This window comes from Ictalurus punctatus, chromosome 3 (assembly GCF_001660625.3).
Source record: "Ictalurus punctatus breed USDA103 chromosome 3, Coco_2.0, whole genome shotgun sequence".
Classification (NCBI taxonomy): domain Eukaryota; kingdom Metazoa; phylum Chordata; class Actinopteri; order Siluriformes; family Ictaluridae; genus Ictalurus; species Ictalurus punctatus.
Genome location: NC_030418.2, coordinates 6,614,710 through 6,750,280, shown reverse-complemented (window position 1 = coordinate 6,750,280; position 135,571 = coordinate 6,614,710). Strand labels below are relative to the sequence as shown.

General features: G+C 37.7%; 3 protein-coding genes across 8 annotated transcripts; all 3 read right to left on the bottom strand.

Moving 5' to 3' along the window:
* Nucleotides 1–20,195: 20,195 nt before the first annotated feature.
* bmp5 (bone morphogenetic protein 5) lies at nt 20,196–32,058 on the bottom strand. Of its 4 annotated transcripts, none has more exons than XM_017464760.3 (8): nt 31,687–32,058; nt 31,040–31,608; nt 27,136–27,328; nt 24,549–24,697; nt 21,585–21,782; nt 21,242–21,318; nt 20,989–21,099; nt 20,196–20,872 (listed from the first exon to the last, which is right to left on the bottom strand). In XM_017464760.3, exons 2-8 carry the CDS (start codon nt 31,518–31,520, stop codon nt 20,723–20,725), a joined length of 1,359 nt encoding a protein of 452 aa, XP_017320249.1. In that variant the 5' UTR covers nt 31,521–31,608; nt 31,687–32,058; the 3' UTR covers nt 20,196–20,722. The 4 variants fall into 4 exon arrangements, with proteins under 4 accessions (XP_017320249.1, XP_053535462.1, XP_017320250.1 ...); XM_053679487.1 differs by having other exon boundaries at nt 31,898–32,056; XM_017464761.3 differs by having other exon boundaries at nt 31,040–31,831; nt 31,907–32,056.
* Nucleotides 32,059–40,906: 8,848 nt separating this feature from the next.
* On the bottom strand, nt 40,907–98,318 carry col21a1 (collagen, type XXI, alpha 1). Of its 3 annotated transcripts, XM_053679484.1 has the most exons (30): nt 97,942–98,306; nt 96,374–96,498; nt 95,747–95,874; nt 94,969–95,529; nt 90,598–90,763; nt 90,278–90,506; nt 87,792–87,965; nt 87,551–87,628; nt 86,576–86,659; nt 86,035–86,097; nt 82,957–83,010; nt 82,817–82,870; nt 79,173–79,226; nt 75,998–76,051; nt 75,597–75,650; nt 75,469–75,522; nt 72,614–72,667; nt 68,618–68,662; nt 64,256–64,309; nt 64,063–64,116; nt 63,642–63,695; nt 63,479–63,550; nt 53,843–53,878; nt 49,522–49,566; nt 48,841–48,873; nt 47,951–48,097; nt 44,386–44,440; nt 43,339–43,539; nt 42,307–42,384; nt 40,907–42,052 (listed from the first exon to the last, which is right to left on the bottom strand). In XM_053679484.1, the coding sequence occupies exons 2-30, from the start codon at nt 96,397–96,399 to the stop codon at nt 41,865–41,867; spliced, it is 2,949 nt and encodes a 982-aa protein (XP_053535459.1). In that variant the 5' UTR covers nt 96,400–96,498; nt 97,942–98,306; the 3' UTR covers nt 40,907–41,864. The 3 variants fall into 3 exon arrangements, with proteins under 3 accessions (XP_053535459.1, XP_017320075.1, XP_053535460.1); XM_017464586.3 differs by lacking the exon at nt 96,374–96,498 and having other exon boundaries at nt 97,942–98,307; XM_053679485.1 differs by lacking the exons at nt 40,907–42,052; nt 42,307–42,384; nt 96,374–96,498 and having other exon boundaries at nt 43,395–43,536; nt 97,942–98,318.
* Nucleotides 98,319–108,516: 10,198 nt separating this feature from the next.
* Nucleotides 108,517–135,331, bottom strand: zmp:0000000760 (collagen alpha-1(XXII) chain). The gene is made up of 28 exons (XM_017463057.3): nt 134,458–135,331; nt 133,923–134,140; nt 132,933–133,045; nt 131,901–132,024; nt 130,209–130,602; nt 128,790–128,867; nt 128,574–128,675; nt 126,887–126,940; nt 124,295–124,348; nt 124,090–124,143; nt 123,960–124,013; nt 123,710–123,763; nt 123,557–123,610; nt 123,407–123,460; nt 122,336–122,389; nt 122,199–122,243; nt 122,063–122,116; nt 121,918–121,971; nt 121,777–121,830; nt 121,593–121,664; nt 121,460–121,495; nt 117,566–117,610; nt 117,442–117,474; nt 116,660–116,806; nt 114,464–114,640; nt 113,625–113,715; nt 111,426–111,503; nt 108,517–110,459 (listed from the first exon to the last, which is right to left on the bottom strand). Exons 3-28 carry the CDS (start codon nt 133,009–133,011, stop codon nt 110,230–110,232), a joined length of 2,325 nt encoding a protein of 774 aa, XP_017318546.1. The 5' UTR covers nt 133,012–133,045; nt 133,923–134,140; nt 134,458–135,331; the 3' UTR covers nt 108,517–110,229.
* Nucleotides 135,332–135,571: the final 240 nt, after the last annotated feature.

The window sequence follows — 135,571 nt, the reverse complement described above, 5'->3', positions numbered from 1 at the left end:
TGGGCACTTTGGACATGCCTATTGGATCAGCATACCATGCATGTCTTTGGCCTTAAGTCAAGTATTTTTAAGACTTTAAAGCATCTGTATGAACTATGTAAGTTGTTTCCTACAAAAAAATATATGATGAATAAAAATTCTTAATTTAACACTAAGCTGTTTGTTTCCCAGACTGTCCATAATCCTGGCCCCAGGATTAGTTGGGAAGATTGTGAATGCCATCACCATATCAGCATGAAAAATGAACCAAAGAATGCTGTTGAAGTGGTAGCCTCTCTGGCAGAGGGTTTTTCATAATAATCTTATGTGGTACTGAGTGCTCATTGTGCTAAATTAAGGTTAATGTTCACATGTTATGGGATATTCTCTAAAACATTAATGAGGTGAAAAAAGGTGTGGCTCCAATTCACCAGCTCATAAGACACCCCTGTGACTGGCTTTTTCCTAAGAAAACTACCCAGGATCCCTTGCAAAGAATTTTGCAAGGAGTCAGTTGCTCTGTTTTCATTAGGAGAGAAACAAGAACTGAGCAATGAAACAAGACCTGAGCAATCTACTTCCCAGCTGCAACTGTAGGACCCTTGAGACAGCCATGGCCCTGGTACTTTGACCCTCCAGACTGACAACATGGGCTGCATAAACGTAGGTCATGGTCTCAGGTCAAACTTCCTGTCCAGTCAGGCACCCTACCTTCTTTAGATATATGCTTTGCTTCCCACAGAAACCAAGCAGCAGAGTTTTTCATATAATAATTTACTTTTTCCAAGTCTGTTTGGTCAGAAATAGAAAATGTGCTGAGCCACTAGCAAACATGGATATTTAAGGAATATTAGGTAGTTAAAATAAAAACGGTTTCTGAACATTTTGCATGTATTTATATTGGCTCAAATTTACCCATGAAGTCAATGAAGTATTTAGGTGAAAGGCAGTCAGAAAATATGTGTATTCACACACTAATCTTTGATGTTACATAAAAAACAAACCCTGGAAAGCAGTAAAACTGTAAAATAATATTTACTGTGATATATTTTGCAACTACTATTATTATTATTATTATTATCATTATTATTATTATTATTATAAATAGCCATTAAATAGTCATCAATAATAAACAGTCATATTACTCATCAGAATTAGGGTAGGACATATCTACTTCTCTCACATTTTCAGGTTATACAATCACTTATAATCTCAACACATTATTGTAGTATTTAACAATATAAACTCTGTCAGAAATAAGCTTAAACAGAGGAATTTCACTCAGCTAGAACTGCCCACTTCATATTAAGATTTTTCTCAAATTTTAATATATACCGTGGCCAAGTTGCTTTTAGTTGCCTTGCCAGAGATAGATTACTTTTTTCATCCAGGCGTAGAAGTCGTGCCAAGAAGGGTACAAAGAGCATGCCGTGACTTTACAATGAACAAAAGCACAAGTGACTCCGAGTTGACAGGGTTACCAAAATTCATTTCTAACTCAGCTGGTGGTAGGGAACTACTGAAACTTCGTAATGAAATGCTGTGATAAAAATCTTTACTTTCCCCTACCTTTTTGAGAGGGGGTGGGGAAGAGGACAAATGGCAGGCAAGTTATTTTCCACACTCATGGGGTGTGCGTGATAAATCAACTCAATTGCTGATTCACTCCCAGGAATTCCTGTCTCCTTCTGCTGCCTCTGTGTTGTCAAGGATGCTAAACATCTTGGCATGACGCTCTAACCTACTACATGTGCTAGTATTTTGATATGTTTAGAAACTTAAAAATTGTTCAAGTGCTATACAGTTTTAACAGAATGTGGGAGGAGAATTTAGTCTATATATATATATATATATATATATATATATATATATATATATATATATATATATATATATATATATATATATATATATATAGATAGATAGATAGATAGATAGATAGATAGATAGATAGATATAGGCATCTAAGTCTTCCTCTGGTTTCACATAGTTAGTACTTCTATGTGTTGAGTTGATTTTATTATCTCCCAGAGCTAGAAAATAGCTATAAAGTATACAGACCAGCTTCCAGTTTGCATAAATAAATTTGATACCATCATAAAAGTATAGACTGTCAGCTGAAACTGGGAAATGGGAATTACTTTACAGTTTTCAGATTACAGACCATTTCAGTTTGAGTCGTTTCAAACACTTCATGAGTTAACCAATTCTCAACGTAAATTGTCTGGGGATATTCAAGGCCACTTTAGTTGTGCTGTCGCTGGAGTTAGGGTTACAAAGTTCAGGTGGGGAAAGATTGATAAACAGACAGAGGGTGGGGGAAAAAAGGAGGAGTGGGAGCAGAGGAAGGAATACTAGAGCCTATAGAGTTTTTCTTTCTCCCCCATTCTCCATGCAGTTAATAGCGGGCGATGAAAAGATAATTTCTCTCATGCTTTTTAAGCAAAGCATTGCCATGGGGGTTCGATTCCACTCCAAAACGCTTCTGCACTCCCCTCCAGCTCTCAGTCTTTTCAAGATCAGGCCACTGTCACATGAAATAGACACCTAATAGGTGAGCTTTTGTGTTGACCCCTTCACATCTGCCAACCGTCCCAACCCCCAAGGACCACTGCAGCATAGTGAGCAAAGACAAACTGAAAAAAAGAGTACAAAAGGGGCTGTGGAGGAGTTGATAAAGCTGTGCCGGTTCTGTTTCTGCTGTACAACCAGAACTTCCCTGGTTTTCCATTTACAAAAGGCGACGACCACAGGAAGGTATCATTTTGAAAAATATATGAGGAAGCATATATTATCAACCACATAGCAGGGGTGCTATGTTATCATGCGGTGGGTTTTTGTTTAATCATGTGGCTTATTAGTATTCTGGGGATTTTTAAAAATGTTTGTACTGTATTTTTTTTTTTTTTTACCTCAACAGGGGATTTTTGGGATTTGTATAGCATTCTGTTTTTACCAAATTAACGAACACCCACAAATGTATCCCAGGACATGTTCAGATAGTGTATCTTTGATAACATTTGGGTGTCAGTGAAAGAAGGGAAACACAAATGTCTGTTTGTCTTGGGTAAATGTCTCTACTACAAGACAAAAAGGCTTCTTTGCTCAAAATGCTTCATAGCCTTGCCACAAAATATTACCCAAGCTACCTTACCTCAGAGGCCACAACCTCTCGTCTCGAGCATAAAGAGAGTATTGAGAGTCCTCACCTGAAGTGCGGTTAGGATGTTGGCCAATGCCTGGCCGTAAGTGTCACGGCAGTGCACTGCCGGAACGTGGACAGGCACCTGTGTCGTCACTTTGCGCAGCATCATGCCCAGGTCTGTGCCAGTTGTATGCCCCTGGGACTCTTCATAGCAGTCAAGCTCATGCAGCTGCTGTGCCACCTGGGCCAGAATGAAGGAAAGACAAGCTTATAAAAACATAACCCCCACCCCAGGAAAGATAAACAAACAGTAGGGGAGTGTACACAGAGAGCCCAGTCTGAGGGCCAGAGAGCCCTGTGGCTTTTACAGCAAACAACGTAATAAGGGCCTCCAGGGACTGTGAACCTGATGAGAGAGGTACGTACAGTTCTTGGATGATCCACTAGTTTGGACAACCTGCTTTGGTTTAGCGCAAGTTTCTGAAAGTGCATGGATTCAGTATGAGAAATATCATGGGCATAAACATTTGATTTGAGCTTGTTCATGTTCTTGCTTTACCTGCTACTGGGTCTGGCTGTACTTGTCTTTCATACGGACAGCAAAGGGCACAGGAAATGTAACTGTATACCACGCAAGGTGCTAACTTGCCATCGGGAGCAACATCAGACATGCATTTAGACACAAATGTGAACTGGACCATTTTGTATGTTCATAAACATACTGCTTAGTAATTAACCGATTAGTAATTAACAACAGTTTACATTCATGTCCGAATCTCAGAATCAGACTATATGTGCTAGAGCAGTATGAAACATATGGCTGGAGTCAAACACTGAATAAAATAGTGCCAGTAGTGTCAAGAGTGGCATATGAGAAATAATGCAGTGGAGCAAAAAGTTAAAAGGCATATGTGCTTTCCATATGTGGAAGAAAAAAAATGTATTGCTTGAAACAGCAGACAAACAACAGAAAAGTTGTGAATGTTTCTCTTGGGCATTTGGATGATTCCTAAGTTTTGCTACTGGAATTTCCATCTCTCACCCGGCCTCAGAAAGAGCAGAGCATTTCAGTTGTCTCAAACAGCAGGAATTAAGTCACTTTTGCCAGAATGACAGCATCATACAAGTCGAGTTAATGCTCTCAGTGCGCAGTTTGTTTTTTCCCCCCATGTTTTTTTTTTTTTCATAAGTAAAATACTCTGACACATGTAGACTTGTGTGTGTGCTTGTGACTGATAAAAAAAAAAAAAAGTAAAAAAATGTGCGCACATCTGGAACTTCACTTATTTACTCATTAACTTAGGGATCCGCTCCTGCAGGTCCCTGTTTCAAAATCTTAAACATAAACAATGGGAAAATAATGCAAGGTCTGTGTTATAAACAAAGGCGTTTAGAGCACGTCATAATCACCCTCACACTGGTGATGAGCTGCTCAAATCTCTGCATGCTTTCTACTATGGATCACTTGATGTTCCTTCTACTAAAGGTCTCAGAAGCAGAACCAAACAGCCACTTTGCTAGCACTTGTCTCAAGCTTTAAGAAGCAATACGTAATTAGGCCTGCCTGAATATATACATGCAGGTCAGCAAAAACACACACACACACACACACACACACACACACACACACACACACACACACATAAACATTTATAAATAATGTGAAAACCAACACAGTGTTTTCCAGTGCTGTTATGCAAGACCTTGTGTAAAGCTAGAAGCATCGGCAAAATATGTGCAACCTAAAGTCATTTATTAAAAGAGTTGACTTTTAAGGCATGCGCAACAATTTGCAAATAAATGTAAATGTTATAAATATTTGGAAACCCTGTATGTTGGGAGGCAGCAAAGTATACCTGACATCTGGCAATTTGTTAATCCCTGTAATCACACTTTAAGAGTGTACTTACACTTAAAAGGGGTGGTGGTGGTGGGAAGGGGGGTGGGGTTAATTTGAGGACTTGGGGTGGGATTAATCGAAATTACAGAGTAATTTCTACTGAAATTAACTCAGGTCTGTGCTTTCTACTATGTGGATGCTCTGTATTTAACAGCAGTGTTATAAATGAAGTTGCTACTGTCTATTTCATGGCTAAGGGTATGGATGAAACTGCTCATTCATGCAATTATCTAATCAACTAATTATGTGGCAGCAGCGCCATGCATAAAATCATTACATTACATTACATTTATTCATTTAGCAGACGCTTTTATCCAAAGCGACTTACAAAAGAGAAATCATGCAGATAAAGGTCAAGAGCTTGAATTAATGTTTACTTCAAACATCAGATGGGGGAAATGTGAGTTCAGAGACCATTGTTGGTGTCAGATGGGCTGATTTGAATATTTCAGAAGCTGCTGAAATATCCTGCGATTTTTAATACATAACAGTCTCTAGAGTTTACACAGAATGGTGTGATAAACAAAAAACATCCAGTTAGTGGCAGTTCTGCTGGTTGATATGAGACGTCAGAGAAAGAGAGGAGCTGGTTTGAAGGCTCTGGTAACTCAAATAAGGACTCTTTACAGCCATGGTGAGCAGAAACGCATCTCAGAAGGCACAACACATTGAACCTTGAGGTGGATGAGTTACAACAGCAGAAGACCACATTGGGTTCCACTCCTGTCAGCCAAGAACAGGAAGCTGAGGCTACAGTGGGCACAGGCTCACCCAAACTTGGCAGTTGGAAAAGCTGCAAAAACATTGCCTGGACTTTTTCCAAACTTTAACCTTTTTTTTTTTTTTCCTGCTGTGAGCTTATTTCTGTGGTGTGTGTTATGTGTGCTATGCATGCATTAGATTACTTATATGTATGAATTAAAGTATATTGCCATTCAAAGAAAATAAGTCATCTAGACTCAAATCCTATAATCCAAATCTAATCCTATTTATGGAAACTTGGTTTTAACTGCTTTGGTAAATGTATAATATTACTTTAAATACTAATTTTAGCTACTTAAAAGCAGTGTATATGATATTTTGAGTTTTGGTTTTGGGCTGGTTTTGGAAATAATTTTATAGACCATTGGTCTGCTTTTGTCACACAGACCTGCTAACCCAGGACACCAAAGCAGCCAACTTCATTTATAAATGCAAGCCTAATTACTACTAAGCCCATCGCGTGGTTGTTGATACAGATAATCACCTTTAAAACTCACACATTTTCATGATTTAAGGTTGCATATTATTTAATGACATCAGATTATGTTGATGTGTTGACCTCACTGAGTGGTCTGTGTAGTCAATAATGACATACAGACAATAATGACAGACAGTGTATGTCATATTCATCATTTTATTTTTATTTTTAAAAAAAAAAAAGCTAATGGAATGTTGTTGTTTTTTCTTTTTTGCATTTCTGGCCTAACTGTGATCTATGGACTTGGACCAGCTAAATGTGAATTAGGTGAATTACAAACATGATGCAAACAGATGAAGATTAAGTACATCCTCTTTAGCAAAATGCTATGATGGAAACCAAACTCCAACTGAATATCTGTAGGTCTACAGGCATAGCTGGAATAACTGAGAGCACAGGTTGTTCTCAGTCCTTTTTGTGGAGGACAATGAGTCCTTAGTAAATCACTCAGCACACTAAATGCACACCCTCTCAATACTGGGTTATTACCTGCACAACCAACTTTGAGGACAATCTAAGCTCGTCTGGGAGAGCATATCTATCAGCTGTCTGTTTATTGTTTTTTTTCCGTCTGCATTGTTTACTGGGAAATAAACAAAGATACAAAATGTTATATTTGCTTCGTATGTTTATATTAACGCTAGGCTTGAGATGCCCTGTGGCCACACATTTTACTACACACCTTCTGCATTTACATCCTGAAGATTCCCACCAAAATTATGCTTTTAGTCCTTGGAAGAATCCCTGATGCCGACTTAAAGGCCATTGTTCACTTATTAGCTCTTGTTAAGAGTTTGTGGGGGGGGGGGGGGGGGGGGTGCTTAGTCAATATAACTGTACACATTCAGTAGTAAAAATATACCTAGAAGGCATTGTGGTGTGATGTTTCCTTTATAAAAAAAAATGCAATAAAGCTGTGGATAAAATATAAGTGTAGGCTTATGGGTTTTCATACCTTTGTAAATTCTTGTAATTCTACTGTAAATTACTGTAAATCAGCAAGCTATCTATTAGCAGGCCAACATGACTCAATAATTCAAAGTGGCAAAGCTCGACAAATGAATGAAACAGAGCCAGTGCGATTCTGCATGGCAAGTCATGGAACACTCATCTTATCACACTCACCTTTTCCTCCTCAGTCATGGGAATGATAAAGAATTGCCTGATTTATACGATAATAAACGAATGACGGATGAGCAATACGGTTGTACCTCTTTATGTATCACTAGATATTTCAGGGTTGGTTTGTGGTCAAAAGAGCACAAAGTACAAAAAATCTGTACTGTTAATAATAATAATAATAATAATAATAATAATAATAATAATAATAATAATAATAATAATAGTAAGTAGAAGAAGAATTGGCTAACAACAAATGGGGAAGTTAAAAGGTGTCTTGTAAAGGAACATTTAAGGATTCTTTTAAATTGATATCTTTTCACATGGTAACACTGTAAGATTGCTCAATTTTTTCCAGGATATATTGAGGAAAAACTCTCTTGGTCCTTTAGAGCAAGTCTGCAAATATGGGAGCTTCAGGTGACTATAAATTGAATAACACTGAGCATGTACTGCACATCAATCCCAGAATCACTAGGGGGTAAATCTTCAGGAATCTTCTGTGCCATGTTCCCTTTAAATAATACATAGAACTTTATGCTTTGATTCAAGAGATCCAAGAGTTCAGGTGTTTCCTGCTAAAAGTAAAGTCCAGGTTGAATTTCACATGTCTTCGGCTGGGATTAAGAAAAACAAGAAGGCAGTGCACAGGAATATTTAAGTCACAATGAAAATCTGTTTCACTGTTGCAAGTTGTACTGTCAGTAGCTTAGGCACTTAACCCCAAGTTGCTCCAGGGATTTTGCAACTGAAAACTTTGTTCTTATGTCCCATCTCTCTTCACCACTGGTTAGATTGTTAGTAAAAAGAGAAATGTTCTCAAAAAAAGAAAGAAGAAGGAGTACTTTATCCATCTATCCATCCATCCATCTTCTACCACTTACTCCTTCTTCAGGGTCACGGGGGAACCTGGAGCCTATCCTAGGGAGCATCGGGCACAAGGCGGGGTATACCCTGGACAGGGTGCCAGTCCATCGCAGGGCACAATCACATACAAACACTCACACACCCATTCATACACTACAGACACTTTAGACACACCAATCAGCCTACCATGCATGTCTTTAGACTGTGGGAGGAAACCAGAGTACCCGGAGAAAACCCCCAGACCACAGGGAGAACATGCAAACTCCGCACACACATGGCCCCGGCAGGCATCAAACCCCAGACCCTGGAGGTGTGAGGCGAACATGCTAACCTCTAAGCCACCGTGTGCCCCGGAGTACTTTAAGAATGAAAAAAATTCCAAATTTCAACTGTATTTTTATTTAGTAACCTTTACTATTCAGACTGGCCTTTTAATCTCTACACTAACATCTTACAGAGATTACCAAACCAAAGATTCATGATCCTGATGTTAATAATGCATTTACGCGAATATTTCATATATTACATACTATTTTGCACATTTTAGATACAGTTCATGTTAAAGAGATGGCAGCATGTTGCTAACAGTAGGTCTTTGTGCGCTGCTGTTTGTCTTTGAATCGTGTATAAATCATGCAGTGGAAACACACACAGAAATTAAAACCCTGCCTTCTCCTGCAGGAGTCATGGTATCCAGGGAGACTTACTAGTGAGAATACCACAGTTTATGCAGTGCTTCAGTGTAGCGGGGATGTTACCTATTCCAGCTATCATGTTGACTATGTACAGTTGCACAACTCGCTCCAGATTCATTGAACACCTGTTGCAAAATCATGCAGTACCTCCCACAGCTTAAATAGCCAAGTCATACAATAATATCTCAGAGCCCCATTGTGTGAGTGTATTAAATCCATGTTTCATGAAGATGAGGCATGGCATGATTGCTAAAGGAGATGCATCTGGGTAGCGAGAGGATGTGGGGTAAGGGGGAGGGGTGAGGTATGAAGCTGTTCACAGGCCTTAGGCTTAGCACTTTTGTCACTAGGAGTCTGACAGTGTTACAAGAAGCTCTGTGTGCATTCAAAGGGAGGCATGGGACTTTCTGAGGATCCTCTGGTCTCGTATAAGCTGAAACCACAAGCAGCTTATTTTGCAGCCCCCTCCCCCCCCACCTTCAGTGGAAATCTGCAGCTTCAGGGAAACACGCCTCCTTGATTGATCTCCTGCGAATAGAGTGGGCTACAGGGTTTTCATAGTCAGCCATGCCACTCCTGCCAATGTCAACTGTGCTCTGTTATAAAATCTCTCTTTAAAGCAAGGCCACAATTTACTTGTGAATGGGCCTTTCTTCTGAGCCCAGGTGTTAACAATAGAGGGTGTTTAAGGAAGCACTTGTGCTGAGATTCTGCTCAATAAGATGCCAGTATTTACTGTGAGAACCAAACTCTAGTTCAGCATTGAAGGACTGTTCTGTAAGGCTTTTGAATATGTCTTTCATTATACAACAAAAATCATTATCTTTGATGTTTATTTTATGTCTTCTGCACTAGAATCAACGTAGAAGAGATCAAATTTTACATTCCCAAACAATTATATATATATATATATATATAAAAATTTAAACTAGTAGAGATATTTTTATGCCATTAAATTAAATATCTTGTACTATATATTTAGCAATAGTCTACTTTTTAGATAAAAACACCATTAAGGCTGTCTGGAACCTGCAAAAACAAGTGAGACAAGCAAACTCTAAGAACTGTGGAAGGTTCTCCAAGACTTTTGGAACATTTTACTCTTTACTGCGCATTATAGTAATTGTATTTATATCAAGTATATTTTGCTTCACAGAATGTCTTCAGATGTGCCTTAAATTAAGAGTTGCTTAATTTAATTTTCTTCCTGCTCAGATCTTAATGATATATTTGAAAGTGTAGTTTCAACTCAGTGATCAACTGCAATGCTATGCAGAAGTAATTTGCGGTAGGGAATATGATTCAAAATTGCCCCCAGCTGGAGCAGACGCATCAGATTTAGGTCCCTACCCAACCATTTAGAGTTCCCTTTTCTCGGCAGCTTAAAGGACAAAACATGGACATTTGTCTTGACAAACACCAGCTGTTGAGGTTTACTTCAAAGAGGTGAGCCATCGCCTCCAGGCCAACCTGGGTAATGTTACACAACACAGTGCAGGTGAGTGGGGGTCTGAGGGCTTTGTCTAGGTTTTGAAGTTCTTTTTGCATCCTAGACATGGTTGCAGACATTTCACTGAAATCAGTGGAACTTTATGTTTAAATTGTAATTTTAAATAGACAGACTGTGCTCTGACAGACTTTTTAATTAACTTTAATTAGTGGAGAACTAATAATGTTAGCTCGGCCATCAGAAGTTATCTAATTGAACAAGGCCGATGTAGGCTGTACAGCACGTAACCAATCAGTTGTGATATGCAACCTGTTATTTTCATCAGAGAAATTCATTTGTAATATATATGTATGCAGTATTCATCAGTCTTATAATAGATGTTTCATTTTCTGTGCACAAGAGAGTCAGTAAACAAGTATGATGCTCCCATTTTCCATCTTTAGGATGGAACAAATGTGGAAATAAATCCTCTTTATACAGAACAGGTTTTAGATGGGCAATATCATCAGATAAATCCTGAAAATATATAAATGACATAAAATGAATAGCATGAGTTTATTCTCCTTAAATGTGAAGTCTTTTGTGCTTTGCAGGTGTAGCAGGTGGGGATGTGGTTTAGTGTATGCCTTCACTACAGGGCAGGTGGTTAGGGGCTAGCTCGAGGGCTAATGGCACACCTGAGAGCTGTTGTCCAATGTATGTTTATTTGATCTGTTAAGATCTTTCTTGCCCTAAGCAGTTAGCTGAGCGTTTGTGTATATGGCCGTGAGCAAAACAAAGCCAAAGCTGTGCAGAAGGTGGTGAGTGAGTTGGAATGCTGTAAAGTTATTTGATTTGCAAAACGTTTTTGTTACTGTCTGACCAGAGTTTCAAGGGCACAAGCACAAATAAAAAAAGATCACATGTGCTCTTACCCTGGGTTCTCTAAGCAGTGTACTGTTGAGATTGTTAGAGCAGACCTCAGAAGTTGCTATCTTTTGAGGACCAAATCATTTAATGTATTCAAATAATTAAATGGAAAATTGAACTTTTAAATACAATTCAAAAATATATATCAGTGGAAAATACCTGAAAAGCATATTTTGTGGCAGGGGTTGTTGATAAACAAAAACATGATTTGTTTAATTGACCAGAAAATATCTTTCATTAAATCATAACATCAAATACATATAAATTGCCCAACATCCTATAAGTTCTAGGATGAATTTTGGGTAACGAGTGCTACTTACTCGTTTTTTTAAGTGATCCCCTGCAAACTGCCTGTGAATGAGTGTGTAATTTTAATTTTCTATGGAGAAAGGGAATATTGAGAGATAGGAGCCATTTACTGAGTTGTAGGAATGATTTAAAGGTTAACTTTAGATCTAAACAGGTCTTTATTTGAAGGGAGATCTGAGAAGATGCTAACCCTCACACCCCAGTTAAAAATGACCAAAATGTAAAACAGACCACCAAGGCAGTTTTTTTTTTTTTTGAACTAGTGGAGTATTCCCATGTGTACCAATAACAAAGTGACCAATTCGATGTAGATAATTACATTTTATTTGGATAGTGCTTTTAACAGTGAACATTGTCACAAAGCAGCTTTACACATGTCTGGAAATAGATTTATCCCAAATGAACAAGTCAGAGGTGACTGTAGCAAGGAAAAACTCCCTGAGGCGACATGAGGAAGAAACCTTAAGAGGAACCAGACTCAAAAAGGAAACCATCCTTTTCTAGTTACTGTAGTGTTCAAGTGTGTTGGAAAGATCTTCAGTATAAGCATCAGGGTCTTTTTTGATTTCAGTAAAGTTTTAAAGTCTATAATATCCAGGTTAAAGTATCCTATGTACAATCTTCTGAATAAGACTAGAGCATAGTTTTTAGCAAGTGCAATCATTAGGCTGCCAAAGTGAAAACATTCACAATGATCTTTAGGGTATATGCGTGGTATCAACCACAGCAATCTCATGGCAAACTTTAGCCTATCCATCCAGGGCTAGAGAGAACACAGAGTATTAGGTATGCTCTTATACTGTAGTGCTGTAAGAGGATGTGCATTGTCCACAGACTACAAGAGTACAAGAGGACTCTGGCAATGCTAGATATGACAACATAACTAAAAGGGAGAGCCAGAGGTAACACAGATATGAGGGCACCCGGGGACATAAAGCAGCCAGACATAAAGCAGCCAGCCCCTCCACCATCAACATACCTGAGTGAGTGCGTGAGAGCAGGGGATGACAGCAGCCAAACATCCCACAATCCAAACAAAACACTCTGTGCCCATGAACCTAGCAGATCTGTGCCTTTACCTAAAAGAAAAACTATTAACAAAAAACTTGACTAAACATGCCGAGGTTTTCAGCCTAGACTTAAAGTCTGAGTACCAAACACTACAGTAATGCAAGGCTGTTCTATAACTGTGAGGCTTTATAACTGTTATAGAAAATGCTCTGGCCTCTGCTGTAGTTGTCATTACTCTAGGTACCAACAAAAAGCCTGTACCTTTTGATCAACCAGGAGTGAAGTAACTTCACTCAGTTTCTGTGGTGCAAAACCATTTAGTGTATGGTAGTTCATTAGAAGTATTTTATATTAGTGTAAAACTTTACTGGGAGCCAATGCAGTGCAGATAAGATAGAGGTGATGTGGTCAAAACTTCTGGTTCTAGTAAGGACTCTAACTGCTGCGTTCTGGACTAACTGAAACTTGTTTAAGCAACTACTGACAGCAGGGCATGTCAAAAGTCCAACACAGAAGTGAGAAAAACAGTAACTAGTTTTTCTGAATCTTGTAGTGACATTATATTTCTTAACTTTCTTATCTATTCTAATAATATAACTACATAAATTTTAACTGAGAGACTGGTGTCAAAAATTACACCAAGGACTCTTACTGCTGGCCATCCAGATTTACTACGTAATCACAAATCATGACTATTTTGTAAACACAAAAAGTGCTGATTCTATACTTCTATATTTCTACTGGGGATGAGAATCACTCAAAATGTAGAAGTTGCTCTCTATTGAGGAGGAGAATCATTCAAGTGGTGATACTTCTTCTAGTGAGAATACCCAGAAGGTAGCCATAGTGTGCACTGAATGCCTTTTAATGGGAGAAGACAATGATTGCTTTTTTGGAGTGTACCAAATTAGCTGTATTGCATCCTTGTAAATTTGCCATTTCCCAGACACAGGACTACTGCGAGACAACACAGCTGCTATTCAGTTGCACCAGTCTGGTGGCTAGGTAGCTCTTAAGAAAAAAGGTATGATTCTGCCCTCTTCCACTGCTTGCTTGATCACCTCAACATACAGCAGCCTGTTGTTTTGTTGGATGAAATAAAATAAAAATAAAAAACCACCATCGTGTTGGTCCACTCTTTCACCTTTCTTTAATTCTCAAGTTATTCTACAGTACTGCCCCTATCCCAGTTTTGTTGGGAGGCTGTTGTCATTACAATTTCCATCTTTGCATCAAAAAAAACCTGCAGTGGATCAATGCCTCAAAGTATGTAAACATGTCCTTGTCACTACTACCAACACATGCCTTGTGATATGGCTGACAGGTCCTGAATAGGATGTGGTGCAACATTTTCAGTTTTCATTATTGGAGTTGCAAATACCAGCATCCCAGCCAAGCAGAGAAAGGAGTGTGTGGCCACTCAAAATTTCATGGCTGAATCCTTGATTGAAATGGCTGTGTTCCATCAAGAAGGTATGCAGTACATGAGAGTTGTGCCTCAAGCCACTGGCCAGTCTGCTAAGGAGTCAAGTGATTCTTTTTGTGATTGAATTTTAGTCCTAGTACTTCCACATGTTGGCAAATTGTGCAACTGAACAAATCCTTAAACTGACTGAAATCAATGGAGCCACTGAAAAACTAAGACATTTCAACTTTACTGATGGCATATAAGGGTGCTTATATGCCATCAGTAAAGTTGAAATGTCTTAGTAGGTTGCTCCTTCCAAATGTCCAGTTTGTGTTTCAGGCAAAATGATGTAACAGTCTAGTGCCACTCAGGTCAGTTCTGTGCAACCTGTCCTGGTACTTGGTGAAGCAGTGTTTTTACCAGACACCAGCAATGGTTTTTGAGCCAGTCAACTTTCCCTCTCATCTTCTTTAACAATCCCTTTGATTTACAACACTCCACTGCCATGTTTTCCAGTAGCATTTCTATAGCCACTGAGTCTAAAATTTATCTCATTAAGGGCCAAGAGCAACTATGTCCCAGTGTTAATGACACAACCACTATAGCGATACACGCTTTCCGAACCAGTGTGTTAGCTCTTTTAAATTCATCTGCATGCCGCATGGATTTACACGCAGCAATTCGTCTGCCTATACCACTAATTAGTACTTCTGCATCTGCCAGTGTAACTAGTATGAGTGTTCTTTTAGTTTTGATGTGCTCTTGAAAGCACATAAGAGCTCTTTAATGAAAGTCATACTGTAATTGTTTGGGTGACTATGCCATGATATGGTTTAAGCATTCACTGCTGCTGAGCATTGCTTTTAACAGCTCTTCAATTTGCCTTAAGCCTAAACTAACTCCTCTTTGTTTCAATTTTGTAAAGGTGCTCCCATTTCAAGGGACTGAGCCATCAAATATGCGTTGTTAGAGGAAGGATAAAGAAAGTCAGCCATATTCACAGAGCCTGCGAGTGTCAGAGGACCAGTATTACATACTGGGAACATTGTATAGGCTATACCACGTGAGATCACATTCACCAGGTTATGACTTTGTTAATGAAACTCAGCAAGGAAACAAGCACATGAAAATTCTCCACTAGTTCAGAAGGAGACTAGTTTTAATAGAAAGAAACTACACTGTAAAACATGATAGCCCCATTAAGTTAGGTTAATTTATTTTTTTATCTTTAACCCCAATTGTCATGATAAGTTTTGGATACTGAACTCAAGTTTATACGGCTTCAAAAATTAAACTTAAAGTAATTCAATGTCTTGACTAAAAAAAACATATGTTTTTGAGTTGAAACAGCATATGTGCAAACACTGTACAGACTTTTTTTTTTCTACACAAATGCAAGTTATACAGTCATGACATTTTTACAGGATTTATTCATGGTTTTAAATAATGTTCAGAGTGTATAGAAAGTGCTATTTCAGTCGATTCCTATGAAGGTTATGTTTCACTTACAGGAAAATAAAGCAGAGACAACACATAAAACAAGTGCAGCACAATGCATCTCTGACACTGCAGAGTGGGATCATTAAATCATTACAGTACACAATGGAGTATACAGTGGAGAGTAAAGGCAAAGAGTACTGAGTGTGTTGAAAGGATGTTCAGTAGTTTTTATGTTTCATTGGATAAGCACAAAATAGTTTTTATGATCACAGCAGCAGTTCTTACTGAGAAAAATAAAATAACTTGATAGTCTATATAATGTGTATAGAATATCTACTAACCATCTTAAACTGTTGATATATTGTTTAAAATTACTAATTACTTGACAGCCATTAGTTTGACCTGACAAGTTGCTGATTGTCTACAGAAAGTTTTTTTTTTTACTGTTCCATCTAGCATCTAGATGGACTCTCCCAATAAACTGTTACCAGGTGTCAAAAAAGTCATTATTTAAAGACCATTTTTAAATGTTTAAAGGAGCTCTAAAATCCAGCATGAGCGTTTAGAAACGAGCTAAATCAGTTATGTTGTCAGATCAAAAACATGACAATATATTTTGTGGAACCAACCAACAGCTCAACATTATACTGTATGTATTTTAAGGTGTCTTCATAAGTAGTAAAAGATCCCAGTTTGTATAAGTCTTCAGTCAATGTTGGGCATGGAAACTGAATGGAAAGTCCCTTCTAAGTCCAAGTATGTAAGAAACATGTGAGTATGGCACGAAAAGTAAACAATGCTGAAAACCTCTTTCAAATGGGATGTGAGGTATTTTTGTCTACTTGAAAAGATCCTTATTTTTTGCATTCAGTGCATTGCAAATAAGACATTGGGCTGTTTTATTTAAAGAAGGAACAAAAGATTAAGCTGTAATGGAATACGGTCTTTACTCTCGGATAAAAGCGTGACAGCTCGATGCTATGTAAATATACGTATAAAGTGCCTCTATAATGCAGTTTGAACAAGGTTGAGGATATGGGGTCTTCCATATTTACTATCCCCATTTCCATAGAAATGTGTGCTCTCAGTGAAGGCTACACACACAGACACACACACACACACACACACAGAGCGTCAATGACTGTGTTTTTGTTTGGTGTTCTGTGAATCATCTTGTGCCATTTAGCATATAATATGTGACCCAGATGCTTGGATCCATTCACAGGATTCTGATTGAACATAATGAAAGGCTATACAGCCCACCCTCAGCACACAAATAGGAATAACCATATGTGGAATGATAAATAAAGCAAACTGCAAAACATTTTGATTAGATAAAGTTTCAACAGCCTTGTGGACTGAATGTAAGCTAACACTAGAAAACTATCAAGCCAAGTAAAAAAAAAAAGCGGGGGGGGGGGGGCAAATAAAATAGATGCAGTTTAACATGTGGTGACAGGAGTGGAATGTCAAAAATGGAAATTGCAATAGTCAAGTCAAGTCAGGTGAGTTTTTAGCAGAGAAAATTTAGCAGATGAAGAAACCAAAATTATTCCATAGTTTCAGATCTTGATGACTTCTTTTCTATCTGCATTATACACAAAGACTAATATCTGTTCCTTTCATTGTGTGAATTGATTAAGTACATTTTTATGCCTGTATTAAGAATGAAAGGATGTCAGCTGTAAGTGTTTTGTAGAAGTTCATTTCTTCATTGTGAGCCTGTTAGTTATTACAGTCACTATGTGGTAACAAGGAAAAAAGAAACGTTTTGACAACTGACACAGTATAATATACATATGAACTTGAAGGACGTCAAGTTCATAAAGCACAAAGAGCAGAAACAGTGCCTCAATTCAAGGTAAAACCATGATTTACAGGAGCCCGTGGCTGACATTTGTAATCTAGCGGGCAATGTCCCTTGGTGTTATGGCTTAGGAAACCTCAAATCAAAATACTACTTCACATTTATGTTCCTGGGAAGTTTAACAGCTGTTTAGAGAAGATGCCATTTGAGCCTGAGTGTGACGGAAAGAAGATGAAACCAGCGTCAGACCATCTCTGACTCACTCTAGAGTTTCCATAGTTGGATGTGTGCATGTGTTATATAGCATATCCCATGGTACATTAATTCATGTTCGGAATGGTAACGGATCCCGCATACGCATTCTAGCAGCCACACAGCTTAGTGCTCTGGCAGAAAATCCCATAAAATAGGAGTCCATTCATCTGGGCAGAAAGGAAGACATTTACCAGAACTGGAAAGAATCCCACAATATTAAACAGTAGATGGAATTGTGAAGTGGCAGCAGTAATCATGCAGGGCAGTGGGCCACAGGAATGCAAATCATCTGCACAGCCATAAGTTAAGTTAGCAGGTGGCCTCCTCTAGTCATCTTATGTCAACACTTGTTTTTATACAGCCTACATAACATCTGGTTGGCTGCACAGCTGCTTTTAATTAAGTGTAATCCAGTCATTCAATTTTGACAATGTGAAGTAGAAACACACATCAATGGCAAATATATCTCAGTAGATATTCCTGTATTTTGAGTGGATCAACATACTGATAGTGTAGATATATATTAAAATCTAATCTAATCTATTTGGTTTGAAGCAAAGCCAAGGCTTTAAAAAAATTTGGACACATGCTCACTAGATATAAAGATAATAGGTGTGATGAGGGACTAATGCTGCATTCAACTGAAGTAGGAATAAAGTAATTTTTTGAGCTTTGTGTGTTCAAGCTAAAAAAGCTTGGCAAAAACATGGGCACCAACAAGCTAGCCAGCTAATATTAGTGACCATGAGTTAATGATGCATTTATTTTTACTCTTATTAACTCTGTGGCCAGTGTTGAAGATTTAACCAACTAATGTGTTTGTGTTGATTGCTATCAAGTGCTGTAAACTCATTTAAAGTAGCGAAGTGATATTTTATTTACTGTTGATAGTCTGAGCGGCCATGTTCAAGACATCATCAAGTAATCGATTCATCGAGTTTTCATAGGGGTTTCATTTCAGAGGTCACAAATGTGCATGCTTTTTTTCAAAGCAAAATAATTAAATTGACTATATAATTGTTCATTCCTTAATGATTGTAAAAAATTTCAAAGGCTTGGAATTATACACTTCTATCTGACGTTCTGAGACCAAAATTGAATTTTACTTGTGTTGCTTGTATTATAAAGCAGTACAGAAAAATTTAAATGTTATTTTAATTCCATTGATTAAATCTAAGCTGTTTTAGATTGAAATATTGTTTAATTATTGGCTCATTATCTTAAAATCCCAAAATTGTCAGACAGAATGTCACGATCTCGCCTGCAGATGGCATTGTGGCGGCGACGTGCACGGAGAGCCGGAGGGCACGCACGTGCACGAACCAGAGCGAGCACACACTCGTGGATTGCGTATGAACTATGGAGACTTTGTTTACAATGGGCACATGCGTTTGTTTCTGTTCTGTCTCCTCCTTGTTTAGTCATTGGTTGTTTTTCGAGGGCGCAGTATTAAATGCATTAATGAGTAAAGCTGGAACAGAGTGTATAGATGTCGATACGGTAAAGGTTCCATGTCCTGTTCTCGTTTCATGCCACGATTCCAGCTTAATGTTTAGACCTCGTTTTATGCTTGACCTTGGTTCGAGAATTAAATGTATACACGCCAAGGATATGTGAGCTATCTTGATACTAAGCGGTCGTGTTTTCGTGCCATGTGTTTGTTCCATGCTTTGAATCTAGTCTCATGTTTAATACCTCGATTATAGCTTTTCCAGTTTAGACCGCGATCCCTGTTTGTTAAGTTCTGGTTATAAATAAAGACATTCACCTGCAACTGCTTCCACATAGAGTCTATTACGTAACACAGAACATGATACTTTTAAGTATAATTTACTGTTATATAATTAGGTATTATTTATTAGAGATTGGAATATGCCTATAAAAAGGTTTCATTTAAATGGTTTCAAAATGGTTGGTAAAGTCAAAACAGTTAATTGTGCAGGTGACAAGAATTCCCTACAAATTTCGACTGGCTAGTGACACCAAAACTGGATAGATGATGAAATTCAGTTGAACTTGTATGTATAGCAATATACATTACCACAAAGCAGCTGTACAGAAATCGAGGTCTAAACCCTTGATAAGTGAGCTCAAGCAAGGAAAAAGTCCCTGGGATGGCAAATTGTAAAAAAAAAGAAAAGTTGACTTAACTTAAAAATTCAAGGCAACTTGCTGCATGACTTTTTTGAGTTTACTCAAGGTTAAAAATTGAGTTAAGTGAAGTTCAGTAAACTCAGAAAAGCTGTGCAGCAAGTTGCCTTGAAATTTTAAGTTTTAACTTTTCTTTTCTTTTATACAGTGCATAAGAATAAACCTTGAAAGGAAGTAGAGTTAAAAGGAAAACCATCCTCCTCTGGGTGACGACGGATAGTTGGATTTGGATAATTATAGTTTAACAGACATACAGATACAGACAGACAGTAATGAATATAAGTTTTGAAGTAAGCATAACATAAGACAACAGCTTGAACTCTGTGGTAGTGCAGTTTTTGGGAAGTGTAAGTCATCTAAGTGAAATTATTTATTCACGGTAGCACAAATGTCATTTGTAAGTACATAGGACTTTGTTTTGTTTTGCTACCTGCTGTAAAACTGATCATGCAGAATTAAGACAAAGGAAGACTGAAGAGATCATGTAGAATAAAGAAAAAAAAGGTCAATAGCATTTTTTGAAAACATATTTAATAACACATTAACATTGTCCTAATACAATAAATGTTTTGCAAAAAATATATATATTATTCAAATTACTAACGTAAATGCATGTAAAGTCTGAAGGAAATCAAAACATCGGCTTTTAAAATCACCAGAAATATTGTTCATGATCAAAGGGGCAATTAATAGCTGCTGCTTACTTGACTGGTCTCAAATAGATACTCAGGAAAGAGCATGTATTATCTGCAAGTGGTAAATATTCAATATGTCTACTATTATTTCAGAGTAAAGCCAAATAAATAAGCACATTCATGAGCTAATATATACATAACACTGTACATCAATGTAAATCTCAAAACTATCTATCTGATATATGTTTTATTCCAGCATTATTACTATAGAGTCTCCAATTAAACTTAATGAATTGAACTTAATGTATAAATCCCACTGACACTGTGATGTATCACAAAACAAGGGCTGATGTGTGTTCACAAAAAAAAAAAAAAAAAAAAGCTCCCAAACATATTGCAACTTCAGTGGCACCCACAAGACCTGACTACCATATTGCGGTATTTTTTCAGAATTACATTTGAGCTGTCATCAAAGTATAGCACAGATATTGCGTTCAGCTTGGTTGGTGCACAGCAAGGCTTTGGCACATTATCCGGAAACATGAGATGGACCTGAATGGAAGACCAACAAAATGAAATCAGTTTTTGTTGAAATATTACTAAATACACACAACATGTCACTGATATCAGGGTTCATTGTAGGTTTATATTTTTAAGTTTACATTTACCAGAGTTTGCACAATTGCATGATTTGTTGCATTCATATGTGCATTGAGTGGGAATGAGCATTCTCCATCACAGTAAAATGCTGCATAGCCCTCAGGTGCAATTATCCAGTCCTTGAAAAAGCAAAGGGGGAGAAACAGAAAGGTAGAGAGGGAAGACAACATGTTACCTTAAGAGAGAAAAGCATAATTAACAATCTTAGAATATTTCACATTTGTGTTCATCTTGGTTTCTGTGTTCATGCATGTTCTGTACCTGCCATCCTAATTCGCGGAAGCTGACATAAAGCTCATGCTTCTTGCAGGCCTGCTTCTGTTCGCTGATGTTTTGATCTAGATAAAGGCAACCAAAACCCACCATCAGTGTTCAAACGCTAGTATGGTAATTTACTGTTGTTTAGTCTACTCCTGCATGGGTGGGCTCAGTGTCCAACCCTCATGAGCACTTCTTCTCTATATCTAGCTGCTAGAAGGTATTCTCCCAAATAATGATATTAAGCAAGACTTGTCTTAGTTACCTAAGGATTTACAAAAGGGTGTGATGTTTAATCCATATTCAAAGTAGAATGCATTGCCTATATGCAGGTTTCATATTATACCTCCAATCCTGGAAGCCTGTGAGGTTTTTGGTGGACTTCTGCCTTTGTTTCTGCTAGGATTCTTCCTCTTTCCCCCTGTGGCCCTTACAGAGCGCAGCAACACTTCGCTGGCTTTGAAAAATGCCACAAGAAAAGGCTGCTTGGATTGTGGCCCGCTCCTGCCAATGATCCCGGCGGATTTCATGTTGATGCTTCGACCTATAAATTTAAAAGGTGAACACGTTTAAAAATGTCAAAGGGGGTTTGTTTTTTTCAGCAGCATAGACATGGTGAACATGTTGTCCAACAACAAGCATATCTTCATCGATACTTAAATAACCAGCAACCCCCGAAAATTTGCAATGTGTAAATGTATCTATTTATGCAACTTAATTTGGCTACAAACATAAATAAGCTGTGTTAGATGCCTGGTAAACTATTGCTTGGTGCCACGTCCCATTAAGCCAGGAGCAACAGACAACCACTCAACAGGAAACAAACATGGTTTGGTGAAATATTATTAATGACAAGAAATTACTTTTTTTTATCTATATGTATAGTAGCACTAATGTAACTCACACAAATTCTTGTTTGAAAAAAAATATTCTAACATGCAGTTAACATTAACTAATTACTGAATAATCCAATTTAATGCATATTTTCACATCAGACATCATTACATGACATACACTAAACCTGTGTAATCTCAAATCCCTCCACTGTAAAGAAAAAAAACCCCTCAAACTTTTAACTCTTAACCTAAACTTATTCTGGGGTAAATGAATCAAATTGAGCTATCCTACACAACAAGTTAACACTTTAATATGCTTGATAAGTCCCCTGTTTGTGTTGCTTGGAAACCGACTGGGTTTATTTAATGTAATAACTTGTGACAAGCAAGATAGCTAGTTAAGTGAATTAACACAGATTAGGTTAAACAAATATAATCATATGAGTATTATCTTCTTCCAACAATGCTTCCTATGTAGCACACTGTTTGCGCCCTCAAAAAAAAAAGTCAGTAAGTCTTTGGCCAACATTTCAGCTAGGAAATTTAGTTCTTTATACACACATAAAAAAATATTATTTGGCCCTGGCTAGTGTCTCTTGACATGTTTAACCACGAACTGGCTGCTTGTAATAAGCAGCAATGTTGTATTACGGCTTTGCGCCAAACTTTATTTTCATCTTCGTGAAAATCGTCATCTGGGTACACTCGTTAATCTGCCCCATAAAAACAGTTCTAGCATCAGCCAGGTTGTGCCTTGGCTGTGTAATGTGTGTAGTGCAGCAGGCAGTGCAAATCTGAACTGTATAGTTGTTGGCTTTTTTGACATATTTGGACAAGCAAACTTTTGATCCTCTTTGAAATAGTGCCTATTAATATTAAATGACACATAAAATTGACATTTTCTAGTAATCTAACAATTTAAATGAACAAAAAAAAGATCACTTACAAAAAAAAAGAAAAAGTAAGTACACCCGTACATTTACCACACCTTCAAAGCCATACAATTAGAATCAGGTGTTCAAGATTGGGTGCCAGTGATTAGAAGCTGCTTAGGGCGTGCAGGTGGAACCTGTCTTATTTATACCCCCTCTCACATCATGTCTGGTGTTCCCCTTGTTATTGAGTTGTGTGGTGTCATCATGCCAAGATCTAAAGAGTTCTGTAAGGCCTTCAGAAAAAGACTGTGGATGCCTATGAGTCAAGCAAGGGATTTAAAAAGATTTATTATTTGAAATACATCATTCCACTGTAAGGAAAATCATCTACAAGTGGCACAGATTTCAAACGACTGCCAGTTTGTCCTGGACTGGCCGTCACAGCAAGTTCAGCCCAAGAGCTTTCCGTCTGATGCAAAAAGAAGTCTCCAAGAACAAAAAAATTTAATCATAAGATCTGCTAGTAAGTCTTGCAATTGTTGCTGTCATAGTGCATGCTTCCACAATCAGAAAGAGATTGCACAAATCTGACCTGCATGGGAGGCGTGCCAGGAAAAAGCCTTTGCAAGACTACAGTTTGCCAATGAGCACATAGGCAAAGACCAGGTCTTTTGGAATAATGTGCTCTGGACAGACAATTCAAAGATAGACTTGTTTGGCCACAGTAACAGCAGACATGTTTGGCATAGACCAAAGACAGCTTTTCAGGAGAAGCACATCATACCAACTGTGAAGCACGTTGATGGAAATGTCATGATTTGGGGTTGGTTCACTGTCTCAGGGACTACGAAGCTTGAATTCATTGATTCAACCATGAATTCTGCATCACATCAAAGAGTGCTTGAAGATGTGAGGCCATCTGTCCAAAAGTTGAAGTTGAATTGAATGTGGACCTTTCAACAGGATAATGATCCTAAGCACACTTGCAAATCCACCAAGGAATGGCTCAATGGTGGATTACGGAATGGCCTAGTCAAAGCCCAGATTTGAATCCCATTGAAATGTTGTGGGGGGATTTGAAATGAGCAGTGCATGCCAGAAAACCCTCAAACATCTTGCAACTGAAAGAATATTGCATGGAAGAGTGGTCAAAAATTCCAGCAAGTCTGGTGGACAATTATGCATAACGCCTACAAGAAGTTATTTCTGCTAAAGGGGGCAATACTAGCTTCTGAGGCCAAGGGTGTACTTACTTTTTTCCACAGAAGAATATCACATCTATTGATAATTTCTGTTGAACACATGATTGAAAAAGCTGATTTTCCTTGTGGATTTGTTCAAGTATATTAACTTCATTAATAGCCATTTTTTCACACATGATCAGATGTTTGCTTATCCAAGTATGTAAAAAAAAAAAAAAAAGCCAACAATTTTCATGGAGTGTACTTATTTTTTCACATGACTATACTGTATGTGCATGAGTACAAGAGTACTGAATTTCATAGTGCCACTAGGCATTGGCAATGGAATTTGATAACTTTACAATTCATCCATTATTTCTTAGATCAGCTACAAATAACATCTGTGTCATTTCCTTACCGTCCATGGTCTCTACACAGAGCTGAAGGCCCATGTTCTGCTGTGGGTTAAGCACCCAATGGTTACTGGTGGCTGTGATGTCAAACACCAGCCATCCTCCATCTGAGGCACAGATTTTCTTTGAATCGAGCAAAAATGTCTCTGCATCCCTAAATAACAAATTCAGAGTACAGCTGTGAGAGTAGGTCTTATAAATTGTGGTCATAAATTGTGGCCTGAATTATCCAATAACCACTTCCAAATGTAAGCTTTAATATGAATCTGCTCCAGGCATTCCTTTGTCATCTTGGCATCAATATCATGGACCGGCAATTTCAGTTAATCTAATTGTATGATGTTCCAAAACAGTCTGTGGGCCACACACCGTGAGAACAGACACACACACAAAAAAGCTGATCAGAGACAGTAACAAGCCCAGACATGCTCCACACACTCTTCGTTTCTAATCATACCACAAACAGCTCTACTTTGACTATACTCTTCTTTGACTCTACTTTTTTCTATTTTTTACTTTTAATATAAACATTTTAATCCAAGAGGTTTAGTTATACTAAAAAGTGCTTTCCCACATAGTCCCTTTATCTTAATCGAATTTTATGTCTTTTTTTCTTCTTTTTTACACATTTTTAAGAAGCAATCACAGAGCACTCTTATTTTTTGGCATTACTTCAGTTCAGTTGTTAAGAACTGGGTGCTGACTTGTGAAACTCCATTTATCAAAAGAAACATCACAGCAAAGACTGAGGCAACGAGCTGATTGCTTATAAAGGCAGAACAGATTAGTGGTAGGCCTTCGATGGTCGCAATTGCTTTAAACCACCTTCTCGGCATCCCAGGAGTTACATATCTCTCCATTGCATTCACACTGGGTATGTATAATCCATGCCTACGGTCTGGCCATATATGAGTAAAGATAAGTAGCAGGTTTCTTTTCCAGAGCATTGTGACTGTAAAAGGGACAGGTGGGTTAGTTGGCACTCTGTATGGATGTGGCTCTTCTCTCTTGGAGGTCTTTATTAGAAGCAGATGGCCCTGTTTAGGAAACGAGTAGTCTGACAAAGTGGTAGGGATATATCAAAAGCGATAACCAAATGGGCTTCCGAGACTTCATAAGTAGGGGAAACTTGCAAATGGCCTGTTAATGGAAACCTTTGATCTCTAGGTTTTATCAGAGAACATGGTGAGAGTGAGGCAGTGCAGGGTCCGAATGGAAGGCGAACTAATAACACAGTCTCACAACATGCGCACGGTCTCTCCTTTGCCTAAAACAAAGAAACATAAAAGTATGCAGCCAAAGAGTTTGGCGCAGGCCTTGAATGACTATGAGCTGATAGATTAGATAAAGTACATAAGCACAGCTGCTTCTAACCCACTTTTGAGTAGTGTTTCAGAATGGAACTGTTCTCTACACACTCATTAATTTTGACTGTGTGTTTTTCACTATCATGCCATGCTTCAGCGTTTATATGAATGTCCAAAATCAGACTCTTTTTTTAAAACTATTATTAAAATGCCTGTATAGCAAATGCTAACCTTTTATGTGTTCCTATTACATATAACATTTCTTACAAAAAAATATTATTCGCATTGTATTCAACATTTGTGGCAGTGTATTAGCTGTTTACAAGTTTTTGCTTTGAAACCTGTCACTCATTTAGAGATTTTCAGCATTTAAAACAGAACTGAGTAAATCTTCTTAAAACAAAAAAAAAGGGCAAAAGGAAAATTCTCTATTGGTGCTGATAATGAGAGTAATAGTAGCAAGGTAAACAGACTGCAAGAAATTATTCTAGTTGTAAAATAAAATTAAAACAGAATCTATACATTGGGTAAATTTTAGACATAGTCTGCTTTCAGTTTTTGCTAAATGTATGAATTACATGCATTTGTTTACCTCTTTTTCTATGAATTTGCAGAGAAACAGTATATTAACTGACACGTGTGGGCAAAGACAGGTCAGTATTTCAATGGTGACAAATTACGCTCTTAAAACTTCCTGAAACATGCTATTTAATCACCACTAGAGAAGACTCCAGACAGACTCCAGACACACACTAGTGTAAACAGGATGTCCTTTTATTTTCTGCCTGATTGCCTACACAAAGTGTTTTACAGAGCAGCCATGGTCTTAAAAGACTAATGGAAAAAATGTAATCCCAAATGGTTAGAAAATTTACTCCAGGCAGTGTTGTCGGATGATTTTGACGACAAGGGCTGGGAATATGAATGTATTTTTTCATCCTGTTTCTTTCCCAAGAAAGAAATAAAATGTTTTATGTCTGAAATCTAGTTGCAAGTTCCATAGCAATATCATCTGTGCCCCAGTAAGACAGACAGCTTGACCCAGTAAAATTCATTAATATTATTAAATGCACTCTCTTGAGTAGTAATACTTTTAACTCCATAACTGAGTATTTGTTTATATATATATATATATATATGTGTATATATATATATATATGTGTGTGTATATATATATATATATATATATATATATATATATATATATATATATATATATATATATATATATATATATATATATATATATATATATATGCGTGTATGTACTGTATATTGTACTCACCTGTTTTGATATTCCTTGATCACCTGGTATATGGAGACCTTTAGTGTGATGTTTTCATATCTCCCAAGACTGTGATCTTTATAGATGCGAAACTCTGCTGCTGTTACAGCTTCCCCATCCGGAATTTGAGTTAGGTCAAAACGGAACTCTTTATAATGTCTCCTCTGGTGGGAAAAATCCCTGTCTCTCTCCACTGCAAAAGAGAGTTGTGGAAAAGAGTTGGAAAAATGATACACCACTCTGAAGATCAAGAAGTCTCGGCTGGAGGGGCATGATATTGTCTCACACATGATGTGTTAACAGTTGCTTTCTTTAAGTGGCCAGCGTTCAAATTTCACAATCTAAACATTTAGATGAAGAGGGGGGGGATTCTAGTCCATTAAAATAGTCAAATGAGCAAGAGGTAACGTTTTTAGTACTCGGCCTCTCGTGTGAGCTTTCAGTATCCTCTCAGTATGATGAATGATCTGGCCGTTAAGCAAAACAGGCCTTCGCTAATGACACTCTGCCCTTCAGCATAGACAAGTCCACGAGATAAAGTGTTTGTTCTCTTAGACAGGCTGGCAATATTAACATAGTTCACATATTTTACCTCACAGACGTTTCGTTTTAACAGTCATGTTTAAAATACACACACATTCCAATGATGTCCCGATGCTAAAAAGATATTTTAAAAAATGCCTCTATTAAAGATTTAATGTTTTCCTAAACAGTATAAATCTACAGCCAGAGCTTTAGACACAACATCCCTGATTTATAGACTTTATGAACTTGGGACATTCCAAATATCTAGAATCTAAACAACCAGATGTTTATATGTCTTAGTACACTACAGTCATGGCTGCTATCACACACACAAAAGCAGTGAAATCATCCATACAGCTATATACAAGGCCTAAAATAAGAGTGCAAAGTGATAACTAAGGAGACAGCATTGTAGCTCCATCGTGTCAGTGATATAGTGCAGTACTGTTTCTCTGATAATTTATCTATAGTGAAAGTCTATGGCTACTTAACAGGAAGAGGTCAGAGGTCAGGCCCGAGTCATACCAGCTGCTCAGGCTCAACTTCAAGCCTGGCCTGCTAATTAAGAACAGAGGTCGGGGCCTGTCAGGACACAGACAGCACTAGTTTCATTCACACGATTAATTTAAAGCATAACTTTTTGGAACAGGGTCTGCACTCTGAGCAGTGAACCTGTAAACTATTTACTTTGACATGATTGGAGACCATATGTATGAGTTTTGTACATTCATTTTGTGCATCTAAAATTTAGATTATATATGTAGTGTTATTGATTTATGAAGAACGATGAAGTCGAGATTCAATTTTACATTACTGTACACGGGGGGTGGGGGGGGACGTAAGGAGGTTTACGAGATTTAATCAAAATCGTGAAAAATGTAGTGATATCATGTCACAAAGTTTTCATAGTATATTTTATTATGGAAGGGTCAGCTGCCAGAACTGCTCTGAAATTCCATATTTCAGTCTACCTCCAAATAGATTAAAAATTTCTAATCAATCCTTTTAAGAGTGTATATCAAAAAATATCAATACATACCAAACACACTGTTGGTAACGCTTCAGTATTGTGTATCAAGATGTTAAGAAATAGAGCAGCTTTTAACTGCATCCACTAATTGTTGCACGCTGCTTCTGTCTTACTCGAAATTAGAAGACCTTTTCTTTCAAAGTGAACTGTGTACATGCCCTTGATTCTAAGTGAAAACATATGTAGTATAGTCAATTAGATGGCTTTCCCTGTGGGCTGCCTAAACTGACACGTTTCAAAAGGTCAGCCAGAAATTTTATCTGCTTTTTTCGCTCTCACGTCGAAAATATTACGTCTGACATTATTTTTGACAATTTAACAACTTTTAAGTACAGTAAATGAAAAAGAAAAACACAACACATGCTCAGAAAACTCAATTTTAGTGATTCAAGCACTCGTGAAACGCGATGCAATACAACCATGAACCATATTCATAAATTCTGACGCGGGAAACGGCAACACTTTTTATGACTAAAACCAGTCTACCCTGTCCCCTGTCCTCCCTTTAACAACAGGAAATAATTAAGGCAAATTATCTGCAGGTCAAACATTCATTTGATAAGTTTGCATGAGCTTCTGGGTTCAAGGGGTCATAGCTACTGAAGCATTACAGTCTTAATCATGCGTATCGCTGTGACTCTTTCAAAACACGCAACATTCCAGAAACCAGGGCCTTAATAGCATGCATTCAACACAACACTTGAGCATGTCCTAGAGAATTTATTTAATGTTTCCTGCTTTCCCTGCATACCATACCAAGTGTACGTATCCTATGTCTAACTGAATTTGCACAGACACTACAGAGGCTTTAGTAATTATCTGATATAATAACACTCTTTAGAGGCCAGTGTCTTTTCCTTCTCTAACCTGTAATTGTCTCCGTATTTCCAGAGACTTTGCTGTTCTATTTTATCTGGTTTATGGAGATTTAAATGACATGCTGCATATAGTTTAGCCTATATGTTGTAAATGAAAGGGTGTCATAGATTGTCACTTTTAGAGTAGGAACTATAAATGTACTTATACATTTAGCACATGTAATAAAGACGATTATAAAAGACGTTAAGAAATTTTAATTACTCATTACAGATTCATGTTTTTTTAGTGTAATTTAAACCATAATTATGATTCATAATGACTGTATTTAGTAGGTTTCATAGATTTAATCATGTGTCAACACTGCTGCTTGCTGCATATAATGATCTAGTGTGTGATTTATATTTATCTTAATACAATGGTAGGCGCAAAACACTCCTACAGATCACCTATAGTCTTTGTCTAGAGTTTTTAATTAATTATATGTAGGAAATTTCACAAATGGAGAATAAGGGAATTAACATATTAACGGTTACATATTGCATAAGCTAGTGATTCTCAAAGTGAGGTCTGGGAAACATAGACAGGCGATGTGTAATTTATTTATTTTTGTTTTAGTTTTGTTTTTTGTTTGATTATTAGTTTTTTTTAGTCACAGCGATGGGAATCACAACCCACCATTATCAAAAGTATCATATTGATCATCGAGTTTGTATAGTTATTAACATGTTTAACTAGTGACTTGAATGCGAATTTCAATAACACAAAAACAAATAAGCCTACAAATAATGTTAACTTGGACCTAATGTGTGTGTGTGGGGTGGGGTGGGGATAAACAGCCAAAATAGTATTGTATATTTGAACAGATGGGCGTTATTTTAAAATTAAATCTGTGCCCGTGGGTTCAGTGGAATGTATTACAGTTGAAAAGGGTCTCTAGGTGGAAACTTTTGAGAACCCTGGGAAACTATTGAAAGTTTCTGAAAGTGCTCCACAGCTTCACCACACCTAATATAGCCAAATTAAATCATACGTTAAAATAGTACTACCAATAGTAAAGTATTGTGTGGCTTGAATCCCTCCCCTCTTTCCCCACCACCACCAAGGAAAATGTTACTAAGCCCGAGACAGACTGTGAACAAAGTTCTATTTGTGAAGATAGGAGCTTTCTCGACATCTAGACATGTAGACTATTGTTTTCTACAAGGGGTTGTTGTAACATTTTGACATGATACAGCACGGCCTTTCGTAAAGCGTTTGCAGTTGTACTTGTGCGTGGTATAAACACTACCTGCGTGTATAAAACCGTAGCTTTAAATGGCTAGCTTGTTATTTTGGTACGGGTGCACTGACGACAGTGGACAAACAGACTATGTTTAGGAGGCATATAACAGACTATAACAGTCTGATGTGCGATTATTTAGTGGTTGGTAGACTCTCGAAAAGTTGTGCGCTACCCAAACCCAGTGATCCGCAAATAGAAACGGTTTTAAAGGCACCAACATCCTCAGGGAATGTAGGCTATATACCTACCCAGATTCACAAAGCTCATAACCATGTCGGCATCGTTCAGAAAGTTTGCGTCGTGTGAAGTAGCCAGAGGTGGACTCTGACTTGTCCAGGCCACGGGCGCGCGAGAATATCCATATGGAGCGCTGTGCTGGCTTTTGCGCGAATTCCCCACTGAGTTGATACTGATCGCTTTGCCTGCGTCCCCGAGCAGCGCGTCCTCCTCCGCTTCCTCGGTCGCCATGGCGTTGTACAGATCGAGCATGAAGAGAGGTGCCGAGGATGCCTGCTTTGAAGGAGAGAAGGGTTTCGGGCGATGGGGCAAACCCAGGATGGAGAGGATCTCCCGTTGGATCTCTCTGCGCTCGTGGTTTCTCAAGCGTCTGTAAACGAAGCTCGAGTGGACATGGTTGTCTCCTAATGCGCACTGGACGCTGTGAAAGAAGCCGAGGCAGCTCCACAGGAGTGCGAAGGCCGCTCCGTCGCAAAGCGTTAAGACCTTCATACTGTAGATCTAGATGATGCTGTTTGTTCACCACAAAGGTCTCGGACTGTTGATGAGCTCCATGACAGTGCGTGTACCATTCATAATCCTAATAATAAGAATGATAATAATAATAATACTGCGTAAGGCGTTACTACTACTACTAATAGCCTAGTGAAAACTGCACCTTGTGTCCCATTGATTGTCCAAAAAGTCCAAAAGGTCGCAGTCCTTTGTAGTCTGATGGTTCACATCACGCTTGTTGCTTCTTCTTTACTTACTTCTAAGCCTTTTAGTCAACTCTTTCGATATACCTTTTACCCACAGTGGTTCTAAAAAAAAAAAAAAATACAAAAAATAAATACAAAAAAAAAAGGAAAAGGAAATCCCAAACTTACAGAATGCACCTTCAGGTTTGTGTAGTAAGTGCTCAGGGACAAGCGCGAGGCGGCCACGACGGAGAGATCCGAGTCGCGTGAGTGAGGAGTCGGTGTTCGCTGTTTAAACCCGCTGGAGCTCGTGCGCTAGAAGAGTAGACATCTGTGTGTGGGGGGTGGGGGGGTTGGGGGGGGATATATATATATAAAAAAAAAAAGAGTTCAGACCGAGTAGTCCGTCCCACACACAGGATTCGTGTCCACCTCTAGCGGTCGCATGAAGTCTCGTTGACCACGCTTCAGAGTGAAATTAGAGCCACTTGATATATGACACCCGTAGTAATCATGCAGAGGAGAAAAACGTCCACGGATGGGGTTCAGTTCATGCACCTTCTTGTGTATGTGATTTTATCATACTCGCTTGCTTCACTTTTGCAGGCAAAAGAAGGACACAGAAAAATGTAAGCTATAAATGTATAAATATGGAACTTGGGCATAACACCTGCTGCTGAAAGAAAAAAATTATGTTTCCTCAACATAAAAAAATATGGCTCCAAACTGTCGGCTATCGCTGAGGTGGTACCTTCAAGGATACACCTTTATGTACCTTTAGTGTGTGTGAATTCAGGTACACTATATGGCCGAACGTTTGTAGACACCTTAGTATTCCACCCATTTGTTGTTACAAAGCTTGTGGAAGCATACAGTTGTATAGCATATCTTTGTATGCTGTAGCGTTATGATATCCCGTCACTGGAATTAAGGGGCTGAGCCCAAGCATGTTCCAGCATGACCTATGCATACGGTTGGTGTGGAAGAACTCGATTGGCTTGCACAGAGGCCTGACCTCATCTCCACTGAACACCTCTAGACTGACTACTGTACATACTAGACTTTCTCGTCTGACATCAGTGCCCGGCCTCACTAATGCTCTTGTGGTTGAATGGGCAAATCTAGTGAAAAGTCTTCCCAGAAAAGTGGAGGTTATTATAAGAGCAAAGAGGGGACTAAATCTGGAATGGTATGTTCTGTAAGCACATCATGGTAAGGACATCAGGTAAACTAGGACAGTTTAACTTGGCAGCATTTCTTTTTTGGCCTGAGAAGTGAAAGTCAAAGCTTGGGTTACTAGGTCCTTGCTTATGTTACTGGACCTGCTTGATAGAAATAACATCACTTACTTCATGTGATATCATAAGGGGGTGTGATAAGCATTAAACAGGAAGTTGACCCCAAAAATCTCGGAGTTGAATAAAATTGCGTGTGCTTTGGAAATTTTTTTATACGTTTTTAAAATCGTCATAACTAAGTTTTTTACCACCGCAGTGGTTAATGACCAAATCACTGCGGTGAGCGGTGGTGGTGGCGGTGAGAATATCACTATATCATATAATGTAATATTATATAATAATAATAATAATAATAATAATAATAATAATAATAATAATAATGATAATAATAATAATGATAATAATAATAATAATAATATAATTTTATAGGCTTAAATAAAAACCTAAATCTAAAAAAAATCTGAGTTTTTTTTTAGCACTTCCGTCAGTGAAACAGCCTTGTTGTGTCAAGTTGTTGCAATGAGAAACAGCCTAAGGGCACTGTGGGATACGGTATTGTGACTGGCCCGCGGAGGAGAGGAGAAGATGTGAAACACGTACGTTTCTCTGACGAATACTTTATTTCTTTTACAAGTGTAGTATACCACAAGCCTATAAAACTTTGAAACAAATACCAGTAGGATGGTAAGCTAAATAATATGTTAAAAATCTAAATATTAAATAAATTAAAAAACACGCGGCTTAGTGACATGCCTGGAGATGGATCATGAGATTTGTAGGCTAGTGTTTGCACATTTAACACTTATTTTTTTCACCACAAAGCCAAGATATGGTTTATGTAATTAAGATTACGTAAATTTTGTATTAAATAAAATCTTGTTATTATTTATTATTATTATTATTATTATTATTATTATTATTATTATTATTATTATTATTATTATAGCCTACTTGTATACAAAACATTGTACTTTGTACTTGTCATAGTGTCCACTCAAGCAGAAACATTAACGCATGTGATGTGACACCACCATGGTGGTGCGGTTGTCATGGCCACCATCACAGCCCTAATTTCCACATGTTTATGATGCATCTATAAATAAGATGTACTTCTGTGACAAAATAATCATGAAGTTAATTCAAATAATGTACATATGAGTGTAAAGAATTTTCATGATGGTTTGGTCATTTGGGACAGCATGGTTCAGGCTAAGGGGAAGAGTCTTAAAATACAATAGGTAGAGAGAGGAAAATTGAAAGGATATAATAGATGTGTGAAACACAGCTACAACTATAGTTAAATGATGCATTGGTGTATTTTATGAGCATTAAATGGTGTTTTATTATACTGGGAAATATATAACATTATTTAGGCCTACTAATGAGTATGCAGATTTTACTTGGCATACTGTGTTCATATATTTTTTGTTGTTGTTGTATTTTACGTTTTTATTTAGTGTACTGTGTTCATATAATTATAAAGCTTTTATATTGTTATATTGCTACTGCAAGTCATAAATTATCAACTATTACCTTTTAGTTGGGGGGTTTTACTGTAAACCTTTTCTTAATCTGTCCATACTGAATTTTAGAAAAGTATGGTTGTGAATTTGGAAAATATTGAGGATTTTCTAAACCCTGTGATGTGTTATTGCTGTAAAAATAAATTAATCAATAAATAAATAAATGACAGCACATTACTTAGGCCACAATCATAGCATTTCTACTTAGTATACTGTTTTCATACAATATAAGAATACAGTGATGATGAATTTGGAGAAGTACTGTTATGGAAATTTGATTTATTGAAGCCATGAATAAGTATGCTACAAATAAATGTTTTAAACATGTGATTGAGGATGGAAGTATTATCCTACACCAATGAAAATATATGTCCAAAATTTCAAAATATGTCATTAAAAATGTATTTCAGTCAGTTTAACAAAAGTGTAATGCTTCTTTAGAAAATGACAAACATTTTTCTTTCACGTCTAAATAGACAACACCTTGAAGGTTTCAGAAATGTATCGTGTTAGGGAATGTTTTATTAGTGGCACGAAAGCGTAGAAAGTTTAAATGTATGTAAATGTGCTAGGAACTCAGTAACTTACCTAAAACCCCTAAAGGCATTGCTTCTCTGACAAGTCCTATTAAATATTTTCCATATGTTATTGTTCTGTGTTTTTACATTCGGCTAATTCAGCAAATCCAATGTTTTGGTTCGGTTTCTGTGGGAGACAACACCTGTTGCTGAAATAACTTTTGGAATTTCTCTTTTTTTTTCTTTTTCTACAGTATTACAACCAGATGACTTTATGAACCCCTGATTAGAGCAGAAAAGCTACATAAATGTTATATAAATTTTTACCTACAAGATAAAAAAAATGAAAAAAGATTAATAATGACTGATTTTCAAGTAGGCTAGTAGCCTAAAAACTCATGACTCCAGACATTTTTAAGTGGGGTAGCCAGACAGGTCCAGGGGAAATCTTGGGGTCACAAGATCTTGAGGTGGCTTCCTGTAATATCTATATACTGAAGAAAAACCTCTTTTCCACCATTTCCTAAAGAATAATCAAATGGGATATAATTTACTAGGAGTCAAATTTTCAGGTAATTTTTGTAGTAGTAAAAGATGACACAAAATGGGCAATCTGTAAAAATTACTAGCATTTATGATTCAGACAAGATTAAAATCCCACTGATACATTGGTAATAATTGCATTCCGCCACATTCCTAGGTACTCATGATATTGCACAGAGAACAAAGGATGAGGTTTCCCTTTCGTTTGGTCAAGATCGAAGTTAAGGAGACACAGGTTGTATTTGTATTTATTTGTTTAATTGGCATGGAGATAATTAATATAAAATCTAATGATAAAATGAACTGTGTGGAACACTGATACAACTGTGTGAAATCTTAGGTTAGCTGTTATCTAGTTTGAATTTTGCAATATCAGACCTAGTAGTGTTGAATTTAAAACAATAAAAAATTGTATCTATTGTCTATAAGTTCAGGAAGCAAGTTAGCTAGCTGGCTTCTAGTTGCAGTGAACTACCACTGAAATCTGCTGTACTTATCAGTAGCTGTAATTACAATCACACTGACGTGAAGTACAGCTGTGGTGACTGGCAGGGCGCCCAGCCATGTGCAAGTAAGGACAGAGACAGTCCTGGTAATGGTCTATCCCTCAGCAAGTCTCTCCCAGCACACAACACACCACATCAGTGATAAGCCAAATAACTGTAAAGGTTCCTTCCTAGTTTATTGCCAGCTTGGATGAGCAAACTTGTCCACAGTCCACAGTCATTCTTTAACATTGAACACACATTATTTTGTCCAAAGGTAACATTTTCTCTTTTGCTCTACCATAGCTGCTGTAAGGTGTTCTCTGACCAACTGGTGCCCTAGCTCAGTGTGATGGTTTATGTAATACGAACACAATGTTCTCTACTGTGAATTAAGTGGAGTGGTCCTATCAGATTGTGTCACATTAGAGCAGTATTTCCAGCCTTTTCCTGCCCCAGTCCCAACTTTTTTGAGACGTGTTGTGGCCATCAAATTCAAAATCACCTTATTGTTTTACTTAAAATGGGACCTCTGTTTCCTCAGTTTAAACATTTGATATGTTTTCTATGTTCTATTGTGAATAACATATATGGGTTTATGAGATTTGCAAATCATTGCATTCTTTTTTTATTTACATTTTACATAGCATCCCAACTTTTTTGGAATTGGAGTTGTATTTGGGTTGGTCCCATAGGCCAGAACTGGCCCAGTGTCTAGATGCACATCAAGACAAAAACCAGCATGGATCTGTATTCTGGTTTGTAATGGCCCAGTTCCATTTTTTTTCCAGTACTTCTTTGGTCCAAATGTGGGTCAGATCTGTTTTACGTCATCCTCTGGATCACTTCTGCCCCAGTATCAACTGTTAGGCTGTGTCCAAAGTTGAGCCTTTCATATTCCAGGGGACCATCATCACCAACACACTGAAGTGGGTCAACAACATAACCACCACACTCAAAAAAGCACAGCAAAGATAGTTCTTCCTATGCCACCTCAATAGTGTGCTCACCACCTCCAAGACAGTCTGGTTCCCTTCTGCTTCTTTCATCTGCAAGACCAGACTGCAGAGTGTGGCCCCTGCAGCTGAGAGGATCATCAGCTGTGAACTCACCAATATCAAGGACCTGTTTACCATCAGGGCAAAGAAAAGAGCTGGGACACGTGCTGCTGACCCAAAACATCAGAGAAACCACCTCTTTGTCAAACTGCCATCACAGATTTACTACAGGTCCATCACTTCTCAAACCACATGCCACCAACATGTTTTTTCCAGAAGCCATCAAGATACTTAATTGCTCCAGCCCAGAGCAACTCCTATCCAACTACCTCAACTTTTTGCACGTTGTAAATACTTTATCACATTGCCTATTATCTGATGTCCTGTCTACTGATTAATTGTAGTATTATTGCACTGTCTATTGTCTGATATCCTGCCCACTGTCAAGGTATTATTGCACTGTTGCTGTTGCACTGTGTTTCTTGCACTGTCCTGTCATTATTAGTTGCACTGTGTTTCTTGTGTACTGTTTAATGTTACACACTAGCACCAAACCAAAGCCAATTCATGTGAGTACAATTCACAGTGGTTCTGATTTTTGCCTTTGCCGTTCTCAAGCATTCAGCTTGTTTATTCACTATATTGCCAAGTGTATGTGGACACCTGACCACTCCGTATGTGGGCCTTCTCCAAACTGGTGCCACAAAGTTGGAAGCACACAATTGTTTGGAATGTCTTTGTATGCTGTAGCTTTTTGCCAAACTCCAATGGAATTTTATATGGCTTACTACTCTTCCATAAAATGCAGCTTTGTGGAGTGTCAGGGTTATGGATGTTCAGTGAACAGCATCACCCATCTGAGCTGTGGATCACTCCGGCTCCTTCAGAGTTACCCTTGACCTCTTGGTTGCTTCTCTGAATAATACTCTCATTACCTAGTCAGTGTCTTCTTGTCACAATTGTGCCATATTCTTTCCATTTTTCCCATAATAATGGATTGAATGGTGCGATGCATTAATGTTTAAAGTTTGGGATTTTTCTGGGATAACTAAATTTGGATGATACATTTCCAAAATTGTGTCCCCTCTCTTCAATATTATGGTCTATTTTGTGTAGTTTCATGACACTGAGTCTCACTCAAGTTACAGTTTATAACAGGTTCCAGGTTATAACACTACAAAATGTGAAAAGGATCAAAGGGGGTGAATACTTATACAAGCCACTGTACTTGCATCTGTTATCTGATGCACTCCTACCTGAAGTCAGACCAAACATGTGAACTGACTGACTGTTATGCAGATAGGTAAAATGGATCTGGAGTCATCTGTTATCTGGAAAGAAACCCCTTGAACCTCCCCGGTTATCTCAATGAGCCATAACATCAACACATTAAATTGGTCCCAGCAAATCCTCTTCAGGTCTTTCTGATAATGAGATGCCACACCTGTTCCACTGTAAGAACAGAGCTCAGCGCTCGTCTTCCAAGTTAATTGTTGCCTCAGAAGTTGCTGCCTTTTGAATTCAAGCCTTTGACAAAGACATAGTCCTGTAAATTGTCCAGCACAAAGAGGTATTTCAAACAGATACATGCAAGGGAAAACAGCGAAACCGTTCAGGTGGTTAAAGAGCAATGATTAAACAAAAATACAAAATATTAAGGCTCATGCATACATGCTCATGCTCCAAGCATTTAAATAGTGTTTACTGTAAATAGGCAGAGAGGAAATGAGCAACCGGTGCTTGTGATGAGTAAAAAGACTAACTAAAGCTTGGGAGATTGAGACCTCTGGTGGACAGGGGAGTACTGTTGTGAACTGGTTTGACTAGCTCTCTTTGGTTTAAAATCCTATTTCTGATTGGTCGTGTTTCTTTGGCAGTTTAACTCAGTCATCCATGTACAAAACTGAAATGGGTTAAGGTATTTTATTTTGTATCGGAACTTAGTGAGAGGATATGCACATGATAATGTCCATAAACACTGGTGTATTTTCTTAACATAGATTTTCAACATTGGTCTGCCATATAGCAAAACTTTTAAATGATATTTTTACTATTTAACCATTGACGTTGTGTTGTAGGCCTTTTTAAAGTGGAAGGGCAATGACAGAACAGTCTATTTTTCTTTGCTTATAAGACATTGATGCTTCTTCTCAGTCATAATAATATATGTAATACTACTACTACTACTACTACTAATAATAATAATAATAATAATAATAATAATATAATAATTACAATAGTCTTTATGTATATAGCACTTTTCATCTTGAAATTGAAATCTCAAAAATGGTTAATATTTAAATTATAGGGCACAATGTACAAATGTACAAAATCGAATGATTTAACAATATATCTTTGGGAATTATTAACAAATCAAAGTAAGAAAGACCCAAGAAAGAACCAAAAACTAAGGACAAGTTAAAATTCACAGCACAGACGTTGCTAGGCAGCCAGTGTAGTTTGAAAAAGACTTGGTAATATCTTCTTCCTTTTTTTTTCTAACAGAGAGCACAATCGAATTCGGGTATGGACCAAAATAACCAGTTCGAGACAGTCTGAACTAGGTCGTCTCGGTCTGGTTCCAACTCTAGCATGGTTCCATGGCAATGAGAAAGTGATTTGACCCTGAATTGACCCAGCCGCAGAAACTATGAACCAAACATGCCCTGTATTATGGTTTGTAGACAGTATTTTTTATTTCTGGTAGATTTAACCTGCTAAACTGTCCCATGAGGCTAAGGACAGAGCTATAACACTGCAGAAATGTGATCTGTTCTGGATTTTTGAATTGGTGCACATAAATGTTTTTAACTACTTATTTATATAATTATCAAATTTTGTTCATGTATTTAAGTGCAGTGTGAAACTGATTAACAAACCAAAAGTATCAATATCACTCTGATTCAAACTCAAAGTCTAAAAGTACCAAGACAAACATATCCACAATCTAATGGCCGCAGTAGGTCATTGCCCATTGGAGTCAGACCATTGTAATTATGAAAAACATAATACTCATTGTTCTCTTATTTTTTTTCTAACCAAGTATAGAGCAATATCAGATCAAAATGCTCCTTGTGAGGATTTGTTCTACATGGTTTTCTGTACACTGGGTTCTGGAGGTCAGGCTCATTTATTTGAGTCTCCTTAGGGAATGAAGGCAGTGCTGCAGCTTGAAGTATCTTCAAGCATTTTTTTCAGTAATTACTATGAAATGTTTAGAAAAATTAAGAAAAGTATAAATGAATTAGGAATGCATGTCTGGACCCACTGATTGGTCCTAGGAGTAAAGTATTCATGTGATTCAGCTGAAGGCCTCCAATATAAGTCCCAGCAACGTGAGGTTGATAACCCCAACATAAGACCTGGAGTTAAGTAAGTTTTTTTTTTTGTTTGTTTGTTTTTTTTTCTAAGGATAAGATTTTCTCCTATACACCAAGGGACAAGGAGGTTGATTTATCAGTCATAGCTGAACTGGGAAGTGGACTTCCTGTGTCTGATAATGTGATGTTTATTACTAATTATATATATTATCAAATTATAGTGTTTAAGTCACTGGAATTCCAAGTGTTTGGTGTCGAGTGTATGTGATGTGGTGTTCTTCTTCACCATCAGATAGGTCAAGCATGTAGAATTTCTGAGACTGCTAATGTTTTCATCATTCATATACACCTCAATACATAGGAGCCCTGTTTTCTGTGAGCTGCCGTGTAAATCTCATTGACTTTTACTTCAAGATTGCTCACATCATTCTAATTCAATTCTACTAATCACAAATCTAAAATTAAAGGGTGAATAGTGAATTTTATGTGGTCTTATATAATATACTATTATATGATTATAACATGTATATTTATGATTAGCTAAAGCAGTTACCAAATAAATGACAGACAATGTAATAAAAAGGGGTTTTAATTAATATTATCATCAGTGAATTAGAAGTCACAAAAACACATAAAACACAAGAACATTGTAACATTTCAAAAATTCTTTCAAATGTGGAATTAATATCCTTTTAAACGAACAATGAAGACAGTCATTTAAAAACTGTCTTGGCTGTAAAAAAGGCATTTAGAAAACAAACAAAAAAATTAAAGTTCATGGTGCCTAACAGCAAAACAGCTGCTTTATACAAAGCTCACATTTGTAATCCACAATAATAATAATAATAATAATAATAATAATAATAATAATAATAATAATAATAATAAGCTCTTGGGTTATAATTTATCTCCCATGACAAAATGTGAAATGAGGCAAGAAAAAAAATGAAGCATCATTTAACAGATTAGCAGAAAGTCAATTTTCAGCATGCAGGCTTATGGTTTATATTTAAGCTATGGATGAAGAAAATAAACTGTGACAGCAAAAGGCTGAAAATGTTCTGAATGCTGGCTAACTATCATGAACGTGTTAAATAAGGAAAATAAATCCTATGGGATGGTTGAAAAGCTACAGACATACACTGGAGGGTGCTAGAGAGTCATGAAATTAGTAGTGCTATGTGTTCACTTGAAGGTCTGTAAGCTTTTAAGTGCTGCAGACACTTGATGCTACCGTTTGTCTGGTGTATTTCACCCTACATAAACGTAACTTAGTTGCAACTCTGATGGCATTCTTTAGGTTTATGAGAGAAAGGTAATGGGGACAGTTTGCGATGTTGAGAAATCATGCCATGATCCATACACACAGGGATGCATTTCATTATTTACACTATTAGAGGTACTTAATGTCTCCATGCTTAGAGACACCCTTCAAAATATGATCGTCCTGAGTTCGTAAAGGTTGTCTGTTATCTTTTCTCTCATTCTCTGAGCACCAAATCCAGACTGGCCTGTTTCATCCAGCGCTATTTTAATAGTTTGGCCCTTTAACAAAAGGGTCCCTTCTTAAAACTGCACCATAACACATAGATGGATGACACACACCTGGTGGCCCAGGTTCTCCTGAATATCCTCTCTTCCCCTCTTCCCCATCACGCCCAGGCAAGCCGGGTGTGCCTGGATGACCAGGTTTACTGACGCCTGGGGGACCCATTGGACCTAGAAAGAGAAAAATAGTTAATGTAGCACATGAAACATCAAACAGTAAAAGCATTAGTGGGTTAAATTGAATTTTGAGGTCTGTTTTTTTTTTTTTTTGCTCCCTGTATTGTTTCCACAATATCTAATGTCATAAATTTTTTACATTAATTTTATTCATGCTTTAAGCAATATTCATACACTAAACAAATAAACATATTATTTTAAACTATTATTTCATTTTATATTATTTTAGCAAAATTTTCTATCCTTGCCTGGAAGTCCTGGTTGACCTGGGTCTCCAATTCCTGACCGTCCTTGATTTCCTTTTTCACCTTTTTCTCCTGGATCACCTGAAAAATTCCCACAAAAACAATTAGTACACAAGACTGGGATGGAAATTTTGTCTTTTTTTCCCCTGACATTTTTTTTTTTTTTTTTTGCATGTAATGTAAAATGACTTTAACCCAGAATATATACACAATTATTTTGGGGTAAACTGAAATTATTAGAGTAATTTGAGTATTGACACTCCTAATCGAAAATGGTAGGGGCATTGCCTATAAATAAAAATGTTAACCCTATTCTTAAAAGGCAAGAGTATTCTTAATAGTTAAGCTTGTGCACTAGTGGCTAGAAGTTTGGGTGTTTTCCCAGAACCACCAGAGAGCTACTGTTAGGCTCTTGACCAAGATCTATAACCTTCAAATGTTCCAAGGTCATTGTACAATGTCTAAACTTACAATGTGACCCCAGCTTCCTTTCTAGCTGTAATATCAGTGTTGGCCTGGGAAAACCCTTTACATGGACATTTTCGACTATAAATAGTTCTGAAAACTTTCCTGAACTGAAACTCGTCTCATGTCTTGCACATATCTCAACTCCACTGAAAGACGCCTGGTCTACCTCTACATTTGGAACCTAGTCTACTGATGGAAAAACAACATTGATGCCAAAAATGAAGAATTCAAAGTTCATTTTGATTACCAGCCTCATCAAAATCAGTCTGTTTCATCACTTAAGGTGAAAGTCATTTGTGGCATTTAAACAAGAGTCTCATCAATGATTCACATAATTGATCTCTGTTCACTCTAACATTGTTGGAAATAACCCACTAATTATTTTTGTGAGTTCTGTTCTATTGGCTATCTATATTTATGAATGTTTTTAAAAGGCTATATAAGCATGGCATCTGTACAGACTATGTAAGCTAGTGTGTGATATGTGAGCTTAACGGTGACAGTGACTTAAATTAACAAAAATTGGATAAAACATGGCACTCTTGGTCTTTGTTCATGCCTTGTTACCTTTCATGCCAGGAATACCAGGCCGTCCAGGTAAACCTCGGTGTCCCTGCAATCCATGTGAACCTGGTGCTCCGGGAAAACCTCGGGAACCCTGGGGACCTATTGGCCCTGCTGGCCCAGGAGGTCCCAGCCTTGTGTGACAGTGTTCGCAGCTTCTCTGTTGACTGTGTTGGGTACTAAGAAGAAGTGAGGGAATCTCTGCTGCAAATCAAAGAATAATGTCTGCAATCAGGCAAGGCAAATGAAACCAGAATGGCAGTTACATGAGACCTTTTCTTGATGTTCATACTGTACTAGCTGGTGACAACTAGCTCATGACAGTTGTGGGAGAATAGCTACCACTACTATTGTTGCTTGTGGGCATGCGTTGTCTGGCTTTTTTTGTCTGTTTGTTTATTTCAATTTGAGCATCAAGCCATTAATAGGAACTAATTGCAGGTAGGAATTAAAATTGTGAGTGGGGACCTGAAGAAACACTAGTCCATGTACGCCATACCTTTGTATATTCAAGCCAATGGTGTGTTTTTGTCACTTCACTGTTATACATAATTTGCATAAAATTGAGAAAATCTCATTCAAATGTCATTTTGTCATACTGTTGCTTGTTGTATTTGTTGCTGTAAATGTGTCAGGCATGTACATAGAAAAAGAGTGGTCTCCTATTGCTTTGTCACTCACTAGTGTGAATGTAGTGTTGGAATAGAGGTGCCCAGAAACTTTTGCACCACTAAGTGAAAAAGAAGCAATATATTTAGTTAGATGTTTACAATTCTATGACAGAATGGAAAGCATTTGCCATACATACATATCTGTATTACTACAAACAAGGTTTTGTCCTTAGTAGCTTACATCTGAAGCCACACCGAGGCATAGTTGCCCATTTTCACAAAGTGTTTGATGTTCACTATAAAAGGTCCAGGTTACATTGTAACATTACTAAAAAAACAATAGATGCTTCACACTGTTTACATATTCTGATTCTACTGAATTGTGTATAAGAAACTAGTTTGGTGTGCTATTGTTTTTTGTGTTATCATGAATACTCACATCGAAGGACCTCTCTGCATATCTGCTGAATGTGTTGCTCAGACAACTCTCTCCCCTGCAAGAACAAAGTTTATGACGAAACTTAACAAAAAAGTATCGAGAATAATTTCCCGGTATATCAGTATCATTCTAATGTTCTTTTTACACAAATATTATGATTTGTACATGTAATAATATTAGCCTCGTTTTCATGATCATGGCACACAAGCACACACATTTTGAAACAATAAATTTGATGGTGCTGATGTTGATTTTATTAAAGGGACAGGACTTGTTTGAATAATAAAAAAAAAAGATCTTTTTGGTATTGAGTTTGAACTTAGTGGAGGCCTTGGCATATGGTAATGCTCAATCTTTGGAAACTTACCCTCCATTGTTGTGCTGATTCACCCACATCAGTGCAACTGCTTTCATTGCTAATTATAAAAATAGCAACTAAGCACAACTGATCTACACCAAGCAAATTCAGTCATCAATACAGCACAACTTCTATCATTCTGTGCACCTTTGATTATACTGATAATAGATAACCATGCTCTATTTAGTTCCAGTACTAGTCTAGTCATTTCAAGGCTAAGGCTCACAAGTTACTACCTAAGGGTAGTCAAATATTCATCCAAATAAATTCTGGGACCTTGCTTCTGATTGGCTAATAGTGTGACTTTCATTATTCCCATTATATTATTCCCATTACTTCCCCCTTCCCATAGCAGTGCTGAGCCCCTTCAGTATCCATATTTATATAAAAGGTGTGAACAAAAGCCTTGTGCACCAGGTGAATTGATGTCTAATGGGTATTTCTCTTGAAGCTAACATATCCATTAATGAATGAAACAATATATATATGCTTACTGTCCAGGATGAAAGGTCACCCATGTAGAAAAAGAGTCTCTGTGAGTGGCTTGAACAAGGGTGGAGCCTTCTTTTTTGGGCCCAGATGTAGTGATGGCCAGAGGCTGTCAATGCCCTTTGATGGATTTTGTTTACATATCTTTGTAGACTGGATCCCTTGTTCATTATAACTAGACTTTCTGCAAGTGTGAATCACTGTATGATGACTATTTCCTCCAGCAACAGATGTGTGAGTCATTGCTGGCACTGTTAGATGTGGAGGGTAGCAGATGAAGAGGATTTCAGTGCCTTTCTGAACTGTGACCTGATAGAGCTCAAGTGTTTTGTTAAGTTCCCTCCCATGCATCATCTAATTAAACCCTGTGCAGGAGTTTGATGAACTTCTGTATGCTGTTGTAAAGAGTGGCAAGAAAAGAGTGGCATTTTTGATCTGTGGATCATGAACTATCTGGAAAACCTGTAATGGTCTGTTCAAAGCTGAAAGCAACAGTCATGTACATTATTCCTGTGTTACCTTTTAAATGTAATTATTGCATGCAATTTTCATCTTGTTATATAGTAGCATTAACTATTAGCGTTAACATATTAACTATCCTAGAGATATGACAGCACAGCACAAATAAGCTGCAGGCACATGTGTCAAGAGTAAATGTTACTTTGGAAGTCGGTTAGGACAGGGTTGTTGTCATGTGAGTGTTCAGCTTCTCTAAAGCCATCTCTTGGGTTTCAACTCAGTGGAACTCTTTCATATTTTCCTCGAAATTAATTTAATGTGCTGCAAATTTCAAAAAAAGTCTTCGCAAAGCACTAATAATAGCTACAAAGTCTCAGGAAGCCTTGAATTTCCAAGAGACTTTTGGACAGCTTCAGTCTCAGATGTCATGGACAAGATTTGGCTTTGGCTTGACGCTTTTACCACAATGGGGTGTCCCAAAAATAGAGCCTCATCCTTCAGGATGCTTGGATGGCTTAAGCTTCAGTCCATATGAATTCATGTGTTCTCAGACCACCTCAAGATTTGACGTTACCTGTCATGAACATCATCAACATTACTTAATTTTAGTAGTATTTCTATTGAGAAATAGTGCAGAATCTTTAATATTGAATATTTAAGATATTTTCTTTCTGTTTATGTTAAAAACTATTTTAAAAAAAAGTTTTAATTGTTTATTTCCCATTTTAATTGAAAAAAGCTCAGATTTTGTATATGGTCTCAAGCTTTTTTGACTCCACTGTATATTCAATGAGTAACATGAATCTGCCTAAGGCTGGTGCCAGAAATTCATGAATAATTCAGATGAAAAAGTGGGATCATCTCCTCTTCTTACTCAGACTATCAAAAGCAGATGTGAATAACTCTTGATGTCTATAGGCTTCAGGCATAATGATGGTGATGGGAGATCTGTAGGTTTGCAGTTGGTGGCTATGGTCCGAACTCATGTCATCAAAATGTTTGCAGTTATAGAAAATTTTATGGGTGTTCCAACTCTGTTGTGGTTCAGTCTGTAGGGAGGTGTGTGCAAAAGGAAATGCACAAACAAACCGCCAATTTTCTTCCTATTTCAACAAGGGCCCTCACAGAAGCGAGTTTCATATGCAATGTACCGCTTGTGGAGCCTCGGCAAGAATTTATCAGGTGCCAGCGGGTCTTGTAGTTAGAAATCAATTCCTGAGTATGCCAGTATGACCAGACAACAGACCGACTGCAAACTCAGCTGAGGATTCCTTCTGTTGGCACAGCTCACAGTGTTAGGCAATCTGTGAATAATCAGGCCATGCCTCTATGAAAGCTGCTCTGAAAAGATGCCATGACCTTCTCTGATATGCTCTGGGATGGAACAAATAAAATGGATAGCAGACCGTTTGTCTCTCATGCAATCTGTCCACCCTCTAATCACTAGTCGAATGCTGCCTCTGAGTCATTCTTTCAAAGAGAACACAGAAGTCAGCCCTGTCATCCTTCCCCTTAAAGATGGCAAGAAGCCTTGGCTCCTGCAGCATGTGATAAAGTGGGAGGGACCCTGGGATTCAGTAGGGTAGTGCCTCCCGTGTAGAAGTCTACTACTCTAATTAAGGGATCATGCTGTGTGGTGGCTGAATCTCATTGGCTAGCAGGCCTCCAGTCCTACCAGAAATATAAACGCAAACTGATGGCTTTGAGGAAGACCCGTCCAAATTACACTGTCTGGGGCTGGAGTGAGAGCATGCTGTCAGATAACATAGCGCTCTGAGACAATATCAAGGAAGCCAGCTGAGATTACAGGAGTTACCTCATTAATGAGGTGTTGGCTGGATTAGGGGATGAGGTAGACATATTATTTGACCATGCAGACTGCTTTGATTAGGACGCGTATGTTTTTGACTAGTGGATCTATTTGGATCAATGCTGGGGCACTTGTTTGATTAGATATTCCAAGTTTGCTGCTCTATTTACTGCAGGCACAGTGTCTTTTGGACAGAGTGCAGGAGATGGTCTTTGTTAAAAACTTTTAGTTAATACTATTTGTTACAACAACTGAACTCTTGCAAGTTGAAGACCTTGAACTACCATGCAGAGACTGTATAGTTCAGTATACAGCCACATAAGAACAGACAACATTCTTCTTATTTACTAGTAGTGTCACTATTACTTTCCTCATACTACTTTGATGCAATGTCTGTGCTCACGCAAAATGTTTGGTTGGAGCAATTCAAAAATATACATAATACTTACAGGTCGTCCTTCAGGTCCAGGTGGTCCAGGTTGTCCAGTGTCACCACTCTGTCCTCTGGACCCAGGAGGACCTGGCTGTCCTGGCATTCCTGGCTGTCCCTGGTGGCCTATATGTCCCCTCTGGCCAGACTCTCCTGTTGTCCCTTTCTGACATGCACACAAGCACAGCCTCAGCAAAAGTATGATTAAACATTAAACATGAACACATAGATCATTAATCATAAATACTTTTGCTCATTTTTCATTTTTATATTTTTATTTGACCATTTTATGGTACATACTGTACATATAAAGCATGTTGTATTACCATATACCAAAGTAATAGAATATCTGGACCAGTATAAACATGCTCCTCTTTTTTGTCTCCCTCTAGGAGCAGCATAGTTGAAGGCAGGCAGCTTTGTAACTGTAAGTTTGTTTTTGAAAATTTCAGTTGAATGTTAATTGAACTATGAGCCAAGTGAATGTTTCTTCCTCATTCTTTTCTTTTTTGGCTGGACAGTGGCATTAAAATAAGAACTACAAAGTTTTACGAATTTTTGGATAGGATTCTTTCTATACAGTGGGGGGGGGGGGGGGGGGGTACTTTTTTCCCGTGTCATTCCACTTTATTACACATAACTTTAATTATGGAATTTAATGTTGTGAATTCTTTATATTTGCTGATTTCTTGCGTTAATACTGATGTCTGGTGAAAATTTCATGTGCATAGCTTCATTGGAAATATATTTACTGGAAAAAATGTTGACTCATTCAATACTTATTTCCCCCACTGTGTGTGAACTGACAAATAAGATGTACAATTTATAGAACTTAGTATAATACTCAGGGTAACCATTATGTTTAAAAGTTTTGTTGTTTTTTTTATGTGCATACAAATATTAACTCACCTCTCCTTTTTGTCCTGTCAGCCCAGTTAAACCCTGGTAAAAAAAAATAGAGGTGTGAGTCATAAATCATGTAGTCAAGAACCATAAGCAGTGCTGACTTTGCCCTTGGTCCTGCACTATAGGTGACTTTTGTACCTCTTGCTACAATGAGCTATTAATTTCATTATGTGACTTATCAAATCTGTTTTCTCTAACCCACTTGCTTTACTAACATCAAACCAAGTCGGCTTTACCACATTTCTCACATTTCAACATCAGACTAGCTCCTTTTGTTTAAAGGCCCAAGACTAAGGGCTGTAACTTCTTGATATTCTTCTCAGAACACAGTCCAATTACCAGACTGATAATTTTCTTGTTACTGGAGCCTAGAATTACCTTGATTGTGATAATATCAGTAATTAAAGAACGAGCATATTCACAACTGAGGTTTTCTCATGGCACAGAATGAGTTGTCTTATTTGCCTAGAAGTTTGTTTGCTTGTTTGTCTTTCATCTTTCACTTTTTTTTTGATGGAGGAATACCAGTAAAGTCATCACACACTGATAATGATATTGTTTTATTATATTAATTATATTAATTATATGTGTATATATCTAGTTGTTACCACATAAATGCAGAACATGCCACATATAATAAAGTAGTCATTATGTACACATATAGGTCTGAAATAGTGAGCTTACATTGTAACCGGGTTTTCCTGAATCTCCTTTGTCACCTTTCAACCCCTGTTGAATTGTAGACAAAGAATATTTCAAACAATATAGATGAGGAGTATTTCAGATTATATATATATATATATATATATATATATATATATATATATATATATATATATATATATATATATATATATATATATATATTTATATAAATGAAATAGCTCAGAATGTGGCCACAAGATACTATAGCAAGATTGTGAAATTGTAATGTGTCTGATATGTAAACTATTTTATCATGCTTTTCATTTGCTCTTTGAGTTTATAAAATGAAACTAATGTTTTCCTTAATTTATTTTGCTCTCCTATAAAGATGAACCCTGTTTAAAGGATACGCCAAGCCAACACTCCTCTCCTACACTTACAGTTCACTTTAAGATGCTGACTCTGTGTACTCTGAAGTACTTAAAAAAGTACCAGGTGAAGTACTTAAAAAAAAAAAAAGGTAGTCTGATTTCTGAACTGAATTCTGTTTTCTGTTTTTTATTGTACTTTTTCCAGAAAATGCTTTATCCAACAATGGCAGCAGTTCTTTACTCCTAAAGTGGGTTCCAATCATATTTAAATAACTTTATATTGTTGCAGGGTTGAAAAATCCAAAATGCACAAAACATTTCAGAAAATGTGGAATTGCGTACTCTGTTTATAAAGAATATATATATATATATATATATATATATATATATATATATATATATATATATATATATATATATATATATATATATATATATACACACACACACACACACATTCATTGGCAAGAAAAAGCATGTGAACCTTTTGGAATTTCATGGTTTTCTGCATAAATTTGTCATAAAATGTGATCTGATCTTCATCTAAGGCAAGGGTATTGACAAATATAATGTGTCTAAAATAATAACACAAAAAAATTCTGATCTTTCATGTCTTTATTGAGAACAACCAAAAAAAAAACTCATAGTGCCTGTGGAAAAAGTATGTGAACCCTTGAGTTAATTACCTGAAAAAAGCTAATTGGAGTCAGGTTTTAGCACACCTGGAGTCTCGTTAAGAAAATGAGTTTGGAGGTGTGGACTACAGCTACTTTGCCTGAAAAAAACCCTCAAACTTTTGGAGTTTGCTCTGCACAAGAAGCACACGCTTATGAGAGCCATGCCTCGCCAAAAAGAGCTTTCAGAAGATCCACGATCAAGAATTGTTGATTTACATAAAGCTGGCAAGGGTTACAAAGTGATTTCAAAGACTTTAGAAACAGTTAGGCAAACATTTTACAAATGGGGACACTTTGGAATTGTTGCTACTCTACCAAGAAGTGGGCGCCCAGTCAAAATGACATCAAGAGCACAACGAAGACTCATCAATGAGGTAAAGAAACAACACTGAATGACAGCCACAGATTTGAAGGCATCATTGGAACTGGCTAACATCTCTGTTCATAAGTCTACAATACGTAAAACATTGAACAAGCAGGGTATCTACGGCAGGAGACCACGAAGGAAGCCACTGCCATCATGATCATGATTTGGGCCTGCATTGCTGCATCAGGGCCTGGCCAGCTTACAGTCATTGAGGGGAAGATGAATTTCCAAGTATATCAGACAACTCTTCAGGATAATGTGAGAATGTCTGTACGTCAGCTGAAACTGTGTAGAAGTTGGGTGATGCGACAGGACAACGACCCAAAACACCGGAGCAAGTCCACAACAGAATGGCTTCAGAAAAACAAAATCTACCTTTTGGAGTGGCCAAGTCAGAGCCCAGACCTCATCCCAATAGAGATGCTATGGAATGACTTGAGAGCCATACACATGAGACGTCCAAAGAATACGACAGAGCTAAAGCAGTTCTGCCAGGAAGAATGGGCTAAAATTCCTCCTGAACGATGTGCAGGTCTGATCCACAGCTACAGGATGTGCCTGGTTGAGGTTATTGCTGCCAAGGGGGGGTCAATCAGTTATTAATTTAAGGGTTCACTTACTTTTTTCCACTGCCATTTTGAACATTGAATGAGTGTGTTCAATGAAGACATGAGGGATCAGAATTTATTTTGTATTATTTTAGACACATTATATTTGTCAATACCCTTGACTTAGATGAAGATCAGATCACATTTTATGACAAATTTATTCAGAAAACCATGAAATTCCAAAAGGTTCACATACTTTTTCTTGCTACTGTGTGGGTGTGTGTGTATGTATATGTATATGTATATGTATATATATATATATATATATATATATATATATATATATATATATATATATATATAATATATTATATATATATATTTTATATATATATATATATATATATATATATATAATATATTATATATATATATTTTATATATATATATATATATATATAATATATTATATATATATATATTATATATATATATATATAATATATTTAATATATATAATATATATATATATATATATATATATAATATATATAATATATTTAATATATAATATATTATATATATTATATATATTTTATATATATATAATATTTATATATATATATATATATATATATATATATATATATATATATATATATATATATATATATATATTATATATATATATATATATATATATATTTTATATATATTTTTAGGCCCACTGCTCTTTACTTTATATATGCTACCCCTAGGTCAAATTATTCGTAAACATGGAATTAGCTTCCACTGTTATGCTGATGATACACAGTTGTATGTTTCAGCGAAGCCAGAGGACAGACATAAGCTTAGTAAAGTTGAGGATTGTGTAAAGGACATTAGACATTGGATGTTAATTAACTTCCTTCTGCTTAATTCTGATAAAACAGAAATACTTTTATTAGGCCCACGTGTAGCTAGAAGTATCCTTTCTGATCACATGGTTACTCTGGATGGTCTTTCTGTTTCATCATGTGCAGCAGTTAAAGACCTTGGAGTGATTATTGACTCCAGCCTATCATTTGATGCTCATGTAGATAATATTACTAGGATAGCCTTCTTTCATCTCAGAAATATTTCTAAAATAAGAAACATATTGTCACTACATGATGCGGAAATACTAGTTCATGCATTCGTCACCTCTAGATTAGATTACTGTAATGCCATACTGTCTGGATGTTCCAGTAGGAATATAAATAAGCTCCAATTAGTCCAGAATGCAGCTGCTAGAGTCCTAACTAGAACTAGAAGATACGACCATATCACACCGATATTATCCACACTGCATTGGCTCCCAGTAAAATCTCGCATTAATTATAAAATACTCTTATTAACCTATAAAGCACTAAACGGTCTCGCGCCACAATATCTAAGCGACCTTTTGGTTTTATATGATCCGCCACGCCTACTTAGATCAAAAGATGCAGGCTATCTGACGGTACCTCGAATAGTGAAGGCTACAGCAGGGGGATGAGCTTTCTCTTATAGGGCCCCACAGTTATGGAACAGTCTTCCTATTAGTGTTCGGGACTCAGACACAGTCTCAGTGTTTAAGTCTAAGCTTAAAACGTATTTGTTTACTCAAGCCTACCCTGACTAGATTCTGTTCTACTTTCTCCCTCTCTCCTTTCGCCGAGCCCCACACGAATTTATGGAGATACTAGAGATCCTGATCCTTTCAGCCTCTGGATGGAGCTCAAATCTTCTTTAATTCCAGACTGCTGGGACTACGGCTGCTCTTAACACCATACAGACTTCATATAAATCCATAATGAACTTTTTCACAATATCTGTTGTTACCCAGATGAGGATGGGTTCCCTTCTGAGTCGGGTTCCTCTCAAGGTTTCTTCCTCTTAAAACATCTTAGGGAGTTTTTCCTTGCCACCGTCGCCACTCAGTGGCTTGCTCAGTTGGGATAAATTCACACCTTTAATATCTGTATACCGTGTTGATATTTCTGTAAAGCTGCTTTGAGACAATGTCTATTGTAAAAAGCGCTATACAAATAAAATTGAATTGAATTGAATATATATATATATATATATATATATATATATATATATATATATATATATATATATATATATATATATATATATTATATATATATATATACATATACATACATATATATATATATATATATATTATATATATATATATATATATATATATATAATATATATATAATATATATATATATTATATATATATATATATATATATATATATATATATATATATATATATATATATATATATATATATATATATATATATATATATATATATACACACACACACAAAGTATTTTTTAATGCATTTTAAAGTGCCCTTTGGATTGGTACACATACCTCTTTCCCTCTTTCACCTGCGGCTCCTATTTCCCCCTGCCAAAATCAAATAAAAGATCATTAGAAAATAAGGATAGCATGAACTAGTGAGTAGGGGTAACATAATCACAACAATATCCTGCACTCAAATACACTGCAATCAAGTCATGTATAAGATGGTCATCTACAGTTGAGATCTGATATTTTTAATACGTTACATCTCTCTCATTCCATAAGAAATTATTTTTTTGCTAAAGGAATATGAACATGCTCACTATAGAAAGTAACCTTCAAGAATAGCCTGGTTATCATATGTTGTTTGCAAATTTGGTATAAACTACATGCATGTAATTATAACTTAACTCTAAATATGACCAATGCTCATAAATAGCAAGACTAGCCACTGAGATCTTTGTGCAGCATCAACTTTCTTCATTGACATTTATGCATGACATTTATGACGATTTGATCCTGAGGGAATCTTTTCACAGTGGCAACAATTTTCAATACACCAGAGTCATTAAATATTACGCTGCAATCTGGACGAGACAGAACATTATTTGAATTGCAGCTGGCATTAAGAGCAAGAAAATATATGAACTGGGACTTATATACAGTATGCTGAAGTTAAAAATCTAACTGCAATATTCAATAATAAACATATGTATATTTAGGTCCATAGATGTGCAAACACACAAAATTGACTGGTTTGGAATCAGACATAGTTTGCCAAATGTTGCTCTTGTTTATACCCATACCTCTCAAATTACCCTTGTGCGTTTATAGTAATTGTCTTTTCATGTGTCCATGATTTTCTGACTTAAAGACGGAGCAAGGTTTAGATAATATGTTTAAAAAAATGAATGAGTGCCCCTTTTTAAAATTAATATATGCATGTTCAGACAGTGCTTCACACCTCTAGAATGCTTGGTTAGGTTTCGTTTCTGCTGGGTTCTCCACTTTCCTCCAAATAACATGTCAGTTGCTGGATTGTCTACAGTAAATTGTCCCTAGGTGTGAATGAGTGCCTGAATGTGTGTACATATGGTGCCCTGCGATGGACTAGGGTCCTATCCATGGTGTGTTCCTGCCTCATGCAGCCAGTGTTCCTGAGGTCCACCGAAATCCTATTTGGGCAGCTGCAGAGGGCGATGGGTTCAATTTATGGGTTCATGCTAGATGACAAATCAATGTGGAAAATTGCCTTGCCATTTTAAGAAGGAAAGACTTTTCTCAGTCCAAATTGTAACTACATTGTCCACCACATTTCCACAACAATTTTGGACATTTTTTTTGTCCAGCAAAAAGAAATAAAGCCTAGACTGGCATCTGTTGCAGGGGAAAATTACAGGCACCATGCTTTGACAAAGGTAAGATGTACAGTCAGGTCCATATTTACATATGTCACTGAACTTGAATGCAAAGTGTGTTCCCTGTGGGTCTGAAATTACTGTTTCATTTACTAAAACTGCAGCTCATTACACAAACTGCGCCTGCTAAATGGACTCTGCTTGAAGTGCAAAGCTGCTGTAAATGGCCAGGAACTGTCAAAAAGCTTGGCAATAAAGAGCAAATGCAAGTTCAGTAAAAAGGTCAATCTGTTGATAAATGACGTTCTTAGTAAATAAAGACAGAATGGTCTGAGATGCGTTAAGCAAGTGGTTCTCAAACTTTCTGTAACCAGGGACCCTTTTAACTATAAAATAAATTTGATGGACCCCCTCAGAATGGATTTATTTCACAAACAACATTATATAGGTCTTTCAAATGATATTTTTCTAGCAATAGAGCCATAGAGAACACATAAGATCTGAGATTTAGGGTTTTTTAGGGGTGCTTGGACCCATAAATATATAATATATTTAACTAACGTGGATTGTGTTTTCCACCACTGTAACAAACAAAACAAAATCAATTATAAATAAATAAATCACAGACCTCCTGGCTATGTTTCAGGGACCCCTGGAGGTCCCTGGACTCATCTTTGAGAACAACAGCATTAAACATATTATGGCTAATATGAAACTTTTCATACTCTTTGTTTTTGAATGAAAAGGCTGCTCTCTGCAGAATAATCCTTGTATAAAAGTGTGCAAAAATAATAATAATAAAAAATTTAACTATATTCCATTTTTCTTGTGGTTGACCGTGGCTTGTATAACATGGAAAACTGGCACAGGTCACAGAAGTCCTGTTGAATGTGTTGAATTTCCTCCTCAGATGTGAGGAAACTTTCATAAATCATTTTCCTGCACTATGTTCTACTGTATGTAAGCAGGGTTGCCAGATCGCTGTGTAAAACCAAAAAGCTCCACGAACAAGCAGTATATAAAAATCTGGTTTCCCTCCAATAGCTAGGTTTTTCACCAGGGTCCAAAAATGGTCTTGAATTATTATCCATTTTGTCATAAAAAAATAAAAATAAAAATGATCGATGAGTGGGTTTTAAAAACTGTGCTGGCAGTTAAAAAGTATCGGGAACAACACGCATCTGGCAACACCGACTACACAGCTTCAGAGCAACACGGTTGCTGCTAAGTTAAACCTGGTTATGGGCGGTGAGCATCGCTAATATCATTAGCATCTCATTAGCATAGCTAATTTAATTTAATTTAATTTAATTTCACTATTTTTCCCCACAGTCTTTTCTTACGTGAATATATACGAGGATTGAAGAGCACTTCACGTGTTGTTCTGTGAGGCTTGAAAGCCAGTTTTGTACATAACCACGCAAGGATTTAAACACAACAGGCGCTAACAAATAGTCTACAGTATATGGCCCTCGGTAGCCATTTTAACAGTTAAGTCTTCTTTAGAAGTCGCTTTGCTATGCAGGCATCAACGGTACATGACAAACGAGTAGGTGTACCTAATAAAGTGACTGTTCTACACTTTTGTACTTAATGATTCTAACCACAATTATTACTTACTTAAGTTTGTTTACCTAAACGGCTTTATGGAGTCACCATGGCATTAGCTGTTAAGGTTTTAGCTGTTAGTTAAAATGCTAACATTTGTGCTAATAAATTAGCGACTAGCTGAAAAAGGGGTAAGTTTAAAAAAGAGTTCATGTATTTTTAAAATGTTTTTGCTTTAAAAATGTTCTTTTAAAACAAGCTCACGTGTTTTCCCACAGCTTACCATCTTCTGGTAAAAAAAAAAAAAATTAAGAAGAAGGAAAAAAAAAGAAAGCAGGTTTAACATCTTTTTTTAAGAAAAAAAAATACTAAAATTGTGTCAGGGCGTGTAACTCGATAGTTTGCTCATGATTTTGCAAAAGCCCTGAATTTTTTTATGAGCTTCTCCACTTAAAGTCTTTTATATTTATGTGTATATCTGAGGTCACTATCCAAATATTCTGTGAGAAATTAGACATGCAAAGGCTTATATCACAAAGCAATACATGGTATCGGTGCATTTAAATTAAAAAAGTAAGTAGGCCAAATGAGCACTGTATCTGACTGAAACTCTACCATTATGATATTATACCATTAACTCTTAAAAATGCTCAGATACCGTGAAATACTGTCGTAAGTTTGTTGTCACACTAATAAACAGTTGACATGAAATGATAGCAATCTGGATCTATTTCATGAATAAAGATGGCAAATTAAAACAAAACAGACTGCAAATTGTGCTCTGGGAAAATATCAAGAGGAGCTACTACAGCATCTTCGTCTGTGATCCGTGCAGCCTGATTAAACTGGTGTTTTTAACTATGATCTTTTTAACAGAAAAGCATTAAGCAGTGATGAGTGTGCAGAGTAGCTGTGGCATGCCAGTGCACTTAAATTCTGTGAACTCCGAGGCCCTGTTTACATCTGGTCACTTCATGCGTTTTTCTCTGATCGGACACCTATCTGATTGTGAAAAGATCAGGTGTAAATGCCTTCCGAAGAACGCATTTGAGACGGATTTAAATCCGAATGCTTAAACCACATCAGGAGGTGGTCTGGGACGCTGTATCCCAGACGAAACTGGCCAAGTCTAAATATGTCTGGTTGTTGAAACCACGTAGGCTACGTCAGCACTTTTCTCCTCCCAAATGGAAGTACGTCACTCACTTTAGCTGCGCCAAAAGCAAAAACCAACTGTTTTTGACCTGTATAGCCTGACTGAGATGAGTGTGCCTCCTCATTAAATTGCGTTGCAGGCAAAGATAAAGGAAGCTCTGGCGCCCCATTCGGAAACTGGATAGTCAGTCTTGTTCCGTAAAAGAAGCCAGCACTAGGCTTTTTTTCCCACCGGTGTTGACTCCAAGCTTTCATCCAGGTATCTCACTGGGTTTTAAAGTTTAGTACTGTTGACAGCGAAAGTGCTGCACATAATAAGTCCTGCCTTTTGTTGCGTAAGCGTTGCAGCAAGCATTTTCGTTTTCTTTTTCGTCTGCATTCCCAAACCCAAATAGAGCAAAATAACGGTGGCTGCCATTTCAGTTCAGCGGAAATGTGTATTTGCATTTTGCGCAGGAATAGAAGATCGGATTCATATCCGTTTAGCTGAAATGCATTATGTGGCCAAATGTAAATGGAACCGTTTAAACAGATCGGCTGTCCGATCAGAGAAACCACATGAAGTGGGCAGGTATAAACAGGCCCTGAGACACACATGCCTCCTTCCCCCTCACTTTAATTGTGAGTCAATTTACAATTCACAGCTCAGGTCAGCCACCGCTTGCTTACTATTAAAGATATTATTTAAAAGCCATAACGTCGTAAACATAAAACTCAGCATGAGGAGTTCAATGATAGCAGCAGACCATTAACAGAGTGAAATGACATGTTCCGTGATGTTTAATACTAAGTAGGTTACTCATTTCAGTATCAGTATCAATGAGTACCGAAGAAATGTACTCGGGCGGGGGGGGGGGGGGGGGGGGGGGGGGTGGTTATCAAGGCATCCCTGATTAAAATGAAACTGATTTAGAACATTGGATAGAATAGTTACAGTGCTGTGAAATAGATTACTGATTTCTTCCATTTTTTTGTGTAAATCTCATACTAAATAGTTTTAGATCTTCAAATGAAATACAACTTAAAACAAAGGCAACCTGAGTAAACACACTAACAGTTTTTATTATAATTATTTTTTATTGAAGCAAAAAAAGTTATCCAACACCTATCACTCGTGAAAAACTAATTGCCCCCTTAAATTTAATATCTAATTGTGCCACATTTAACGGCAGTTACTGCAACCAAATGCTTCCGATAACTGGAGATCAGTCTTTCACAGTGCTGTGGTGGAATTTGGCCCACTCTTCTTTGCAGAACTGCTTTAGGTCAGCCACACTGGAGGGTTTTCCAGCATGAACTGCCTGAGCCATTCAGAGGTGGACTTACTCCTATACTTTGGATCATTGTCTTGCTGCATAATTCAGCTGTGCTTGAGTTTCAACTTATGACTGAAGACTGGACAACTTCCAAACAGTTCAACTTTCGACTCATCAAGCCACAGAACATTCTCCCAAAAGGTTTGAGGATCATCAAGGTGTGCTTTGGGAAAATTCATATGGGCCTTAATGTTCTTCTGGGTTAGGCATGCTTTTCACCTCATCACTCTTCCATGGATGCCATTTTTACCCCAGTGTCTTTCTGATAGTGGGGTCATGAACACTGACCTTTATTTACATTTATGGCATTTGGCAGATGTTCATTCCACCACCTACGTGCCAGAACAGAGATGAGTCTTGATTCATGCTTTTCTTGTACCCTGAGAGATGGAGGCACCAGTCTAGCAGTGTTAGAGGATCGGAGGGAGCATGGTGCGGTGTGGGGTGTGATAAGTGAATTGAGATAAGTGGGTACTGGTCCATTTTTGGCTTTGTAGACTAGCATCAGTGTTTTTAAACCTGATGCGGGCAGCTACAGGAAGCCACTGGAGTGCTGGTAGCAATGGGCTGTTGTGGGAGAACTTAGGAAGGTTGAAAACAAATCAAGCAGCTGCATTCTGGATAAATTGAGTTGCAGTAGTCCAGTCTGAAAATGACAAGAGACTGAACCAGCACCTGAGTGGCCTGTATGGATAGAAATGGATGAATCCTTCCGATGTTGGTTGATGTCTGGACATCGGTTGATTGTCCATCGTTACCCCAAGTTTGCATGCAGTAACCGAAGGTGGGATCAGAGAGTTGTCCAGGGAGATCACCTGGGATGAACAGCAGTTCAGTTTTGCTGTGAATAAGTTTCAGCTGATGAGATGTCTGCCAGATGTGCTGAAATCTGAGCAGAAACAAGAGATTCTGAGGGAGGGTAGGAGAGGAAAAGTTGAGTGTCAGTCGCATAGCAGTGGTATGAGATCCATGTGAGGATATGACCTCACCAAGAGATCAAGTATAGAGGGAGAACAGAAGAGGACTAAATACTGAGCCTTGTAGGACACCAGTGGAGAGTCGGCGGGGAGCAGATGTAGATCCCCTCCACGTCACCTTGTATGAGCGACCTTCCAGGTAGGAAGAAAACCACTGCCATGCTGCACTATGAATTACAAGACTCTTGAGGGTGGACAAGAGAGTCTTGTAGTTGACTGTCAAATGCTGCTGAAAGGTCGAGGAGGATGAGGACTGATGACAGTTTGGCTGATCTTGCAGCATGTAGCTTCTCAGTGACTGCAACAAGGGCAGTCTCTGTGGAATGTGCTGCTATGAAGCCGAACTGGTTAGGATCTTGGAGGTTGTTCTGCGAGCGGTAGAGAGACAGTTGATTGTAGCCAGTGCATTCATGGATTTTAGAAAGAAACGAGAAAAGTGATACCGGTCGGTAGTTGCTGATGTCAGAGGGATCCAGAGTGGGTTTTTTTAGGATGGGAATAAATCTTGCTCTTTTGAATGCAGTTGGTACAGGACAAGGTGTCCTGCAGGATCTCTTCTGTTGCTAGATTAGACAAATGTGCCAGTGATGGAGAAGGGGACTCCTCAGTGAGTAGTGTAGAAGTTAGGGTAGAAGTAAAGGTCTGGCAGGTTTTTTTTTTTCAATCTTATTGATGCAAGAGAGGCCTGTAGCTCCTGTTGATGTTTTCCTTGCTCTTTTGTGACTTCCTGGATGAGTAGTTGCTGTGCTCTTGGATGAATTTTGGAAGGTCGGCCACTATTGAGCCAAGTGTTTCCATTTGGAGATAATGGCTCTCACTGTGGTTCTTTGGCATCCCAAAGCCTTAAAAAGCTTTGTAACCCTTCCCAGAATAATGTATTTCAGTCACCTTCATCTTCATCACTTTTGGAATGTCTTTCAACTTTGGCATAGTGTGTTATTGTGTAAGAACCTTTAACCAACTTCATGCTGTCAAAAGTTCTTTTTAAGTGTTGATTTGAGTGAACATGGCTGGCAGTATTTAAGCCTGGTTGCGTCTACTCCAGCTGAACCACATTATGAATGCAATTTCGTAGATTTGGGGAATCGGTAACCATGGAGGCAAATACATTTTCACACAGGCCCAGTTGGTATTGGATATTGGTATTGGATAACTTTTGTTGCTTCAATATATAACATTATCATTTAAAAACTATATTTTGTGTTTATTTCGGTTACCTTTGTTTTAATTTCTGAAAGAATTTAGTATAAGGTACACAGTCATGTGAAGTAAGTACACCCCATGGAAATTGTTGGCTTTTTTGACATATTAGTACAAGCAAACATTTGATCATCTTTGAACCAATGCCTATTAATGAAGTTAATATACTTGAACAACTGCACAAGGAAAATGAGCTTTTTCAATCATTTATTGAACAAAAATATCAACAGATGTGATATTCTTCTGTGGAAAAAATCAATACACTCTTGGCCTCAGAAGCTAGTATTGCCCCCTTTAGCAGAAATAACTTCTTGTAGGCGTTTTGCATAATTGACAACCAGGCTTGCTGGAATTTTTGACCATGTGTCTATGCAATATTCTTTCAGTTGCAAGATGTTGATAAGTTTGCTAATGTGCTTAGGCTCATTATCCAGTTGAAATGTAAACATTCAATTCAACTTTTGGACAGATGGTCTCACATTATCTTCAAGCATTCTTTGATGTGATGCAGAATTCATAGTTGAATCAATGAATGCAAGCTGTCCAGTCTCTGAGGCAGCGAAGCAACCCCAAACCGTAACATTTCAAACACTGTGCTTCACAGTTTGTATGAGGTTCTTCTCCTGAAAAGCTGTCTTTGGTCTATGCCAAACATGTCTGCTGTTACTGTGGCCAGACAAGTCTATCTTTGAATCGTCTGTCCAGAGCACATTATTCCAAAAGGCCTGGTCTTTGCCTATGTGCTCATTGGCAAACTGCAGTCTTGCAAAGGCTTTTTCCTTGCACGCCTCCCATGCAGGTCAGATTTGTGTAATCTCTTTCTGATGGTGTCAAAATGCATGCTTCTACAAACAGTTGCAAGACTTACTAGCAGGTCCTGTGATGGAAATTAAGGGTTCTTGGAGACTTCTTTTTGCATCTGGTGTACTCTTGGGCTGAATTTGCTTGGACAGCCAGTCCTGGACAAATTGGCAGTCGTTTGAAATCTGTGATTTGTAGATTATTTTCCTTACAACGGAATGATAATTTGGAGATCTTTTTAAATCCCTTTCCAGACTCTTAGACAGAGTGACAACATTTTTTCTGAAGGCCTTACAGAACTCTTTAGATCTTGGCATGATGACACCACACCTCAATAGCAAAGGGAACACCAGACACTAGATATGAGAGGGGTATATACTAGAGGGGTATAAGACAAGACAGATTCCACCTGCATTCCCTATGCAGGTTCTAATCACTGGCACCCAATCTTGAACACCTGATACTAATGTTATGGTTTTGAAGGTATGATAAATGTAGGGGTAACCCTAAAGTGCATTTATCACATCTTCAGAGTACTCATTCCCCACTTCCCCCCCTTGCTTTTAAATTGTGCGGCCATGTGCATTTTACTTTCGCTTTCAAATTATCGGCAATTCAGGGGCAGCAATTGTTTGATTATTATTCTTAATGGAAAAACCACCACAACAACAAAACAGTACAATGACACACCTGCTTATATTAAACATGGAACTTTTGAAACCAAGTCTTCTGCCATCGTCGCGTCAGTCAGCTCGCCTCACTCTCATTATGTGATAAATGAAATCTGATCTGTGCTATGACTCTGACTCATGGTGAATTGAGCAGACGTGTTCAGTTTTTAATTGTAGCGTCCGTTCTCTAACTGAACTAAATGATTTTTATTACTATAAAATAGCAACACTAGAATGGGCAAATTATGTAATCGGTGTGCAGCCGAACACTGTGTAACACCAGGAGCACAGACTATCGCAGCAAGCCTAGTTTACTTACTTTTTCCTGCTGACTGATCTGTTTTTTTTTTGTTCATTTAATTGTGAAAATTACTACATAAAACTGACATTTTGTGTCATCGGTTAGTGATGGTGTTATTAATAGGCACTGTTTCACAGCGGATCAAATGTTTGCTTGTTCAAATATGTAAAAAGCACCACACAACAATTTCCATAATTTCCATAGGGATGTACTTTTTTTTTTTTTTCCCCCGCCCGCACATTTTTTCACATGATGGTACACAAAAACAAAACAAATACTTTTTTTTCACAGCACCGTAAATATTGGATATTATATTCAAAAGAATATTTGAAATTTAAGACATTTGATAGACCAGTCATTTTCCTGTGTTGTCCATACCTTAGATCCCTTTATACCAGGCATTCCAGGCTGTCCTGGCTGTCCTGGGTTCCCTGCTTCTCCAGATTGACCCTTTTAAAAAAAAAAAAAAAACAGTTAGTTATATATCGAAAACTTAAATAATTTTCTTATACTACTTGTTTACATGTACATAATTTTTTACCTGTTGACCAGGTAGCCCTGATTGACCCGGCACACCATTGTCTCCTTTACTGCCCTAATGATGAAATGAGAGAGTAGAATTATATGAATAAACAGTGGGTAATAGAAAACTAAAAGTTGTTGAATGTTTACAGGTTACTGCAGTGTAGAAATGTTTTCTGATCAGGACTAGTTTGAGTCCCTAAATTCTCTTTTCTGCAGTTTAGTTCACCCTTTTCACTCCATAAAGTGAGTATGTATGATAGAAAGTATTGGAATGTAAGTGTAGACTCTTGAAATTAGAGAAGAGTACAGCCTACACTGACTAAATACCTTTTAATACTGAATTATTTTATGCTTTAGCAACCATTATAACAGTGCACCTAATTCCTACTATTGACGTAAGCAGTGTATAATATGAGGTTGAAAACATGCATTATGACCTTGGGTCCAAGTAATCCAGATGGACCACGTATTCCAGGCAAACCCATCTCGCCCTGTGAAAAGACACTCTCGGTTGGCATTTTTCCCCCCAAGCAAAGCTCATTGCTGGTCAGCCTTTTACTAGAATTGAAATATTTTACTAGTTTAACATAATTCCTGAAAGTCCATGAAGCTATGGGTATATTCACTTACATTGTCCCCTGGTGTGCCTTTTGCTCCCTTTGGTCCTGGTAATCCTGTCTCACCCTAAACAATAAAATATTGAAATTAATTTGATTATTAAACCTATAAAATAACAATACCTATAGTATTTAAATTCTTATGGTTAATCACTGGCCATGTACTAACTAAATTTCAGCCAATTTTATAGCAATGACTTTGACCATGGCATGATCTCAATGACTTTAACCATGGCATGGGATGCACTGAAAGGAAAATTATGGGCCAAAACCGAAAATTCAGGATGCACATGGCCAAAAACCAAAATGAATTGAAAAAAAAAAAAAAAATTGTATAATTGTGTTATGAGACTTTTTAATTCATTTCATGAATTTAATGAATCTGAATTTAAAAATTACAAACCAATAAAATGATCACATTTTTAAATTAACACACCAAAATAAAAACAATATTAAATATATTATTCCTCATTCAGTTCTGTAACAATCAAATTAAAAAAAATTTTTATCCAATTATCCAAATAATGTAACGATAACTATTATGCAAAACAGCAGTCAATTAATGAACTTGGCAGCTGTAGGCTAGCATCTTGCAAATACAAAGTTTAATATGCTACACAATCATTTTAAAATGATTGTTTTCAGGCAAACATGTTTTCAGGGGGTGTATCGAACCTGTTGTGGAAAAGTGCTTCGGCACCGTACCCCATCTTGAAACTTCTACGGAACAAACACTGCGGATTGCAAATTTGATGTACTTATCAGAAACTTTTGAGTATTTCCAAATAGTTGACATGATTTCCCTTTGCTGGGTAATGCCGTGATAACCGTCTGCTAGATAGAAAGTGAAATCTGAGGACTGTGGCTCATATTTTCGTCCTTTTTTTCTCTTTCGGCCAAAAACCGAAAATGCCATTTTGGGCCAAAAATTTCAGTGGCTGAAATTTCGGTGCATCTTGGTGCGTACAGTTTATCTTTTTTTTGGTTGTTGACATGATTGAAACACATAACTCCTGCATATTTATGAGCTGTGCATTCTACCAGTCTCTTGTTTGACCACATCCCAAAGGTACTCTGTTGATTCAGATCTGTTGACTAGGTAGGCCATTGGAGTACATTAGACTCGTTGTCATGTTTATGAAACTAGTTTGAGATCCTTTGTGACTTGGAGTGTCTTCGTGCTGAAAGTAGCCATTATAAAATTGGTGAATTGTGGCCATAAAGGGATGCACATGGTCAGCAACAGTACTCAGACTGTGGCATTCAAACTCGATTGGTATTAAAAGGTCCAATGTGTGTCAGGTAAACTTTCCCCACACCATTACACCACCAGCAGCCTGAATTGTTGACATAATGCTGTCTGGGCTCATGGATTCATGATGGTGATGCCAAATTCACATCCTGCAGTCTGGATGGCGCAACAGAAATCAAGATTTCGTTTTCTTTTTTTTTCCCTCTTATTTTCCTAATCTTCAGTTGTCCAATTTTGGTGAGACTTTGCCTGCTGTAGTCTTAGATTCCTGTTCTTGGCTGATAGGAGTGAAACAAGAAATGGTCATCTGCTGTTGTCTCATCCTCTGCAAGGTTTGACGTGTTGTGACCTGAGTTGCTTTTCTGCTCACCATGCTTGTAAAGAGTGGTTATGAGTTATCATAGCCTTCCTCTCAGTTCCAGTGGCATTCTCCCTGTATGTTTTCATCCATTGCTCTGCTGTCACCTGATTGATTAATTGGATTATTTCATGACTGAGCTGGTGTTTACGTGTCTTAACTGTAATACTGTCTTGTGTAACATCCTTATCTTTACAGTCTCTTTGGTAAACGCTAATATTTTTACATCATAGTGGTTGCAGCACTCTGACTGCATCTACTACCAGATCTACCTGTAGAGCAGGGGTGTCAAACATACTGCCATGGGCCAGGACCAGCCTGATAAATGTAATAATCCAGCCCATAAAATTATTTGAGAATCAGTGTTAATTAATTGAATTGAAGATTAGAAAAAAGAGGTAGGCGGAAATAGAGCATTTAACTGGGAGCCATAAATTTGGCTGCTCACAAAACATGATGTAATTTTTTCACTAGCAAGCTAAATATATTTACATGTAATCCTTAAGCCCACTTCCCAATTAAGTCCATTACAGTGTGGAAAAAACATGGAAAAGTTTAGGATGGGGTAAACACTATAAAGAGCACTGTAAGGTAAAAGCATGATTTGGAAAGTTTGTCTTCCTGTTATTGAATTGCTCTGTTCATCTATTTTGTATATGATGCTTGTTCAATCCATGTCTCTATATTTTTTATTTGTTGTTTGGAGTGTTACTTTTTGGTTCAGTTTGGATGGATATCTTTTATTAATAGTTAATATAATTTATATATTTTTCATTAAAAAAGTACAGTACATTTTCATGGTACAGTCAGCAAAGTTTGTTTTTGTAAAGTTTAGCAATATTTTACTTTCAATTTTAAAACCTGTTGCTTGATTAATCAATTATCGGCAGGTACTTCCCAACTTGTATATTGGTAAAATCCACTATTGGTCAACCTCTAAACACACGCTTTGATGGCATCAAACAAGGTACAGCTACTATGCATTTATAACCGTGCATTTAAATGCAGCTAAGAACTACTAACTAATAGTCTACTAACACCCATATGAACACATGGACACCAAACACACAATGCAGACACGAGGAAAATTCAATCAAGCCAATTGCCCAGCAAAAGGCAGACAGTGTAAAGCTTCTGGAAATCTGAAGCACTGTGCCAAAGTCTGTCACTCATGCAAGAAGACGCCTGCACAGCAGATTCCTGGCAAGGACTCTTCTCTCAGCAAACAGAACAGTCGACAAAAGAAAGTTCATCAGCTATCTGCGACTCGCACAATATCAGCTCAAACGGATTCAGCAGTAATGATGTGTTTGTGTTTGCCATCAACAGTGGCACATATGCACAGTAACCTGTTCTGAGAGACCAATTTTCCGTCAGATATGAGTCTGCACTGTTGTTACACCACCCATAAGGTCCTCACAAAGTTGTCAACGTTTTCCAACTAAATGCAGCCATTCTGTGTGAACGTTATAAACCCCCAACATCGTCATATATGAGCTCACTGAGGCAACGGTTTTCTCCAAGCTAGACCTCACAGCATATTGCCACCAACTTGTTACACCCAGAAACATCAAAATTTTAGCATCTGTTCTGCTGCCAAAGTGCTCCTGAATTTCCCAAATGCAAGAAAGCATACTCTGAGTGAATAATTTCAATTATATCATTGTCAGTGATGTCCCAAGATGCATATAACAAAGCTGTTCCAATGGCTGAAAGACAATGGCCTGACTCAACAGAAACAAATGTGAGCTGGAGAAAAAAAAAAAAAAAAAAAAAAATCTCTTCTCAGTAGATGAGATTTCAACTGGCACCAAAAAAAAGTGATTCACTAAGTCAGCAACATCAGGAATGGCATGCTGATTCATCAAACACATTTCTACCACCACTGTACCTTTCTGTGACCTGATGAAAAAAGGAAATACCCTGGATGACACTCAACAATTTTAAATTAATTTACAGGCACCCCATTGCAGACGTCATGCAGGTAAAAGGCCTCAAAGGTTGCCAAAGAATACACCAACCTTGTCGCATAGCTTTATACGCCCAAGGCCACGACATGACCAGTATTAATGATGGAGATATTCTCAGACGACATCCTGCAAGTCTGTGCTCATATCCAGAACAACAAATGGCACACCATCAAAGAAGGTACAATGCATTCAGACACATTCACACTCCACAAAAATATCTATAGTGGCCTTACTGTTTCTGACAACCGTGTTCTAATTCCAGGTCCCCACTGCTCTTGAGCATGGAGTACTACAAATTGTCCAGGAAATCCATCAAGGCAACAGGAAGGCCACAGCCCTGCTCAGAGAAAAGGTAAGATTTCCTAACATTTTCCACCAAGTGAAGGTTCTTATTGAGCACTATCTAGAAAGCCAGGCAAACACCATACCTTGCCTTAATGAACTATTTAAGATGTCCATGGTGCAACATTAATGCTGACTTCTACAGTCTGCTCCTGTCAGGAGAATATCTGTTTGGTCATCATAGATGATTGCACATTCTGTCCATGACACAAGCTGTTTGCTCCATATCAGCTTGTTAGTTTACTCTGTAAATGTTGAGCAATGTTGGGCCAGTGGAACAGATGGAATGTGTGTGATGTGGATTGGACACGCATACATGATGCATCTGGTTTAATTTAGTACAGCTCCAGTGTGAGAGTGGCTTATCAATATAGTTACATAAGATTATTTATTTTATTTACGCAGTCAATAAATAGTGTTTCAAACATAAGCCACTGATACTGTTAAACTGACCTTTAATCCGCTTGGGCCTTCACCTCCAGGCATTCCTGGCAGTCCCTGAAAACATATACAGGATCTTTAAGCTATGGTTTGACTATTAGCATAGTGGTGCATATGCTATGTTTCTTAATCATAATTCAAATTGCAATAACACATGAAATTTATGGTACCAATAGCATGCAATATTAAAAGGACAAGTACTACCATTTCAATGTATTTAGGAGATTTACATTGTGAGCAGATCGTATTGTACATTAGGAAAGTGTGTAGGGGTTTCCTTTCCCACTAATGCCACAAACATGCACGGTTCTGGAAGGAACTTTTCCTCTGGCTGTCTAGATTAATCACATGAAATGTGCTCCTGCAGCTTTGCCAGCCAGAAAGAGTAATAGGTTTAACAGGATGTTGTTTTAATGCTAATACCACCATAAAACAGGAAGAAGCTCCACCAGAGATTAGTAGTCAAAAGCCCTAGGGAATGTGTAGCAAGAAAACTAATCAAATAGTTTGCTCCTGAAACATGTGCTGCTGCTGTAGTTGGTATCCAGATAAAACATTTAAAATATCTGAAGAGTTTTGAAGACTGAAGGATCGGCAGTTTTATTAATATTGAAGGAAGATGTAAAATGAACAACGTTGACGCAAATTACAAAATGAAAAGAGCATGACACCTAAAGAAATGTTGGGTCACTCGAAGATGTTTGATTTATCTTGAGACTTCTTTACATCTTACTATTAGATCAAGTAGTACTATGAAACATATTGGGTAACTAAATGTGTTGTATTGCAAGCACTTATTTGTTAAAGGCTATAATACCTGATCAGAAAAGTACACCACGTATATGTAAAATCAATAGAAAATACTTTGACACATCTTTTTAAATGATGTTATACTATGAAAGTTGAAATCTGATCTTGGCTCACGTACAGTAAGGTGTTTTAGCATTTTGAAGTATTCCCAAGCACTCCATGCTTCCTCTTTGAACTGTGATGCATGTATGTGCCTGATATCTGTTGGAAACATTTCCTTCACAAAACTGTCATCAATAATCGTGAAATATGTCGGTACAAACAAAAAAGAAATTTAATGAATGTTCCATGATGATTGATTAGGTTCCACTATGCTCATGTCAGCTATTTTTATCTAGGAACATATCTGCATGGTTTCTGTTTAAAGCATTAAACAGTCCTGAAATTGTACAAAATGACTTTTTTTTTTAAATCGGCGATGAATTATTATGAGTGTATAACTTTATGCTGTTGCCTTAGAACCTTTTTATCCTTAAGTCTTCATATGGACATTTAGGAGAGGAGAGCTGACGTCAGCTTTTCATGTTCTGTTATGACCTTTATTCTGCAAAATTAAATGCAAATGATAATTAATGTGATTTAACATGCTGTTGGTACCAGTTCTAGCATACAGATCGGTATCTTAGTCTTCCATGGTTTGCCTTTGTTTTATGGGTTGAAATACTGCTAAAGAAGTTAAATTTGTCACATACAGGGGTGGATTTAGTGACTTGGGGGCCCTAGGAAAAATGTAGGAATGGGGCTCTCATTTCAGTGTTTTAACCTCGATATAAAAATTTTCAGCATATGTTATTTAGCATTAATAGCAGTAATCAGGAGTGAACTGATACACTCATAAATTAAGTATTCTGATGGCATTTTAGCATATGAAGTTTTAGAAAAACATAATTAATTAGCGAAAAGTAAAATAAAACTTTCTTAACCACAAGTTTATGCAGCGTTTTGGGGGCCCTTGGTAGCCCAGGGCCCAAGGCAATTGCTTACCTTTGCCTAATGGTAAGTCCGCCCCTGGTCATATAGAGTAAGCTTAGCTGTTTTTGACAGCCATTTGGAGCTTTATCTCTGGAAAACTAAATATCTTATTTCTTTTGGCCGTGCTGATGTACTGTGGGTGTACTTTTTCTAAAATCTTAAAGCATTTGTGGTGATTGGTGAACAAAGGTGATGTGATTTTAGTTGAAGATTCTGTTTGGAATAAAATCCTTTCTAAGGTAAAAAGCCACATTTAATTGCATTCCAAAATTAATTTTATATTAACTTTACTATATTTGTATTTTATTATAGTTATTTTATTAAGAAATATTAATTTGTGGTAGTACTATGCTAATAGTATGCTGAGGGGAATTAACTGGGAGAAACAATAAATCCAGTGTTGAGTGGAATTTTAGAGGAAAGTAAACAAACACTTAATAATTTAGTGCATCCAATAAAGCCATGTTGAAATAGCTCTAAATTTTCCATGATGAGCTGAAGCAGATGTTTGGTCTGGATTTGCTCTGCATGGATTAGGAAATCAACATGGAAACATGGGACTGTGGCTGAACAATACTTTGGAAGAAAATGAGATGGGGAGGGTTAGTTGTATTAATGAATTTATGCATGAATGTTAAATGGGAGACAAAGCATTTTAGTTAATGCTTGGTGCTTTCAATGTTTCAGGGCGGTGTCTCACTTCTTTGTCACCTTTTTCAGCCCTGATGAGTTTGCAGCCCTGCATGATATCGGTGACTACTCACTCTGTACAGTGTGGTTGTAATCCAAGTATAGAAAAATACAAGTGTGTGGAGCATATAATCACTCCAAAACAAAAGAGCTGCAAGGTAGAGGAAATCTAGCTGAAAATACCAGACTCTGCAGTTAACAGTGAGTGGTAATATTGGTTGACCAATATATGGGTTCATAGAAAACCTTCGCTTATACATTCTGGCTTTATCCTAAAGGTGTCCAGCTTCTGTATTATTGTGTTCATTTTTGTTTTAGTCATTTTACCCTTATCTTATTGTTTTATTTATTCCTCAGACACTGTTCATAGAGAACTTGATAAATACAATATGGTCTGTCGATGACGTTTTCACTTTTACACTAGCAGTGCATTAACCACCAGCTCTGCTAGCCAACTATTTAGCAGAGAATGTGGAATATTCTGAGAAAAAGCTGAGGGGGAAAATCGGCGCTGCTCACCATTACAGTGAGCATAATATACTTGGTGCAGATGAAGCCAACAACACTGCAGAATTTTCTTTTGTGATTTTCTCAGTGCAGGGCATGCTCACAAGCATAGCTGGCTTGTTCATTAGGCCATATAAGCAATTGCCTAGGGTGAAAATGTCACAAAGTGCCCTCCTGAGGCATTATTTTTTGTTTAGCCAGTTAGATATGTTTATTTATTTAATTTGTTTTCCATAAATGTAATGTTCGTATTCACCAAATATACATTGAGGTAAACAGCAATAAAATAAAATATAATATGATAAAGCTTTTTTCTTCTACTTAACCCAGTTGGCAATCATGTATGACATGAGAAGGGTATTAGTTGGCGACATTGTTTTGGGTGTTTTGGCCAATAATGCTAGGGTTTCAAAACATTATCCCTCCGGGGCAGAAAAAGAAAAATGCTGGAGGCTTGGTGAGATTGTCACAAAGCCTCCATAATGAACTGCAGGTGTTTTGTTGGTGGGGTATACTGGGCTATTAACAGTGACTGCTAGTCATTGTGCTGTTGTAATCATGTTTTAGATGCTATTGCATTGTTGGTGTCTTTTTAGTGGACTACCAGCTCCATTAATAACCCAGTTTTGCAGCAGTATAGGTGATCCATTTTCAAAATCTAGGGCCCTACAGATCGTGTGCAGGCCCTTCTCACATGGGTAAAAAGTCAGTTCTACAGAGTGCTACGGAGTCTAGTGGAATTCTACTAATTGTACTAATTGAACCATGGTAAATCACACTGCAGGTGCAAAATTAAGCAATTTGTTAGACATCACAATGGATATAAAATTTTTAAGGTCCTTTACCCACACAGATCTTTAGTAAATTAGGACATAATAGAATACTATATTGGGTTCTGATTATTTTATGTGTGTGTGTGTGTGTGTGTGTGTGTGTGTGTGTGTGTGTGTGTGTGTGTGTATATAAAATTATTGATCACTGTTCAAAAATTATTTTTTCATAGGAGTTAATATTTTACAATATACTTACAGGATGTCCTTCTCTTCCATCTAGACCAGGAATACCAGGAGTGCCTTTATCACCCTTAAGAAACGATACAAAGGCGTATAATAAATATTTCTGGTTTTAAAATAGAACTGCCATCAAGCTAAATATTCAGTGTTAATATCATATGTTTGATACAACTATCCTTTACACAGTACCTATGGACTAGACATGCACTCTCATTCCCCTCCAAAAGTACTGGAACAGCAAGGTCAATTCTTTGGTTTTTGCTAAACACTGAAGACATTTGCATTTAAGACAACAGACAATAAAACTTACAGCTTTAAATTCCTGATCTTTATATCCAGATGTGTTAAACAACTTAGCACATGACACCTTTTTTTTTTTTTTAAACCCACCCAATTTTCAAGTGATCAAAATATTAGAAAATGTGACTGACTGGTGTTTCTTGTTGGTCAGGTGTGCACTGTTAGATTAATTATTGAAAGAATTAATAGCTTTGAATGTCTGATTTTGGTTTGAGCCTTGTGTTTTGCCTGTAAAGACTGCATTTGTTGTGGAAAAAAAGGATAAACCAACATGAAGACTAGAGAGCTGTCTGTGGGAGAAAAGGTGTGTTGAAGCTGTGAAAAGAGGAAAAAGCACAAACATTGGGCATAGCCAATACAACAGTTTGGAATGTGCTGAAAAAGAAAGAAACCACTGGTGCGCTAATAACGAGACATCAAACAGGTTGGCCAAGGAAAACAACAGCGGTTGATGATGAACATTGTGAGTGCTGTGAAGAAAAACCCAAAAACAACAGTCCGTGATATCACCAACAACCTCCATATGGCAGGGGTAAAGGTTTCTCAATCCACTATTTTTAGACTTTGAGAGCAGAAACATAGAGGCCATACCACAAGATTGGTATACGCCAGATTGGAATTGTTCAACGACAGCATTCCGAATGCTAGCCCGGCAAACCGCACATCACACCAACAGTATAGCAACACTGTCTTGTAAGACTCGCAGCTGTGGTGTGTGTTTACATAAACAGCGAATGGTGCAGGAATGCCATTGTGGTTTCAAGCTACTGTTTGTCGCTGATTGAGTTTGACTGAAATGCAGGCCATACTACGTTCCCAGAGATTTTATCACCATGCTCCTTTTCGTGGTGTACATTCTGCCTGGTGCTAACGCTAGGGAAGCTTTAAGTGAACCCTGGAAGATCATTAACCTTCAGACTGCTCACCCCGACTTATTTTTCATTGTCGTTGGAGACTTGAACCACGCAAATCTGAAATCAAAATTCTAGCAGCATGTTGATTTTTTAACCCGTTGTACAAACACTTTAGACCTTGTTTGCGCCAAATTTTTAGGTGCTTACAAAGCTGCACCCCGCCCCCACCTCAGCTACTCTGACCACATCTCTTTTATTCTAATCCCAACATACAGACCACTTCTGAAACGTGCCAAACCGGTTCTGAAACAGGTGAGAACCTGGTCTGAGGGAGCTGTCTCAGTACTTCAGGACTGTTATTTTTTCATCTAGTTCTTACACTTGCAGTAAGTTACCCATGTGAGTGGAGAATTGTGCTGTTTTATGCGCACCTCATTTTGTTGGTGGAGTATATTTAAAAAGGACTGACTGGATAACCTTACCAAACAACTTTGAGTGTTCGCTACTGTCATACAGTCAGAACAAGACATGACTTTGCTATAGAACTGTCACGAGCTTCGGTTGCATGTTGGAAAGTGCATATATGTTTGTGAGGCTCAACTGTCACGTCCAAAATTTTCAATCACCTCAAACATTTTTAGGTCCCCTATTCAATCATGGTGGGCCCTTAAATACAAGGAGGGCACAATAGAACACCTGGGAAGGGATGACCTTGGGTTCTTTGAAACTCATTCCCATACCAAGCTGAGATGGGGCATGCATCAAGTGACAACAACCTTGCCCCACCTGATCTGACAGTAAGCACATGCATCAGGCTACAACAAAGCTTTATCATGGGCCATCCCCAGGTTAATCAAACAGGCATTGTAGTGCTCATTCTCATATAAAAAAAGAAACCAAAACCCTGAGGACAATGAAGAATGTCTGTTTTTTTTTTTGTTTGTTTGTTTTTTTTTTAAATTAACTTTAAACACATGCTAGACTGGCATCAGCAAGCTTAACAGCAGATAATTAAAAAAAAAAAGTTGGCTAGAATTTCCAAAAAGATAGTGTTTATGATGCAGGATGTGGGATTGTTGTCATTCTAAGCAGGGAGGAACTAGCTGAATGGAAAGTTTAGTATTAAAGTAAAAGTTGGATGAAGTTGGTAGCAAGCTAGAGTATTTCAGACGGACATAATGCATTCTTAGCAAAGTGAAGAGCATGAGAATTGAGAACCAATGCATAGTGATCACTCCTTATGTCAGCATGTGTCATCTGCTTACAGGCATAGATTAAATCTCTTCAGCAATACGTGTTAAGGCATGGTATCCCATTCTAACCATATTATACTAAGCCCTCAGTAAGTATTACATAGTTATACTACTATGTTCTAAACGCTTAGTTATCCAGTAAGCATTTTAAAGCTTTAAATCAGCAACTTATGATGTGGACAACTACCACCTGTATATTGTGATGCTCAGCTAAGAAAAATAAAAACTGTCTGATCTTTTAAAAGGCCTGAAAACAGAAAGCATAATTCCACATTGAGAAGGAAATTGTGTGAGCTATGAATTAACAGCATATTGACATATTTAATTCACCCAAGTAATGCAGTAAAATTCATGGAAACTGGCCTAGCCAAAGAATCCCAGTGGTCCATGATCTCGAATTGTAGAGGTCATTAATATCTAAACATGCTTAAGATTATCCTCTTAAACCTTTGCTCAATGCAGACCTTTTGTCCAGTCCGTCCTGGAATTCCATCTTTCCCATCTCTTCCATGTGTCCCCTGTTGAAAAACAAACAAGTGCTTAGTGTTTGTTTGCTAACTACTAACACAGGAGTAAATAACTGCACACGTACAGGTTTCCCTGGATATCCAGGTGGGCCAACAGATCCGCTGTTTCCCTTTTCACCCTGTAATAAAGAAAATGGCTTTGAATTTGACATAGTTCATGGACATAGATTATGCTCCATGATCCCTGGATAATACTTGAATTGAATAAGCATTCTGTATTTTTAACATAAGGTATGTATTTATGTTGGTTATTTGTTAAAAATATATATATATATATATATATATATATATATATATATATATATATATATATATATATATATATATATATATATATATAAGAGAGGGGATCATTGATATAACATTCATAAACAATATCATTCAACATGTGAACATGTATTTATTTTATCAGGTGTAAATGAATCAATTTCAAACAAATTGTCTACATATTTGTTTGACTTTGTACCTGTTGCCCATCTTTGCCTGTCATTCCTTGCCCACCTTGAGAGCCAGTTGCCCCCTTAAAAGAACAAGTTTATTAAAAAAAATATTAAAACATCTATAAGGTTAATTGCACAATATTACAATTACAGTATAATAATATTAATATGTATTAGGTTATAGTTGCAGATATAAGTGGATTACATATAAAAAGGTTGAATGTGTAGACTTTCAAAAGACTTTCCTGATTACATCCCCAATTCCGAAAAAGTTGGGACAGTATGTAAAATGCTAATAAAAAGAGTGATTGGTAAATGTACTTTGATTTGTATTTAAACAATAAAAACATAAAGACAAGATTGTTTTACCTAATCAACGGCATATTGTTATTTATTTATTTATTTATTTATTTATTTATTTTTTAAGGTAAACCTTTATTTTGAAATTGATGCATGCACCATTTTCCAAAAAAGTTGGCACAGGGGCAATTTAGGACTAATAGCGATGTGACAAGTTGAAATAAGAAGGTGATGTGAAACAGGTTTGGCAATCATCTAATCATAGTATATAAGGAGCCTCCAAAAAAGACCTAGTTCTTCAAGAGCAAGGATGGGTCCTGGTTCGCCTATCTGCCAACAGATGCGTCAGAGAACAATCCAATTGGTTCCAATCGCATGGGTAACTTGCACATCTGTAAGGGCAGCATTAATGCAGAAAGATATGTACACATTTTGGAGCAACATATGCTGCCATCCAGAGCAGGACAAAACCAAACCACATTCTGCCCGGATTACAACACACATGGTTGCATAAGCAGAGAGTGCGGGTGCTAGCATGACCTGCCTGCAGTCCTAACCTGTCTCCGCTTGAGAATGTGTGGCACATAACAATAAGGCAACGAAGGCCCTGAACAGTTGTGCAGCTGAAGAAATGCATAATGGAAGAATGAGGGAAAATTCCACTTGCTAAACTTAACCAACTGCAGTCTTCAGCGCCCAAACGCTTAAGTAAAAGAAAAGCTGTTGTTATAAACAGTCGACCATCCCAACTTGTTTTGGAGTGTGTTGCTGTCATCAGATTTGAAATCAGTATATTTAAAAAAATTAATTGAATCCGCAAAGTCAAACATCAAATAATATGTTAATAATGTGTTTTCAATATAGTACAAGGTGAATTGAATTTTCATGTGACTTTGTGTTTTTGCATTTTCCATTCTGTCCCAACTTTTTTGAAATTGGGGTTGTATATAACATATAACATACTTTCCTGTATTGTGGTATTTGGCTTGGATAAAAAATTATTACATATTTAACACTTGGTGATGGTGACTAAGGCTTCTGCAATAACTTGACAGAAGATAACGTATTTAACCATGGTCCTATGACTAACTGGAGGACCACAGTCATAGAACCACACTTACATACAGTATGTAACCTTGTGTTCTACTTTCTTACCTCCAAGGCAGACTATCAAAATTGCATATCAGAATTAAATCAATAAGATTCATAATAGCTCCTGATGCTTCGTAACACTTCCAGATGCTAAAGCACACCCAAAGGGTAGGATTCTTCTGTTCTCTTATGACTGATGTCACTCTTCTTAAGGATGGATTATTCTTGCATTTAACTGCATACATGCTTATACATTTGCATTGTGCATGTTTTGTGAAATTAATGCTTCACATCTACACGATGCAATACCAGTGTAGATTGTGGGTGCAGTACAGCATCTGTGACAATGTCTGCAATTGACATTAAAAAAATTTTTTTTTAAAAACCCACATAGTCTTCAAACCTACCGAAAAGTCTGTTTTGTGTACCAGACTTCTGAATTGGCAAGATTGGTAAATAGTTTAGAATTTTAGATTTGAGATGCCACTCATGACAGCAATCATGATGATTTGTTTTAACAAAGCTCATCAGTGTGTTTAACATCACTGAAGATGAAATCCCTAAACATTTTACAGTTCAACTTGGAAATCAGATGGACAGGGATGTCACTTTTAATGTACCATTTAGTGTCCCTTTTAATCCTCAATATGTACATGAAGTACATGGGAGAGTATGTGAACAATGCTGCTCATGTTGCCTCCACTTCTGCACACCAAGTTATTAGTCAATATAAACTGGCCTTTATGTGGAGAAATCACTTGTGCTCCACAGCAGTTGGAATGTGGAAATATGCATCTTAAAAATCTAGGGTCACAAACCAACACTGTAGGACTGCAGTCATTTAAAGAAGATATTTAAGTCTCCTAGATCCCGAATTGTGTGCATCAACTTTATTTGGAATCAGAAAACAATTTGAAAAGAGCACAGCAAGGTGCTCCTGCCTGTGTACTCTACATCTATGGCTTTCTTCTCTAGTAGCAGCTGCACTTCCGCAATAAATATAGCCAGTTGGCTCGGATCTCAGAGCAATGTGGGATGGATCCATTTGTTTTGTTTTGGCGTTAGACAGTGTTGCTTTATGAACAGCGTGCTCTGAAGTCTGATGTTATCTAGCTCAGAGGGGAAAACCAGCCCACCGTCGACTGCCTCTTTTCAGAACCACTGGTGGTATCCCCTGAAGCTTGAGAATGTGTTCTGAAGGTTTGCTAACACTTTGCTCTGTTACAAAATCGGCTTTATGTTCTGAGTTTTTACAGCATGTCCTCAATCTAGTTTACAGTTTTATATTGACGATAGCCTGCTCTTTCAAGTATTTAATTTGCAATTTCATCTACTGCTTAAGACCTGCCTGGATATGGGCAGCCAGTGGCTTAGAGGGTTGTAACTAGGCTCTATCAATAGCATTTGAGCCAGTCAAACTTGCATTTTCCATTGTGTTAACAAGAACAGTTATTTACTGTACCTCTTTTCATAACTGTCCCAGCCACTTCCCTATTTGGTCAGGGCACCGTTCCTTCCCTGTTTACACACTTGTCATGTCCATGTTTGGTCTGCTCAGGGGGGCCAACTATTTCCCCTGCATTTTTTTAAAGATTCTTGGAATGTCTGGCCATAGGAATAAGGAGCCACCAATATATCTATATCTATATTAAGCCTGGAGAAACTTAGTTTTGTTAATTTATTTGCAGACAACTGTGCAGTTTGGAACCTGTCACTTTTGCTGTCAGCCTTTTAAACTACATATATTCATATGGTAGATTCAATTGAAATAAGTGCATACAAATATTGTGTTACAAATGCCTACACTACCTTTTCACCCGGTTGACCTGGAGGGCCAGCTAACCCTTCAACACCTCTTTCACCCTGCAGAGAAGGGGGGAAATATTTGTTTAATTACAAAAAAGTCTACACACACCTTAAAATTGCTGTTTTTTGTGATGTAAAAAATAAAAATAATCCATGATACAGTCTGGTCCATAACTATTTGGATAGTGACGCACCTTTTCATAATTTTCCTTCTGAACACCACCACAATGGAGTTGAAATGAAGCAATCATGAGATTGAAATGTAGACTTTCAGCTTTAATTCATGAGGTTACAGCCATGTTTTACAGAATCCCTCCATTTTCACAGGCTCAAAAGTAATTGGACTAACTAACATAATCATAAATAATAGGGTAATTTTTTATACTTGGATGCGAACGCTTTGCAGTCAATGACTGCCTGAAGTCTGGAAACCATGGACATGATCAAATGCTGAATTTCCTCCCTTGATATGCTTTGCCAGGCCTTTACTGCAGTGAAGAGTTTTTTTCTTCAGTAAGTGAAAAGCATGCTCAATTGGGTTGAGGTCATTGGACATTTAAGAACATTTAATTTCTTTTCCTTAAGAAGCTCTTGGTTTAGGTCCCAGTTCCATTGGCAGCCATACATGCCCATGCCATAACACTTCCTCCGCATGTTTGACAGATGTTTATGCTTTGGAGCATTTCCTTTCCTTTTTCATACTCTTAGCATCATTCTGGTACAAGTTAATTTTGCATCAGAACTTTTTTTTTTAAATAAATAAAAGAAGTCTAATCTGGCCTTTCTGTTCTTGAGTGTTATCAGTGGTATGCATCTTGGGGTAAACCGTTTGTATTTGCATTCATGAAGGTCATTTCTTCACAATGATATGCCTACCTCCCCCAGAGTGGTCTTGACTTGACTAGATGTTGTAAAGGGGGTTTTCTTCAAGAAGGAAAGAAGTCTGCATTCATTCACTTTAGTTGTTTTCCATGATATTCCAGGGCTTTTAGTGTTGCTAAGTTCGCCAGTGCATTCCTTCTTTTTAAGAACAACATTGTTGATTTGGCCACTCCTAAAGGTTCTGCTATCTGTTGTGTGTTTTTTTTTTTGTTGTTTGTTTGTTTGTTTGTTTGTTTTTTAAGCCCAATTGTGGCCTCCTTTACTTGCATTCACACCTCTTTGGACCACATATTGAAAGTTCCCATGAACAGTTACCAAATGCAGTTTCAACACTTGTAATCAAGTCCAGACCTTTTTATTTCCTTAATGTGTCATGAAATAATGAAGAAACAGGCCATACCTGGTCATGAAACTGCTTATCAGTCAATTGTCCAATTACTTTTGATCTTTTAATTACATTTTAGCCTGTGAAAATGGAGGGACACTGAAATAAATGGCTGTAATTCCTAAACTGTTAATGCAATGTTTTTGTTAAACCCCTTGAATTAAAGTCTATACTTCAATCACATCTTGATAACTTCATTTTAAATCCATTGTGGTAGAGTACAGAGGCAAAAGTATGAAAACTGTCACTGTTCAAATACTTATGGACCTGACTGTACATCATGTCAGAGCCTTTTCTATTTTTAATCTGATGTAACAAAAGCAAAATTCAAGTGAAAAACATAATTTTAGGCAGGGAAAAACCTTACAATAATGTGGTTGTATAAGTGTGCACACCCCTTAATTAATACTTTGTTAAAGATTGTAATGCAGTACTCTTTTGGGTAGGAGCCTGCAGACTTGGCACATCATGATTCGGCAATTTTATTCCACTCTTACTTGCAAAAAATCTCCAGGTCTATCAAATTGTGAAGTGATCGTTGCACAGTTTCCTCAGGTTTTTAGATTTGGATCTGAGCTCTGACTTGGTGACTTGGCCATTCCAAAAAAATGTTTTGCATGTATATAATCTTTACAAGCCATTTCTTTGTTGACTTGGATTTGTGCTTTGGGTGCAGTTGTATAAATGCGGTTGGCAGGTTTTGTGCAGAATATATTGGTATTTGGAGCTATCCATGATTCCCTCTATCTTGACTAGAGCCCCAGTCACAGCTGAAGAGAAGCCCCATAGCATGATGTGGCCACCACCATGCTTCACTATGGGCGGCGTTAATGTTATTGTGATGTTTTTTATTCTGCTAAAATGTTTCTATTTGTTTTTCACTTGAATGTTGTTGAATGCTACATCACAAAACAAGATGATTAATATATATATATATATATATATATATATATATATATATATATATATATATATATATATATATATATATATATATATATATACTTGCAGTACATATAACCACTTTTGACTTTGTACTTAAAATATGAACAAAAAGTATGTATTCATATGCATAAACAAATTATAAGGTTATTCAGAATAAATATATAATTATTCAGACACCATGAATGTCAATCATTAGTACTTTCTTGTATAGTTGTTGACCATTACAACTCAATAGTAAGAATTAATGACCTTTTTGCAGCATTGTGGCTCTATTTTGGCCCATTACTCTTGGCAAATTGTCTTCAGTTCTCCAAGGTTACAAGGTTCCCTCTGATGGACTTGCAATTTCCAAATAAATTTTAAATGGAATTCAAGTCATGACATTGTCTAGGCCATGCAAAGCCTTCTTTGCCATCCATCGTCTTCCTAGATTAAGTTTTCTATTAATTGTTTTCTTCAATGACATGAAATGCCCCGGTACCATTTGCAGAGAAGCAGCCCCATATTTTGATGCTCCAATGTATTTCACTATGAGTATGGTGTTCTTTACACACGCCCCTCCTTTCTCCAAACATGATGAACTGAATTATTGCCAAAGAGCTCTATTTTTGATTTCCTGACCAGAGTATATATTTTTCCAAAAGGTTTCTCATTTCTTTTTTCTTTTTTTTTTCTTTTTTTTGCAGAGGAGTTTGATGTGGAGTGTAGGAATGGTGATGATGGCAGTGCAGTTCATTATTTTGTCTTTACAAATCCAACATACTGTTCTGCTTTATTTGCTTATGGTTCTCTGTATAACTGTTGTTCCTGCTGTTTTCAGGTCTTCCTGCAACTCTTTGAGTGACTACTGGTTTCTCTCTTACCTTTCTTATCATTAGTCTAAGAGCACACTGTGAAATCTTACATGGTGCTCCCTTTGGGATGATTAGTTATGGTTATGTGAATTTTCCAACTATCTAAGTGATTGTACTGACTGGGGTGTTTAAGGTCTTTGCTTTGGCTCTGTAGTGTTCCACTTGAGTGATGTTTTTACTAATGTTTTCCCTGAGACCTTTGGGAAGCTCCTTCATCTTCAGTATGATTGCTACATGTTGCATGAAAACTTCTCAACCAAAGGCAATGTCTTTTATAATGACGCCAGGTGCAATTTGCACAAGAACACTTTTTCCCCCCCACAGCATTTATGTCTAAAACTTAATTTATTTTTGTATAGTCATTACATATATTTTTTTACTATAGTATCTGAATACTGTGTTTTTTGTGCTTATGAAGACTTTGAATTTATAAATATGGGGGGGAAAAAGAAGTTAAGACTGTGTATAAATTTTGCAGTGTATACATCAACTGGACGTATTTTAAATAACAAAAACAAACGTGTTCAAATATTTATTTAACACTTGTATTGTATTAAAATTTTAAATTAATGGCTCCTTACAGGTTCCCCAGAACTTCCTTTATCCCCCTTGTATCCATCTGCTCCACGAAGCCCCTAATAGAAACAAATTGTGTGAGATCCAAATATTGTGTAGGTTAATCCAAAGAATTTGTTTACTTTATTGGGAGTTACTTCCTTACCGGCATGCCAGGAGGACCTTGAAGGCCAGCACCTCCTCTTGGCCCGGGTGCACCCTTAAATAAAGGAAGAGATCAATTTATCAGGTCATCAGTTTAGAACATCTAAAATATGTCAAAACATATCCAAATTTCCCTTCTAATGATACACTCACTACTATGTGTAAAACTGAATGCACTGCCATGTGGTCTTGTTAGAAAAGCATTGACAATAGAATAGTTTTAATACAGTACCATAACTCTGAAGCAGTGGAAATGCATTCTGTGAAATGAGAAGAATCCATGCCATATAGAAAAAGATAAAATATAATACACAGGTGGTACTGCTTTTCATTTGTGACGCATATGGCATGGAAACCTCTCCATAGGAGAACACTACTTGCCTTGCTGTGTAATGGCTGTTGAGTCTTTTGATGAAGGAATTTGGGAATAATAATTTTCATAACTTTCTGTTTGATAAAGATGGTGCTGTGGATGGCTGCGTTTGTGTTGCTTCTGCCTGTTTTGTTTGCTTTTGTGTGTTAATGCAGTGTTTGGTGCCTCAAATCCAATAACATGGAACAGGACACAGCTCATTACTCTCTGAGACTTAAACCTAATAAAGAAAATACCCAAATACAGACAACGTGTTACATGTGCATGTCACCTGTGAAAGAGAACACTCTGGAACACTGATGCATTCATTGAATACACTGTTACTCACTGTTACTAAATACACCATTACTCATCTGTCAGTCTGATCACTTTCTCCTTGACCTCATTCCAACATACAGACAGAATCTGAAAACCAACATGCCTGTTGTTACAACAGTGAAGAGAGTTCATTGGATCCAGTGAATCATTGAAAAGCTACATGGCTGTTTTGACTCCACAGATTGGACTGTCTTCAGTGAATCAACAGAGGAGGAGGCTGTCAACTGATCACCACTTGCTAATGAGTGGGATTTGTTGCAATCTAACCAGATTTACCTGGTAATCCCAGGAGAGCCTTCTCTGTTTCTTGAGCATGTAGCAGAATGTTTGTTGAGTGATTAATTTAACTCCCACCCCTAAAAGGACTTCTCTCTACAGAGTGAAGTTGGGGTAGGATTGAGTGTGAATGGAGCATATTAATGAATGGACCACAGCCACTATGACTAGAAGGCTGTTGGTGCCTGTTAGGGTAGCTAACCTAGGCTATGCTGGTGGACACTGGTGGTGAGGGAAGTGGGATGTGAGTTAACCCCCTTTTTTTAAGGATTAGGGGATGTGTTCCAATTATAGGGTCATCACACTTTTTAACCCACCGGGGAAAGTCGATGCCAAGGTTCTGGAGAGGAGATATCAGCTGATAGTTAAATCTACGATTAAAAATGCAAGTTCTGCTGAGGCTCTGTAAACTTGTACAGCTCTTTCAGGGGTCAGGAAGTATGCTAGTGCAGTTGAAATGTTTAATAGATTTGAAGAAAGATCTGTCATGTGCCAGCATTTGATGTTGCAGGAGTACAAGGTGTCTAAAGTGCCTCCCTCCTGTAACTGCAAGGCCAGTTCTTTTGTTTGTGCTAGACATTTTGTTAAGCCATTTAGGTTGGAGATTTAAAATGATTTATGAGAAGATCAGACTTTCAACTTTCATTTCTTATTTATATTTATATTTAGATGTGTTAATCAACTTGGAACATGGCACCTTTTGTTTGTACCCACCTATTTTGCAAGTGATCAAAAATATTTGAGCATGTGACTGATGGGGGTATCTTGTTGCCCAGGTGTGCCCTGTTAAACTCTTTAAACAATTAATAGCTCTGGATGTCTACTCTCTGTTTGACCCCTCGGTTTTGCCTGGGAAGGCTGCGTTTGGTGTTGAAATGGATAAACCAGCATGAAGACCAGAGAGCTGTCTATGTGAGAAAAGGAAGTCATCTTGAAGCCAAGAAAAGAGGGAAAATTGAACAGAGCCATTGTACAAGCATTGGGCATAGCCAATTTGGAATGTTCTGGGGGGGGAAAAGAGAAACTTCTGGTGTATTGACAACTAGACATCGAGCAGGCCATCCAAGGAAAACAGCAGTTGATGATATAAACATTGAGTGCTATGAAGAAAACCCCCAAAACTACAGTCAGTGAAATCAACAACCCCCACAGTGCATGGGTGAAGGTATCTTAATCCACTGTTTGAATAAGACTTTGAGAGCAGAAATAGAGATGCCATACCACAAGATGCAAACCACTCATCAGCAGTAACCGTTGGAAAGACAGTGGCCTTGTCATTCCAATACCTTTTGAGAGGGGAGTGTAGCTCATTCCTTTGTGCAATATGGTTTCTGTATGCAAGCACAGTGAGTTGTATCCACATCCTGGTGTTATGGCAAAATTTTAAGTTGAGAGTATGTCAAGGGTGTGTCTTGCCTCCACTCCTGTGTATGGTTTTCATGGACAGGGATATTAAGCAATGGCCAATGCTGGAGAGGTATCCAGAATGGTGGGATAGAAGTCCCATCCCTGTTATTTGATGTTCTCTTATCACCATCTGAAGTGGACCCCAAACATGCACTTGAACGATTCACTGTTGAATGTGTAGCAGCTGGGGTGAAAATTAGAGGCCATGGTTCTTCTTCCAGCTTTTCTTTTTGCTGATATGAACTAAGGGTTTGTTTATTTGTTCAGGATGGGAACTTTTCTTGCATATATTCATAAATGAAGCTTTAATAAAAATCTGACTTCACGTAAATTGAACCTGTTTGATTAATAAAATGAAAGAAAACCCAGCAATAAATACAGTTCACATGACTAAGGTTAGAAAATAGTTCTGTTTTCGATTAGACTTTTTTTTTATTTATTAATTTTTTTATAAGTGTTTTGTTACTGTGTATTTATTTATCTAAATTTTAATTAAAAGTAAAAAAAAATATGAATTGTAGAATTCAAGAGGCGGCTAGAAAAAGTGCTTAAATTACAAAACTACTACTTTCTCTGAACTATGAAGGAGAATTCTGCCTCCAAGACTTGCCATTGTTAAAGGTTCAAGAAAATAATTTAGTGTCCTGTGTAGCTCTGCATTTGCGCTGTTGATTTGAGGTTTGTATTAAACTGTGTAGTACTCACAGGCTTACCATCAGCACCAGCATGACCAGGTTTGCCAGGATCCCCAGCTATTCCTGGCTCTCCCTAAAGAGATTATAATATGCATTGATTAGAACATGCAGATGATAATATAGAACTTGTCTTATTGCAAAATATATATGATATTTGGCTAAGAACTAAGAGCCTATAGAAATGGGAAGGTAAATATCTGATAATTGGAAATTCCTATTTTAAGCAAATGTTGTTCAAATAGTTCAAGTTCATTGTTCAAATAGTAATACAATCACTGATCACATATAGCAGGTACTGTTTTGCCATTCTGATTAACCTTTATAGTGATCACCTGCAGCATACAGTATGCTTTCAAGTCAAGACATGATCTTATAAACTTCAAACATTCCTTATAGAGGTTTCATGTGAATTTTCTGCAATGGGGAGTTAAATTGAATTCCTGAATCCTTTGGGAGAACTACAATTAAATGTCAAGATACACCTTTTATTAGTCTATGCACATAATCTTAATTTACTCCAACAGAAGAGGAAAGTGGCTGAATGTATTAACCTTTTGGCCTGGAGTACCAGGTGCCCCAGGTGGACAGACACATGGCTCTGGGGTTGGATCAATATCAGCTGATCCACTGGCACACTGAAAGAACCCCAAAGAAACCTGCCATTAGTTCACATTTGTCGAACTGTGAGGGCTTCCTTTAGCTGCAAGCTCGTATAACACACAATGAAGCCAAGAGTGCATTCAAAAGTACACATAGCACAATGCAAAACAGCAGTGCCCTGAGAAGATAAAACATTAGACACTCTCAACTCTCTCTCACCTTAGACAACTCAACAATTTTACAACTGTGTGAGCACCCAGTTCTGAGGTAGTATGAGATGAACATGGAGCCATATATAGGACTTAATTATATCCATACATTTTAATGCGCTTAGAAAACAGTACAGGGAATCTTACCTCTGCAACCGAAATGAGCTTAGCAGTTACTTTTGAAAGCAAGCAAAGCGATTGGTCAAAATACATACCTCTCCATCCTACAAATGAAAAGAATATGATGTAATCAGACAACATGAAGCAAATCAGCCAAAAAACAAAAGTGGTGCAAACAAGGCACTTTTCAGGCTTTCTGCTGGAGGCCTCAGTTAACAGTGATGCACACACACACACACACACACACACACACAAAAAAGCGTATTCTAGATCAGGCAACCATGGTTAGTAAGTTTAAAGTGTGACACAGATGCAGGGAAAAGTAATATGATTGGAGGCATAAACATCTTCATTACATTGGCTACTAGAATGTCCAAGAAACCCATATATTAGGCAAGTATACAATTAATTTATGTTTTTTTGGGAGTTGGGGTCCAGGGGATGTATTATGAGATTATCAGAACCCAATTTCAAATACCAAGTCACTCATATAATTGGTATCAAAGTATGGTTTATACTGGAAAAATAAAATGACATTAATGGTTGGAATATATTAACTTGTGCCAAAATATGAACATCCAAGATTTTTGTACTCACGACTCCAGGTATTTCACAAGCAGTTTCCCTGTTATTCTGCTCTGGGTCACAGTAGATTCGTAGTTTCTGAATTTCAAACTGTTCAGGGATAAATTACAATGTTACCGTTTTAAAAGTTGCTTTGTATTCATGTAAATCAGTTATTTAACCATCATCTTGCTAGGTTCTTAAAATATCAACTGTCTTAAACTCATTTTACATACCATAACACTGATTATAATAGAGTAGCTGGTACACTTACAGGAACAGTTGTTTCTTTTCTGACATATTTCCCAACTTGTGTCTTTCCATTGATAAAAATGCCAGCAGGGGGTTCCAGGGGCAAGTTTTCAATTTCCAAGTCATCAACATAAAGCGTTACATCTTCCTCTGTTACCAGAAGACGCAGCTGATGCCATTTTTCATCAAAAAGCTTCTGTACTCAGACAGAATGACAAGCGAATAAGGAAAAGTAATAGCGTTGTATAGAAGTAGTTATAAGGATTTAAGTGTGATTGTGATGTGTGGTTGGCAGATTCTAAGATTCACATTGAGGTTGAAAGAATACCACTTCAGTGCATCTTCCTACAATGTCTAACAAAATTGGAAAGTACTTGTAGCAGGACATGGGCCACTGCTCCATACAGAACATTGTAAGCTCCTTTTATATTCTTGGGGTTGTGCTTATGCGTCCTCTTTCATGCAAAGTTTAACTGTGCTTTTAAGTTACTGCTTGAGTTATTGCTTTTCCTGTTATAAGCTCTTTGGTTTCCCCCAAAGGGGTTGTGCATGTGAGCAAGAAGAGAGTTTCTGGACAGTGAAATTTTTGTTGAAAGATTGTAGAAATTTTTCAAGGAATACATTGTGCTTGAAATTTATTTTAAAGATTTTTTTTTTTTTTAGTTTACCCCCCCCCCCCCCCTCTTGTTTTTAACAGACAATTCTGTTATTTGAAACATTTGAAAATTCAGGTTTTTATTGTGTATTTACAGTTTATATTTCAGTCATGTGAAAAAAAAGTTATACACCCCATGCAAATATTTTATTTATTTATCTATTTATTTATTACATATTTGGACAAGCAACCATTTGATGCTCTTTGAAACGATGCCTATTAAAGTTGATGCACTCTATCAAATGTCATAAAATTTATATTTTGTAATAATTTTCACAATTTAAATGAACAAAAAACAGCTCAGTGACAGGGAAAAGTAAGTACACCCCTACATTTCACACCTTAAAACCCATAAAATTTGAATCAGGTGTTCACTATTGGGTGCCAGTGATCAGAACTTGCAGGTGGAACCAGTCTTATTTATACCCCTCTCATATCTAGTGTCTGGTGTTCCCTTTGCTATTCAGGTGTGTGGTGTTGTCATGCCAAGATCTAAAGAGTTCTGTAAGGCCTGCAGAAAAATGTTGTGGATGCCTATGAGTCTGGCAGAGTATTTAAAAAGATCTCCAAATTATTTGAAATTCCACTGTAAGGAAAATAATCTACAAATGGCACAGATTTCAAATAACTGCCGATTTGTCCAGGACTGGCCGTCCCAGCAAATTCAGCCCAAGAACAGACTGTCTGATGCAAAACAAAGTCTCCAAGAACCCCAAAATTTCATCACAGGAATTTTACATCACATGTTTCTACAATTAGATAGAGATTGCACAAATTTGACCAGCATGGGAGGCATGCCAGGAAAAAGCCTTTGCAAGACTACAGTTTGCAAATGAGGAAATGGGCAAAGACCAGGCCTTTTGGAATAATGTGCTCTGGACAGACGATTCAAAGATAGACTTGTTTGGCCACAGTAACAGTAGACATGTTAGGGGTGACCAAAGACAGCTTTTCAGGAGAAGCACTTCATACCAACTGTGAAGCACAGTGGTGGAAATGTTATGGTTTGGGGTTGCTTTACTGATTCAGGGACTGGACAGCTTGCATTCTTTGATTCAACTATGAATTCTGCATCACATCAAAGAGTTCTTGAAGATAATGTGAGGCTATCCGCCTGAAAGTTGAAGTTGAAAGCATGGGGCAAAAAGAAGAAATGGAGGATTCTGGAATGGCCTAGTCAAAGCCGGTATTTGAAACGGGCAGTATATGCACGAAAACCATCAAACCTCTTGCAACTGAAAGAATATTGCATTGAAGAGTGGTCAAAAATTCCAGCAAGCCTGGTGGACATTTATTCAAAACTTCTACAAGACGTTATTTCTGCTAAAATACTAGCTTCTGAGACCAAGGGTGTATTTACTTTTTCCACAGAATATCACATCTATTGATATTTATGTTGAATAAATGATTGAAAAAGCTAATTTTCCTTGTGGTTTTGTTCAAGTATATAAACTTCATTAAAAGGCACTGTTTCAGATATAATCAAATGTTTGCATGTCCAAATGTGTCAAAAAGCCAACAATTTCCATGAGGTGTACTTATTTTTTCACATGACTCGTGTGTGTGTGTGTGTGTGTGTGTGTATTGTCTCTTTTATTAAAGGTATCGATTATTCTGAATTTCATAAAAACAGAGCATAAATGCCTAGTCGTAATGCTAGTTAGATTTGTAGCCCTCAGTATGTCACATTATTTTACCATGTGTTTATAACAATCATTAAATGAGAGTCTAACGAGTGAACCGCTGACATGAATTGGAAAAGTGCTAGAGTAGGACAAATGTTTCAGTATTTCAATATTATAATATAATTTCAATATTTATTTGGGAATTTTCTAGGACTGCTAGATATTTACTTTTGCTGGTGATTTGGTGAAGACCACTGTCTGTATTCCGCTTTGGGCCATGCTTGTAGTAGTGAATGTGACTGTCCTCTTCAAACCATTTAAAGTAACTGCCATTTGAGGCTGTCCATCCGTAGTCTGTATTCTCCAGAGATCCCAGTCCTCTGTGAGGACAGAACCCTTGTATTTAAGTGTGGCCACAAACACATAAGAAGGTGGAAGCCCATCAGGAAACAAAGTCCTATGAAGATTAAAATCTTGTGACTCTTTGAAGCAAAACAAACCAATGTAAATTCACCAGAACAACAAACAGCATTCTCTCTAGATTGTACCTGGTATTCTCCGTTAAGTCATCTCTGGGTGTCACTTGGTAGGCTTTCATTCCATAAAAGGATCCTTGTGTCTTTTTCGCTTTTTTGGCCAATTTCAGGTGAAACAGAATATCAAATCCCTTCTCATCCCGAGAGTCAATTGGTATTTTGATTGGACATACAGTCTCTAAGGTATATTAGAAAGGGAAACAGAAATGATTATTGCATGGTGTCTGGTCACAGTTGTTTTTCATATCTCCTGAATATTCAGATTCTATTTTCTGTAGTGAAAATAGGAAAATGCAAAATATTCAATCCAGAAAAAATGCAAAATATTCAAAGAATTCTTGTATTCATTTCATTTGGCTTTGCGCTGAAGTAAAGAATCAGTAAAGTAAATCAGTAAGAATCAGACCTTTTGGCATAGAACCCTGGACATCTTGCAAATATGCAAGCTGTCCAAGGTACATCCCAGCTAGTGCAAAAAAACAGATGAGAAATGACCATTATCTTTGACTCAGTCCAGAAAAGCTTCATGAGCCCTGAGCTTCATGAGTCACACTTTTGAACGTATTACACGTTAATAAATAAATGTTATATTTATTAAAATAACATTGACCTTGTATTACTTATTGGAACAACTGCATTGAAAAATTTGTAACTTCCACAATTTTCAATAATTGCAAAACTTTTGAATTTAAACATCTTCCCACAATTCTGAACCATAGTCAGCCATGAATCTTTTACCAGATGTAATGAATGTGCAGACTTGACCGATGCAATTGCATGATAGTGTATATTAAATACGTACAGTGATCAAAACCAGATTGCAAGGCAGAATCACAAACCAGAAACAGACAAGCAGAACAAATACAAACAGGAAAGTATGACCCGAATTCCGAAAAATTTGGGACAGTATGGAAAAGATTTGTAAATGTACTTTGACTTGTATTTAAACACAAAAACGTATAATTACAAGGTTGTTGATGTTTTACCTAATCAACTGCATAGTTTTTTTGTTTGTTTGTTTTTTGTTTTTTAAAAGATAAACGTTTATTTTGAAATTTATGCATGCAACATGCTCCATAAAAGTTGGGACAGGGCAATTTAGGACTAATAGCGGTGTGACAAGTTGAAATAAGGTGATGTGAAACAGGTGTGGCAATTGTCTAATCATAGTAGGCAGAAAACCACTTCTGAATGTGCGTGATCTTCGATCCCTCAGATGTCACTGTCTTAAAAACAGTCATGAGTCTGTAATGGATATCCTGACATGTGCTCAGAAATACTTTGGTAGACCTTTGTCATCAACACCATTCGCCGCTGCATCCACAGAGGCAAGTTAAAGCTTTACTATGCAAAGCAGAAGAAATACATTAACACTGCCCAGAAGTACCACCGACTTCTCTGGGCTCACTCTCATCTGCGATGGACAGTAACACAGTGGAATCGTGTGTTGTGGTCCGACGAGTCAAAATTTCAAATGGTTTTTGGACAAAACGGCCATCATGTTCCCCGGGCCAAAACGGAAAAGGACCGTCCAAACTGTTCTAAACGTCAGTTCCAAAAGCCAGCGTGGGTAACTTTGACATCTGTGAGGGCATCATTAATGCAGAAAGAGATGTACACATTTTGGAGCAACACATGCTGCCATCCAGAGCAGGACAAAACCAAACCACATTCTGCTCGGATTACAAGCACATGGTTGCGTAAGCAGAGAGTGCGGGTGCTAGCATGGCCTGCCTGCAGTCCTGACCTGTCTCTGATTGAGAATGGGTGGCACATAATAAGGGAATGAAGGCCCTGTACAGTTGTGCAGCTGAAGAAATGCATAATGGATGAATGGGGGAAAATTCCGCCTGCTAAACTTAACCAACTGCAGTCTTCAGTGCCCAAATGCTTAAGTGTTATTAAAAGAAAAGGTGATGTTGCACAGAGGTACACAGTCGACTGTCCCAACTTTTTTGGAGTGTGTTGCAGTAATCAGATTTGAAATGAGTGCATGTTTTCAATAATAAATTAAATTCACAAAGTAAAACCTCAAATAATGTGTTTTCAATATAGTACAGAGTGAATTGAATGTTCAAATGACTGTTTTGTTTTTTTGTTTTTTAAAAAAACATGTTCCATACTGTCCCAGCGTTTTCGGATTTGGGGTTGTAGAAACGAGTGAGACAGTCTCAAATGATTTTGTTCTGTTTGAACACTTGTTCTTGAAGCAGAGGTTACTAAACAGTGCATGCTCTCTGTATCATCATGTTGAAATATGCTCCTGGTGAAAGCTTTAATCAGTAGTACTGCTCCAAAGTTGTTTGGAATGCAACAAGACCATACCCCAAATGGCAGCCTGTAGTGCACCTTGTAATCCAGCATGTATTTTCCTGTCTGCTTTGATTTGTTACATAAAGTGTATAGTGTAAAGGCAGATACTGGATATGGGTCACTTTTAAAAGATGTAAGCGAGTTATCAAATAAATCTGATATAGTCAGCAAATCGGAATTTGGCATCAAGACCTGCAGTGTAAATGCAGCCATATTTGAAGTGTCCTGATACTGTTTATGAATGCCACATGCATAACTCCAGTTTTGACCCTTCATTTCCTTTTGATACATTGATTGCAAAACGTTTGAACATCAATAATAAAACCAAAACAAAGTCAAAACCGGAAATGTTGAGCGCACAGTTTATGGGTCCTCGTCATCTTGTCTTCGCCTTTTCTCCTTTGAGGAATTCCCAAGGCCATCTTTATTGCTTTCCATTACTCTATTAGCTCAAGTGAGGTTTGTTAGTTGACAAGGACACAAGTCATTGTGATGATGCAATGCCAGAAGATGCCCTTAAATTATTACAGTCTGACTTTTTTTATTTATTTTATTACAGTCTGACAAATTTTCATTTGATTAAAATTTTTGAAGGACTTTATCATTTAAAACATTACATTTGATTTGCTACTTTCAACTGTACTTTATGTAGCGAACTACATGACTATTAATGCAACTTTGTTTACTTTGCTATCTAGTTAGTTTGCTTAGATCGGTGTAGCAAATGGTTTTTATCCATCTTATGTTAGCATTTTTTTAAAATATCAGACGAAGACACAAAAAAAGCTTTGTTGCTGTTCTGTTCACTGTTTGAAATAAATTTAGTGTGTAAACTATTAAGGAAATCATGTCGCAAGTGTGTTCCTATTTCAAAATCTGATCCTTCTTGTCTTCTCATTGTTGCAAGTGGTCACTTTGTGGCATTTAAGAAGTATTGAAACAGGGAAGTGGTTTATATAGGTGAGATTTGATTGGTTGCAGGTACATGTGATTTGTCTGTATGGGAAGTCTGGAGATCTTGATTCATTTGGTCGGTTGAATATGAGTCTTGTGTGTGTACGTTTGTGACTAGACTATTGGCCAGGAACTGTGGGGAAGCAGTCTCTTTGCTCTTCTGTTTCAGTGGAGGCAGGCAGGGTTGTCGGCCTGCACCTAACCTCATTCACAGAAGAGCTGGTGCTTCACCTGTAATAATTGTTCCAACATTATGAATTACTGGAGTGTGAGGAGCACTTTGCAAAGTCAAACTTGCATGGTTTACAAATTTCAGCTGTAGTGCTAGAGGGAATTTCTGTTTGAAAGCATGTCAAACACTGTCCTCATAACAAAAAACATTGCCCCCACAAATGTATGCTAATATCATGCCGCTGGAATGCAAGCCTTGAACTCATAAACAATTACCCTTTAAGGTTCTATGTAGAATCTGACAAAAGAGTTTTAGCAAGGTAGTCTTCAGAAAAGCAGACCTGTTAACCTCTTTTCTCGAGTGAAACCACTAAAAACTGTAGTATTAGAATCAGATAATGTATACAGGATGATTATATAGAAATGGAAAATGCCCAGAATGCCAGCTATGTAAGGAACATGCTTCCCCAGAATGGATTAAAATTTTTTCACTACCAGACAAGTGGGCATAGAAAAACCAAATGTTCTGCAATGTTTTAATCTATCTTGATGAGTAATAGGCATTACATTAAGCATGTCTCTCTTGGGGGGTAATATAAACCTGTCACTACAGACAGATAGCTTTCAATCTCTCCCATGAGATTAAGACTAAACAGTGAAATGAATATTTAATTGGATTGCAAGCTGTTACTAAGTATTGGTACTGGGGCAGATACTGACCAGCATGCAGGATAACATTAGATTGGATCTGACCTATTTTGTGCTTTGAACATATGTTGACTAATATGACACAGATCATGCACATAAACAGCACAATTTACAAATTGCCAACATGCTTGTAATGTTTCACATCATATCAAGAGATACTCCCAGAGGTGACTGTTACTATGTCAGTATCAGATATCAAATTGGCATGATCTTAATGTTTAAGTTAAAAATGTTTACCTTCACACAGTTTCTGCCGAATAACTTCACGAATCTTGGAGATGGCTTTATAGTCTTCAACATAGAAAACATAGGTTGAGGACGGCTTGTTGGCAATTGTTTTCAGCTCTGCTTCCTCTGTCTCTGACCCAACACCAATTGCAAACAGTATTATCCCTTTTTTCCTTGCGGCCTCTGCAGCTTCCATCACTGCATCTTGCGACTTCCCGTCTGTTAGAACCACAGCAATTTTTGAAACCCCATTCGGACCACGCTCTGATAGTGCAAACAGCTTCTCGTTGGCAAACTTGATAGCCTTTCCAGTGTTGGTGTTGCCCCCCATGTATTCTATGGACTCCATGGCTCTGATTAGGTCTTTGGTTGAGTAATGTTTTCCCAGTGGTATGTGTAAAACAGGTTCATCACTGTATTGGACCACACCGATTTGGGTGAACTTCTGGCCAATGTTAAAGCTTGTTGTGATGTTCACCAACCACCGTTTAACGATCTCAAAATTAGTGTCATCCACACTCCATGAGCCATCAAGTATGAATACTAAGTCACTTGGAGCTGTTCTGCAACCTGCAAGGCAAAGGAAGCAGGCTTACTAAAAGTATTTCGTTGGAAGATCCTTAAATATATATGCACAGTTAACTAACACTACATTAAAGCAAACTCAAAGATGTTCTTTATTAACTTGAGGCCTAATAAAAGAGTTGCATTGAACATGATCAGTAGGTGATGTTATCTGAGACAAAGTCTCCATGCAATGGTAATGGGAATGAGAGAAGCATCTTACTTCTCATGTCCTCATCTTGGGCTGTGCAAAATAAGTGAAGAAACATGAAGTACAGACACCAAAAGACAAAATGCATGGATCTCATTTTGCAACCAATGATCCTGAAGCACCAAGCCTCAGTTTTGCACCTAAAGAGAAACGAAGATATACATGTCTTAGATAACCTCAATTTTGCGGAATCTAAAGTGGTTATAATGTACACAATACGTACAGCATTATAAAAATAATAAAAACTGCTGCTTTTTATCAACTACATGGTTTGGCTATGCAGGATTACATTTTGAGAGGCTTTATATAACTATGGTTCCTGTGGGAAACCACATTTTATTATGGTTTCCAGAGGGAGAAAGATTTGCAGACGCTATGAAAATACAGTAATAAACAAGAAACATTATATTTCAGAAAGTGATTTGGCCTTTTGACCACTCGATCTGCGGTTGGACAAAAACGAGCTCTTTTAATTATTAATAGTTAAAACTCTAGCATTTTCAGTTTCGTAGTATGTAAGGCTGATGTATTATATCAGTGGGTTGTTCTAGGCTTTGACCTCAAGACACAAGTATGGCCTCTTGCTCCAATGCTTTCCCAAATCCCAGTGTGGGTAGGTGGGGGTAATCTGGAACTCACCACCATTTGTATGAGCCAGTCGCCATATCCCCTCCTACTTGCTTTTTCTCAGAACTGGATATTTCTACTTCTCTGCCAATCGCACACGGAATCCATTTACAGTGTCAGACAGTGAAATTCCAGTTCTGGAGAATGACCAAACACATATATTCATGACAAAGTGAAGACAACTATGTTCCAAAAAAAGAGAGAGTTCGGTTTATTATTATAATACTTTGCTGTGTGCACAACACTAAAAATATTTTGCAGCTAGTATAGATGTTGCACTTAACTAGCTGTACATGTGTGTCTGCCAGCCAGTGCCTTGTAGTTAGATGGCATTTTAATTCATAACCTCTGTTTGGGGACTCTTGTATGAACTCTGAAGGTTCACTACTACTAAATTATTATTGAAATTGATGTAAAAGTGTCTTCGGTATGTATTATCCACAACATGGCATGGAAATCTCTGTGGAATTTGGTAGTGAGCTATATTTAGCTTGCTTGCTGATTCATTTAGAACTAGTGGGAGACGAGAAACCCTTGTTCAGCAGCTAATTCCTCCATGTCGTCCAGATGAGATATTGCTGTGTGTTCAATGCTCAGCAGCTTGAAAGGAATACCATGATGTTTGTTTGTTTGTTTGTTTTTTAAACATTGTTTGGTTAATATCTGAAATATCCTTTCTGCTCTATACAGGAAATTGTGTAATGAATATTTTTGTTCCATGTCAACACTATCAACTGCTGTTAACCATTTTCAGCAGACTTTTCAACACAGGAAATAAGTGTTCCTTAAGCAACAAGGAAGAGTCAAACCATTTTATCTGGGATCCCACTGATGTGACTACAAGTAATTAAAACCACAAACGTTAATGGAGACCGAGCCATACTATCTACCCAGGGGGTTTTAGCTATATACCCCACACCATATCAAGCCCCAGTGTTCTTTCCATGTTGGGGATCCCCTTATGATTCCTGCAGATAATCCACATCTGCATTTGTTGTTCCTTTCCTAAATTTATAAAAACGAACTGAATAAAACAGCTTGTATAAGTAATACAAATCAGGTCTCTTCAGATTAAAGAGAAATATATTTTAATCAGTGTTGTGCAGTGCCTGACAAAAACAGTTAATTCCATTCATTCTTCATCTGTATGTAACATTACCACAAGCAAGGAATTGATGATTACTCCTAATTTCTTAAGTACGTTGCCACTGCGGAGATTGTCACGCAATTTCATATGCATTCCTATGCATGTAAACTGTACTCATGAGACCCATTGTTAAACATAGAACACAACCATGAAATGAAAAACAGATCTAGGAAGAAAATTGATTCAACAAACTGCAAAAAAAAAAAGAAGCCTTTGTTACTTATTAGCCCAACAATTGCCGCAGCCACAGAAAAATATAAGATATAAAACAGCATCTCAGTCCGGTTGGCTTTCTCAGTTACACTTAACTGAAAATTTATTTAAACTTTTAAAACAAAAGTTTAAATAATACAAATCCAAACAACTTCCAACCCAATCAGCCATGCAATTATAACTAATGTTATCCCGGTAGTAATAAAGACAGAAGGTTTACCAATAGTCAATATGTGCAGAGCTGGATTTCTGCTGCATGAAGTCCCTCTTACATCCTCATAGGTGTGCCATGGCCATGGTTTTGCAGAGTACTAGACTGCAGAAGCTTTGGAAAGCTGTAGAGTCACAGATGTTGCTCCAGTGAATGTGCCTGCCCTCTCCATCCACTTTCCAACACACTCACTCTCTCTCTCTCTCTCTTTCTCTCTCTCTATCTGTCTCTCTTGCTCTCCATCTCTCTCTCTCTCTCTCTCTCTCTCTCTCTCTCTCTCTCTCTCTCTCTCTCTCTCTCTCTCTCTCTCTCTCTCTCTCTCTCTCTCTGCCTCTAGTTCTTTGTGGTCTCTCTCTCTCTGTCTGTTTCTCTCTGTCACTGTCTGTCTTTTTCTTTCTCTCTGTCACGGTGTCTTTCTCTACCTCTGTCTTTCTTATGCTCTCTGTCTCTCTCACTTTGGAGAGCAGTCACTGTCTATTATCAAGAGGCAGTTAGAGAATCAGACCATGTTAAAGCAAGAGATAAATACAAGCAACATATTTCCAGTCTGCGGGGATTTGGAACCACAGAGAGATCAGTCTAAGCGTTTTTTTCGAATGAAGCATAAAATTAGAAAAGTGTTCTGCGTTTAGAAACTAACTCCAATGTGTAAACAGTTGTCTCTCTTTTTTACTTTTCCTCTGAGTTTACTTAATTTTTCATAAAAGTACTTCTTATTTCGCTAATAGGAGTTATCTGATTTGATGCCTGTGGTGCATTTCATGTATAGAATTTACAATGAGTTCTTTTCACTAATAATCTTGCATTAAATTTTGATATAGTCCCTGAACATTTTAAGAGCCTTTACGAGGACGCAGCCAATTATGCCAAAAAGATTCTGAAGAATATGTTTCAAAGTCACTGTAGTATTCTATGTTAATAATACTACTTGAAAGTATGGAGCAGTACAAGTTCCTGCATGTGGATTCTTGTACTCAGGAAAAATATTTAAAACCCTTCTGGGAGTTTGATTCAGTATTACAAAATATTCTTCGCTTTCTCTTGCATATCAAAGCTTAAACCCACATGTTGAGATACTGGAGCTGAGAAAATGTGCAGGTCATCATGCAGAACCTGAGCAGAGAGTTTTCAATATTCTGGGAAGTGATCATGAGCCAAAGTTTTCTTGGCAAAATTATACTACACACTTCCTCACAAGAGAATCTTTGTGACCGCTTAACACTTAATCACTAATAACATGAGGTAAAGAAGTTTAATACGAGAGATACTAAAACCAAAATATTTACAGTCCCCACTGAAACTATTGGAACTGCAAGGTCAATTCAACTTTTTTGCTGTAGACTGAAGACATTTGGTTTTGAGATCAAAAGTTGAATATGAGAAGAGAATTTAGAATTTCAGCCTTCATTTCCTGATGTGTAGTGTATGTAGTATGTATGTAGCGTTAAACACCGTAGAACATGGCACATTTGGTATCAGATCACCCAATTTGGAGGCGAGCAAAATATTGGAACGTGATTGAGTGGTGTTTGTTTGTTTGTTTAAACAATAAATAGCTTTGAACATCTACTCTTGGTTTTTGTCCTTCTGCTTCACCTGTGAAGAATGCATTTGTTGTTAAAAAGGATAAGAAACATGAAGAACAGAGAGCTGCCTATGGGGGGGGTTGCAAGCCATTTGAGGGAAAAGAGGGAAAATCAATCGGAAGCATTGCATAAGCATTAGGCATAGCCAGTACAGCAATTTGGAATGTCTTGAAAAAGAAGGAAACCACTGGTGTGCTGAGTAACAGACATTGAATGTGTCAGCCAAGTAAAAACAGCAGCAGCTGATGACAAACATTGTGAGAGCTGTGAAGATAAAAAACACAAACAACAGTTGGTGACTTAAGCAACCTCCACACGGCAGGGGTGAAGGTATCGCAATCAGCCATTAGAAGAAGACTTCAAGAGCAGAAATATAGAGACCATACCACAAGATGCAAACCACTCATCAGCAGTAAGAATGTGAAAGAATTCTTACTGTGGAGAAAAATGATCTGCTCATGATACAAAACATACTAGCTCATCTGTGAAACATGATGGCGGTAGTGGCATGGCTTGGGCTAGCATGGCTGCTTCTGGAAAAGGCGCACTAATCTTTATTGATGATGCAACTCATGATGGTAGAAGCAGAATGAATTCAGAATTTTACAGGAATAGTTTGTCTGCCAGTTTACAGAGAATTGGGGGGGGTGGGTGGAGGAAGTTTTTAGACTGGCTAGGCCAGGCCTTAACCCAATTGAGCTGCATTTCACCTCCTGAAGAGGAGACTGAAGGGAGAAACCCCCATTCCCCGAAACAAACAACAACTGAAAGAGGCCGTGGTAAAAGCCTGGAAAAGCATCACATGAGTGTCAGGCTAAAAGAAGTTATTGCAAGCAAGGGATATGCAACCAAATATTAAATGTTATTTACTTTAATTTACTTCTGGACTTATCTGTTCCTATACTTCTGCTCACCTAAAAATTGGGTGGTCTGATATAAAAAGGTTTTATGTTTAACACATCTAGATGTAAATACCAGGAAATAAAAGCTGAAATTCTTAACTTGTCTCATATCCATCTTCTGATCTCAAACCCAAATGTCTTTGGGGTATAGCGCAAACAAATGAATTGGCCTTGCCATTTCAATAGTTTATGAGGGGACTGTAATTACTTTGGAGCATATGATGTCAACACAGCTATTCGGATGACATTCCCTGGTTAGCTGATTTAAGATTTTAAAATGAAGCTGTATATTATATATTCATTAATATTGCTCGTACAGTTATGAACCATGTGCTAGCTTATATAATTCTGTGCACATTGTTTGTCACACTACTTGATTGAGTAGACATGTGGTAGCAATTATCAGTTTGCAGATGCTCCTTCTTTACCCACAGAGCCAGTGTCTATATCTTCTCAAATTCTACTGAATTATTCCTCACATCCTCTGGAACTTCCTATAGAGCATGCATACTGTATTTGCTGTCCTAAAAAAAACTATCCAAAAAGTGAAAGAACTTCTTTAATTAATCTGCTTGACCCAAAAAACGGTCTCTGATTTTTGGATAGCTGTGTAGCTTTTACACAGGCTCTACCTGCTGATCCCACCAGAGCAGCTGCCACCTTGATGAATGTTTAATCAGTGGTTCAGGGATCTAAGATTGATGCATTCAAAAGCAATGACTTGAAAACCAGAGAATCTTTTGTGGGTCTCGCTGGATTTCTGATCATTGACCTGTACAGCTGGGCTTTAAGACTGCATATTCCATTTGGCTTGAAAGTTGACTGCTAAGTCATGACTGTAAGGTGAAGGTTACGCTTGTTTCCTGAATCGGGGGAAAAAATAGCAGTGGGGTGTGACAGAAAAATGATGAATTTTTAGTGGTTGTGTAGTTTGGACTTTCTCAGGCCTACTATTATTAAGTCAGGAGACTGTGGAACACACATGGCATGCCTAAAAAAATATGAAATGTTTTGAAATCAGAAACTTAATTTGATGAAGGTTTTTCCTTATTGAAGAACGTAAACATTTTTAGGATGAAAGTAGTAGCTAGGGTAAGTGAAACAAGCATTCATGCTGCACTGCATTAGTGTTTAATGCAGTGTATACTGCTTGTATAAACATTAATCACATTTTCCTTCCTTTATAAAAGCAGCATGCTGCTATTACAGGTTTGTTGACCTTTTAATCTGAAGTTCTTGATGCTTTGTAGGTTGAAATGATTGTATAATAGCAAATCAAAGCCATAATAGAGAGCACCTTTCTTTCTAGGTTTTGTTACAGTACCCTCCTCCTGACTCTTGGGTGCTTATATAACACCTCTTTGTTTTGTTAGGACCCTTTGCTTGTGCTGTAATGGATAAAAATATTGCATCGTGAATGGCAATTTACATGTTCACTTCTCTTGGTAACCAAAAGAAGTGTGATGTGTAGCTGAAACAAGTTTCACTGACAGGGAGAGAGAGATCTGGAGGGATGGGAAGAAATTTATAAGAATTTCCATGGAAGAAATTGGTGAATCATTTTGAGAAGGAACACCACACCGCCTCCTTGCTGTTTCTCAGATTGATAGGGGATCATGCAGAGGCACATAAGAACTCAACGGGACTTTCCCTGAGCAGCTCGGAGGAATTCATGTTTAGCAGAGCCTGATGAAACACTATTGTGCAACAACACAAAATGACATAACAGTATTTCTTGTACAGTAGATTTAAGAAGGGTTTTATAGCATCTCAGCCAGTTTCCTGCGTTCCATGTTGTGATGAATGGCAACACTTATGTTCACTTGATATAGCAGCATGCTGTTACACAGTTCTGTGGATGAACTCCTGTGTCTGTTGATTTCATTAATAGTGACTATTGGAGGCTACCATGGAATATCTGATCTGAGTAAAGTTTGTAACTAAGGAGGATTTAAATGTATACAGATACAGAGTATTACACCCTGGATGGGAAGTTCATCGCAGGGCTCCAGACATGCACACGTTTGCACGATTGCAATATTCTGGAAAATGGTTGTGAGCCAAATATTTCTTGGCAAAAGTGCACTACACACTTCCTCAAATCTGGGATCTTTGTGACCGCTTAACACATAATCACTGACTACTTTGGTTTTAGTATCTTCTGTAATTAACTACTTCGTGTTATTAATTACAGAGCATATACTGCAAGTACAACTATTCAAATGACATTCCCCTGTTCACGGAGTTCCGATTAAAATGGAGTTTGTTTATTTCTACAAACAATCATACAGTAATAGGAATTTATTCTTGTACAACCGATAAATTAATGCTAATTATAGCTATGCACTGTCTTCTAGGCTTATATAAAATCTGTGCACATTATGTCTCACGTTCTTTACCCACAGAGCCAGTGTCTTAATCACATCCTCTGGAACATATCCTCCTCTTCAGACTGGAAGTAAATTAACCATGCATTTGCCGTCCTGGACTAAGCTATTCAACTTCAGTTAATCTGCTTGAATATATTCTGCTGATTACTGGATAGTTCTTATACTAGCACTACCTTCTGATCCCAACGGAGCAGCTAGCTACCTTGACAGATATTGTGGTCAGTTTTAGTGAATTCGGGGCCTATCCCAGGAACACTGGGCATGAGGTGGGAAAACATCCTGAATGTTATGCCAGTCCATAACAGGGCACCATAATGCAAGCATTCACGCTCGGCTGCAATTTATCTTGGCCAATCCCCCTACAGGCATGTTTTTGGGAAGTGGGAAGAATCTGGAGAACCTGCAGGCAACCCATGCGGACACAGGGAGAAAATGCACAGAAACTCTGTACAGATATAGAGCTCAAACCAGGGACCCTAGAGCTGCTTACTTTGTTTGATTGTTTACTCACTTACTTGCCTATCTACCCTCATTGCTTGTGCTGCCAGCTTTATTCGACTCTTTTTACAAGACTTACAGATAATTGAACCAGATTCATTGTAGTAGTTCTGGCCTGGCTACCAGCTAAGTTTTTCAATTAATTTAACCGGTTTTAATGTTTATTGGTGGATTTTGTCGTCAGTGACAGATGTCAAAGACAATGAGCCTAGCAATATAGTTTTACCATGAAGAGTGTAAAAAATAAATAAAAGTGCACCGTGAAAGCAGTCATATAGAAACTGAAAGACAGGAGGGTAAATGTTTCATCGGCCTAGATAGAGGCATTCAAACTCAACTGACTTCAACAGGGCAATAATTCATATTTGCTGCACAATTTAACCCTGTTTTTAATATATCTGTAAGGTAGAATAGGCAAGCATTATTTTCCTTAAGTGAACATATACCTAAAAAAAAAAAAAAAAAAGGATTCATTCAAGTAAAACTTTCTTCTAACAGGGATGTATCCTTTTCTTCATCCCAGTTGTTCTGCTTAATATTTTTTTCAAAGTTATGCATTTACTGTAGGTTCATCACATACTTTGTAGTTTATTTTTATAATGCCTTTGTTATTTTGTTCTTACTATTGTGAATAAATCCAAAGCTGTTGGTTATGGAGCAGTCATCTAACAATTTTTACGGAAAACCAATCTGCAGATATTGGACCTCTGTTAACAATGAACACATCCCTTGGGACTGGCTTTCTACCCAAAGCTTTGCTTAAAAAAATGGTTAAGAAGGGTCACCTTGATGCATGTGATTGCTCAGATTTCAAACCTTCCCTTTATCTCTGAGATATTAGCATAGGTAATTCGGTCATTGCTGAAACGGCACTGGGAGGAATAGTAGTAATATTACTTAATACTAGCTTCCAACCAGAGTTGTCTTTTTTGCTTTTGAGACGATATATCAGAATATTCCTCTAGATAGACTGGAAACATTGTTGGGATTAACGGAACAGCTCTTTCCTGGCACAGATCTAATCTGACTGACATCAGTTTATAAATTTTGATGGTGGCACTCTGCACATAAAAAAGTAAGGTCTGGTGTTCTTCAAGGCTCTGTTCCAGGGCCACTCCTTTTTTTTTTTCTTTTTTCTTTATACATGTTGGCACTGGGTACAATTATAAAAGTAAACTCTGTATTAGCTTACACTGGTATGCTGTATGTACACATCTGTATGCATCAGCCAAACCAGATGATGGCCACCATCTTAAAGCTACATGAACAGGATTTTTTTTTTTAAGGAAAAAAAAAAAAAAACGGGTTATTGGGTGAGGGGAAAATAAGTATAATATCTTGCTTCCTGAAGATCCCTGATCAGGGTATTTCTGGAACATCTGGGGACAAACACAAGTCTCACCTTTAAAAAAACAAAAAAACAACAACAACAACAAAAAACAGCTAGAGAGCTGTAACCAGTATTTCACCCTTATAATGCGACCGCATTTACTAGACTCCGTTGTTCCAAAAGATTTCCACTACACAACTGTGTGGCTATAGGTTTATGGCATCTGCCTTCGCCTTTTGTTAAGGAAACTCAGACTTTATGTTGGACCTTTCAAAAGCCGAAAATACATCAATAAACCGGTATATTACACAGCTTCCTCCTCAGTTCAAGACATCATCCTCATCCCATTTCTTCTTGAGCCTGTCATGGATCAGTCACTGGTAGCATACACACTCCACCTCCCCTGATTACTGCCACCCATGTCTTATTGTATCAATTCCTCCAATATTAAGTTTTATTAAAGCTTCTTCAGTGGACAGGAAAGCTGGTGGAGGAGCAGCTTTTAAAATACCTATGACTATAGATATTCTGCCAGCTTTGACAGACAGAACTTCTGTCTATATACAGTGCTGTGAAAAAGTTTTTATTTTTTCTGTTTTTGTGCATCTCATACTAAATAGTTTTAGATCTCAAAACGAAATACAACATAAAACATAGGCAACCTGAGTGTAAACAATAGTTTCTTGTTTGTTTTTTTATTGGAGCAAAAAACGTTATCCAACACCAATCACCAATTTGAAAAACTAATTACCCCCTCAAACTAAAATCTGGTTGTGCCACCTTTAGCAGCAATACCTTCAACCAAACATTTTCGATAAATGGAGATCAGTCTTTCGTTTACTTCTAGGACTAGGACGTACTCCTATACTTTGGATCATTGTCTTCCTGCTTAATCCATTTGCACTTGAATTTCAACTTTTGGACTGAAGACCAGATATTCTCCTTCAGGATTTTTGGGTAGAGAGCAGAATTCATGTTTCCCTCAATTATTGCAAGTTGCCCAGGCCTTGAAGCAGCAAAGGATCCCCACACCATCACACTTCCCCCACCATGCTTGACCATAGATATGATGTTCTTTTTGAGGAGTGTTTGGGACTCCAGTCTTCCAAACAGTTCCACTTTCAACTCATCAAGCCACAGAACATTCTGCCAAAATGTTTGACGATCATCAAGGTGTGTTTTGTCAACTTCAGAAAAGCCTTAATGATGTTCTGTTTAGCAGTGGTTTTCACCTCACCACTCTTCCATGGATGCCATTTTTGCCCAGTGTCTTTCTGATCATGGAATCATGAACACTGACCTTTATTGATGCAAGAGAGGCCTGTAGTTCCTTTGATGTTGTCCTTGGCTCTTTTTTGACTTCCTGGATGAGCAGTTGGATGAGCAGTTCCTCTTGGAGGAATTTTGGAAGGTTGGCCGCTTCTGGGAAGGCTCATTACTGTGCCGAGTTTTTTTCATTTGGAGATGATTGCTCTCACTGTGGTTCTTGGGCGTCCCAGAGCCTTTGAAATAGTTTTGTAACCCTTCCCAGGCTAATGTATTTCCATCACCTTCTTCTTCATTGTTTCTGGAATTTCTTTCAATTTTGGCATGGTGTGTTACTGGGTAAGACCTTTTAACCAACTTCATGCTGCTGACAAAGCTCTATTTAAGCACTGATATGATTGAACAGGGTTTGCAGTATTCAGGCCTGGTTGCGTCTAGTCCAACTGAACCCCATTATGAATGCAGTTTCACAAATTTGGGGAATTAGTAACTATGGGGGCAAATACATTTTCACACAGGCCCAGGTGGTATTTGATAACATTTGTGTATCAATAAATAACATTATCATTTAAAAACTGTATTTTGTGTTTACTCGGGTTGCCTTTGTTTGATATTAGATTTTAATTTCTGAAGCAATTTAATATGAGATTTACACAGAAACAGAAGAAATCAGGAAAATACATATTCATAGCACTGTGTTTTGTTTTTTTTTTCTTGAGACTGACCATCGGTCAGCTATGACATTACAAAAATAAATTTGAGTTCTACTGTGTTTTTCTGCTTGCAGCTTTAAAAAAAAATGTTTTCAATTACCCAGCATTAAAAATGCAAATAGTGATTGGCTCACTCCTATTAGACAGCTTTTCCCTTTCCTTGGCATCTTTACTGAGAATGCTGTTTACAGTCAACTCCCCACCTTCTTAAACTGCCTACTTTAACAAGTTTTAGGCTGCTCTTATAATTTTGATAAAAATACATTTATTGGAATGATGTTCACCGTGTTGTTACAATATTTGTACTATTGAATACAAAAGTGTTGTTAAGGGCGACTTTGCAGACATTAGACCAACCGAGTATAATACAACGTCCCTCAAGGCTTAATATTTTGCAGCTCATTTATTCATCCTACAGTATCTCACAAAAGTGAGTACACCCCTCACATTTTTGTAAATATTTGATTATAACTTTTCATGTGACAACACTGAAGAAATGACACTTTGCTACAATGTAAAGTAGTGAGTGTACAGCTTGTGTAACAGTGTCAATTTGCTGTCCCCTCAAAATAACTCAACACACAGCCAATAATGTCTAAACCGCTGGCAACAAAAGTGAGTACACCCCTAAGTGAAAATGTCCAAATTGGGCCCAAAGTGTCAATATTTTGTGTGGCCACCATTATTTTCCAGCACTGCCTTAACCCTCTTGGGCATGGAGTTCACCAGAACTTCACAGGTTGCCACTGAAGTCCTCTTCCACTCCTCCATGATGACATCACGGAGCTGGTGGATGTTAGAGACCTTGTGCTCCTCCACCTTCCGTTTGAGGATGCCCCACAGATGCTCAATAGTCCATCACCTTCACCCTCAGCTTCTTTAGCAAGGCTGTGGTTGCCTTGGAGGTGTGTTTGGGGTCGTTATCATGCTGGATACTGCATACTGATCATGCTCTGCTTCAGTATGTCACAGTACATGTTGGCATTCATGGTTCCCTCAATGAACTGTAGCTCCCCAGTGCCGGCAGCAGTCATGCAGCCCCAGACCATGACACTCCCACCACCATGCTTGACTGTAGGCAAGACACACTTGTCTTTGTACTCCTCACCTGGTTGCCGCCACACACGCTTGACACCATCTGCACCAAATAAGTTTATCTTGGTCTCATCAGACCACAGGACATGGTTCCAGTAATCCATGTCCTTAGTCTGCTTGTCTTCAGCAATCTGTTTGCAGGCTTTCTTGTGCATCATCTTTAGAAGAGGCTTCCTTCTGGGACAACAGCCATGCAGACCAATTTGATGCAGTGTGCGGCATATAGTCTGAGCACTGACAGGCTGACCCCCCCCCCACCCCTTCAGCCTCTGCAGCAATGCTGGAGCACTCGTACGTCTATTTCCCAAAGACAACCTCTGGATATGACGCTGAGCACGTGCACTCAACTTGTTTGGTCGACCATGGCGAGGCCTGTATGGTCTTGGCCACCATGCTGCAGCTCAGTGTCAGGGTCTTGGCAATCTTCTTATAGCCTAGGCCATCTTTATGTAGAGCAACAATTATTTTTTTCAGATCCTCAGAGAGTTCTTTGCCATGAGGTGCCATGTTGAACTTCGTGACCAATATGAGGGAGTGTGTGAGCGATGACACCAAATTTAACACACCTGCTCCCCATTCACACCTGAGACATGGTAACACTAACAAGTCACATGACACCGGGGAGGGAATATTGCTAATTGGACCTATTTTGGACATTTTTACTTAGGGGTGTACTCACTTTTGTTGACAGCGCTTTAGACATTAATGGCTTTTTTGAGTTATTTTGAGGGGACAGCAAATTTACACTGTTACACAAGCTGTACACTCACTACTTTACATTGTAGCAAAGTGTCATTTCTTCAGTGTTGTCACATGAAAAGATATAATCAAATATTTACAAAAATGTGAGGGGTGTACTCACTTTTGTGAGATACTGTATATTCTATATGTTCTTATTAGGCCAAAATTACCAATATAGCAGAAATGCTTATCATGGCTCTTCTTAAATTATCGGGTAGTTTTATTTATAGTCAAAGAGGAAAGGTGTAAGGTAATACTCGAGCTCCAGGAATTTAAACACCCAGAACCAAGTTAGAAATCTTAGTATTATAATTGACCTAGGATCTTAGCTTCAGTAGACAAACCAAAGAAGCAAAAAATAAATCTAGTCTAGTTCAGTTTATCTAGCTATTAAAAGAACATTTATTCTAGACATCAGAAATGAAAGCACTGACGATACTCATAGGATAACTGGATCATCCTCACAATTTTTCTAGAAACAGGCCATGTAATAATTGTCCTTTTAAAAGAAGGAAATAAATTATTGCAGAGAAAATAATAAGGAGCAGCTGGGTTATATAATACTTTGAGAAAGCAGTAATAACTTTAATCATTTTGTTATATACACAAGTGATGGAAAATATCAGTGATCTTTTTAAAAAAAAATTTTTATAAATGCTATTTATATGGGGCAATATTTTATTTATTTTTTTCCTATTTGTGAATAAAAATTACAAAATTATATTACAATAGAATAAATGTAAGGTACTTGCTAAAAATGCTGAAGGAGAGCTTTAAAAATGCACTTTAATAAAGTCATGTGTTATTTGTTCTAAAAGAATGTGATCAGACGGCAGTATCCTTCTCTACTGGATTTGCGAAATGTTCAAACTCTCCAGGAAATTTGGAGGGGGAAAAAAAAACCTGGCAAGTTGAGGACATGACATCCAGTGACCTACCCAAAAAACTGTCAGCATCAGATGGACAAAAGATCATTTGCTTAAAGAACTGGGGGGGAAAAAAACCCTGCTTGCTTAGTATTTGGCACAATATCCATACACTAAAGTGACATCATCCTCTTTTGGCAAAATTTCTTTGAGGGCTAATGAGAACTGAAATTTTTAGCTGCAAGGCGAAAAATTTTAGTATGCTGGAGTTCATAAAGCATGGCATGACAACCATGAGTATTTTTTTTTTCTTTCACTCACAAAGGCCACCACTAGGTCAGAAGAAAAGCATGTGAGAAGTTTGTCAACCACAGAGGTGGCTTTGACTTGGTCTCTAGGTCATTTAAACCAGTGATGGCAGAACTGGTCAAAATCAACAGTCTGATGTATACTGAGAAAACAGATTTTGATCTGTGATGCTGTATCTTTGGGGAGGGGGGAAACTTGCTTGGAAAAACACAAATAACCCATGGCCAAATACAATTACAACCTATTGAGATACAGTATTAAATCATCTTCCCCAGTACCCTCACCTGAGCATGAAGTTATGAAACCGTGTGGGCTTACTCGGACAGGAAAAATAAAGTCCTTCATGAAGCCTGGAGGAATTTTCCATACGAATGATTCAGAAGCCACATAAATACCTTTTTAAAAACACAAGACATTGTGACAATATTTGTAATCATTACAATACATTGTTAGCCACATACATTTCTCAGTTGATACTGTACGTTTGTGATGGTTCTGTGCTTTATTACTGGAATCTTAAAGTCTTTTGATGAGGAGGTATATTTTGATGTATGTATTTACATCGGTTGTCTCACTACACAATTGCAGTTATCCTACAACATTATGGGCGTGTCCGCTGTCTCTGTGATGTCCGTCGGGATGAGCTCTGGGGTTCTTGTTGGGGTGTGCTACCAGCAGTCCCATTGAGCAAACCACACCCTGAAGTCAGGCAAACTCCAGGAACCCCAGGTAGTCCAGGGTGACCCCTCAGTCCGGGTCGGCCGACATGGCCTCTCTCACCCATTTTACCAGGGCGCCCATCGAATACTCTGCCAGGTCGCCCACGCTGACCTGTAAATACGAGAGTTATGATATTATAGTCTGCCTGATAAACAAATAATTGATTTGTTTTCTCACTGTAACATGAAGAGTACCGGAGAATGTTTGCAGAAAATTATACTACGTAATTTTTCATGATAAAATCTACAGTTAGATTTTAGGCCAAACGTTTGCATACATTCATTCAAGACATTCATACTTAAATTTTTCTGTGTTAGATCAATTAATCTCCAAGAGGTTTATTTTAGCCTTTATTTACTATATATATGATTTTCAGTGGATCAAAGGTTTACACACACACTTTGGTAGTGTTTGGTGGCATTACCTTTTAATTGCTTAACTTTGAATAAACACTTTGGTTAGCCTTCCACAAACTTCTCACAATGCTTTTAAGGGGGGTTTTCCCATTCCTCCAGACATAACTGGTGTAACTCTCTTTCTTTGGGATTCAGGACAGGGCTTTGTGATGGCCATTCCAATACTTTTACTCTTTAACCAAGTTTTAACTTTGATGTCTTGAGCTATTGCTTAAACATTTCTAGATAATCCTCCTTCCTTATAATGTCATTTAGTTTCTGAAGTACACCAGTCAGTTTTCCAGCAAAACACCCCCACAGTATGATGCCACACCCAGGCTTCAAAGTTGGGATGGTATTTTTCAGATTAAAAGCCACAACCTTTTCCCTCTATGCATGGCTATGATCATTATCAACATGCTGTATGTACATTTTTGACCCACTTTAATACTGATGTAGTTATATTAAAGCTGAAATAAATGTCTCTAAATGATTGTTTACCTCTGATGTGAAGAAAGTAGGACTTACCAAAAGAAATGTATGGTAAAATGAAATGTGTGGAGTTGTGAAAAATGGAGATTGAATATCTTTAGTATAGGTGTATATAAACTTTTGACCTCAACTTTAAGATGAGAAAAGTAAGAGTGAAGCTGATTCATATGAACGTAATAATTGAAATTACCTTTTTGTCCCTGGTCTCCAGTGTAACCAGTTAAACCATAACCTTTTAGACCCTTGTCTCCTTTCTCTCCTTGATCACCTGCATGAAAAAAGTAAACTATTAAAACCACACTATAAACTGGATGTATTAATGGTATACTGCCACTCTCTATACTGTTTAATAATCATGTGTGGCATTGCAGAATAAATGCATAACGGTAATTTAATTAGCTCTACAACAATACAAATATTATTATCCATTATGATATTTGATTTGATCGTGTTTTCGCCTAAAGCTTTTTGTAATGCTAAATAATAAGCTCTTCTCATTTCTCTGTTACAAAAGTACACCCTGGACCTCAGACTTGCTGTATACAGTCCACTCCAAAAATATTGGAATGGAACGGCCGTAGACTGAAGACATTTGGGTTTGAGATCAAAAGATATAATAAATATGAGAGTTGAGAATTTCAGCTTTTATTTCCTGGTGTTTATATGTACATGTGTTATAGAACAGTGCGCATTTTGTATCAGACCACCCAATTTGTAAGTAAAAATATTAGAACATGTGACTGACAAGTGTTTCTTGTTACCAAGGTGTGTCCTGTTAGATTGATTGTTTAAACAATAAATAGCTCTTAACATCTACTCTTGGTTTTAGAATTCAGTTTGAACTGTGAAGACTGCATTTGTTAAAAGGGATAAGCCAACATGAAGATCAGAGAGCTGTTTATGAGAGAAAAGCAAGTCATTTTGAAGCTGAGAAAAAGGAAAATCAATCAGAGGCATTGCACAAACATTGGGCATAGCCAATGCAACCATTTGGAATGTCCTGAAAAAGAAAGAAAACACTGATGTACTGAATGACAGACACCAAATGAATCGGCCAAGGAAAATAACAGCTGATGACCGAAACAACCCAAAAACAACAGTCAGTGACATCATCAACAGTCCCCACAGGGCAGGCACAATCCATCATTCGAAGACGACTTTGAGAGCAGAAATATAGAGGCCATACAACAAGTTGCAAACCACTCCTCAGCAGTTAGAATCGGAAAGTGTGGAGAAAAAGGATCTGCTCATGATCCAAAACATACAAGCTTATCTGTGAAACATGATGGAGGTAGGCTCACGGGCTTGGGCTTGCATGCATGCTTTTGGAACATGCTCAATAATCTTTTTTTATGTAAGTCATGGTGGTATGAATTCAGACATTTACATGACCATTTTGTCTGCTAATTTACAGAGAAATGCATCCAAATTTATTGGGAAAAACTTTATCATGCAGCAAGACAATGATCCAAAACACACTGCCAACACAATAAAGGACTTTATCAGGGGGGGGGGGTGGCAGGCCAAGTCAATCACCAGACCTTAACCCAACTGAGCAGCATTTCACCTCCTGGAGAGGAGACTGAAGGGAGGAACCCCAGGAAACAAACAACAACTGAACGAGGCTGTGGTAAAAGCCTGGAAAAGCATCACAAAAGAAGAAACCAACAATTTGGTGATGTCATTGAGTCACAGGCTTGATGCAATTATTCCATGCAAGGGATATGCAACCAAATATTAAGTGTTATTTACTTTACTATACTTCAAGATGTGAAAATGGTTGGTCTAATTCAAAAGGTTCTATGTTTTATGTTGTTCAAAATGTATAGATATAAAAACCAGGAAATCTGAAATTCTAACCTTTGGTCTCAAATCCATCTTTTGATCTCAAACCCAAGTATCATGTACAGCACTAGCAAATGAATTGGCTTTTCCGACCCAGTAGTTTCAGACGGGACTGTAGATAAAACCAACTCAAGCAACTAAATGCATTTAAACTAACCATTTATCTTTGCAGTATTTCATGCATCACCATTTGTATCCCATCTTCTTTCTAACCAAAATAAGGTAGTATATGTGGTAATTCTTCAAACATTGTCAAGCATCCTTTGAATGTATCTGTGTGAGCATCAGTCTTTTTGATGTTTTTTTGGAATGGAAGCCTAACGGCTGGCCAAATGTAGTATGCGCACTCTCCTGACAGATGTTGGCTCTATTTACTTAGTGAATAAAAAGTATGGCTTCCAGCTACTTTTTGAATCAACTTTTTTTTTCAAGCATCTGAAAGGTGTTTGTACATCCTATTGTTGCTAGCTATATTTTTACATTTCAATTTTATATTGCCCTTCATCAAATGCATATGAAAATTACGATTATGAATAAGTATTACCTCGCACCCCTTGTCTGCCTGGATCACCAGGCTCTCCATAGAATCCTTGCTGCCCCACTTCTCCATCAACACCATCAATGCCAGGATCACCCTAATGACGGTTCAACAAAAGTAATGTAATTTATTAGTTAGGTTCAGTTATAGCTATTGCATAAATTCAAACAAATGTTTGAGTTTTATGGCTCAGAGGATGTTTTAATCAATTTCTGCTGACTATTCAGAACATTTATTTCATAACATTGGAACCCAATGTCTTTCCTTTAAAGCATCAGAAGTCATAAAAAGTATGACTTGAAAAAAGCATCATAATTCTTGTGCAGAGGGTTTTTATAACCCATACAGTGTCAGTTTTATAACTTTTTACATGCATTGGAGGCTTGGTGAACTTTTATCTGCCTTTGAGCCTCCCAAGTGAACGTGTTTGGTAATTTAGAGAAAAGGGAACTTTCCATTCCAAGGGAAGATGGGGGATTCTCTCTGACTATTTGACACAGTAAATGCCTCTGTCGCTAACCTCTTATGAGACATTTGGAAATTTTGAGTGTTTTTGAGTGTTTTAATTCCAACCAGTACTATCAAGCCCTTCAGCATGTTCTCTTACAGCGTACACACTATGTATCTAACTTGGCCCAGGAAATATTGAGAGAGCTGATGTATGGTGCACATTCTGTCTTTGTTTACCATGGAAACAAATTTTCTTGACGTCTAATGGGGCTCAAAAACATGCATTTTCACTTTGTGATGTCTGAAGCAAACCACATCTAAAGGTTGCTGCTGGGGTTTTTTTTGCCTTTTCTTTTTTTTTTTAGTTTAAAGCTATGCAGAAATGGGAGACTCACAGGTGGTCCAGGTGGTCCCTTTTGGCCTGGGGGACCAGGGGCACCCATAGGCACATCGCCGTAGAGTGGACACACAGCAGCACATGTCCGCTTCACAGAGTTGGCAAATGTGGACATCTGTTCCAGCGCCACACGCTTGCAGACCTCGATAACATGTTGGGCTGAGAGCGGTGGGCCCTGGGAGAGAAATTATTACCACATGCATTACTGGCTTAGACCCAACTCTGAAGCAAATCAGCCAGCTAAGGACAGCTTTGCCCCATGTTATACCAAAGCCTGGAAAGGAAATGGCTAACATTGTAATGAGGGAGAAGCAAATACAGCCAACAACATTTTACCAGGATCATTATAGATTTATAGCCCATACTAAATGAAAACCTTGCCCCAAGCTGCAGAAACCACCCTAATGAGAGTGTTTATTAGCTCTCTTGACACACGATGGTTGCCACACATTTTATGAATGTAATGCCAGGTGGCAGAATGACTAACTTTGAAGATTCAGTGCTTTGTAACTGGGTGATGAGAATGTAAAGGAGTATAGTTTATGAAACTCTAGTTAGTAGACCATTGACATATGTATTATTGCACAAAATGTGTTCATGGAACTCCTTCATTTGTTTTCATTTCTCAGTCACAGTAAACAAATCCTCTGAAACCTACAGAGCCCCCCTAGTGTCAGGTAAGAAAAAAAATACAGCCATGTGTAAACCATGCCCTCACATTTGTAATCCGTGCCCTCAGATTTGTAAACCACGTGCACCTTGTTAAAGTTGGGTTTATATTGGACATTCGCTGTACATTCGAGCTTCTCTCTTCTATTTCTCAAGAATAAAACACACAAAAAGGACATAATGTGTATTGTATTAATAATGTGTATTGAGTGGACATAGAACCAATACAACTGAATATATTTTTACATTTTCTCCCGTTAAAGCCCACGGAAGCCAATCGAGACGCAGGTCATCGGCGCCTTATAGTAATGGAGTCAGTAAGGGACTGTCTAAAAAGTTCATGACCTGGGCAACTGTATAAGATTTTTATATGCCACGATAAGTTTATATGTGTAATAAAAAGGTATATCAGTAATAATATATATGCTAAAAAAATTCTTTATCCATACTGTATCCTAACACTGCAATAAGTTAGATATCCTAGACATATATTAGACATGCCCAGGTCATGCACTTTTTAGATGGTCCCTTACTGACTCCATTACTATAAGGCGCCGATGATCTGCGTCTCCCAAAGATTGGCTTCCGTGGGCTTTAACGGGAGAAATTTAAAAAATATATTCAGTTGTATTGGTTCTATGTCCACTCAATGCACATTATGTCCTTTTTGTGTGTTTATTTCTTGTGAAATAGAAGAGAGAAGCTCGAATGTACAGCGAATGTCCAATATAAACCCAGCTTTAATGCGGTGTTTACAAAACTGAGGGCACAGATTACAAATCTGAGGGCACGGTTTACACATGCCTGTATTTTTTTTTCTTACCTGACACTGGGGGGCTCCATAGAAACCCTTTCAACCCATGACCATAAAAAAAATAAGGGTTGTGTGTTTGTTTTTGGTTTTTTTTGTTTTTTTCTTCCCCCAAATCTCTTGGTACTTGTATATGGCCACATGTACAGTATATGGATATTTGTGAAAACGTGTATTTTTCTGTGTTTTGGCTCTCCATCCACTTAAAAATGCCATTATGGGTCACAGAAAATCAAGCTTTTTAAAAACACCCTTCAAGATGGAGAAATTTTAATTCTCAGTTTTAGTGTTTTCGTGTGGACCGGAAAAAAATGTTTTTGACAAAACTGTCACCTGCGAATCTGCACATATCATTTGTAGTTTGTAATTTGTTATTGTTTATCATTGTGTGACTTTATTCATTATTGCCGCTGACTAGCTTGTAAATTTGTGAACTGTACCTTCTTATCTGATGACGAGCATTTTCAGAACAGAACTTTTTTGTGAGTTTGTTGAGATTTTCAAAAATGCTGTTTGTTAGCTGTAAAAATGTTTTCAGAAATATCTGTATGTGTGAAGAAGAGTCACTGTCTAGATTCCGGGTGATGAAAACTGTAAAACCAGTCCTGACTTTATAGTCTGGGTCAAGGGGTTAATAAATTCTTGAGTAGTTTATTAATATAAGAAGGCAGTAAAGGGGTTGTTAAGATATTAGTTAGCACAGCCAGTACTCACTGGTGGACCTGGAGGTCCCAGAAAGCCCTCCGGCCCTTCGTCTCCTTGGACACCTTTGGTCCCCTCGTTGCCTTTACGGCCAGTATCTCCAGCTGGCCCTCGCTTCCCCAGGCCTCCCTGTGGCCCTACCTCACCTCTATCCCCCACCTTCAACATGTACAAACAAGTTATTTTAAATGATACAACAATTAGTCATATTTGATATTTAGTATAACTGCATTGCTACATTTCACTGTTTGTATCTCTCCGCTTGTCTGTGTTTGCTTCATAAACTTCCAATAGCAATAGTTCATTACATTGAAACTGTTACTAAACATACTATGAGCTGTCGGTCAGTCCATGTTGCATGGCAACATCCAGCTGAGGCTTCTTTAGAAACTATTTTCGTCGTCAGTGAAAATAAACAAAATATCTGTTACTTGACATTAATTTCTTGTTTAGGACTGTTGTCTAAAAGCAGTCTCACACTTGCAAGCACTCTTGCTCATGAGATATTGCTTAAGTATATGCAGATATTAAGTCTGTCTATGAAAATCCCATTTGCCTTGGCAATCAATGTCAGGATTGGAACTTCAGAGTGATGTACATATTAAACATCACTGCTATTGTCTGTGCATATTAAGATTATACGATCCAATTGCAGTTCTACAACTGTCATACAGTATTACTTGGCTGGAAAGATATCAAATCATGACTGCATTCAGTGCAGTCACAGTTTTAAAATACTTCTAATAGAAACAGTACCAGCTACTGAAGACTGTAAAATCTAGGGTGAACCTTACCCTTCCTTTTGGTCCCTTTTGTCCTTTCTCACCCTGCATAATCAAGAAATCTTAACATCATTAAATGCACACACACAAAAAGGACATTTGTGCACAGCAAACATAATAAATGAAGTTGTAGTACCTTTTCCCCTTTTACACCTTGAAATCCTGGAATACCAGTACTTCCCTGTGAAATACACAAGTAATAGCAGGAAAATCAGATATAGAAGGCCTAGCTATCCAGCTATTGTATGTTCAACATGTTTGTCGCATCACCACTGCACTTAAGAAGCATTGCTATCTTTCTTTTGACTTTTTATTTTATTTTATTTATATACATTACTACCAACGGTAACGCATTTTGTTTTTGCTGGATACGTATCTCCATTTTTTTGTTTTTACATTGGAGATTTCCAACTGTTTAATCTTCAAACTGCTTGCCAATCCTTACATGAGGGAGAAAATATGTAAGAAAATAATAAGAGGCAGAATACATTGAAGTACTTGAGAGTGAAAAACCCAAAGTAGTGGAGTTTCTTACTAATGTTCATCTCCGTGTTTGTTACTGGACTGTTTGTCCATGTTTTAGGTGTGTACTACCACTTTTTGTCCTTATGGCCTGAAGAATTCTAGCCCATGCACATTTCCCTGAAATAGGCATTAGTCAATTTGTCTGTGAGGGAGGGGAAAAGGTCTGTTCTAGATTGGCCTACTGGATTTTTCAGCTGAAAGTCGTTATAACGGTGTTTTTGCAGCTTTGAGCCATTAAACATCATATGCATCTAGCAGATGAATAGATGAAATGCACCATCAGTCACGAATATGAAAAACTCAAAATTAACCATATTCTCCTCTGTATATTGGTTTTGCTATACAATAGGAAATGACACCTTTTTATAGTTTAATAAAAATAAATTAGAGGAGTTCAGTGCAAGTACAGTTTTCAAGCTTTGCTCTCATCCTTTCAAGGACTTGGACTAGAGAGGATGTGTGGTGCTTCTGCGTTCCATGTTCTACACAGCATGGCATGCATATCATTAAGTACATGATTCATTCGATTCACTGTTAATGTCCCCTACAAACTTAATCTAAATGATCCAGCTAAATACTGAGACTACTTCGATTCAACACAACACGACATGATAACATCAGTCACGTCACTATTTGTCCAGGGAAATTGTGCGTATTTAGAGATATATTAAGCATCTGGTTGAGTTGATTCTTTTGGCTCCGCATCCAGATTATGCAAATCACCTGTGTTCACTGCTATGAGAATGCCAGATTTTTATCAAGTCAAGCGTCCAAGATCAAGTTTTTCAGTCGTGTCTAAATCAGTGCCTTTAAACAAAAGTAGTTGCTTTCGAACCCAAAAGAAATCAGGGATAGCAAATGTGGACTGAAGAAGGAAATAGTTTATTTTGCTGGCAAGAGTAATACAGTGTAACAGAGAAACAGGAGAGAATTTAAAAAAATGAAAAACAAGACTAACACTGATCTACTGTGTGAATGAGAAGATGGCAAGCATTGAAATGTCTAACTGGGGTCCAGTGTATATATATATCACATTCACTGCAAAGTTTGTTTTATTTAACATTATGGCTTTCACTCTAATTATCACTGAAGCCGATATCATACAAAAAAAATGTCCAAGGACAGAATCCTACGTAACTGTGACGCACCTATATTTTAGGCAAAGTCCACCCCGTGTGTGCAGTTCTTGCGTAGCTTCTGAATAGCACTTAATTTCCTAGTTACAGTATGTCACAGGTCTGAATACTGATTTTGCAACTTCGGGATTAAATCCTCACGAGGAAGTTAACTCTGCTCTGAGTATGGCTCTGTATGAAGAAAATGATCAAAATCATGGGGACTTCCACTGAATGAATTTTGAATTAAGTATAGACCATTTCATAAGGTTAGACTGTAGTAGAGAACTGACACTGGAACAAGAACAGAGGACTCTGTGTTTTTAGTCACAGACAGTTTGTTGTGTGGCTGCTCTCGTTGCCAGCTGGCGGTGCATGGCGACATGGCACACAGTGCAGGGCAGACATGACACCACTGTTTAAACATGTGGGGATTCCACACTGTCAGAGACCCACAGCCAGGTTCATGTGCATATCCTTGAGATTTTGGAGAAAATTGTTACCCAACAGCTTTATTCTTTTCTAAATAGTAATAACAAGCAGGATGTATTTCAGGCTGGTCTTAACACAGAATCAGCGCTGGCTGATGTGGTCAGTGACCCACTGCTTGCCTCAGATTCTGGATTTGTGTCTGTTTTGGTGCTACTGGATTTGAATGCAGCATGTTACATTAATTACTGTGATATATTTTACTCGACAGACTAAATAAACAACCGGTTTAGGCATTAGTTCTTGTCTGGCTTAGATCTTATTTGACAGACTATAAGCAGTTTGTTAACATAAACGGAGATTCTTTAAAGCCTAAAGCTGTACAATAGTGTCCCACAGTGTGCTGTTTCAGGTCCTGTATTATTCTTCCTTCATATCCAGCATGTAATTCGTCATTTAATGTTGACTTTCACTCCTACTGTGATGATACACATTTATATTTGCTAGCTCTGCCCAGTTCAGCAGCAAAAGGGAGACATGATAAACATAAAAGAAATGTCCTCCTTTTAAATTCTGACAAAAGTGTAAATGCTAATGTTGGGTACTTTGTCAACCCACAGTAAGGTTATTGATTTCTCTGTGGAGATTTATTTATTTTTTATTGTCTACTGTTACTTCCAAGGATCAGTTGCATATGGTAGATGATGTTTTTTTTTTTTCTTACAACACCTCTAAACCCTGGAATAATGTTCAAAAGAACATGAACAGCAGTTCGATAACTATACCACAGCATGGCTGAATTCTCAAATCTGATTGATCAAAAGGGGAGTTCATTATTTTCGTATAACAGCACGGCTCAGAAAGTAGTTCCCCCTGTAACATGAATGATAGGTTAATATTAATGCACTTCTAATGCGCTATTGTTTCTATAGTGACCGCTCATACACAGGGACTTGTATGGCAGATGTTCTGAATAATATAAGACCAATAATAAACAGATTAAAAAAAAAAAAAAAAACATGTTTAACAAAGTAAAATGTGTATTAATCGGTGATGTAGAGATTTTTTTTGTTAGGAGACATTTTAACATTTATGGATGGTCTCGGTTGTAAGCGCTTTGTAATAGTCATTGTGCTTTGAGAAGATTATAAGCATAGGAGAGACTTCAGGATGGAGGTACGCTTTCTGGTACCTCAGTAAAATGACACGATGTGTTTTGTGAGTGAGTGATCTGATTGAGAGAGAGGGAAAAAAAAACCAAGGCGGGGGAAGTTTTTGTTTGTTTGTTTGGGTATTATTTTTTTTTTATTGTGTCTATAATGTAAGTGAGACCAGGACTGAACTTGTCTCTCGGACATTCCACGATATTAATCTAGCAATAAAACGTTAAAATGTGCCACGTTTCCTGCATAAATAAATGACAAATCGCTGTGGTATAACCGGAACAGCACACTCCAAACCATGCTATTATATGGAAAATAATACACTTACTGTGTGATGTGTGAATGATTATGCCTGTTCAGTTCAATGACGTGTTCTTAATGAGCCTAATTTAATAGAATTTTAACCGTGTACCAGTAAAGGTCTTACTTTTCGTATGTCAACTGTCTTGATGCATCAGAGATGGTCAAGATGTACATCTATGTACAAATATTTGAGTCTTACAACATGAATCGTATCTGTTTTATAGATATTTTCCTGTATGGAAAGAGAATCTAAGTATCCTTAACCACTGAAACGCCATACAGTGATGTGATCTAACTCGAAAGCCTCCTGACAGAATATATTGTTGCAAGATGTTTATGGATATTACATGTTAGCAGAAATAAAATATGCTATATCGGAGTATATTTAATGCACATACCAGCTCACCCCTTACTGTCATACAATGCAATCTCAGTCATCATTTTGGAGCACAGTGAGCATGTGGTTACAGTGACGGAATGAGTGGAGTTCTTTACCTTTGGGCCTGGTTTTCCAGGTAATCCTATATGTCCCTAGAAATAAAATACCACATTTTAGGATGAGAATTATTTTCATAGAGAATGCACTTCAATTTCACAGCACTCTGAAATATCTTTCCAAAACATTTACCGTTTTTCCTGGTGGCCCAATGAGTCCTGGTCTTCCTGGCTTTCCTGCTGAGCCCTTATATCCTTGCAGACCCTAAAGAATGTTTTGGGTTTTTTTAAATGCAGCAGAAGGCTGAGTTTGTCATTTGTTCAGGTGATGATGTGTAACCTGATTGCAGATTGTAGTAGTAATAGTAAGTACTCACAGGACGTCCTTGATGACCCATATTCCCTGGAGGGCCCTGAGCACCTTTCTCACCCTGTTTGAAAAAGGGTCCACCATACTTTATGGCTACACACAACGTTTGTTCATTAAGACTGATGTTTGTGACTAAAGCTGACGTTACCCTGTCGCCAACTTTTCCAGCTTTGCCCTCAGGCCCTTGAAGTCCTTGATAAGCCTGTGAGGAAACAAGTCGAGATTAGCACAAAAATGAAAATGCGAGATGGAAGAAGTATAATGAGCAGTAACATCATAGTAACAGAGCATACCTCAATGCCAGGGTCTCCATCCCTTCCAGGTAAACCTGGATCACCAACAATACCCTGAAAAATTCATATCCTTTCCATTTATTCAAACACATTTCCATTTCTTTGTTGTGATGTGATGCATGTAGGTTATGGCTACCTTTATTCCCATGTCTCCAACTCTTCCCTTAGGCCCAGGTATACCCTGGATAGGGTGAAAAAGAGACAAGCATATACTAAAAGTATGGTAATACATTTGTAATTTAATACAATAATGTAAAGCAGTGGAATATTTACAGGCTTTCCTTTTTCTCCAGGTTCTCCTCTTTCACCAGGATCTCCCACAACACCCTGTCATATAGCAAACCAACAACATTTATATTGAGTCAGGGTCATTCCACTAAACCTAGAAAAATGCTTAAATCTAGAACCCTTAATGTTGAAGGTTCTATGTAAAACACTAGAACAGTTTTTCAAGTAGAATCCCTATAGCAAAAAAAAAACAATTTAGCCAAAGAACCTGTTGTAAGAGCATAGAGAGAATCACTGTTTGTAATCAGTCTTATAGGCATTAACTTGAATGAATAAATAAATAAATAGTTTTGTAATTTTTTGCAATTATCTCTGAATAAGAGACAAAGAGGTTCCTAACTTGGATTGTAGCTATGCATTTTACAAAAAAAATGTTATGCTCTTTATGGACGTATAACAATTTGCATAAGGATAATAGTTTTTAGCCACATTCTCTTTCTTTCTAATGATTCAAAGTATGTAGGTGATGTGAACTATATAAACATCCATGATTCCATGACTGCTGCGTTTAAGCTGGTACGGATTTAAACAAAATGGAAGCGAATGTTTTCCGTGAGACATTTTAGACATGCTTTTGGCTCACATTTGGACATGGTTTGTCATTGATTAACTTGCGTCCTGTCATGATTCTTGTCCCCAAGATTTTTAAAAACAAAGTTATGCCCCTGATGTCAGTTCTTGTTCTTACTTAACAAACGTATACAAGCAGCTGCTAATCAGCAAGCTTAAAGCTCTAGTTATTCAGCTAGCAACATCACTTTTTCAGCTAATTTTGTGTTCTCACTGCCAACTACAATGACGTCCTTAATAAAACATAACAAAAACCATAGCTATAGTAGACTATAACTGCTTAACAGTCAGAGCCAAAGGCATTTGCTTAGAAGAATTCCTCGGTAGACTCAACTGCATAGAGACTTAATAATTTCCCAAGTAAGGCATGCATGGTTGATCTTTGAGGTGACTAGTTTTTGATTTAAAAGCAGACCAGGGGTCTTAAATGTCATTGTGGTAAATAATGGAGCATGGTGTGTTAATGCCTCTATTCCATTTGCATACCTGCAGGCCCTGTGGTCCTGGAGGTCCATCTTTTCCAGAGGGGCCTTCGTCTCCCTTTAGAGATGGACAAATGGAAACAATGAGACCGTCTGACCACACACAGTAGATACCTGTTTTTGTGATTGAAACCACAAAAGGCACTAAAAGTACCTTTACTCCCTGATATCCAGGAATCCCCAGGTACCCCTGATCTCCCACTGAACCCTGGAAGGAGCAAATGAGTCATGTATTATCCAGCAGCAATATGAACTTCTGCAAAGCAGTTGCTTTTAAAATGGGCTAAAACATTTAGGTCCAACTTACTCTCTCTCCTGGCAACCCAGTCTCCCCTCTCTCTCCAGGAGGCCCTCGCACTCCCTACGGTTGTTAGTAGAATAGCATGCAGTAAAAATCACTGATAAAATGAATGCTGCAATACATTTGTTTGCACAGTTGAGTGATGTAATACATGCCGATTATAAGCACGCACATGCGACTGGAAGATATGAGGATTTCCCTCACTATTTCTTAAGACAGCTCATGTCTGAGTTTATATCTTTGCTATACTTCTTACCTTGTGGCCTGCAGCACCTGGTAAACCTTTCAGGCCTTTAGGCCCTCTGTCACCCTGCAAGAGGAAGATTCATTAACATTGCGAATGTGTAGAAGCAGAATCGCAAATGCCGTATACATTATGCTCTTACTTCAGGGCCACGGAGTCCTCGCATTCCCTTCTCTCCTTTGATCCCGGCATAGCCCTAGGGAAACACATTCAATCCAGTTCAGCTCTCTCTGTATAGAACCTTTCGCAGCAGAGAATATGCCATGCACAGATCAGGGCAGTGGGAAAAGTAGTAAATGACAATCTTTAAAACTGAAGGTTTTGTTGAGATATAATAAGTGACTTACCTTAGGACCAGGTTGGCCTATGTTTCCATGTTCTCCAGCATCTCCTCGTCGCCCCTACAATAAATAAGCAATGATGTGGTTACAGTTAGTCATTATAAATTGGATAGCTTCAGCTCTTAAATCTGCGTGCCTGAGATGTGTTGAAGCCATAGTAAAATCCTTATATGCATACATGTGACCACACTGCAATAATTGAATACTGTATTAATGCACCAGGTTTTAAAATCAATAAAACCGTTACACTATTCTGTCCTATGAATGCCCTAATCTTTCAGGTATGTTACTTAGCAAGTCTGTTCACAGACTACATTGTGTGGTAGAATAATTGTTTATAGTGAATATTATGAATAATAATAACATGAATTATTTACCGAACACTGGATTTAATCATATTGTTTTGTTTGCTATTTTGTACAAGCAATAAGCCGCAAAAGGGTGTTAATGTTGTGTGTTTTTTCCATGGGTAAAAGCCGCCTTATGTATGACCAGTGCGAAGTTGCTTTACTTTTTGCTTTAATCTAAACTGAAAAGTGCATACAGTAAATAAACTGCACAGTTGCTGCTGTGCTACTTGTATCTAAATGTAAAACAGCAGTGAGGTTCAATATCTTATGAAAGAAGTTTAAGATTTTGTTAACCCTTTAAACTCCTGTTGTATTATTCATCCTAAAGCATAGCGTATAAATCATACATATATAGAAATATATAATATGGGAGTTTATCAAATTACCATTACATGTATAAAAGACTGCCTAGAGCTTTCTCTAGAATTTGAACTTGAGCAAAACTGAGCATAAAAGGCGCATAACTGTTTTGAAGATGGTTGCATTGAGTCTTTATAAAAATTCATTGCCCCTGTTATTTATCTAGTGAGGAAAAACTAAGACCTTAACATTTATGGCGTTGACGTGCAAATACCTGGATCCTTTGAACTGAGTGGGTTTATATCCCAGATGCCTTTTCTTTTTTCCATTTGAATTTAACACTAGCTGTCACATATTTAACAGATAGAAGGCTGTCTCTGTGGTATATTGCTTCTAAAATGGGCCTTAATTGTTGCTTTGCACCACCGAAGCCAAATGCTTAATTGACTCTCTTTGTCTATTCCCCATTAAGTTGACTCATCACTTTCAGTCATAAACAAGCACTTATTCACTTAGCGCCCGTTTTCATTTAAAAGCAGTTCATTAGCACAAGCTGAGCCTGGTCTGTAGACACACTGCAAGTGTCAAAGAGTAAACGGACCGCTGGAGGTCCTGGAGGTAAGAGCGGACAGTGGAATTTGTCTGGTGTATCGAAGACCACCCAGTGCAGCGGATATCCAGTGTGTCTTTGCAGGGCAGGAAATACTGCGCTGTCTCCAGCAGAGCAACAGTAAACACGTGTTTTCCTGACCGTGAAACACACACTCAGTCGGAATTAATTTTCACCTTTCGCAGTGTTTAAGGATGCCCGCTCCTATTAAGAATAACTCGTGGCACAGTCATGTAGTTTCTCTCTTGAAGACGAGATCATTTTGTGCATGGCACATGGTTTAAAGATATTTCTCCTTTTCCAGCTCACTACTGAGAACTGGATGTAGATCAAAGACATAAATTAGTAAAAGGTCTGGAGTGGAAAGAACTGCCCAGGGGGAAAAAAAACACCAGTCAAATGTATACAAAGTAAGTGGATCCTGATGCAATGTGCCTTGTCCTCTAATTAAGCTGATCCTGAAACCATGCCCTTTGTATTTGCTGTCTATTCTCTGGCTTTAATCACTTTGAGTCTGCTGTCATCAACCTGAGTGTTCACGCCTTGTTAATTTATCCCCTCTGAGTTAAACACTTAGTAAACTAGAACAACAAACACACTGTCCTTTAATTCATAATTATACCGTAAAATATGCATTTCAATATTTCAAACAAAGAAGAGTTGGCTCGCAATGTAGTAACTTAGTCTCTTCCTTACCACCTGAACTAAAGCTCATATTCTCTTTCTCTTACTCTATGAACATACGCACTGTGCCGTTTGATTTATATGAGGGCACACAGTCTCATCTACTGAACACCCGTGCCCAATGTAGGCGATGAGGGAGTGTGCCGTTATACAGGCCACTATTCTAGCTTTCTCATCTACCAAACATGGTGATTTTATATAGAATGCACATTATGAGTTATAAGTGTGTGTGTGAGAGTCAGAGACTCACCTTTTAGTGGTGCTTTATGTAATCATAATAAAAGCTGATTATTGCCTTGAATGCCAGCTGTACATGTCCGTGCTAAAAGAGTGAGGCAAGCCGCAATATTTACCATCTCGAAGCAAGGCCTGTTCCTAGCTCTGTTTCCATCAAGCCTTCACTCAGAAGTGCTTTCACTGCCATTTTCCACAACTTCCCAGGCCAGGTCTACTCCTACTGTCTCTCTTCATTTCTCTTTCTCTTTCCTTCTCTTCTTTCATTTGTACTCCACCAACTAGCTCATGACTCTGCATGTTTGTTCCCCGGTGAGTCCTTAATAAGCCTCTATCAGAAGCTCAATCAGTTAAAGGCTGCAGTTAGCTGTCGTTGAGGTTGCCGCATAGAGGTAAGAGTTTTTGGCCTGCAGTTCTTACCCAGTTTCCCATTCGCCCTGGTTCTCCAGGCTCTCCTGCCAGACCTCTGTGACCCTGTGCATGGACAAAAAGGCAGGGACAGATCAGCACAGTGCCCTCCACTAATATTGGCACCCTTGGTAAATATGAGCAAAGAAGGCTGTGAAAAATTGTCTGTTGTTTAAATGTTTGATTTTGTGCAAAAATTCACAAAAATACTCTGCTCTCATTGATATCAAACAATTGCAAACAAAACACAGGTTAATCCAAAAAAAAAAAATCTTTGTTAAATATATTTGTGCAACAATTATTGGCACCCCTATGAATTCATATGATAAATATATTTCAAGTATATTCCCATTGATATTTAAAAAAAATTTTAGTACACCTGAGTGACTAGGAACAGGAAATTGTTCAACCATGACTTCCTGTTTCACGGGGTAACACATAGGCCAAATTCCCTTACTCGCTCATAACAATGGTTAAGACGAAGGAATATAGCTGTGATGTGCGGCAAAATGTTGTTGAGCTTCACAAAATGGGAAGTGGCTATAAGAAAATAGCAAAGCATTGAAAATGCCCATTTCCACCATCAGGGCAATAATTAAGAAGTTCCAGTCAACTGGAAATGTTATGAGTCAACCCTGGAATTGGATGCGTTGTCAACACACTGTGAAGAGGATGGTTCACATGGCCAAAAATATATCCAAGGATCACAGCTGGAGAATTGCAAAAGTTAGTTGTGTTTTGGGATCAGAAAGTCTCCAAAACTACAATCCGAAGTCACCTACATCACCAGTTGTTTGGAACGGTTTCAAGAAAAAAGCTTCTACTTTTATCCAGAAACAAACTCAAGTGTCTTCAGTTTGCCAGACACTACTGGAACTTCAAATGGAATCGGGTTCTGTGCTCAGATAAAACTAAAATAGAGCTTTTTGGTAATAAACACCAGAGGTGGTTTTGGCACACAGAGAGAGGTAGCCATATGGTCAAGTACCTCATGCCCACGGGTAAATATGGTGGCGGATCTTTAATGTTTTGTGGCTGTTTTTCTGCCAGAGGACATAGACATTTTGTTAGGATACATGGCATCATGGACTCTATCAAATATCAACAGATATTAAATGAAAACCTGACTGCCTCTGCCAGAAAGATTAAAATGGGCCATGGTTGGATCTTCCAGCAGGACAATGATCCAAAACATACATCAAAATCAACACAAAAATGGTTCACTGACCACAAAATCAAGATCCTGTCATTGCCATCCCAGTCCCCTGACTTGAAACCCATCGATAACCTGTGGACTTCGAAATTTGAAAGATCTGGAGAGATTCTGTGTGGAGGAATGATCTCAGATCCCTTGCCAAGTATTCTCCAACCTCATCAGGCATTATAGGAGAAGACTCAGAGCTGTTATCTTGGCAAAGGGAGGTAGCACAAAGTATTGACTAAAGGGGTCAATAATTGTAGCACATCTATATTTAACAAAGATTTTTTTTTTTGGATAAACCTGTGTTGTGATTGGAATTGTTTGATATCCATGACAGTGGAGTATTTTTGTGATTATTATTTATTTATCTATTTTTAAACAAAAGATTGAACAATAACAATTTTCCCCAGCCTCCTTCGCTCATATTTACCAAGGGTGCCAATATTCATGGAGGGCAGTGTACCTACAGGGAAAAGGCTTTGATGAAAATATGGCTACCTTTGGACCAGAAATTCCCTGCGGACCTGGCTGTCCATGGATACATTTACATGTGGCTCTGCCTCTACTAGCACTCAGGCCAATCTCTGCATGTCCTCCACACTATGAAAAGCAAGGGGAAGGAGAACAGTTATAATGGGCACTGATCAGAAACTGTAAGCGTGCATGCACACACACACACACACACACACACACACACACCACATGCTGACTCACCACACTGGAGAGCTCACAGCAGCCTTCAGAATAGGCCTGGTCAGCATCACAGGAAACACGCATCCTCTGCAGGTCCACCTGTATAATCACAGGGCACCAGTGTGTACATTTAACTACATGCCTGATGTAGCATGATGTGTGAATGATTGATTCCTGCAGTCCTCAATCACATGCCTAGCTCTAAGCTTTTCTGACCAATATAAAACTAAACAGGGTTATGGTCTTAGAGAAATGACTAAACCTACCCCTGCATGAGTTATAACACAAGGCCTATATTGCCAGATTAGGAGACTTTTTATAATAAATCACTCCTACGTTGTTTAGGAATAGATTCCAATGAGTTGCTAAAGTTGCCAATGACGTTATACTAGCCTCAGATTCATGGACATCCAGTGTATAACATTCAGTTGCAGTACTATTCAATTTGAAGCTTTTGTTCAGTATAATGTAATCGCTTAATATAATATAGCCCAAGTGGTAATATCGGTATGAAATATCGATATATAAACAAATGCCATATATAATTTGTTTGTTCATGAAAATAATTTTCAGTTAAACTAGACTTGCCTGTGGAATTTAGGAATTCAGTTACATTATTCAGAATGAACAGATGATGTGTTCTAATTAGATATGAGGCACACTGATATGAACAAACAAAGATCACATTCATTAACTGCATCCTTAGTAAATGCCTGATCAGGGTGGTTTAAACAAGGCTACTAGTTTGTTTATATTTTGGGAAATTTTTATATATAAAAATATATAAAGAACTAGAGTGAAGTAGCTGAGATTGAGGAACTAGATCATGCTGACATTGCTGGCATTTCTACTTCTGGATTTTTTCTACCGTTTTCTTGTGTTTCAGGGGGCATAATGGTAGGGTTCATATTTAACCTTTTTTTTAAATAAACGATGGGCACACCCATTTGGGTTCAAATCTCAATACAGATATGGATATTTGAACCATTAAACAGATACAGATAGTGCCATTGCGTTACAACCCTTCTGTGCATGTATGACGATCATTTGTTTCTAGTGGATTTCTGAATTGCAAATACTGTAACAACTGCTGCACTGTCATTTACTTAACTTGATTTAAAATGATTTCATTATTGCTAGTGATCTGTTACATTTGAGAGTATCTGTATCTGATGCTGTACTGTATAATATACAGTTTAGAATTACACTATTCTATAATCTATGCTTTATATGTTAGTGCATCGGTTTCTGATGCATTGATGTTCTGGAGGCTTGTGGTGGTCAAACACCTTACAAACACATTTTAATCTACATTTTTTCACCACCCATGATGTATAGCCTCCCAAAGTTCACACGTTTTCCAATGTACATAAAAATTATTCAAGAAATGACATCGACTGATGCTACAAGGCTGAAGTCACATTCCTGAGTGTTACTCACAGAGACCGAGCGACCGCCAGCAGTTCTCTTGACGATGGAGGTGTAGCCGCGGAGGATGACTGGCCTCGGCTCATCCAGCGGCTCGGTGCTCACTTCTTCACAGTCCACCAGTAGCTTCACCTGGTCTCCCTTCACACTGAGCGCCAGTTTGTGCCACTCACCGTCGAACAGTTTTTCCACACCGTGGAAGGTGCGCAGCATCTGTATATTGCTGGGGCTGCTGTAGAAGAAGTCCAGCGTTCTAGAGTCACCATTAAAACGCAGCCCTACCAGGTCCCGGCCCTCGGGGTCGCTAACCTGCCAAAGGTTCCAGGACGCCTTCGCCTCATCCTTGGTTATCTTGAAAGTGGCTATGACAGAGTAGTCAGTAGGCAGACCATTTGGGTAAACGTCGCTGGATGAATAGGAGGTTGGCCAAAATGTTGGGCGTTCGAGAGATATAAATAAGAGACAGTGTGTGTGACAGATTAGCAGAAGTGGTTATGTGGGAGAGATTATGACACTGATATATAAATACAGGAAATGCAAGTGCAATAACATTTACAATCCAATGAATTTACAAGTGTAATCACTCGACAGGCAACAACGATTTAACAGAATCAGACAATCAAAGCTTTGTATTTGTATACAGTTTTTGCGTGTTCTTTGGGTGATCTTAAATCGTTTTAATGTAGGCCACATGCATTCTTTTTTTTTTCCACTCTTGTCTTTTATGGTTTAGCTTGTTTGTGTATTATAGCTTCTGTGGCTTTTTTTTGGTTTGTTTTTAAACAGAACCAGTTTGTTGAAATGAATGCTGTTGAAGTTAATGTTTCTGAGAACAATGAGGCTGTTTCACAATCCACATAAGTGCACAGATTTACTTGGGAGGCCCCCACTCAGCCTTCTCTCTGTTTTCCTTGATGCTGTTGACCACATTTTGCCTGAACACTTGGTCGATGATTTTGCACTAATGTGCACTTCTCCATGTGTAAACATGATTTGGTTGTCAAGCTGCAGAGGTTCATTGAGGACAGCTTGCTTGGCCCACACACAACTAGGAAAGACCCAACACATGGAGAAACTACTGCTGTTCCTGGAATCACAGAACTAACCCGTTGTAGCTTTCTGTGGTCCCAGCAGCATATTATATTGTACTTAAGCTTGTGAAGCTCTAGGGGAATTTCAATACAGCTCTGTTTTTTTCACTGAATAAAGAAAATATATAGCGGTTTGATCCATATAATGAAATCCTTTTGCATGTTGTCTCAGTAATCCAACTCGACAGTAAATTCTGATCCGAAACGGTTAGCACTTATCAAATCTGATCAGCAGAAGGAAACAAGAGCTATTGTTTGTAGGAGGGAATGATTGCACTGGGTGGAAAATCAGGACCAATGGAAAACTCATGAAAGTAAAAAAAAAAAAAAAAAAAAAAACATTCCTTCTGAACACCACATGTCGCAGGGGACTAAACACTTCTCATGTGTCCAAGTATAACATTGTCTCAATTTAAACCTTGGCAAAGTAGCAGGTTTGGCATGAATGAGCTTTTGCACCACCTGTGCATGATCTGTGTGTAACTCTGGTCTTCCTCAGAGCCAATTAACCCCTAAAAGTCCCAGCTTATTATTCAGCAAGTACTATGAATTATTCATAGTGAATCTTGTTTGCATTTAACTTGAGAATTAAAAAAAATAAATTCTACAGTACCTCAAGCTCTTCCTTAGATGCAGGGAGGGGTTTACACGATACGCTACTGCGTCTGGCTCGGAGCCTTTCACCTGCCTCACCCCTCTGCTCTCAACCAAACGGAACTCTTCCAGCAGGTCATAACCTAGAAAACCAAATAGACACACTGTGTTGTTGATAGAAAAATCATACCGAATATATACAGTGCAATTTGTTTTCACTCACATTGCCAACATTTGGCTATCCAAGTCGGTCCAGATATTGAGGCTTAGAAATGTTCGTAAAACATTACCAGTTGTATACGTAGAAAACGAGAATGGAAACCAGCTGAGCTTTTCTTGACTAGGTTCCGAAAGACTGGCAGAGAAATTCTTCAATCAATCATTTTGTTATTCTCAAAAAGTCTTTTAATTGGATATAATGAGTGCATGATTTAATCACACACAGGGCAAATGAACTGCAATTAGAATAACAGCCAACAACATTAAAGGCATCCAACAGCCTAATACTAGTAATGTACTCGAAGAAAATTAAACACTTCACTGCTAAATTTATTGGCCAAGTAATCGTGTTAGGGGCTAAAATCACATCAGGAAAAATTTTAAAAATGCTGCATGAAGGGCAAAGTGTATAGTTGTGTTTCCTAGATTGATTCGCTGACTGCATGAGTAGAAATAGTAGGATGGTTGCCTGAAACCGCTTTCTACTTATTGAAAGTTTTGCTATTTTGTAGCCATGCCAAAAAACATCTGATTTGCTCATGAAATACTGCAATGTGCCAAAATGATAAACCCTCGATGGTACAGAATACCCATAATGCACATTGCCATAGAGAGTAAGGAATACACAGGGTCAGTACAGGAGGTCTAGTTGGCCTGGTGTGGCTCTGTGCTGCCCCTTACAGGTGGAACTTCAGAGCATCAAATACCAAATTCACCACCTCCTGGAGTGACATCAAACTCTGGTTTGTGCTTCAGTCTAAGTGTGTGATGTGTCCGAGTTTACAGTGACAGTCTTGTAATGTATTGTAGTAACGAGCACTTATATACTTACTTGTCAAATCCTGACATTTAGTATAGCCCAAGAAAGCCAAGAGAACACTGAGAACCAGCATTTTATTTAAAGCTGGCATTGTGAAAATTCTGAGACTCGGTTGCTAATTGTACCTGCAGGACAGAGTGAGAGCAGAGAGGAAGAAACACTGAAATGGATATAACGAAAAGTTTGCGCCGACAACTTGGCTGAAATATTTTATGCCAGGGATTATGCAGAGCTAATGTAATTGGATAACAAGTGGGGGGGGGGGGGGGGGGGGGTATTCAAATGTTATTGAAAAGAACCAAAATTATTAATTGTATTATAGCTTAAGTCAGGTCAGCTATTCAACAGCGTTTCACATACAATTTAAATTAATTTAGGTCTGAGATAAAATGAACACATACACTAAAAGTAACTAGGCATAGGCCCTGTATATAACATACATCACCATTTATTACACTTGTGTTAATACAGTATCAAATTCATATTTCTGGAAAACATTTTCAGTAAATGAATTAAGTAAACCGGCATATGAGCGTGTGATGGCACCAAACCTCCAACTGGCATTTTGTTATCTAATAACTGACTAAATGATTTACTAAACATATCTACTAGTATAGATTCCCCAAGTGTTGGCCAACTGAAGACACGCACCAAAAACTCCCCCACAAAAAAACAACAATTCTAGCCTATATTTTTATTTTATATGCAGATGTTGCTTCTATTATTATGGCTCCCAATAAGAATGCCCACTTCTACCATGCGGAGTGTTATTCCAGCTGATGATGAAAATTTACTAACAACCTCAATCAATACAGACACCTCAATAGACTTTACACATTTTTTTAAATAGCCAAGCACATTTTACAAAGCTATGTTTGGGAAAAAATAAAAAATAAAAAAAAACTTGCTAATTCATAGCATTCTTGTTTTTGTTTTTGTTTTTTACCATATAATTTTAGTAAAATTATGGTTAATTATATCAGATGAATGCAATTGACTTACATATTCCTCAGACAGTGGCGTATGGTGCTGCGGGAAGCCGATTCTTCACCAGGTTCCTGTAGTATAGTCAGCTTTAAAGTGGCATCTCTAGGCCGAGCCCTGCTTTAAGCTCAGAGTCCACTTACAGCAGCTTGCTCCCGACGTGATCCTTGCGCTCCACTCCACCCTAGGTCCCGATGGCTCTTGCCTGCTCCTGAAGCCCACTGCTCCTACAAAACCTGATCAGAGTTGAGAATTACCCTGAGTAAACAAACACCGTGCCACAAAACTTCTGAGGCCAGTCGGCTAGATCAGGAGTTCTCAATTAGATCTCTAGAGATCCACCGCTTTGCACAGTTTCCACTTATTTCTACTCCCCACACACCTGATTTACTCGAGCACTTTACCAGTTAGAATAATGTCAAACGGGTCAAAGTTCTTGTTGGATGCTACGAACAATGGTAGACACATTACTTTTTATCGAAGGCCAAAATGCTTTCCCAACAAAGCAGCCATCAGTTATAATGTAGGTGTCATTAAAAATAAGTAAGCTTACCCTCATAGAGTGATTCATTTAGCAGCTGCTAGTCAAGCTAAAAGCCCACAGCCTATTCAGGATGGTGGTTTCTCTTAGGGGCTACTGATAGAAAGATGAAGAATGTCACGGATAGGCATGACTCGAGCTCTGCAAACATTCCATCAAAAAGGAACAAAAATGTGGTGGTGTCTACAGAAATGGCCTGAGAGTTAGATCCTGCATGACAAAACAGAAAATGAATCGTATAAATAAATTCGATCTATGCTTTAATTCAGTTAATAACAAAAAGTGAATTGGCCACAAAAAAAAAACGCCCTGTTTGTATCCATTGTGTATAATCTTTGAACAGTATGAGGATATTGTAGGCTGATTAGCCTGAATGGGGTGATGGTCAAAGGGTTGGGTTTTTTTGTTTGTTTGTTTGTTTTTTGGCCACAACCCAACCTCCCAAATACACACGTGATAAATTCATACCGCCAAAAAATATCACCTACAGACTACACCAAAGAATTGACAACATTGACAATAACTGATGAAAATCCATATTCTTGGTACGTCTGGTCATATTTTCCTGTATTCATTGTTTTTGTTGCATTTTCAGATGAATCACATTTGATTTTTTCCAACACCTGCTACCAAAAACTTGTGAGAAGTGTGCTCAGGTAAGTGATCTGCATGTAACTTCTGCATGGTCCTTTTACTAAATGTGAAAATGGCTGTGGATTGGGCTGTTGAATGTATTTAAGTGCATGTGGGAGAGATGGAAATGTGTGTACATTGATCATTTGTTCATCTTCAGTAAGTGCTTTATCCTGGTCAGTATCGCGGTGGATCCTGAGCCAATACGGGAACACAGGGCGTGAGGTGGGAATAGACCCTGGAAAAGAGGTCAGTCCAGCACACACACACACTCATTCACACCTAGGGTCTACCTACATGCATGTGTTTGGGAGATGGGAGGAAACCCACAGGGAGAACGTGAAATTCTGCACAGACAGTAACCCGAGCTCAGGATCGTGTATGTATGTATGTATATGTGTGTGTATATATATATATATATATATATATATATATATATATATATATATATATATATATATATATATATATATATATATATATAATTATTTTA

Bases quoted from the DNA above. Each gene is read 5' to 3' on its own strand.
- bmp5 (XM_017464759.3), bottom strand. From the start codon at position 31,520: ATGAAGGTCTTAACGCTTTGCGACGGAGCGGCCTTCGCACTCCTGTGG. The intron at 27,329-31,039 runs GTAGGTATATAG...TCTCTTTTGCAG, and splicing joins TATGAGCTTTGTGAATCTGG to TGGAGAGAGACAGGGATTTT. The intron at 21,100-21,241 runs GTACAGAACATG...TGCTTTTTCAAG, and splicing joins TCCGCGAATTAGGATGGCAG to GACTGGATAATTGCACCTGA.
- col21a1 (XM_017464586.3), bottom strand. From the start codon at position 97,979: ATGCAGCAGAAATCCAGCTCTGCACATATTGACTATTG. The intron at 75,651-75,997 runs GTACAAAGTCAA...TCTTTATTACAG, and splicing joins CAGGCAAAGATGGGCAACAG to GGTGAAAAGGGAAACAGCGG. The intron at 72,668-75,468 runs GTCTGCATTGAG...TCGTTTCTTAAG, and splicing joins CAGGACGGACTGGACAAAAG to GGTGATAAAGGCACTCCTGG.
- zmp:0000000760 (XM_017463057.3), bottom strand. From the start codon at position 133,011: ATGCCAGCTTTAAATAAAATGCTGGTTCTCAGTGTTCTCTTGGCTTTC. The intron at 124,349-126,886 runs GTAAGAACTGCA...TATTTATTGTAG, and splicing joins CAGGGCGAATGGGAAACTGG to GGGCGACGAGGAGATGCTGG. The intron at 122,117-122,198 runs GTAGCCATAACC...TGAATTTTTCAG, and splicing joins TTGGAGACATGGGAATAAAG to GGTATTGTTGGTGATCCAGG.